This window comes from Primulina huaijiensis, chromosome 13, assembly GCF_012295235.1.
Source record: "Primulina huaijiensis isolate GDHJ02 chromosome 13, ASM1229523v2, whole genome shotgun sequence".
Taxonomy (NCBI): Eukaryota; Viridiplantae; Streptophyta; class Magnoliopsida; order Lamiales; family Gesneriaceae; genus Primulina; species Primulina huaijiensis.
Window position 1 is genome coordinate 17,994,072 of NC_133318.1, and position 134,392 is coordinate 18,128,463.

Consider the following 134,392-nt stretch of genomic DNA (forward strand, 5'->3'; position numbering starts at 1 on the left):
GGCACGGCGTGGGCGAGCAAGCGAGGGGCGAGCGCGGCACAGGGCGAGGGGCGAGCGTGTCACGGCGTGGGCGAGCACGCGGCGTGGGGCAAGCACTCGGGCGAGGGGCGAGCACAGCACATGGCGAGGGGAGAGCGCGGCACACGGCGCGGGCGAGCAGGCAAGGTCTCGAGCTGGAGAGTAGGCGCGCACGGCGAGGGCTCGGCGTGGGCAAGCAGGCGAGGCTTCGATACTGTCGGCTGGCAGGCGAGGGCGTAGGATGCGTGGGCGGCCGAGCAAGGGAGGTGCGCGCTCGGGCGAGGTGTGGGCAGGGTGATGAAGCAAGCGCGTTGAGCGTAGGCGGGAGAGAGCTGCAGAATCGCGACTTGATTTGTTTCCAAATTTTTGGAGACTGACAGATGGTGGGAAGAAAATGCACAACTCGCACCCGATAACCCGAGAACAGCACAATTAATCGAACTTTGAACCTACGATTCAGTTCGACTCGGGAGGGGGAGACTGGTGATACCCCAGCGATGAACCCATCAAGATCAGGCCCAAACTCCCGGCCCATCTCTAGAGCCCACAGGTGAAGGGCCCATGAGCAGTCCATGTATTCTCCTATAAATACCAGGTTTGAGCGTATGATTTAGCATTCACTATATTGTTTTCAGCAGCGCCCTTAGCTGCTCCCCCCATATATCCTCAGTCTCTGACTTGAGCGTCGGAGGGGCTACGCCAGGACACCCTCCTGGCCCCCTTCTAACGGTCTTTTTCTTGATTTCAGTCTCAGGGTGATCTTAAAGCCCACGTCTGAACTAGTGACGCTCGTTGGGATCGGACACGAAATTTCCCGTGAGTATCATGATGGAAATATCATGTAGGATTATTTATGGAGATAACATTTATAAATTTAACAATTAGTTTTAATTTATTTAATGATAAAAATATCGAAAAATAAAATTGGTTCAATCAAACTTAATTGACGAGAGTGATTAGACAACGTTTGGTTCATGAGATTAATTAATTAATGATTATATGATAAATTGAAATATAAAGATGAACTAACTATTTTTTAAACTTCACTTGTTGTAAGTTTTGACTCATACTGCAATGATGCAAGGACGTTGCTTAATGTTTTCCAAAATTTAGTTAATAGGTGTATGTTTGTAAAAACTAAGAAAATTATTACTCCTTTATCTCTCAAATATAAATGTCACATTTCTTGTCCTAAATTTATGATTAATTTTTCATATTTAATATCATTTTATCTATTCTTTTATCAATCTACCTTATCATTAAGGAAGTGTATTTGTTTTAGACTTTTAATGATTTTTATGGAGTTTAAAATCTAGAGGTATTAAATCTAGACTTGTATATATTATGTAAAAGTTTAATGATATTCGAACTCAACTTTTAAAACTCTACAAAAGTCGAGAGGTATTCAAAATATTAATATACTTTTAATGACTCCATGAAATTCTCTAAGATACAATTATAAAATTTCAAAAAAACATATTTTCTTCAACCTAAAGATTTTGATGGACATTTAATTGAAAAATATATCAAACTCACATACTCATTTAATTCTATTAAAATAATATCAATATAAACACCAATTAATTCATTCTTTCTATTCCATATGTTTTCCTTTTATTTGGACTTCAAAACATATTTTTTTTATTGCTAATAATAGTTTAAAATCATAATTATTAACATCGTTAATTTTATTGTTTGAGTTCTGCTCACAAACCTCGCGATATTTAAAATTATATTTATTAAAAATAATAATAATAAAATTTTAAACTGCATAACAAAAATATTTAAATATTTTATTGACTCATAAATTAAAAATAATATTTATTTTTAATATGTAAATTTTATTTTTATTTATTAATTATTATATAAATTTTGATGTCTAATTTTTTTTATAATTTTAGTTAATCTACATTTTAATTTTGATTGTAACTTATTAATTTGAATATATATATATATATGTGTGTGTGTGTGAGAGAGAGAGATTGATTGATATATTAATATACTTTTAAAAATTATGAACACATATATATAAGGATAATTATAATATAATAATGTTGGGTGCAATAATTATTTATGTTTGTTAGAACAATCGAAACATGGTACTTGAGCTACTATACGATTTAAAAAATTTGACTTGTGCCGTTACCATCAGCTATCGCTTTTAGTAATGCGACAAGCTCTCAGTCCTAAAATTATTATCAGACTCAAGTGCAAGCGTTTGATTCACATTGATTGTAAGAAGAACAATTACTGAGAGGAAGATTATTGGGTACAATATTTGTCCATGTTGAGTAGATAAATCGAAACGTAATGTTTGAGCTTTTGTACAATTTAAAGATTTGAGTTTCACCGTTACCACCATCTATATTTTTTAGTAAAAGTACAAGAACTTTGTCTTACAAATATATTAAAAGTTGACAAAAACTCTTGTGAGACCGTCGCATATGTTAATTTGTGAGACAGATCTTCGACCCACCGAACTCGTGAAAAATATTGTATTTTATGTCAAAAATGTTACTTGTCATAGTAAATATGAGTCGCATCGACCAGTGATACCATCTTACAAGAGACATACTCTTAAAATTTTATGAATTTATACTAATTGTAATTATTTTATTATATTTATTATCTATTTCCAGGTACAAATAATTGTCTTATTCATTTTTATATTAGATATATTGTCAAAAGCAAAATTGATATATTTTTCAAAAAAAAACTTACTTAAAATAAATGAAATTATTTTAAATTTGATTAATTATTAATACTGAAAATTATTCTTAACTATTTTTAAAAAATATTAATTAAATAAATAAAAATGTGTAATTGATTTGAATAATTGAAATCTAATTACATCAAATTTAATATCGACTTATTTATCGGCTTTGATAAATTACATTAATAAATAAAAATATTTATATTGATAAATAAAAATATTTTAAATCAAAAAAATTTATTTACCTTCAATTTTTAATTCAATTTTTTTTAAAAATAATCATAATCATAAATTACAAATCATAAATAAAAAAATCTATTCTAATTTTTTGAAAAAATTTATAAATATAAATAAAAATCTTGTAAAATAAATTTACAAAATTATTTGAAAATATCTAAAAATTTGTGAGATCATACAAAATTATAAAAAAAATATGAAAATGTGTTATTTAAAAATATGAACAAATCTCGCGACGAATGCATAGTTTGAATCATTCAAAGATGAAAAGGTCGGACCGTCGAAATCGGGAGAAAGTCAATATGATAGGAAGGAGACTAGGAGAGAGTATTAAGCTAATATTTTTGTGGGAAATGCAAGACTGAAAGAAGCCTTCAGATAATTAATTTCTGCTCGATTTTTCCTCCGAAATGTAAAACATTGCGACTGTTGACAGATCACGCGCAAACACACTCTGTTTGTTTATAATGGGCCCAGTTTTCCACTGAAGATGTTAATGGTGTGAAATCGAGGAAGAGCGTAAATTTACTATAGAGATTTGATTGAAGAATTTTGGTGTCGTAATCTTACTTCAGTGCTTTTCTTTTTCTCCCACCATTTGTCCTGCTGTCTCGCATTTTGGGCTTTTAGGGTTTCCTTTTGTAGGATAACACAGTTTGAGGTGTTTCCCATATTCTCTCTTCATTGGGTAATGTCCATTCATTTTGTTAGGTTAAGCCATGTGGGTTTTTTATTTGGTGCGTGGGTTGTGTCAGCTTTAAATCTATACTTGCAGTTGATATTTGTTTTCTGGGGGTTACTGAATCTCTGCTTGGTGCAACTGAAGTAAGAATCTTTTTTGCATCTACCATTGTTTGATTAGATAGATTCTGTTTGTAGATTGACAGATTGTGAAACTGAAAATTTGAAAGATTCGATTTTGGTGGGCATTCTTGTTGTAGGTTATATCGGTTGCAGGATTTGAATTGACTTGGCCGGTTTATATACTCAATCGAGCAATTAAGATACAAATGTTATTAATTTGGAAGATTTTTCAATTCCTGATGGGTTGAGTTTCCACAAATGGATAGGGTGATTCAGCCTCCCCTGGTAAACATATTGTAAATTTCTGCAATTACCAAATTTGATTGTTTTTTTTTCATAATGTTACGTCTTTTTGAAGTTTTTGTTGATTGTAATGTTTTTGTATTTTTAAATTAGACGTTTCGTACTCTTGTTTGCTTCGAGTATTCACACGCAAAATTGTTCATCTTTTGCCAAAATTGTCCTTTAACATTCACAGATAGAGATCAACATTCTTATTTGTGGGAAATGACATTGAAACCATAGTTATGATTGGCGCTGGAATTTGTTTGTACGTCCTCATTGCTTGAGGCTAGAATTAGTTCTTGTATGGGAATGGAAATCATCCTCTTTATTTTTTAATTTTCCTTTTTTTTAATATGTCCATGTAAATATAAATGCACATGTGTAATACTCCACGTCTATTATATAAGTTTTAGAAAGGTTTTTGGATGTGAATGTTGTAGTACGAGGCTCTCCAATGATGTGACTGGAAATTGTGATTTTCCACAGGACCGAGGACCTTGCTGTTAAACTTTATATTAGCTGTTTAGCTCTTGTGGATGCTAACTTATTCTTAGAATTGACTATTGAAAACTGTATAATATTATTTCTTAAGAAGAGCAATAAAGATTTTGAACTTGTAATGGTTATATTATGTAACTTTTCTACCTCTAACAATATGAATATTGGTGCTGGGACAACAGTTAAGGGAAGCATAACTATGAGTATCATGTAGGAATGCTAGATTTTAACTTTCCCACTGTTGCGACATGACTTCAACAGTTCCTAGTCCGGCCATATCCAAAAGCAAAAGCAGTCAAATCTCATTTGTTGACAATCTTCTACACTTTTGACCTTCCTAATTGCCCTATTCTGTTTGCTTTTATGTCTGATTTAAATTCTCTTCTTGACTAAAATGCTTAGAACTCTCCTTATGGTGGGAGGGGAGGACACGATCTTTTTTTTACCCTTTACCTTTTCCTAGGTGAGGAATTGTGATGTGTAAGCCAGAGGTGTGGGGCCTATGGATGTTTAAAAACTTTTGCTTACAGTATGAATTAGATCGATTATCATTTTTTAAAATCATTCCACATCTGAAGAGTAACATAATTATGGAAGAGCAAACAATATGGAGTTGTGGAACGAAAGGAATTGTTGATTTTTTACGAAATGCATGAGAGAAAACTCAACCATGGGCCAGGTTGCGATTTGGACACTGGTGGGCAGAGGTCTTGAAAAACTCCGTTTAGTTTTTATTAATCGGGTGACAACCTTTATTAGTCTAGGTCAATAGTTGTTCAATTTGTTTGCAACTGTTCAGGGTGAAAGTCGGTTTGTCCTTCTAACATTTTTGGAAGATCGCGTGTATGGACTTCTTATCCTTCAATTGTACTTCTCTTTATTCGTCAATAATTTTGTTTCTATCCAAAAAAAGCGATATTTGGCATAACTGAAATGAAAAGGAAAGACCATAAGTTGTTGAGTATAACATGGAATCTTAATTTGAAAAGAGTGACGTGGACTAAAATATGTGCTTAGCTTCAAGGAATTAAATATAATAAAATTACTGTCTCATTATGGTGTAAATTGTTAAAGAATGATTTGGTGATACATTCAATGTCCTGGCATGACCTAAACCCCCTTGCATTGTTTTGGTGGCGTTTAACCGATAAATAATAATGTTTGTTGCAGGTAGATACAACAGCTTGCCTCTGTAGAGTAGATGCAGGTCTCAAAACAGTTGTCGGGGCTAAAAAGTATGTGCCAGGAACAAAGCTTTGTCTTCGACCTGACATTAAACCTTCCATTCACCCCTCCAGACAGAAGCCACCACGTGACCGAAGTAGGAGTCAATCCCCTCTGCTTCCTGGTCTTCCGGATGATCTTGCTATTGCTTGCTTGATCCGTGTCCCGAGAATCGAGCATTGCAAGCTTCGTCTAGTTTGCAAAAGATGGTATCGCCTTCTGACTGGAAATTTCTTTTACTCGCTTCGGAAAAATCTTGGAATTTCAGAGGAGTGGATTTATGTATTGAAAAGAGACAAAGATGGAAAAATATCATGGCTCGCCTTTGACCCAACATATCAGCTATGGCAGCCTCTCCCACCTGTGCCCAAAGAATATTCTGAAGCCCTTGAATTTGGATGTGCTGTACTTAGTGGTTGTCACCTTTATTTGTTTGGCGGGAAAGATCCAGTGAAGGGTTGCATGAGGAGAGTTGTCTTTTTCAGTGCTAGGACTAATAAATGGCATCGTGCCCCTGACATGCTTCGGAGACGACATTTCTTTGGCAGTTGTGTCATAAACAATCGGTTGTATGTAGCTGGTGGGGAGAATGAGGGGGTTCACAGGTCTCTAAGATCTGCTGAGGTTTATGATCCCAACAAGAATAGATGGTCTTTCATTTCTGATATGAGCACTGCAATGGTGCCTTTTATAGGGGTTGTTTACGAAGGGAAATGGTTCTTGAAAGGTCTTGGTTCTCACCGGCAAGTCCTTAGTGAGGTTTACGAACCTGAAACTGATAGTTGGTACCCGGTCTATGATGGAATGGTCTCAGGTTGGAGGAATCCTAGCACGACAATTGATGGACATCTCTATGCTTTAGATTGCAAAGATGGCTGCAGACTTCGATCGTACGATAAAACAACGGGTTCATGGACCAAGCATGTCGATAGTAAAATGCATTTGGGCAGCTCAAAGGCCTTAGAGGCTGCTGCTCTCCTTCCTCTTAATGGGAAATTGTGCATTATCCGAAATAACATGAGTATTACACTGGTTGATGTTTTGAAATCTGATCACGGTCAGGCAGCTACTGCTGAGCATTTATGGGAAACTATTTCTGGGAAAGGACATTTGAAAACTTTAGTCACCAATTTTTTGTCCAATCTTGCCGGTAGAAATCGGCTAAAAAATCGCATAGTTCATTGTCAGGTTCTCCAAGCTTGAGATGTATGTATGGTGTGTTCCTACGGACATGAGCTACTGGTAACGGGAATGGTGTTTGAAGTGTAAGATTTCATTTTGGTAGATAGGTTAAATTGCTATGCTCAGTTATCGTTTGATATCACACAATACTTTTTTTACATGTCTTAAATTAAGAGAGCAGGCATCTGTTGTAAAATTCTTGAATCATCCTAATATTATATGAATAATTTTGTTCAACCAGTACTCCAGGATGCCAATTCCAAGCCGGAAAATGGTTGTTTTAAGAGCTTAATTTTATTTTATTTTATTTTTTAATGATTCAAGATTTGGGTAGATGCTAGTAAATCAAAGAGTGTTGAAGTACATTCTAGCTGATTGAACCTTCTCAAGTTTGGGTATAGTTTCTTTCATTTCTGAAAATGTTGTGTTCACTAGGAGTGCAAGAGTGTGGTTATTTATTTGTTTATTTTTGCTGATTGAACCTTCTGGAGTTTGTGTTAAAAATTGTTTCTGAAATATTTGAGATGTGATGGAAGTTAATTGCTGAAAATATTAGTTTTGCCCTTTCACTAGCAAATCTTATTTCAGATGGTTTCTTTAATTGAGGAAAAAAATTCAGCCTGCAATTGAAGCAGAGTAACAGAAAATGGATCGTGCACAAATAGAAAAAGACCTTGGAACCAAACGAAGCTGTTGATACTGGAGGAACCAAACATCTCAACAACAATCTTTTGGAGCAAATTTGCTAATAAGAAACAACATTTTCTATCTATTGCTAAAAAGGAGCTATTTCTAGAAAGGAAGTCGTGTTTTATAGTCTGCGAAATGGAACATTATTGGTTGTACGATACAAGGCAACAAGCCATAGGATTACAACAGAAAGCACAAAAACAAAGAATCAAAGACTATTAAGACTGAATTTTATGAATCAATCTGTGATCCAGAGAACTTAGAACGTGCCAACAAAAAACTCTTCTCCCTCTGATTCTTGTACTCATTGTATCGTAGGAAGAAATAGCTCAGATAATCAAAATCAATTGGAGACATTTTGGCCTGCCACAACAAACAAGCAAATCTTAATACAACACAACTTTTTACGAGCAACGGTAGGAAAAAACTAAAATTACCTGGATGAGAGCCCATAAAGCCCAGTAAAGATGCGAAGCTAGCATAAAGGTATTTGTCTCCAGGTAAAGAGCTTTGAGTTCTTCATCAGAAACCTGCAGGCCGGTTGTAGCCAATTTTCATTAAAAATCGCACGATAAACTAGTCTTTGGATTTGGATCACCTTAGTTACGTCTATTATCTTAGATAACATATACCAACACAGATTATTGTCATTTTACGTCATATTTCCCCCCAATAAGCAGAGCTACAAGTGTTCAAGCGTTCGGACCCATCTATAACGCCTCTTTTGACTCCATAGCTAATAATATCAATTAAATTCAAAAAAACATTTGGTACTGGTTCTATTATCAGAGGTATGAAAGACTGCACAATACTTCGTGTGGGCTATCTGGTTTTAAGTAGTATCTGAAGAAGTGGTATTGTTCGTCTTTAATTGGGTACCTGCAGATGAAACAGGTCTCAGAATAACTACAAATACATCCTATATTCTGCGAAAGACGAATGCAAATTAAATACAAAATTAGGAAAGGATGATGACGCACAAGCTATAGTCACAATCATAGCCAGCATATTCGTTGAAGTGATTTCCGATGTCAAAACCTCTGTAACTGTATGATCCATACTCAAAGTCGATGAAGTAAAGCTTATCTGAAAATTTACCAAAACACATGGGAGCGCTCATAAGAATGTCGATAATGACAAAAGAAAAGTTACGGACATCTTTTACATCAATATCGATCACCACGTTTTGAAATTTCTCCCAAAATGAAAAAAGGAAAAAGGGGAGCCAATTCAAGTCTTGAAATTCATATGCTCAAAGAGCTTCAATAAGTCAGATACATAACCCGTCAACAATTTAATGACCAAAATTGTGTGATGCTTCTATATCATTCCTTTCATAATTCATATAAACTTGTCCTCAAATTGTCCTAAAGAAAGTATTTCCACCTCAAATTTCAAGAAAACGTTTATTTATTCTATATAATACAGTTCATGTACTTCTCATCATATCTCAACCAAATGGTAATTAAGACTACGTAAGTAACCCCTACATATTCACCTCAAGGATGTCATTCATATTGGATTTAAATCATGTTGAAAATGTTAATACCATGTCATAACAGAAATAAAAACCAATTAGAACCCGTGTGCTATCATTCTGATACATTTGCATCAGCTAAAACCGGACCCACGTGTCAACATTGACGTTGGCTAAAATTTTAAAACAAGTATGAGAAGGTCAAAGAAGCCCAGAATCAGCGGGTGACATAAAATAGCATATGTCACTTACTGTGTGAGAGAGAGACTGATTGTAAAACTATGGATGATGCTTACCTTCTTCATCATTAAGCATCAAATTCCCAGAAAGCAGATCATTGTGTGAAAACACAATGGGAGCATTAAAGCGATCTGTCATTTCCTGTTCCAGAAAAAAGAAAATTATTGTTCACTAATAATAATCTAACTTCTCACACAAGATAGCAGAAACGAAGAAAAATGCCTATGGTCTTCACTAGCCAATATCTCACTACATCGGTCAACTATTGACTGCAAAAAACCTCAGGTATTGCGGCCTCATCAATAACAACAATTTCACGTCAATGCATCCTTTTTCTTCCTTTTTTGAAAACTGTTGCATCCATAATGTTATTGCAGTAGCGGGGCAAATAATGAATCCCAGGTTTTTTAGGTAAACCTCTGTTGATTTTGAACAAAATGCAAGAATTCATTCTTCTCGGATGGTAGATACCGTGAATAGTCTTTCCGAGTAAAACTAGTCATTACACGGAATAACTAACAGCATAGGCTAACATATAGACTTTTTTATGTGAAGTTGATCAATAACTATTTGTGAAGTTAAGAGCAAGAAGACAATGTTCAAATGAGCGAAGACAACCATACAGATATTAATCCAAGATAACAAGCAGAATTTTTCATTCTTCTATGTAACAATCAGAGGCAATGGCAAAATATACAACCCCCCAGAGACATATGTAACATATAACCTTGAGTTCAATGATTTCTTTATGAATTTCTCCAAATGAAATCGTCTCATACTTTTTTTGCTTCTCATGATCATCAAACTTGAGGCTTGACGCTGCATGTAAAATTCCCAGTTATCAGACACAAAATATATAGATAACTACCATTGACAGCCATCAATCTTACAAGATTCCAAATTCATCATATAAAATATTGAAAATTAAGCACATCCAAATCATTTACTGCTAATAGAGCACCTCTTTCAAAGAACTTGAAGATGTCATTCCACAGTTGAGGCTCTTTAGAACCAGCTATTCCGACTTCATGGAACCTCCGGAGCTGTTTAGCAATTTTTGAGACGAGCTTTGGCTTTCGCATGTCTGTCAAGAAAACCCACCAAGACGGGGAAAAAATTTCAAATTTAAATCATAAATATCGTGACGATACAAAGTGTTCAATGGTGGTCCTCGCAGGTATAGCTGTAGCATTTAAAATGGAAGGGGGCTAGAAACAAAGCTGAAAAGAATGTTCACCCAATGGTGTTAGGGTACGAGCATTGATAAATGACTGCACCATGCCATTTCCAAAAACACCAAGTAACTTGGCACCAAATCCTGCGGCTGAGAGGAATGGAATAGCCTGCACATAAAATATAACATTAAGCTCAAACAAAATGCAGTCAATAACATGAGATTTAAAAATCTTTAGAACATGTACAGTTGGTGTTTGGCAAATTGTAGCCACTATAACATACATCAACAGCTTGTAAATTCCAATAGAGCACTCAATAACAGCAATTAGACTGCGCAATTAATTTGGAATAATTGAAGTTTACTTATATTTAGAAACATGTAATCGACTAAATTGAATACCATAATGGTCATGATAAAGGAAGGGCTGAAGGCCCGAAAGGATATTTTTAGAAACATCTAGCTCATATCAATGGAGTGAGAGATGAGATGACAGGTGCTAAGCAGTAGAGGTAGATGCTTTAGCAGGAAGTACTCATAAATTGCGTGTACATTTTTCGGGTCTAAATCCCCCACGTGCACTCAAAACTACAATAGGTCCAGAATAATCTGCAATCAAGCGGAGTCTGACTTTCTAAGGGGGAGAGCAAAATGCTCACAAACATCACCAATTTACCTGCAATTCCCTTTCACGATTGATCACATATTCAGTATTTGGTCCATACAATCGAACAGTCATATGCACAACATTTCCATCTTTTTCTTTCACAGATACCTTGAGTACTGTTGCATTCAAAATCAAAATATAAATGATTTGTTAATGACAGCCAGTAAACCATCAAATGTAAAAATAAGAACATACTACTTTCTTGTATATTTTAAATTTAAGAACGTTATTTTTAATCCATTTCTTTTGAGAGAAACAGGAAAGAAACGCACACAGATTTGTAATGCCACCAGATACCGTTTCAAGAGAGAAATCCGACGCATCCAAACTTGACCATTGTTTGAATAGATCCTTGCACAGCTCCCTGGCAAAAAGAAAATCGTTAATCCAAAAGGTTAAAACAGGAAATTTTGAGAGAGAAGTATGAGAAAAGTTCAAACCATTTGACTTCAACTCAATTACTTGCGGTGAATCCTCATAGTTTTTTTCAATAAGTAATTATTTTAAAATGTTATGTTCCATGATATATCTTTAAGAAAAAAATGAAATAAATAAAAGGTTGAACTGAAAGTTGCAACAGAAAATAAAGTAGACAATATGCGTCAATTCACATCGAGTGAGTATGTATGGATTTAGAAACACAGAGGACCCAAAGAATATGAACATGGATTGCAAAAAAAATTCCATCCACCAAAGGCTATCGTAATGAAATTTGCACGAGCTGTCTACAATTTCATAAATTGCGACTAAACTTTATCTCAAGTTTTAATATTCTTTTTGACAAATCAGAAGTCTAATAAGCACGTAATGTGTATCTAATACTCTGCAAACCAAACTAGATTATAAAATTGCAATTGGTGGAAACTATAAAAAATATTCAGGGTGTTGTTTATTTGAGGCATGCACACAAACTCGGAGCTTGCACTTGGATGAGGATAAAAATCTCCAAAAGATCAGCGATACGTCTTCAACTTTATAGAACTGAACTGATGAGGAAAAAAACAAAAGGTTTCGAGCTAGAACCCAAAAAAACACTCCTGCAGTTGGGAAATGTTGGTAATGAACATATCACTAATCATTCGTCGATAGTACATGGACCATACTCGACAACCCTAAACAGTCACTCAGTTAAACCTATCTTGGCATTGCAAAGTTGGAACTCATGATTCTGGTGGTAATTTTTCACCTAGAGGCCGCTGGTAAAAGCTCGTGGCAAAATCATTGAGCTGTTGCTGGCATAAATTTTGCGACATGATGATCAATTATCAGGACATTGAAAGGTTAGTTTCCATTCCGATTAAATTTAAAAATGGAAAAGCATATGAAATCCAAAATCCCCACCTTAATGGAGCAACATATAGAGTCTGATTCTTTGGAGAAACTGGATCAAGTTTAGGAAAAGAGGAACTTCATATTTTGAATACTACCCACATTGACACAAGAACCTGTCTTTTATCTTGGAGCAAATCTTGAAAAATGAACGTTGAAGGAAGTCATTCCTAACAAGCTAGGAGCTTATCCATGCATGTCAGACACTTTAAGATGCTCGTCTTTTCAACAGCACTGCTGAGGGGTCTCGCCAACATCTTCTTCCCAACACTCTCTGCCTCAATCTAGATGGCTCTCTGAACCACTTCAGTGGATTGAGAATTCCAAACCAGTATTACTTAACCCCGTGACAGCCCTTCTGCCTATATAGATGATGTGACAACCAAGCCAAAAACTTGAATGTCCTCGATAATACTTTGTCCAAGATATCAGAAATCAGCTTAATCCTCACATGCTAACTTTGCACTTACATGGTTACCATAGTTGTACCCGACCAAGTGACTCCGTGCGGTCACCCCAAGATCCATGTAATCAATCAGAGTCATCAGTTACATCGAAATGACACGACCTCCCACGCATGCTCGCAAACCAATGTGAAAGGTTTACTACAAGCAAGCAAGTACGTCTCCAACACATATCAATCTAATCAATTAAATAATTCTTTTCCTTTCCTCATCAGCGATCTCAAAATTTCTGACACCGTTAATTAGCAGAATTAAGTTTTAAGGTCAAGAATCAAGATAAACATAATTACCAATAAAGTCTACCAGAAGATCTAAAATCGAGCAGAAAACCAAAACATAATAAGAAAAAATAAAATGATTACACGATACGAGGCTTCATTTCAGGGAGGGAGAGCGAGTGGTCAACAGCAAGAGAAGACGACGGAACCTCCGAGCTGTGACTCTCCGGTACTTCCACCGCATTCCAGATATTCTCCGTCGACCCCATCCAATGTTTTCGCACGAAAAACAACGAAAACTTAGTTGAAAAAATGAAATTTTGGAATCGTTTGGATTCAAATTCGCTCGGAATTTTCGAGGCTGATTCGGCGTAGTATGTATTCTTCACTAGCTTTGCATCGTTCCTTCTTAACGAAATATGAAAACTTTGACAAATCCGTTGCGTCCCTCTCAATTGTGGGAAGATTTGACCTGCAAGAAATTTTCATTTAAGAAATATTTAAATATCATATTCCCTTTTTTAAAATAATAATAATTTAATTAATATACAGTTAAACTGATCTTTTATTAGACCTTTTCTACTTCTCTCTCTCTCGGTGTCCCGAGAATCACAGCGAGCTTCTCTTTGTCTCCTTTCTCTCTTCCCGTTCTCAAGAATCACGGCAAGATTGACTGCCGTGGCAGTAGCGGAGAACGCCAGAGTAGCCCTCCAGTCGCCGACGAGCACCCACGTTGGACTTCCGCTTTGTCACACAGGTTAGTCGTACTGAGAGGGAGCAGTTTCTTTGCTTTATCGATTCTAAATCATTCTACTATTATGTGATGGAATTTCTAAATGAGTCGACTATTGGACATATCTGATTCATCTGCTTACTCAGGCACATTCAAGTCTCTTCTGTAGTCATCTTTTATGTTTGCAAGTCCATCTTTCATTTTCACACCTCGTGTCCCGAGGCCTCTCACATTCTCCTAGTGTGGATGTTCTAGACGATGAGCAATTGAGTTTTTCCACTCCTAGGATGTCTTATATGTTGGAAGAATTGGCCATCTAATGGTGATATGTGGATCACGAGTACTAGTTTTGCAAATCCATTAAACCAAAAATAAGTTTGTTCTCTCTAATTATATGATTTGTGCGTTTTTACTCATTAAATCTTTCTATGTATTTTTACTTTTATGTTTTGGTTCTTAGCCAGGTTTTGAATAACTCAGGAAAGATATGCTCAGAGCGTTTTGGAAATCTGCTTCTAAGAGAGGCATCTTCAACTCTAGCTTTTCCCAGTTCAATTACCAAGTAAGTTAAATTTTGTTGGAATAAAGTTTTGAAGATGTACATCCAATATTATATATTCACTTTTTGTTGTTTATATGACTTAACTGTCTCCCAATTTTTTAAGTTATTGAATTTGTTAATGGTCACATTTAAGTTGAGCAATATCTGAAGTAAAATTACAGTAATTAATCCATGTTGATGGAAAATCATGAGATCCTAAGTAGTAATTGAAATCTAAGACTCAAATTTTCATTTTTCTTTCACTTATATGATCCTCTAGAGTGATACTTCTTTTGTTCCTTTTTTTTCTCTCAATAGAGACAGATGCATACTAGGAATAAGAAGGCACTGGAGCTCATAGCCAAAGGGTATAGCGCTTTGAAAGAAGTTGACAGAGTTATTGATTATTGCGAGCTTAAAGACAAGCGTCTCATTCCTTTGCTTAGGGTAATTTTCATCCTTGAATATTAGATGAGTGATATGGCAAATGTTTTATTTTTGCGAAGTTTCATTCCAGCAACAGAATATAGTTGAGTTTAGGTAAGGGGTTGACTCGGTACAATGTTAAATATTGACATGGTCCTCCTGCGAAGTTTCATTCCAGCAACAGAATATAGTTGGGTTTAGGTAAGGGGTTGACTTGGTACAATGTTAAATATTGACATGGTCCTCCTGTATTTAACATCAATGGTTACTTCATATGTATAGGTTCCTCAGTTCAAAAAATAAGAATTAATTACTTTAAGGCATTTGTATTAATTAATTTAAGACCATATGCAAGTAATGTAAATGCATATTAGTTACGTTTACAGTAGACTGTGGACTTTCTGATGATTCTAAACTTCACCGTCACATTACAATTTCGTACAGATGAACTCCATTTCTGTAACAGTTTGATGTCAAACTTACTCTGAATATTTCATTGTCCCCCCCTTCTTTGATTTATTAAAAGAGTTAATTTCCTAACTTGTCTGTTGGTATTCTTATCATATAATAGGGCGGCACTTTATGCAAATATATGATCCTGGAAATATGATTTTTCTTATATTTATTAGTTGCTGACTATGCTTGGAAGTAGTTTAGAGCATCAGATAGGAGGATCCATCCTTTTGGCACACCAAACCATTTTACAATGATTAGATATTTTATTTTAGCTGTATGCATGGTTTTAGTTCTACATTTCAAAGTAAATCTTTAGTCTAACTAGTGAATGAGCCATCTCTTTCTTTGGGTGGGTGATATATGTCAGACAGCGAAGCAGCATTTTGAATTGGCTCTTGAAGCTGACAACACAAATACTCATGCTAGGTATTGGTTATCGAAACTGCATTTCAAATACCATGTCCCTGGTGCAAATAAAGCCGTGTAAGAGTTATTTTCTATTCTATGATAACTTATCTTTGTACCACATTATTCCTACATTTCAACTTCTTGATACCGGTGATATGCATAAAAAGTTTGGGCTTTTTTTCCCTTCCCTTTTCTGCATCGATAAAAACATTTGTTCTGTTTTCTCTGTCATGATATGTCTAGCATTCGGCATATATTGGAATAAGTCAATTCGACTGTGATTAATTTTTTGCATGTAGATAAATTATGTTTGTGAACATTGTTCAGTACTTTGTCTAAAGTCATTGCAATCATTGACCTTTATTTATATACCAGAGGGGCTGCATTGCTGGTGGAAGCTGCTGAGATGGGTGACCCAGATGCTCTGTATGAGCTGGGTTCCCGCCTTAGAGTTGAGGTTAGACTTTCTAATGAAATAAATAATCAGAGCTTGTAGTTTGTATATCTATCTATGCTCTGTGTAGCTAACTGAAAACATGGAAGCACAGAAGAAGATTTGTTCATCTAAGTTCTGAGAGGAAACTGTAGCTTCCCAGATAGTTTCTCACAATTGATTTAAAAAGTAGTTGCAGTAATGTATTTCAACAGTGAGCATAAACACAAATGGATAAAGTTTTGGAAGCTGTAGTTTATTCAAGTTATATAATTTTTTTTTGAAACATTGTAGAAGTTGTATCTGGTGCTTTAGAGTCTGGTCTATCATTTTGTAGTCGGATGCATAAACATGTTATCTTGTATATGATGTTACTTCCAGGATAAATATGGTAACTTCAATGACAGGTACTTGTAAAGCACATGTAAAATTTTTTTTAACAGAGAAGTCAATCCAAAATGCACGTCTGACAGCATTATACATGGTTTTTACCTGGATTAAGACACAAGTTGGCCATACCTCTCGTATGAACCTGTTATTAATTTTTCCAGTTAGATGAGTTATGATTAATGACACTGTGTTCACCTACACACCTTCAATTTCAATATCCTACTTGGTAAATTCTCGTAATGCGTGTTCATGTTGTCATTTTGGATCTCCTAGGGTTTGGACCATAACATTTCCTTGTTTTCTTGTTCTTTTAAATTGCAATAATGGAAAGACGGTAAGTAAATCTTGAGAATACAGATCAGAAGCTTGCTGATAAAAAGGTTTAGAATAATGTGAGGAGTATTTCTGCCAAGTAAATTTTTGACTGTTGTTGGGAAACATGATCTCATGACCTACAATGGTTTTTGTATTTCGTTATATTGTTGAAAGAGGATATTTCTCTTCTGAGCAGCATGCTACCTTTTGCTTTTTTTGTTTTTGTTTTTGTTTTTTTTTTACCATTCTTGCAGAACGAGTATGTTCAATCAGATCAGCAGGCTTTCTATTTTATAGAAAAGGCAGTTGATCAGGTATTTCTTCGTGGATTCACACATTTTGACATTTTCTATAATTTTTCACGACCTAAATAGACTTTTCATGTTTTAGTTGCATCCAGGTGCTCTATACCTTTTAGGTGCTGTTTACTTGACTGGGGATTGTGTGAATCAAGATGTTTCCTCTGCTATATGGTGTTTCCACAGAGCATCTGAGAAGGTAATCTAATCTTCATTTTTACAGAGATTTTACTTGAATGATATTTCAAGCAATAGGCTTGTTAATATAATTTCTATGGTACTGTATCTCGCAAAAGTTGCTGAAATAATTTTATAGACTTATATATATGTACTGTTTCGCTATTTGAAACAAAATGGAATGATTAGTCGTGAGTTGACTCTTGAGAATGCCTGAATACTAAAAAAAATTTTACGAGAAATTTTTCACCAAAGAACTTTCACACTCTGATTTTACCCAGGGACATGCTGGTGCTGCTATAGCCTATGGATCACTTCTTCTTAGAGGTTAGTCTTATTCTAACAGAAGGTAACAATTTGTTGTTTTAAATTTGTCGGTAGTTGAGAAAATTATATCACCTTGCTTTCTTTTAATGGGTGGATATATATTGAAGAGATGAAAATTTTCAGTCTATTATTATTTGTTAATTATGGCATCATAGAAAACGACATAGGCGTAACAAAAGAAGGAAATAAATTTCAATCGAAAGGATGTACTTGATCACCTATCCATGGGAAAAGATAATAAAAAAAATGTTTGCTTCAGGCTTACTCAGTAGAAAAATTGAAGAATAATTCCAAATGAAGAAAGTCTTTGGGAAGAATTCTGATTTTTTTTCATAGTTTATTACTTCGAACAATCATTCCAAATTTAAAGAAATTGTTTGAAAGATTGAAAAGTTGGTTATTATTTATCTAGAATATTGTAGGTGCCGTGTTTTAAGGAAAGTCCAAAAAACCCGGAGTGACTGAATCCAAGATCATGTTTTAGAATCCTCAACAGTTCTGATGCTAGGCTTTTTGTTGGGTTACCTTCATGATACTAGTTGTGCTAGAAGAGCATGTCACAAAATGTTTTCAGTTGGATATTTTGTCAAGTATTACTAACATAGAAACCACCAGAACAAAATGATCTAAATTTTGTTGCTTTTTTGTCTGCATTATTCTCTAAGCTTATTCCTTCGAACAAGAAATTGCGAAATATAAGTCTTAGTATCTGTGGAGGCATGGAAGGTTATTTGTTAGAGGCAGGAAAATGAAGAAAATGGAGTACTCAGGCCATTTTCAATCTGACGCTATCTTGGTGCATCTGTTTTTCTTAAAAAAAAAATTGTTTTTCTTTTGATTGTTGTAATTATATTTAATTTTCAATAAATAATTGTATTACTTATTCTTTTATAATCTTATATTTAATAGAATAAAATATACAATTAAATTTATTTGTTAAACTACAAAAATTATAAGTTTAAGTATTTAAAATAATAAAATTTAATATTTAAATTGCTTAAGGTAATTTAAGCATATTTAATTAGTTATTTAAATCAATTAATTATTTTATTTTGTGGAATTAATTAGTTGTTTTAAATAAAATAATAGGGAATATACCTAGAATATTCTTTTTAATGTAGATTTCAGAGTTTATGAATTGGTTATTAATTTTACATTTGATTTAGAAATTACATTATTTTGAAAATGGTGTTGTGCTAAAATAACTTGATAGGTTGGAGATGAACTTAGTATCCCTATCAATGGACTTACACGGATTCGTAAGGAATCCATACATCCCATGATGTAAGCTATACAGGGAGACAATAACACCGTGGTTTAGATTGTCACGATAATAGAGCATACATGGAGACGATAACACCGTGATTTAGGATTGTCACGATAACAGAGAAATCTTATTTGATGGGTACCAATATCATGATTAGCATATCATAATTTATTTTGTTACATGGTCATATATATATCAGAAGAAATGAGTAAGCTAAACTTGAGAAGATATACGTAAACTTTCGGGTGACTGCAAGGCAAACATCTATCATGTCCAGGATATGTATCTTTGCTCACCCTTGAAGTCCTAGAAGGCGTATCATTCCTCTTTTGTCATTTGATCTCTTATCTAAAAACCGGTTTCAGGTGTTGAAGTTCCTGAATCAATAACCAGGTTCAATAGGAAAGGCAGGAAATCAAAGAAGCTTAATGAGTCTGATAATCCTCTTGAGCTGGCGAGATGGCAATTTGAGATTGCTGCTAAAGCTGGGAATGAACTTGGCTTCAAGTGGTTAAAAAGACTCGAGGAGGAAGAGAAAAGCCTGTTGGATTCTTGATTTATGATACGGGTTGACACTGTAAAATCTTACTTACTGGTCACGATCTTCAGTTAATTTTATTAAAATAGGGGACGAAAAGATCTTGGTGATCTTGTTTACTGAGGTTTTTTTAATAAAATATTATAAAAATTAATACTAGTTGATCAATATATGACAAAGGTGAGGAATTTTTAAATGCTGCAAATTATAAAAGAATTTTAAAATGCTAATTAAATTTTGGCAATTTGTGAGATATAAATGGCTAAATTTAGGATATATTAGTGCGTTACATATTCATGATTTTTTAACAAGGATTAAAATATTAAGTATTATTTAAATTTTATTTATTTTGTTATATTTGTAGTTATAAGTATAACCAAAATTGATTACAAATTTTACATAAAGTTTGAATATAATAAAAAAAAATTCTCCAATATAATTTGATTCTACTTTATAACTACAAAAATTATGTAATACAATATTTAGTAAATATTATCACAACTCTTTCGTAAATAATTTTATCAACTGATTTATTAACTTTTTTCAGTTTTCATATAAACATATTCAGTCGAGTAAATTGCATTAAAAAAAACATTAATTATGCTAAAAATTCTACATAATTAAAGAAAAAATAAGTTTGTGAAAATATTTGTATTTCTAAATAAAAGTTGAAACACCCCAATTATGATATACCCGTGAAAAGACAGACAATGATAATTCATTTTACTTTTTAAGTTGCTTAATGATTTAATTAATTTATTCATAATATTTTGCTAATATAAGGTGTATTTTCTAATTCAGTTAATCAAATCGTGCCATGTATACATATATTTGTCTGTTTATTGATTTTAAATGCAATTAATTTATATTAGTATCACATAATTACTTTACCTTATGATATCAAAACAATATTATTTTTATTTACCACAAAATACAAAATTGTAGATTTAATTTGTGTATATATTTATAATATGGTTTTTTGGTACTACTGATGAGTTTTGGTGCCAATTATGTGTATCAAAATTCCTATAAAATATTATAGCCCGTTGAAAGTTAAACTGATTCTGGTAGTGATTTCTTTGAATATATCACAAGCCCTTTTTTGACTTGTGTTTTTAAATGGATAAGTCACTCAGATCATTCAAGAATGGCCAAACACCAATTCTTGAATAGCTACGGACGTTGCTTCGCGTGGACTCGACATTCCACATGTTGCTCATGACATAAAACTTTGACTTTGCCAAAGGTAACAGACGGCTATGTGCACCGGATAGGCCGAACTGGTCGTGCAGGCAAATCTGGCTTGCAAAAGAATTGCTTGAATTAATGAGGGAAGCAAATCAAGAATTTCCCAAATGGCTTGATCAGTATGCCAAGACATCTCGCCATGGTGGTGGTGATAAACTCTACGGTGGTGGTCGTAAATATCATTGCCATGCATATGGCAGCCATTTTTACGCAGATTCAATGACGACTACCGCTGATACCGATGCGTATACTGATTATTATTTAGACTCGACTGGTCCTATTCCTCAGGCTACGGACTACCCTTCTCCTGTTGCTTATTCATTTGGTGCCCATTCGACTGCTTATGAGTACAAATACGGTCATGTCGTTGCCAGTGGTTGGGACTCCGTCATTGTCATATGGTTTTATAATGGCATGTTCAGATTAAGTAAATAAATTTTTTTTAAAATGATGTTTATATGGCAGTTAATAAGTTGACAAATTATTCCACGATTGGCAATTCACATAATATTTTTCTTTAATATCTTCCATTTCAAGGCATGAAAGATCGTACACACCACTTATGAATTCAAATTGATTTAGAGCTCTTTTCTGTGATCATGTCTTTCACAACTTATGGTTATCAAATATAACAATGTTGGGATATTTTGACACAGATATGACTTCTTAAACATCATATGATCTAAGTAAAAATTCTAAAATTTTAAGCAATTTAAATTAGATTGTAGGCTGGTCATCTGATTACTCGAACAAATAAAACTTATTTGCTTATGGTTCGTGTTTTGTTTGAATTTTATCACACATACTTGCAACAATTTGATTTATCAAAGAAAGGGCAATGACAAGATAGTTTACAAGGGCACAAGAATGTGGCATCAATTGTGTACCTTAAACTATAAAAAAAAGGAACGGAAATCAGAGTTATGTAACCACGACATATTTCCCTTGATTAAGAAAATCCCATCTAAAATTCCATGTTAAAGTCCTATACCATTGTATAGATAACTATCATTTTGATTTACCTTTACTCGAATACCCCTTTTTTGCTGTTTTCTTAAAAGATTTCTTCTCTGGCTTCAATTTGCTTGAGGGCGATTTCTTGAAAGATTTCCTCTCTGGTTTTAACTTGCTTGAGGTGTATGGTGTTCCAACTCGTTTATTTTGCCTCTTCTCCTTCTTCACATTGTACATGTTCACAGCCTACACCCGAAAAACACCAAATCAGTTCAGAAATAAGTGAAACTTGGAAACAGATGAGGTAAAAACAAGATACAACCGGCAAAGAAACCTCACCTTTTCTACATTGAGTATCTCGTGAGAATTTTTGGAGATCAAATTGTTCAAAATTTTCTCAGTTTGCTGCTTTTCCAAGGCACCCATTCCCGATCCTTCCACGACTGGTAAGAACTGCATGCAAAAATGTAGATCATCGACACTGTCATTAAGATTGAAGTCAGAATATATTAAGCTTCAGGACTTCATGTCAGTAACACATACCTTTCTGTATTTCTTTTCATGCTTTGGGGGCTTTTCTCCCGGCAGTTTCTTGTCAAATTTTCCACCACTTGCTGTCGCAGTTGAAGCCAATCCAGCAACATTCTGTAGCTCGTCCTTGCTAACTTTCTTAGGCATTGACTGGGTTCCTGTAATAGGTAAAGCTGTGGCAGCGAGTTGAATGTGGCTGCAAGGCATTAGGAAATTCATATTTAGTGTTGCAATACAATGGCAGCTCATTGGCGTCCAAAGTGTATCCCTTTAATGATAGGCTTGTTAAACATAGGGATGATAATCCAATGTGAACAACAAGATACTAGCCATTTAATTTTCAGTTCTTAAACTAACATTTATTTCTTTCATTATTGTTCAACAGTTTGCACGCATCATAGTGCAAGTTGCCCATCTGATAACGTTCTTCTGTCAGCCCCACAATGAAGTCCATTCCATTATTTCCCTTCTCTCCACCATTCACACTTTTAACTTAAAAGTCGAGTCAATCCAAACCCATTCTTGTAATCCATGTTTTACTTATCACAACCAGACTTCATTGCCTATGGAACAACAGATAATAAATCCAGATAACTGTCTTTGACTTGGTTAAAGATGACACAAATACTCACACGCCATATCAAACTCCTCTAAATACACATTTCGTCTTCCTTTGAGTTGACAAATGTAAGTCATTTAACTAGTATTAATCAGCAGCCATTCTAAGGATCTACAACTTGCATGGTTGACTTAGTCAATGAATTCATGTTGGAATTATTCCTCCCATTCATTGACCTCAGAGCTCTATAAACTTATGCTAATTTTATATATCTTAAAAGCAGATAAATGATAAATCATTAGATGTACGAGTGATGCCTTTTCTAACCGACAGGTCGTGGGTTCCGAGTGTCCAAATTCAAACCATGCATCTAATTAATGGAAAAAGAACTTTTCCTAATGTCAATTATGTATTTAAAGAAGAGCGAAGATAAAACCTTGGTAAGGCACCAACTTTCGCCACTTGTTTCAAGTTGTGTAACCGATTTTTCTCCTGTTTATCAACTCTGCTTTTCTTCTCTTTCCGTCTCTCAGCAAAGGGATCTTTACCAGGTTCTGGAAAATTGACAAATGTAAATATTCATGATGTGGCTGATTACTACCATTCAGAACTAATCTCCTAAAAAGCATGATAAAATGAGGAGTAATTTCACGAATCATCATCCTACAGAAAGCTTTCAAACATAGATGCTTACTGCCTGCAAATTTAGGGATAGTTTTTTAAGCTGAAACTTAGCAAGTTGAATATTAGTGGAACAGATTGCTCCATCAGTTTCAGTAAAGCATTGTCAAACTTGAAAAGAGCAAGAGAGATACTCATTATAAAAATGTTTTACCATCAGTGGCTTTAGCCTCGATGATTGGTATATCGTTGTCATCATTCACGCGATCATAGCCGTGGCGGCGCTTCCAAGTGGCAGTCTGCTCATCAAAGACTAGTTTTTCTTTATTGCGCTTTTGTATACCTGCATGATGATATTAGAAAGGAATAGGTTAAACCCATCACAATATCAATCAACTCACGGCTCACACCACAGCGCCCTTGGCCAGGGCCAAAAAAACTCATATCCTTTTCTACATTGGTTCAAACTTCGAATAACCTTTTCTTTCAGCAAACAGTTCCCATTTTGTTGGAGGCTTAGGCTTTGGAAACTGAAACCACATAAAAAATAACAAGTAGTGAGTTGAACAATTTCTTAAGAAGCATGTTACACCTATAGATCAGAAAACCACTGTGAATATACTGTCTGAAGCAATAACTGAACACTGCAATATATAATAGCACTGAAGATATGATTAAACTTTTCCACTAGGATGGGATTTCTACATTTAACGGGAAAAATCATTCTAGAAGTCAATGATCTTGCTACTAGTCTCACTACGACTTTTCTTAAATATCTTGCGGTAGACAAGAGATCAGGCATAGAATGCAGGAGAAAAGACTGCCACCATTTAACAGATAGGAATTAGACCTTTGAATTTTTTTAATGCGTATCCTAAATCTTTCGTCATGCAATAGCTATGCCAAAGAAACACTAAAGTTGGCAAGTGAATGAGTGATAACTTTTTTTAAGTAACGGGAATAAGATAAACAATTCAGCAAAATATCTAAAATTTTAAATTTCATGTAAAACCTTAACCGGCTATTTGCTGAATATCTGGAAAGTGGAAACTACTGCAATATACTTAAAACGGTACTCAGTTTACATACTGAAAGTGAACATATGTTCTATTTCCCTTTCAAGAATGTGAAGATGGCCATATGAGGGACACCAAAGCACAAGTTGATAAACCTTAATAAATCGGAAATTCAAATGAAAATTGATGATTATTCACTAAATCATGCAATAATGGAACAAGTACTCACTGCCTTAGTGTTTGATTGGAAAAAGAAAAAACAGGGTGCAATACGACTCAACAATCCACACTTCTGTGTGCGGGAGAAGATGACAAGACACTCCATCCCTTTCCTAAATCCTAACATTGGTGGACTATGACTTGGAATTAGCGTTAACCAATCCACTTGTATATTGAAACAGGTCGAGAAATCAAAAGTCTACTCCTTCAAAAAATTGGCATTGTTGCAACTTCAAGATCACAACCCACCACATCCAAGCAAGAAGATCACCAATCATAAGCAGGAGAATTACGCTTACTTAGGTATCATAAAGTTTAGATAATTTGATCTAGTTCATTTTTCCCCTCAATTTCCCTTCCTTTTCCTCCTATCTAACAAGTATATTTAATTCTATTAATAATATTGTATTCTAATTTTAAAAAAAAAGCTAACAAAGAGATTACTTTCTTCTCTCTCTACTTTTCTGCCTCCTGTAACAGGTTTCTTGACTTCCACTAAAATTTCCGAATACAGGGATAGAAAAAAAAAAGAACTGACAAACAACTCACAGGCTTCTCTCTTGGTAATTTGGTAGTGGGTGCAGGTAACTCTACAATGGGGCCAGCATGGTCTTCGGTTGAACGCAAATTGAAGAGGGCATCCACAACTGCTTGAACTAACCTCCTGCCCTCTTCAAGGGCCTCCTTCACCACATCCTCTCTGTGCAACAATAACAGCTATCAGCTAATAGAACACTAGATACAAATACAGAAAAGCAATTCAACCAAACAGAAGACTGAAACCTGGAAGAGGTAGGGGAGATAAATTGGTAGTGTGGGTCGAAAGCCATAAGGTTTCCTAGGTCGATTTCGCATTGTTTTTCCGCCATATCCCGTACGCAATCAGTAACGATTATACGGTAGGATGGCAGTGGCGCCAGCAAAAGCAAACGGCGTGAGCGACGACTGCGAGAGTGCTGCAGGAATTGTAAGGCCAAAGAAGCTGGGATGAGTGGACTAGGGTTTTAGTTGTTATGGGTATAGGATCGTGAAAACACAAAATGGTATATTTATTTCAGGCTAATTTCATTTTGGCCCAAACATTTTTTTAGATTTTATTTTTATAATTGAATCTCAAATCCGAAACTTGATATAAGATAGAATATCGCAATTGATACTAACACTCAATAACAGATATATTTGATCTGGAGTTACTTAGCTCGAGTGCTGAGAAGGCGAGAGAAACCAATGTCAAGATTGTGATAACACTAAGGTACCGTTTAATTAGAGTTATGAGACAAAATGCATGGACATAAGTAATATTTTTTTAATAATAAAATATATAAAAATGATATTAAAGATAATGTTTGATTTGATTGATTAAATTCGATATAATTCGATATTATCGTTTTTTCTTTTTGAAAATATTAATAAAATATTTATAATATTATTTATTAAGGATAATATTGTAATTTCAATTCAATGATTTGATTGATATGAGATAAATGATTGATGATTTGATTGATGTAAGATAAATGATTGGTAGATTGATAAATAATATGGTGCACCAAACATGATATTATATTTGATAAAAATGTGGATAAATAATATAGTGAAACAAACGATACCTTAAAGATGTGTTTGGTACAAGTGATGAGATAAATAAATGATTGATTATGTTATAGATAACAAGATTGATATGTTATTAATCAAACATTATGTGATACTATTAAGATTGTTTAGTTCAATATTTTGAATATTAATAAATTTACTATTATACATTTGCTAAGTTTACTTTTTTGTTGTACACATCTCGAAGTAATACATAATATTAGATAATAATAATAAAAATAATGTTAATAATAAAGATATTAATAATCTTTGAATTAATAAGGATAAATATCATAAAATTAAATATAATAAAAATAAAAATATTATTGATAAACATAACCAACATTAAAATTTAGTTTTTATTATTTTATTAAAATATATACAAATAAATTATTTTTTCAAAATAAAAATATATCTTTATATTTTTTAAAGTTTAAATAAAATTAAATAATAATGATATATATTAAATATCAGGATCGACATCTAACATACAACACTCTAAAATAAACTTTTTTATTCAATAAATAACTTAAGTGGAAGTTGGTGAAAAATCCTCAATCAAAATATTTCTTTAGGTTCACTCCGTACCCACAAAATTATGGTACTATGTCATACAAAATGTGGTACACTTCATGTGGTAATGTGGTACACTTCATGTGAAAATGTGGTACACTGCATGTGGAAATGTGGTACTAAAAAATTACCCAGGGACTGAACACAAAAAAAATCGACGGCTGGGGACTGAAGACCAATTTCTCAATAACTTAACACTCTAAGGAATAAGAGGAGAAAAATGTAATTTGTTGAGTTTTGATAGTGTATCCAACTTGATTTGTTATATTAATAATCAAATAGTTATCCATAAAATTGAATCTTAAACCGGGTCAAAATTATTACTAAAACATCTTAAAATTTTAACAAAACCTTGGATAAGTGTTTGACTATTAATCTATCATTGTTTAATCCACAAAATCAAGCACACCCTAAAGGCATAGTTTGGTACACATGATAGGATAAACGTGTGATATATAATATAAGGATAAATTAAGGATATATAAAATGTAGGATATTATATTTAATGTTTGGTATGATTTTAATAAGAGTGATTAAATTTATATATTAGATTGTAATGACAAAATTAACATTATCATAATAAATTTTATAATTTCAAAGTTGTTGCTTGAGTTCATATTTCTTATCTGTTCATGTGCCGACAGTGCTTGCATGATTTATTTATTTTTACCTAATTTTATATATTATATAATATGATAATTGAGTCCTTGATTTTGTAAGTCAAGTCAAATATCAATTTTTAATGTTAATCGAGTGATATTAATAATTTTATTGAGATTTATACAAATCATTTATATAATTATCTCGAGTTCATTTATATAATTATCATATTATATAATATATAAAAATAAATAAAAATATTTATTTGATGGGGCGGTAAAATGAAAGAACGATATGGTCTAAGATTTTTATATATCGAGGGCAATTAAGTCATTTGTAGTATTTTTTATCATTAAATTAAAATTATCACATGTCATAAAAGAGATACATTATCCTTGTATAAAACTATTTATCGTGGGCCCATGATATTTTCTAAAAAAAGTATCAAACGTGAGATAAAGAGAATTATTTATCAATCCTTTTCTTATCACTATTATCATGAGCTTTCTAAAAAGGTACCAAACGTAGGATAAGGAGAATTATTTATCAGTTTCTCTCTTATCATATGTACCAAACTATACCTAAGAGTAATATATATGTGATAAGTATTCTAGTGACATTACAATAAAATATGATTTTTATTATAACGACTTGGGTTTGTAATCACAAACATTATATTATCGCGTGTACATTACTCACTTTATTATCTCGATACCAGCGAGTGGTTTCTTTCTCAATTTGGCCTAAACATTTATAAGGTGACATTGTCTTAATAATTCTGCCCTTCCCATTAAGTAAAAAAAAAATAATAATTTGTCTCATTGCACTAATCATGCTTGATATATCTATGTAAGAAAATTTAAGCTCGAATTCATATCGGAAGAAAACCAAAGTGTTACTTGGCTCATGTTTCTAAATTAAAACTTAGCTTAGGAGCTCGATTCATGATGTTTGAATTATAGTTCTCTTCTCAGCATAGATGGTAGAAATCGAACTTTACATATTATTCGATTTGTTACAATGATAACTTTTTTTCTGCATAAGTATAGGTTGTTTATCAAAATATTTATCATATGCTTAAGCGAAATGATTCAAAAAACATAAAATATATATGATTGTAATATAAATCAAGATTCAATATCATTATCAGTATTACATTCTATTGTAAGAATACAATGTTTTAATGAGTGATTTAACTTTGTTTCATGCTAACTTTTGTAAAGGTAATATTGAATATTGAATAATATAGAAGTATAGTTCATAAGTGTAGTTTTTTTTTTTCGTGTATGAGATTTGCAAACAAAAAAGTATAGTTCGCATTTGTGGTTTTTTATCCAAAAATATTTAACTAATATTATGAAGTTAACACGATATTACATGAAAATAACCTAACAATTTGATAATATTAACAAAATTGCAAAATTAATTGTTTTCGGAATGAAAACAGAAATCTAAATTTTTTGACATTGACAATAAACATATGTAATTATGTAAATACCACGATCAAAATGAAAGTGCGATATATATGATATGGGTTGCTTTTATGATAGAAACCTTTTAGACTAAATTTTAATATATAAATACTTTGAAAACAATAGCATACTCTACAAATACGGAAACTAGTGAAGAAGTTTTAGAATATAATATCGAACGTAGTCAAAGATATATAATGACCGTGGTGGTCTGAAGGCTGAAGCTGTCAAAATAAGCTAGCGGGGTGGATCGACCAGCAACCCTCTATTCGGCGGACGGATTAGAAGTCTGAATTAGAAATTTCGAAATTTAAAAGTACTGTTTTTTTAATAAGTGTGAGTTGTCTCAATTTTGAGCTCGTGCTGGGGTCTTCTCTGTAAACGTGCTTCTTCTTAGACTTTTTCTCTCATGAAATTTATAATGCGCTTGCTTATACAATATCCCCATCATTGGAAAATGAGTTACGTTTGCCTCCCACAACATTCAAACCTGATACCTCCATGATAAGTTAGATTTTATGAGTAATGACGTATGAGAAAGTCCGTGAAGAAGAAAGCTCCAAAAGAAACTAATTCATAAGAGGACACAACAGAGAGAACTCGAAATCGAAATAATTCATAGATGTTACATTTATTATAAAACTCACTCTTTTTTTATTTTATATTAAATTTGATGTTTAACTTTTAGTGAATAAAAATGTTTCTTCGTGAATTCTTATTCTCCAACTTTCTCTTAAGGGGATGTATTGATTCTAGATTTTTATGTAGTTTAAAAGTCTAGATATATTTAATATAGATTTTTATATACTATAAAAGTTTAGTGATATTTGATGTAAATTTTGTATAATTTTTAAAAACTAATGTGATATTCAAACTCACTTTTAAAAACTTTACAAAAATATATAGATATTCAAAATATCAAAAGACTTTCAAGTACTCCATTAAATTCTATTGAGTAGAAGAATTAAAGTCTAATATACCACAATAAAATTTCAAAAATTGTTTTTGATTCAACCTAAAGATTTGGATGTACATTTAATTGAGAAATATATCAAACTCATATATTCAATACAAATACTAATTTTTTTTATTTTTTCCCACCATTTACTTTTATTTTATTTGTTTTTTTAAAAAAACATATTTTTTTTTATTACTAACAATAGTTTAAAATCAAAATTATTAACATCATTAATTTTATTTTCAGAATTCTAGTCACAAAACTTCATAAAATTTAAAATTATTAACATCGTTTATTTTATTTTAATAAAAAATTATTACATTACATAACAAAAAAATTATAATATTTTTATTGGCCTATAAATTAACATATGTATTTTTTATTTTCATGTACAAATAATTATCTTGTTTATTTTTTTGTTTGACATAAAAAACAAAATTGATATATTTTTTATACAAAAATTTATTTGAAATGAATAAAATTATTTTAAGTTTGATTATTTATTAATATTGAAAAGTATTGTTATATATTTTTTTAAAAATATTAATTATTTAAATAAATATGTTGAATTGTCTTGAATAATTGAAGTTTAATTACAATAAATTTAGTACTGGCTTATTTATTGTGTTTCGTAAAATCATTAAGTAAAAAAATATTTTATTGAGACATAGAATTATTTGAAATAAATAAAAATTATTCACATTCAATTTTTAGTTAAAAAAAATTAAAAAATCTCAATAATAAATTACAAAATCCACATGTTGTATGAAAAATTTACAAATGTCAATAAAAGTTATGTAAAATAGATCTAAAAAATTATATGAAAATCTTTAGAAATCTGTTAGATTCTGCAAAAGTCATAAAAATCTATCAAATTAATAAAAATCTAATATTTAAAAAAAAATCAACAAATCTCTGTCACGAATACACTCGTATCATATTAGATCCAAAACAAGTCATTTGTGCAAAACTTAAAAGTTTAGGTTGTTCATTGAAATTACCCTTAAAACTCTGATGCTCCCCAAGTGGGCAAGCCAAACACATCGTTCTGACGGTGGTGGTGTAGGAAATGGGGATTAGGGCACTTTGAGTCCTAATTAGACTCCACCTCTTACCACGTCAACGTATTATCAGTGGCAATTTCATACGCTTCACGATCCATTTTCTCTCCAATTGTTCGAGCGATCGCGGCACAGCAGTTAACCTCTCTCGATTCCTACCTAAAAGGTTTTTTTTTTTTGTTTGCTTTCAAATCAATTTTGGTTGTTAGTTCCGTTTAACCCCCTTTACTGATACTTTGGTACTTTGATATGTAAATTGTACATATATATATCCAGTCACACGCATAAGATCGTTTATTACATCTAAAAGATGGATGGAAACAAAGATGAGGCCGTGAAGTGCCTGAAAATCGCCAAAAATGCGATGGAGTCAGGGGACAGAAGCCGTGCCCTGAAATTTATTGATAAAGCTCGTAGATTGGATCCATCTATTGAAATTGATGGTTTGTTGTCTAATCTCAAAGGATCGCAAACAGAAAAGAATGGCCCTAATGAATTCAGCGAAGAAAACTTATCTAATCCCTCTCAAAATGGCCCACGCCGCAGAGTTCAGGCATGTGGGACCCCGCCAACATCTTCCTCATCTAGCACGTCTTCAGCCTACACAGAGGAGCAAGTCACTGTTGTGAGGGAGATTAAGAGGAAGAAAAATTATTATGAGATTTTGGGGTTAGAGAAGAGTTGTAGTGCCGAAGATGTTCGAAAGGCTTATAGGAAATTGTCGCTGAAAGTCCACCCTGATAAAAACAAGGCCCCAGGTTCGGAGGAGTCGTTTAAGATGGTATCAAAGGCTTTTCAATGTCTGAGCGATGAGGAGAGGCGGAAACAATATGATCTTGTTGGGTCGGAGGAGCCAGTGTACGAGAGGCGAGGTGGTGGTGCAAATGGAATGCAAGGGTTTAATGGTTTTTATGATGCCGATATTGACGCTGAAGAAATTTTTAGGAATTTCTTTTTTGGGGGTATGAATCCGGCAAACACTGTCAATTTTGGTGGGTTCTCGTTTGGACCTAGGGTGAGAGTGAGGACAGGTGGAGTTGATAATGGATCTAATTGGCCGCGGGCTTTGATTCAATTATTGCCGGTCATATTGATTTTGTTGGTGAATTTCATGCCATCATCAGAACCAATTTATTCTCTCTCAAGGTCCTATTCATATGACTATCGGTTTACTACACCCAAGGGTGTGAATTACTATGTGAAGTCCTCAAAGTTTGAACAACAATATCCACCAACTAGTCAGGAACGCGTTGCAATTGAACAACGTGTTGAGGATGACTATCACGCATACCTTGTACACAAATGCAGAGTTGAGTGGCAGCAACTTAACTGGGGCTACGGTCGGGATACACCAAGTTGTGATGCATTAAAGCATTTTGAGACTCCAGCCCATTGACTTGATTATAAAGGTCTGATTTTTTTATTATGTTATCTTGTCTGGTGTTGTTAATCGGGTTTCTCTTGAATTTTCCATAGTTATTGCATCATGTTTGTGCTTTTCTTTTTGTTGGAATATCCTGTTAAAGCTTTGAATTTATTGGTGGTGCATGCAAATCTTGTGTGATAAATTATTTAACACTGCTGATGTTGATCATAGTCGATGATTGGGTGGAAACATCTGCAAGGTCTTGCTAGGCTTGTACATCATAATTCCAAGTATTAGAGTTAGTCTTCTTTTTTTTTTTTTTTTTTTGAGAATAGTATTTGAGTTAGTTTGGTTCATCTGATGAGTTGTTTAGAACATCTTATAAAATCTTTGAGAACTTATAAGAATATTTGCAAATGTTTGTTTGCAATTTTATTTAAAGTTTACAATATTTAAAATAAGATACTAAAAATTTATATATCTTTTTAAAAAGTGATATAGTATCAACTCATTTTAAGATCGGATGAACATTCTTCTTAGTTTAATTGATTCAGTCAAATGCACTCAAATGCGATTTGAGTAGAAACGATATGTGTTACAAACTCAAAACACGATTATAAGAGAAACTGTAATTTAATTAACTAAACTAGAAAAATTACATAAAGATAATGACCAATCCGCGCAAAGAGTATCGTCCCATAGAGCAGAAAATCTTCCTCACAGAATAATCTTCCCTCTCCCTTGCAACTGCCAGCAACGTTACTTCCAAACAAAAATTTTAAAAATACTAATCCCCCTCTTTTTTACATGGTATTTCAATAACTACCCTATTTGGACCCAGCCCACTACCCCTTAACCCAAACCCGTAACAGTATTTAATGTGCCCTACATGATGTTTATTTTTCATGAATTAGGTTAATGTTTTTGCTTAATCAAAAGTTCAGGTAAGGTTAAAGATCTGTTGATAGTTTTCAAGTTTATCATGAGGCTTCGGACATAATTATTAAATAGTTATATGTTCGTTGGACTAATGGGTCGGACTCCAGACTATGGTCCCCTGAAAGTCCACTTCAATTAGTTACTTGAAATTATTTACTTACTTGTGAATATCTCATCCCCTCGGGAGTAGACCAAAGTAATTTGTAAAATTGAGATATGGCACTATATTTGTAATTTGGAATTATATTATGTGTGTTAGTGAAATAGTTACATGAGTGATCTGGGAGAGCTCTGCTGATATCTGAAAGTTGTTTGCTCTCGTTAGTGAAGGGTTCAGTTTTTACTTCAGTTATCAGTAATTCAGTATTGTAAATCATTCTCTAGTCCGTCTATTGTAACCCTCGTCTTCTTCTGAGTCACAGATTGATAGGTTTCTTTATAATTTGGTGTTCCTTATTGAAGAGTGGAGCTCGCAAAACAGAATATCACGGTGGCAGTGAAAGATTGATACAAGTCTTCTGAGTTCGGACTGTACAATCCTCATCCTAAACCATCCAGCGTGAGAATCACTTCAGAAAAGCCTCTTGAACAAACACAACTCTAGCAGTAATCTTTGAGGGAACTCCTATAATATTCTTTTTATCTGAACCTTGTAAATCGTTCCTGGGTTGATCCAGTCGTATATCGTTTTCCTGTAACTTTCAGGCGGAACTTGCTATCTATGATTTTACACCGAGGAATAAATTTGGCGATTTCATATGATTTCATTTCTTCATGTCAATGCAATTCTCTTTAAGTAGGCACTCGCTGAGGGACAGCAGGCGGGCTTTCTTATATTTTCATCTATGCTCGTATGCATTTTGGTACAAATGCATGCGTGCAAGAATGAGTTTTGCCGCCACCGTCCTTGTGATTGGAGTGACATAATCTGTTCGGGGACGACTCTCCTCCATTCTGCACAGCTCCACACACTGAAACCACCCTGCTAATCATTCAATAAAACCTCTTTAATTAATTGATATAAGTATATAACTAGTGCACTCCTGATTTCAAAATCTCCTCTCCGTGCTATATTTGATTTACTTTCATCTTACCTTTTTAAAGTGCTTGAATCTTTATCACACTTTAACTATTATTGAAATTAATCTAATAAAAAAATATTTAATTACTAATATAAATTGAAAAAGGAGTTTTGAGAATCTCGAACCACTACCCCAACTCTAAATCTATTCTCATGCTAGTCAAACCTCGTATCATCGTCCACCATTAATTGATTCGGTAATGGTGGCTTTCAAACTCATCCCGATGGCCTCTCCGGTTCAAGTCTGATCGTACAAACACTGAGGCTATGTTTGGTAGCCATGATAAGGGAATGATTATTAAATAATCATCCTTTATCACATGTTTGGTTCATTTTTAATTTAACATGGAGGCCCTTGATTATGATTGAAAGCCCTCATTATTTATGTTATTTGTGTGATTAAATATCCTTCCTCAAAGGTGTGATAATGTATAATTTTTAAATAGTGATAATGATAAGATTGTATATTAACCATAATACCCTTGAATTGTTTTCTTCAATATAATATGAAAATTAAAATTAGTGAAAATTTAATAATTAATATAATATTTAAATTTTTATTATATTTTTTAATAATTAATTTCATATATTTTTATTATTTTTAATCATTTTAAAGAAAATAAATTGTAATGCAAATCTATTTTAAATTAAATTTTTATAAATTTCTAATCTTGTTAATTAATTCTTTTATGAAAATAAATATTTATTAAATTCTAATTTATTTTGTTTAATGATTACCGTAATATTTTCAAATATATTTCTGATAAATATATTTAAATTAATTTTAATAAATATAAATTATAATTATAAATATTTAATTATCTATCTAATTATTTTAAGAATATATATTTAACTAACACTTGGGGCATTTTGGTTATTACAATAAAAATTTACAAAATTAATCAATCATTTTAAAATCATACCAAACACCATGTTATTTATCCCACCATACTATTAATTCATATCTCTCATTTTTTAATCAATGTAATTACTAATCATTTACTTATCATATCACACGCACCAAACAGAGCCCGAAAGATTGTCGAAAAATATCCATCCAGTCGTGCACATGCCCGATCGATGCAAAATTCATGTTTGGTTCCCACGGAAGCATGCACTCTCTTGCAAGTTTCATTCCATACAGCCCAACACATGACAGCAAACAATTCAAAATTCTCAATCTTAATGACCTTCGACAGAACTAAAGCATTTTCAATGAATGGTGAAGCACAAATGCCATTGATTGGGACAATGATGTAACAATAAATTCATCGAAGAAGGCATGAAGTTCCAGGAAATCCCCCTCTAGGGGGATTGATATGGCTGGGTCGACTGAAACGAAGGAGGAGCCACGTTGTTCATCTCCCGGAGGTATCCTGCTTTAACCGAATATTTGCCATGTTTACTTCCCTTCCAATACCTCGTAGCTTCATTGCCCGATGGTTTATAGGAATATCAAGAATGGCCTCTTCTTCATGAAGGGGGTAGGATTGTGGCACTGCCTGCACATCCCAACCCCCAAAACTCACAATGTATCTTGCCACTTTGATGTTATACGGACAATTTTGTCTTGCGGATAAATTATTCATCTTTACTCGACTTACTGCTTTCTGTTGCTGCATACTTTTCCAGTGACACAAAGATCCAGACTAATAACAGGAATACCCGGAATCCATGGAGCCAGGCGAGCCAAAATATTTTGACCATTACCAACTCTCCAACACAATCTTTTTAAAATAAGATCTATGCCCCAAATCAAAGAACGCCAAACATAAGACGGGTTGGAACCTAATTCAGGAGCCATTATATCCTTGTGTTTGAAGTAACTGTCTTTAAGAATTCTGGCCATCGGAGATTTGAGTTATTAAATGATAAGTCACACCTGTTTGGCTAATAGAGCTTTATTAAAAGCAAAAAAAATTTATAAATCCCAATCAATCCACATATTGGGTTTACAAATATTAGCCCACTTTGTCCAATTCATTCCCTTATACTCGTCTTTGTCGTTCTACCAAAAATTAATAAAGACATGTTTGATTATCTAGACAAACGATATCGGTAACTTAAAACAAGACATAATATATGCATGAATTGCTTGCAACATCGATTTAATAAGTATCTCTCTACCATCCATTGAAAAAAAAAATTAGAATTCATCCTTATATTTTGTTATATGTTTTTTCAAACATAATCAAATTGAAGGCTTTTTTGTGCAAGGAAAATGTGGCCACACCTAAGTATAAATCATCACTCCTTGACCACTGAAATCGTGAGTGCATTCTTGATAACTTTGGAATAAGAGTGATGAGTGTCGAATTCCATTCCAAAAGAATATCCCGATCATTGAATTTGAGAATCAATAAAAACATATGTGGTAATATCTTTACAAAAAACTAGTCTGGATTTATGATTAAAAAAAAATAGTTGTAAATCAATCAGGTTCTGACGCTTTAGACGGATGCATATAAAAAAATCGACATTCTAATCTCATCTTTGAAAAATGGGACACATGACATAACATTTATCTGGTCGTATACCATAAAATCATATTAATTTTTTATATTTTTATTTAATATATAATAATTATACATTTTACTCTATATATAATACAAGAACACCTCATGGTAATTATATGGAGTCATTGTAATTTTGAATTTGCCTAAATCACCATCTATATTTTATTTTATTTTATAATTTTATAGTTTTATTTTAAATTTTTAAAAAACTATTTCATTTTGAGTTAGTCGACGATCTCACGAATCTTTAACTGTGAGACGGATTAACCCTACCGATATTCACAATAAAAAGTAATACTTTTAGCACAAAAAGTAATATTTTTTCATAGATGACTCAAATAAGATATACGTCTCACAAAATACAACCTGTGAGATCGTCTCACCCGAATTTTAGCCTATCATTTTTATAGTTTTTGCCTTTCATTTATTGTTTTTGCCTTTCATTTTTATCTTTTTACAGCACACACACATTCGCAAGTTCATGTATTTGTGCGTAAACCTACAACTGTGAGAGACATAGAATTCGCAAAGATGGAGGAGATAACAGATGGAGTGAGCAACATCAACATCGCCGGTGATAATCGGAAGAAGAATCGTATCCAGGTTTCCAACACCAAAAAGCCTCTCTTCTTCTATGTCAATCTAGCCAAGGTATTACTGTATTTCGATCTCCTCGTATCTTTCCTGTTAGAAATAAAGAGAATTTACTGAATATGTGGGTTTTATGCCGTGAATCTGAGATCTGTGGTGTATTCAATGTGTGCAGAGGTACATGCAGCAATACAATGAGGCCGAGCTTTCTGCTCTTGGGATGGGTATTTTTTGGATTTCTTGTCTTTCTTTTTCATTTTTTTTTTAAATTTACCGATATGCCGATTCAATCATGTTATCTGGATTTATTGATGCTAAATACGTGAGCTGTACGTTGTTTTTTCTTCCTTGTAATGGGGATGAACGAATCAAACGTTTTATAAAGGGACTACATGACAAGAAAATTGTTTTAACTGAGAAAGTCTTGGCGCCGACCGAGTGCAAGAATGAAGAGCTTGGGTTGAGAGTATAGCTTTTTTCACAATGACTTCTTCTTCCAAAGGAAAGAAGAATGCTTTCTTTCTAATCCTAGAATACTAGATAATAGACTCCCCGCAGTTTGAAAGACTGTTGATGAAAGTTTCTCTCTGCTCTAGCTGTTTCTATCTCTCGTGAGTGCATCTGTGGGTTGTTTTGAGATTTTTATCTTTGCTTATGCAAAGGTGGTCTCGTTGGTGAAGATGTTTGAAGCTTATTTTCAATACATGCCAGGTGGAAGATTTCAAGTTAAATTAATGACACAAAGTAATAATCTTCAAACTTAAGAAATAGTTTCCATTATGGCGATGCTAGTCCCAAAAGAAACACAAGTCCTACAGTCTTTAACCTGGCATTGGTTTGAAGATTTATAAACAGTATATTTACTCACCTAGTCACCTTCACCAATTAACTATGCATTCGTGACTGAACTCAAGCCCTTGAAATTCTTGACCTTGGTGAATCCAAACCAACTCAAGTAAATTTGGTGAAAATCAGATCAAGTATACTGTCTTATAAATTCAAGCCATTGTGGAATTATTTTTACTTGACATGACCCACTTCATCCGGTGTTTGAAAACCCGGCCTTAACCAAGCAGTTATGTTGGTCGTACCTTTAGTTGGAACTACAGGTGCAATGAGCCGAATGCTTTCAAATTTTCGAGTTTAACTTCTGTATTAAATTGATTCAAGCATGTTTCTGCTCGTTTAAAGTTCGAAGAGTCAATTTTTTTAAGCTTGAGCTCCTGCTGATAATACAATTGAGATACAGATGAGATTGGAGGGAGGGGGCGGTGGATTTGAGAAGGTGAAGTGGACTGTGGAGTGAATATAGTAGTTTTGGTGTTTGTGGTTTTTATATGTAGTATGCATTGTATTTAATAATGAAAGCAGTTGATATTCTTGATAAATAAAATAGTAACGTGTTACAGAATATATAAAATAATGTTTTATGATAAGGCTCGTGAGCCACTTGCTAAACCATCAAACAAAACAAATTGGGCCTGAAAAGATTTAGGCTCGGCTCTAATTTGATCAAATTTTAATAGAACTTATATCGACCCAGCTCCAAAGCTTGCTAGCCAGCTCGATCCGTGTATATCCCTGTGTGAACAAGTTCCAAGCTAATTTTATGATAAGCCCTCTGAACATAGAAAGGTGCTTGATTTGAGTGAAATCGTTGGGTCCTAAATGATTGGACGTATGGAAAATGTAAAAACTTGTGCATGCTTCTAAAAATTTAATTTTCCAATGATGGGAGTGAAAAAATGAAACCATTCCTTACACTTGTAATTCCGGAGAAGCGACAAATGTGATATTAAAACTGGAGACTTTGGAAGTGTTATTGAGGACACTAATGGCATGGTATTTGACGGTATGGTAGAACTCTTTTAAGAACTTATTATTTGATGGAAAAGATGTTCCTAGATGTCAAAGTCTTGTAGTTGAATCCCAGTTTTCCGATTCAAGTGTAAATGTATATTATTTGTTTCTTATACAATGATAGTTTATGAGGACCAAGGGGAAAAACAGTAAGGTCAAGAGGATCGAGGCAAGGAGATCATTAGCACCCTTTTTTTTTCAGCGCTTGTAATGATGTTTTAAATTGAATGATCAACAAAGGAGTGGAGAATAGGATTTCGGACTACATGGAACCTAGAAGATAGTTTGTGAAGGTTTCCCATCGTCATATTGCATTTCTTTAATGAGAATGAGGACAATTTGTGTTGTTTATTTAGTTTGCTAGATATAGTTTGACTAATTTCAGACTGAAGATTTATTTGGGAAATGAGTATGGTTTTGTTGTCAACTCAAATGTGTATTTAATAAGTGACTGTGCATTAGGACTGGGATTTTTTGTTTGGCTCTTGCCAATCAAATATATTTGTATCTTCCTCGAGGAAGAAAACCATGGAACTCTATATTCTTGGAAATTGTTGTACCTAAATTAGCTTAACGGTGAGATTGATGGAATAAAACACGATTATAAAGGAGGGTGGTTCATTCAAATTAGATAGGTACTATTTCTCTCCTGTTTATGATGTGTCGAGGTTCAAGATTCCTAAAGCTGTGAATAATGAAGAAGTATCCTTGATTTTATGAGTCAAAGTCAGAAATGTCTTGTTGATTGGAAAGAAGTTCGAATCCACATGGATGGAAGAGTTGCAAAACAGGAATTTTGGAGGCTCCCAACTAGGTTTGCAAATGGCCATGGGGATTTTATGGAGGAGAATGCAATGTGGCATAGAAATACTTGTAGGTCATGAGGGGTTGGTATAAGGAGATGGAGTCCGACATCTAGTTGTCTGCGGAAAGCAATCTGGGCCTTACATGGCATATCACGGAATCATCCAACATGGAATTAAAATATGGAGTAGTTTTCTTTCTTTTTGGTTTGTTTGCATATTTTTGACATCCGCTTAATTGTAATTTTTTTTCTTATTCTAATAAAATTTCGTTTATTATCAAAAAAATAATATGGAGAAGATTAAAGTATTGGAAGATATTAGGAGGTTTTTTTTTCTTTGGTAAACTTCTTTCAGTTATGTCTCACTTAATAACCCTTTTGAACTTTTAACATGCCAGGAGATTTAAGAACCTTTCTACATCTTAAAATCTTCATTCTTTGAAATGAATTTCTCTGGGGAAGGAGCACTATATAGAGTCCTAGTTGTATCCGATTTTGAATTAGATAATTTATTCAACTAGCACACTTAGCGGTTCAAGCTTGACTTCGGAGTTTATGTGCCTCAAAAAATTTAGGAGCTCAACGCTTTTATATCTCTACTCGTTGCTGCAATTCTAGTTAACTAGTTCAAAAGCCAACCCTCTTTGGCTTGCATTTTTGTGCAATTTTTCTCTTTCTGTTTTGTTGTTTCTTTTCCTACTTTCAAATATTATTAGGGAATAAATATTATGAGTTAAAGAACTGTTTTGCGAGCTCAGTTGAATATGGGTGCTATTATTTCCAACTGAGAACTTCCTCAATATTCACCAGAATTAGTAGCTGGTCGAGATGGCTGTTTACATGCATGTACTTGTTTGCTGATTGAACTCTTGGTTAACCGAAGTTAAAAGATGATTAGTTACACAATGAACACCTTTGATAGGGTACACATTTCAGAATGATTTTCGATTACCCTTGTGTACCTTCTGTTCCCTCCCTGTTTTCTGATTGGTTAAAGATACAAGTATGCAATTTATCATCTCTGACTCCTTCAAAGTGATGAAGCAATGGAGCAAAAATGCCAACTAGGATGAAGCAAAAATGTTACCAGGAATTAAGTTGTTTATTTGAAGATCCTGAAAAATTCCTATCTGTGTTGCTAATTTATTTTGCTAACTGGAGCACCTGTTATCTAATTTCCACTTTATAACTCATGAAGCTTAACTTGAAAAATCGCCTTCTCTCTATGATATGCTGTTTTGTACTGCACTATAACAGAGTGTTTTTTTTCCAATACAATGAACCTTATCTAGTTCATTACTCGTAATGGTCTGTTGTCTTGGATCTTTGCAGCTATTTCTACTGTTGTGAGCATTGCAGAAATCCTCAAGAATAATGGACTTGCAGTTGAGAAGAGTAGGGCTATACCCTTTCATATTTGTTTTTTTGTTTACAACCCTTAGTTCCCAAATACGTGTAAACTGGAAATGAGCACCGATCGGCTACTGGCCATGCCTGTTGTCCATATTAACAAGGATGTAATGCTCTGCAGAGATCATGACCTCCACTGTTGAAATCGGAGATGAATCTAGAGGGCGAACAGTCTCCAAAGCCAAAGTAAGTTGTACAATCTGATAGATGCTCATGGCATAAAAGTACGAGGCTTTTTTTAAATCACAGTTGCTGATTTTTCTCTCTTTTTTTTGGCCGGAAATACCCGATTTTTTGTTTCTGCTTTTCATCTTATATTTTGGCCTGTTGCCCACCACTGAAGTTCCACATAAGAAATTGAAGCATCAGATTGTTACTGACAAACTGTGTTATATGTGTCCTTGACTATATTTCTGTTTGTTAATTAGATTGAGATAGTGCTGGGGAAGACGGATAAGTTTGACGAATTGATGGCTGCAGCTGCTGCAGATGACAGAGTGGGAGGCGTTGAAGATCAAAGTTAGAATATGGGTATTTTTATTTACTTGTTTGTTATGTCAGTGCTTTCTTGTCATGGTCACATGAAATTTGATGCAAGTTATAGTAACAGAAATCAATCTAGGATTCTTGGTGGTAAAACAAAATTTTCATCTTCTATTCATTATTCAGTTTTGCTTGAATTATTCAATCTGATTTTCTACACCTTGTTTCGTAAAAGGTGATAGAAGATTCACAATGAATCCTTGCATTCAACTTTGGTCTTTTCGATTTTGCTCAACGATTTCATGTATTACATACAATCACCCACTAAATTCATATCAAAGCTTCGAGCATTTCTTTCTAAGCAAACATCGATAAAGTCCCAAATAGTCTCCGTAACCTAGTTTTGAAAATATTTATTGCAGAAGTTGGTACAAGTCTATAGAAGTTGAAGTATTTTGAAACTCTGTATTTCATCCAAATTCAATATCAAATTACTCCAGTTGAAAATACTTATGCATAGTGAAGTCTGGTGCAAGTTTACAAACATCATCAAAGTTGAATGACTTCCACCATATTTTGAATATGTAGCAGTCACCTCTTTCAACTGATCTACATGATCACGGATGACCGTCTGGATCAGGAATATTTTTCATTCAACTGATCTACAGGATAACGGATGGCGGTCTAGATCAGGAATATATTTCATTCGACGCTCATCACAAAATAACTCGACAGCGTGTTACAAGCTCCATTAGATCCTTGTAAATTTCTGGTGCCACAAGTTTATGACGAGACGCTGCTTCGCATAATTTTCTTCTTCAAGCCTCTGTTGAACATATCGGTAATACTTCATGAATGAGGATTCACTTTTAACCTCACAAAGTTGATTAATAACACGAGCGTAAAGTATGTGGTCCAAGGTGAGCAAGTGACCTTTCATTGGAATTTTAAGGATGCTACGACAAATTCATGAAACCAAGATGGTATGTCAAATCTTTTAAAAATAATGCTTGAATATATACTAAACACGTGGTAGGTTAGATCTTGAGTTCTCAAAAATATTATTTTTCATTCTTGATATTAATCAAGTCATCAATCAACTCTTTTATCAAATATATACTCGTACGAGACACTCGTTTATTAGTATATGACCCTATGTGCTATCTTCATGGATCTTAATTCGAAAGCTATTTTATTAATGCATCTTTTTCCCCCCAAAAAAAAATATTGTAGGGGAATAGGTGCATGTTTCATGCATTGTTTTTAAAACCAAATCGGACTGACCGGAAAGTGAGAACCGACCAGTGTAAAAATCGTTTTTACGATCAAATCGATCAGAAACGGTCAGAACTGGTCAAGAACCGGTCGGACCAATCAAGAACCAATGAACATGTTAAAAACCACTCCGACTGGTTCACCACTTTTATATTTTTTTAAAATTTATTTTTTAGTTATNTATAGAGAGAGAGAGCGCGCAAGGTGGCAGCTGGCTGATCTATTTTATCTTATGGCATTGATTGACGTTTCAATATTATATTTAATTTGATCTTGACCTCTAGTCCTCGTGCTGCGCAGCACACACCCTGAATTAATTGTTTTTTTGTTTTTCTTAATATCGTATATAGGTAAATTAACTAATCACAAATATCCATACGACTGACTGTGTTCAGAAATTTAATACAAAAATGGGATATTGAAACTTAAAAACTGAAAATTTCAAGAAATTAGAGCTTCGAACCCATTTGGAGGAGTATACATTAGACAACCTTCTGCCACGCATGTGGGCATCCTCCATCACGTGCATAAAAAGTCCAAAAAAATAATAATAATAATAATAATAGACCCACCTTGATTATGTAAAACAATTTTTTGATCCACGAGTCATCATGGGACTCGAACAATTTCATTGTCAAATGATCCAAACATCACGTTGCTGATCACATGCACGAACCTAAGAATGATCTTTTGATCGACTGAATTCTTTATATTATCTGTTATAGCGGTTCAAAAATATGCATACTAAAGTTATAGCTAATTCAAAGAGTCAAGTTTGAATCATTTAAATCGCACAACAGTCTAAACAGTACCTAAAATAACGACAGCCATTTGCACAAACTCGACTGTTTGCCACCCTAGAGCCTTGCCGGATTATAAGTTCTGTCCCTACATCAACACTAAATTGGATATATATATATGGACGCAGAAGCCAACTTGGTCTTTCCAATCTGATAATCTCTGTGTTTATGTCTAGAGTTTAGACATGAAGAACAAAAGGTGATAACAGGAAGAAAGTATATTACTATATGACAGGTTCAAGAATCACACTTTGGATACAATATCAATAAATATAGGGACAGACAAACACAGCAACAACTCTGCGATAACGGCCATTCGACAAAAGAAAACATGTAGGCGTAACGAACGAGCCGATGATCCACCAAAACTAGAGTACTAGCAAAACATAACCAGACACGTTGCCGATTTTTATTGCCAGTATATTTTCTAGTGAGAAAGAACAAAGTCCATCCATCTGATGCATTCAATAAAGAATCAACTTTAAAGAGAGGTCGACCAAGATAGGTAAGATAAAGGAACCATTGATCTACATATCTTAAATATAAATCTAAAAGCACATACAATATTCACAAGTGGGATATTTTTAATAATTGTAAATAATGACTATGTAGAAGAAATTTGGAAAGCTCCTAAAAGGCAGCTTAACATAAACGTAATAGTATCTTGATGCGTGAAGGGAACAAGAGAGAACACAGAAAGTATACTATTGTACAACATGAAATATAATCCTCCAAGTTTCTATCGAAACGATTTTATTGTTTGTAAGTATATTGTATCATCAGAATAAACTTAAGATAACGAAGCTCAATTCATTCTTTGGTCACAAACACATTATAATGGCAATAGGAGAAACCTCAAATTCCCAGTAACATGAAGTGACAACAACTGATAAGTATAAAAAAAGTAATAAATTAGCAAAAAATATGGAAGAAAGAAACTCCTAAAACTACAGAGCCAAAGTAGAACCTAATATGCCATCCATGCAGCCATCCTCCATTCATCTCCAGGACCATGACTCTGATGTTCAATTTGGTATTCAACTTGAAAAAAGTCCAACATATCACACAAAGGAGTTAAGTATGAGACTCGTTCCTTTTGGGATCACCATCATTATTCTGGACTTCCTTTTCCTCCAACAACCTCCCCGCTTCCTCATCAGCATGTTGCGCCTTCTTCTGTGCTTCCTTAGCCTTCATGGCTTCCAACTTCGAGTGATTGTAATAGCCTACAGCCAAGAAAGCCAATGCATAACCAAACAAGTTAATAGGGGTCACGGTATCCTTGATCACAGACCAAGAAAAGGCGATCAGGAGCCAGTCCTTCACCACGCCAGCAACGTTCATGGTCAAAGCTGAGGTCTTCCCGACAAGCAAAAACACCGCAAGATTCAGCGCAAACGCACAGAAAGAATTAGTCCCAAAAATCACATAGTCAAAGTGGAAGCTTGAATTCTCCTTCAACAACGGAAACTCAACAAATGCCCAAGGGACTGACAAGAAAACCAAGCAACATGGTGCCACATAATAAAGAGAAGTAATCGGATTGAGAGTGATCCCCTTAGAATTAAGCAGGATCTGAATCATGACAAGCCTGGTGGCCTCAAAAGCCACAGCACCCAATTGAAGAGCAACTCCCCAAGAATCAAACTTCGCCTCGCCATACGCAGCAATCGCAACCCCAATCGAGATCGAAAGCATGTTGGCCATCGTCTCCGATTTGAAAGCCTCTTTCTTGAGCAGAACACCGATGGAATACACGGCCACTGGCATCAGCGCCTTGAGCATTTGAATAAAGGACACGGAGAGATAAATATAGGCCGAATTCGAGAGCCAGAGGGAGAGAGAGTACAAAAGGCCAATTGGGACCACAGATCTCATATAAAGATCCCAAGACATGGTGACTGGATCCACAGCCTTGAAGACTCGGACGAGAAGATAGGCGAGAGAAGAACAAAAAGCCATGTGAATCATGGTAAGAGAGATTGGGTAAGGCCAATTATACATCTTCCGATCGAGAATGTACTTGTTGTAGACGATGACTGTGAAGGAGAGGAAGATCCAAATGGCCACATAGGTGTAGGAAAGCACGATCTTCTTCACGACGCTTTCGCTCAAAGCACCACCTTTCCCCATTCTTGATCGCTTCTCTTCTGTTACTCTGCTGCATACAGTCTTCTTATACGAGGAAATTAATAAATAGAGTTCTAATAGTACTAAATGCAGTCTTTTAAGTGGCATTAATATACATATTAATTTTATCGTAAAATATTTTTTTTTTATATATAAAGTAATATTATATTTAAATAAATTTTTCCTATCAAAATTTAAGGTTGAGTTTCATTTTATTTATAAAAATAAGAAAAAAGATTGTCAAGTATGTTTGACTCTTTGAAATTTTAATCTTTATTGTACTGTCCATATTTCAGTTTTTCATATCCATATTTTTTGACAATTTTAGTTCTTTTCTCTCATGATTAGGGGTGCGATTTTGATACTCGAGTTCAACTCGAAAAAAATTAAAATACTCAAACTCAAGTTCGACTCAATTCGAGTAATATTTTTCAAGCTCGATATCGACTTGATAATATATCTAATTACTCGAGTTCAAAAGACTCGATTTCAATTTTATTTTAATTTTAAATAAATAATAAAATATATATAAATATAAATGAGTATATATATAATTGAGTAGCTCAAACAAACTAATTATATGCATAATCGAGCTATGTTTGCTCGACTTGTGACCGATCTTGAGTCGAGCTACTCATAAATAGTTCGATTTGTTTGAAAACCACTAGGCATGAATACTTATATTAATTTTAATATAAAACATTTAGATTTTTATATAATGTACAATTATATTGAATTTTTTTCTATCAAATATTAACGTAAATGCTGAATTTTTTTATTTTATTTGTTTATAAAAATAATGGAATTATGGAGGTGCATATTTTGGAAAAAATATTTTGTATATTTTAGAGAAAAGAAGAAAATTAGTTTAAGAATGTCATGTTTTCTAATAATAATAATAATAATAGCAGCAAAAGTAGCTCTGACAGCGATAGACGTACAGATCTCTAATCCGACCTGATTCATGAGAAAATATTATTTTTATATTAAAAATATTACTTTTCACTTTTAAGTATTTATCAAATTGACTCGTCTCACATAAATAAATTCATGAAACATTCTCACAAGAAACATACTCTTAATTTTATCGTCCTCCTTTAATACAATATTCAAATTGTTCACATTTTTTTAATCTTGTTTTATTCTTATACCAATGTCGGACTCCTAGAACAATATATCTTTCTTAGATTTCTAATCAACAAAACATGACTTATTATATTTTTTGGCATCTGAAATCCTCAATCATCCGCAATTTGAACAATCTTTTTCCCAATATTTCCACCACTAAAGAGTCCTACAAAAGCACTAGGGATGCTCTCCACACCACTCGATATGTCACAAAGTGCCTGCATTTTGCCCGTGCGGAGGTGCTCCGCCGTGGTTGCGATAAAATCCGAGTAGCATTTCAAGAAATCCGCCGCCAGAAACCCTTGAATGGTAATCCTCTTGTACACCACATCCAACATATCGGGCGCCGCCCTCTTGCCACCACCCGTGTATTCGGATATGACGCCACATACGGCGACTCTCCCAAACGTGTTCATATTTGCGACCGCTGCTTCGAGCATCTCGCCTCCTACGTTGTCGAAGTATATGTCGATACCATCGGGGAAGTACCTGATATCGAACAAGATCAATGAAGATGCATGGGACTTGGTTTTTCATTGAAAATTATTCTTGTTTATCAAATATTACTATAAACATTACAATTACCTTTGAGTTGTTCCTCATTAGTTAGAACTTATCTAGAGAAACATTTAATCGAAAAAAATTAAAATAAAACAGAGACCAAAAATCAGATTTATGAACCTTTGGAGTGCTGACTTGAGATCTTTCTCATCCTTGTAGTTGAATGCATCATCAAATCCCAGCTTCTCCTTAATCAAATCAACCTACATAATCATATTTAATCATTTATTTCACACACACATTCAAATTTATATATTTTTTTCAAATCACACACACACGCACACAAACACAAACACACACACACACACACACACACACACACACACACACACATATATATATATATATGTTAGAAAAAAATGAGTTTTGTACTCATTTAAAATCGATAAAATAATTCGAACAAGCTACGTGATGAATATAATTATTTCTTGATTAACAATTAGGGTGAATGAGAAATTAATTGAGTTCGAATTTTATCGAATGAAAAAATTGAATCGAAAGAATTATATGTGTGTGTGTGTGTGTGTCTATATANTTAAGCATTAATGCCTAAATTTCAAATTTTCAAGATATAAAATCTTGAGTTTGGATTTTCTAAGCTTATACGCTTAAATTCGAAATTTGGAATTAAATTTGATAGTTGTTTTCTAGTTTTGAATTTTTTAAGTATTTGTGTTTAAATCCAAGTTTTACAAGATTTAAACTCTTGGAATTGGATTTTTAAGTTTAATGCTTAGAATTCGAAAATAGAAAGTTTGCAAACCATCTTGATAGTGTTCTTAACAATTCAAGTTCGTGTGGCTTTAAAATTTGTTGTGCTACTATTTTAAAACCGTAGTCGTTGTATTTTTGGAAACGAATTGCCAACAACCGTGAACACTAGGGCGAGACAACATCGTTTTAAGGAAAAAGAGTCAAACTCTTAGCTCGACTATTTTTCATAGCCATTTGGTTCACCCATTTCTATCTNAACGAATACACTCTCACCTTTCTTTGGTTTGCACACTTCAAAGAATCCTCCATACGCTGCGAGTCCACTAAATCCTGCAACATATATATATATATATATATAACTTTTACTCATATATATATGCACACCCGCATACATGCTACTTTGATCTTCCCAGATCGCCCTTCATTTTGATATTCGAAAGTAGTTGAAAATGGAATCCTTAAAAAACATAGGCTATCTTATACCCTATTTCATTGTTACATGCCAAAAGTCATGTGTCCTCATGTTAGTTATCAAGAATTCTTTTCCGACCAGTGGTGTAGTGACATAAACATGCGATGATGATAAGAGAGATTATGGATTCAAATCCAATTCGGGTTAAAGTAAGAACATACCAAGAGGCCCAACATGGTAAGGCAAGGGTAGACCCATCGGGTCCAACTTGTTGAGAAGCCTGCCTTCTTCAACAGTTGTGTACTCCCCCCATGTAAGCAACCCGATCACAAGATCATCCTTCTCCAAATCCGACCGCCCAGAAACAACCACGCGTCCCACGCCGTAAGTATCGAAGGCCTATTAGACCATGAAATTAATGGTTGGAGAAACACTTAATTACCAGAGATTCTGGGCACAAGCTATAATATACTTGTACAACCATTTAATTATTATATCTAATAATTTTGAGTCGGATATAGTTTGTTTTTAGATATTTCTCAATGATTGCACGTGTGCGCGTACGTATACCTGGCCAGGGCTAACGGCGGTGGCGAAATTTATAGCTGCCTGGGATGTGCTGCGGCTCTTCATACGGTTGATCTGGTATGGATCGACGGATACATACAGATTCTTGACTATCACGGCCATTGTTGGACACACACAGATCTTTTCCGTCTTGATTTCGAAGTCGGAGTCTTTTGGAGTTCCATTCACATGATCCTTTATGGCTACATACCTGTTACTAATTTCCTGCATTTTCTCAGTCATCCACTCCCAAGCTTCTGTTTCTCTCTAGCTATATATATATATATTGATTAGCTTATGATTGGATAACGTATCACTGGCCACTTAGTGTTGATATTTTCGGAAAAATCGAGGACTCCGACAAAAGATCGTTGTCGATCGAGGAAACAATTTACTGCATGGGGACCAAATTTGGTCCTTTTTTTTTTTTGGGTTTTTCGTTTGTTTTGTTATCCTTGCATATTCGGCTCAAAGCATCTTATTGATACTTTTGTTGAAGGATCGCCAGCACTAATTATAAGAGTTAGTTTTGAAGAAATTATAATCAAATCATTTAATAGCTTTGTTAAACATATATAAAACTATTGGTTAAAAATAAATTAAATTTGAAAATTAATAAATGATTGGCTCGATATTTGACAAGATACATTTTCAGTGACAATATATATTCGGTCTATACAAATCATGAAAAGTAATATTTAAGACGAATAAGACACGTCCACTCGATCCATACTTATCATGAAAAGTAATATTTTTGACATAAAAATAATCGTTTTTCATGAATTGAGTCAAATCGAAGATCTGTCTCACGAAATAAACATTTGAGACGGTTTCACGAGAATTTTGTATTAATTCAATAGTATGTTCAAGAATGCCAGAGAATATTTTAAAATTTGATCATAAAGCGACGAAATGGAATAACGAAGAATGGAAGTAGGTGGATTCTTTTTTTTTTTTTTTTTTTTTTTATATCTTGAGTTTAATGTTTAATATGTATAATATATTGAAGATGATTAAGCGACACGGGTTGCCGACTTGAGAGAATATTTTTATTTATTTAGGAGTTAATTAATTTTTTATACAACATTACAAAATACTGTTGGAATATTTAATCAAACCCGATTACAATCAAGAGATACCAAAATGGTTCGCCATGACTGTAGACCTACCGTTTGTGTGCCATAAGTCCATCCCAGAAAGTGTTGGTATAGATAATCGAACTTCAGATTATTGATCAAAAGTTCATCTACTTCACCAACTCACACACTCTCTCAGGACAGAATCATTCTTGTAAGAAAAAAATGGTTCATATCAAAAGAAGAATAAACGTGTAAGAAATTGATACGACCATAAGCCTGTATTTTTGACAAACAGTACATGCACCGTCTCAACTTTGGAAAATTGAGACATGCATGCGCATCTTCTTTTGACTCTCGAGCTCCCGACCAACTCATTGATAATATGAGAAATGCGTATAAATATCAGTGATTGAAGTCCCTAAGCACAAATCTCATAAAAAAAAAAAAGTACACCGGTGAGAGTTGGAGTGCTTAGAAAGCTTCAATCGGAGAAAGCAAAATACTTACAAATTATTCGATGGTTGTATGTAACACTCGACTCACTTCTTTATATTGTTTATCATGTTCATATATGTATAGAAACATGATTTTGTTGAGAAAAACTCGAACTTCGAAATACTTGAACTTTTTATACGCTTACAAAACATAATATCTATCTTTAAGAAATATGAGTCTTGTCGAACTGAGTGTGTTTGAGTTCGTACTAGACGATTTAGGAATTGATTGGTAAGTGATCTTGTTCATTCTACACGAGATTAGTATAAAATAGAATATTTGCTATAGTAAATATTTAATATTTTTTGTATTAAAATAAATTTATTTAATTGTAATATGATTCCATATATCACACCAAGATCCTATTTATTTACATTCTTGATTCGGATAGATCCATATCAATCTTGAAAATTATTATTTTTTCCATAAAAAATAACATTTGTTTATAAATTAAGTCAGATCGTAACCCGTCTCGTAAAATTGACTTGATCTCACAAAATTTACTATTTATTTAATGAGACGGTCTCTTGTGAGACGGTCTCACGAATCTTTATCTGTGAGACGAGTCAATCATACCGATATCACAATAAAAAGTAATACTCTTAGCATAAAAAATAATGTTTTTTCATATATGAATCAAATAAGAGATCCGTCTCATAAAATACGACCCATAAGATCGTCTAACACAAATTTTTATTTTATTTAATTTTTAATTTATCATTTGACAATGCCTCAAAAAAATTGATACTCGTGTGGTACTCAAATATACTAAAAAAAAATCACTCGAAGTGAGAGAACCTTATCTGGTTCGCTGCTCCGTCCGTGGCTACAATCGACAATTTGCGGCCTCGTGCTATTCTCTAAAAAAAATCGAAGATTCTCAAGAAATGGCAAACTCCCTTTGTTTCTCAACTCTCGTTTCCTTAAATACTGTCGAAAAACCTGGTACCATTTTTCTCAATCTGTCTCTTAATGCGTGTGCTTTTATCTTTTCATGAATTCATTACTTCTGATGTGTATTCATCAGTCAAATGAACTAGTTTTCTGTAAATGAAGGTGAATTGTTAATGTTTTTCGTGTTGTGTCTTAGTCCAGTTATCTATGGATTCACTCTGTTTTATGCGAAATTTTCGTTCTTTTTTTAGGACTTATTGGTCCCAGCTACACGAGTAGGAAAGCGAATTGGACGAAATATACAAGTTGCAGCTCGAAAGCTGCTGCTTTTGAGTCTTTAAAGGTTAAGGTGAGTGAGTGTCCGTTTCTATTTGAATGCCTATTTGTCATGTTTTTTGAATTTCAGCAATGTTTTGATGGAGTTGCTATCTAGTTGATGAACTCACTTTGAAAAAGTAGCCTGAATTTCGGGTTTTACTAGCATGTCCAGTTTTTGGAGAATTTATTCCAAATGATGATCAGTTATCCACTGTTTTCGAGTTTATATATATAATCAGTACGGAAAGATTGGAACTTTTTGAAATTTTGTTGACTCATAATGTGTTTATTCTTCAAAATGATATTATTATATAATGAAAACTGGCATCTACATCTATGTGGGCATTAAGGGGAGCTGGGAGGATATGTCAAGCAGCCAACTCTTTGAAAAGATATAGTTATTCGAAGATGGTTTTTTAAGCAGTTTATGCCCATTGGTGAAACACTATTTAGAAAAAGCTGAAACAATGTGAGAGAAACAATCGTGGAGCATTTATAAATCTGGTGAGAGTTTTGGTGTTGTGAAATAGATAACCAAGCAAAATACAGATTCCAAGACTTAGGCCTTGTTCTTGTCTCCAGACCTCCATAACTCAAAGTAACAAAGAACAGCTCTGCTACCAAGAATCATATTCATCTTATGGACCATTTTTGCAGCCATATTGGAAACATCTTATTCAATACCTTTGGGAATTTAAAAATTAAGGTCCATGGTCCTCCAGTAAACGTTAGTTGGCACTTAGTATAAGCTTCAGTTCACCATCATTAGACCATTCATCATTAAAAGTTTTTGTTATATATTTCTTCCTACTCGCCCTTTCATTTTAAGCCATCAGTCTGTTTTTAACGCTTGTCACTTGGTCATTTTCTTATTTGCAGGCTACAGGCAGCGAACCAAGCACCAAGTCGAATAGCATAATTTGCACTGAGTGTGAAGGGAATGGTTAGTGAAACTTTTGTGGTGTTTAAAGAGTTTTAGTTCCTGGAATGGTATATGAAATGAAAGTAATGAACTTATGTCCTAAATCTAGAGTAACCTATTCATCGACACTTCTCATTAAAGCTTGAAATGAAAGTATGAAACTCGAGATTGGTTGAGTGAATAATCAGCTAACTGCATTGGTGTTTTATCGTCTCTTCACTTCTCTTCCTTTACTTTCCATTTTCAGCTCTTCTCTTCCATTTTTGGCCCTTCTAATATTTTCTTTGGTGCATGATACTATTGACATCTTTGTAAAGTTTGGTTATAGGTCCATGTTTTGGTTATTTTCTTTTAAACATCACCGTGCCACATGGATAAACTTTTTCAACATAAATCTGCCACTTAAGCATATTTTGGTCGTTACTTCATTTGGTGGGGGAGCGATATTCAATTAAGCTTTTTCCATTTTTATGCAAAAGTTGAATGGAGATGCATTGTGTAGGCATACTTCTTCTCTTAATCCAATCGTTGTATATTAAGTATAAGCAAAGTTCTCTTTTTCTGAAAATTGAGTAGGTGCTAAGGAATGTACCCAGTGTAAAGGTACTGGAATCAATTCTGTTGATCACTTTAATGGGCAATTCAAAGCTGGTGGATTATGTTGGCTTTGCAGGTATGGTCTACTTAACTTTTGCTGCATTAATCAAGACTTGATACCGAAATTTCTCTTAAAACATCCATATTTATCCGTATCAATTATAAACTTATATTATATGTAGTTTTATTTTTATGATTTAGTCGATGAAGTCGACGACATAAACATTTGAAGTATTAGACCAAGTTTCGCTGTAAAACTACTGATAATAGGATAAATTTGCTTTCTTAATTGCAAAGGGGAAATGAATTTTATCATATATTGTGTCCTGCAGATCCTGTGTAGAACTTTTTTAGTTTTTTTATGATTGTTGATTTTGAGTAAGCAAAATGTATTGGGATCTCGGGTTTCTTTCCAAGAAGAATAGAAGTGAGGGGAGAAGAAAAGGGAGGACAGAGGACTTCGACATTACTTTTACATAAATTATTTCCCAAAGATGTTAGAAATGCCAATAATGAAATATGATCCTTGAATCCCACAAGCTATCATTATTGAATTGTGAAATGAGTGGTGAAAGGGTTGTAGCTCATAAATTTACAGAAAATAATTAAAGACTGATATATCAGGATTTGGTGTTGTGTTTGGTGTTGTCAACACCAGCACACAACACTGCAGCGAAAATTAATATTTAACACACACGTATACTTTAATAAATGAACACCAGTTATTTAAATCACGCACAAGTACGAATACTTGTACAATGCCTCATGACACGAAAATTCACTAGAAAATTATGTAAATCGTTTTAACAATCCAATACTAGTAAGAATAGCAAACCTAAATTCCTTGACACTCAAGGAAACCAAAATACATCAAAATAAACTAATATTAAAAACTAAATGCATAAAAATGAAACTTATTGTTCAAAACAAAACGCAATCACTCTGCGTCAGTGTTGTTCTTCGAGTGTTGTCAACACCAGACATCAATTTGTGTTCTGGATTAACTTGTAAATTATGACAATTTGTGCTGCATCATCAACTACTAAAGAAATCCTCTCTATCTCGTGTTTATTTTTTTCCAACCAGGTAAATGATGCAAGATATATTTAACGAAACTCATGTAAACTCGTCTAGCACATGTTGATCATAACTACTTCAAAATTTCTGACATTGTTAAATAAGACTAGTCAAAACATTACCATGTTTTAGTACCTATAACATATCCTGTCTTGCAAATGGTCTTCTCGAGTTTTTACATTGATGTTTTCTTAACTTTCTTCTTGTCGGTAATTCGACTCAACCTTTCGACAGGGGTAAAAAGGAGATCCTCTGTGGCAATTGCAATGGTGCCGGCTTCCTTGGCGGTTTCATGAACGCGTTGGACAGTTAGTACCCTTGCTTGAATCATCAACAGATGCCGATGCCTTAATTTTGTCATACAAATTTTGTGAACATGAATTTTTCGATGAACTTGCTGTATTGCACAAGTATTTGAAGGAATCTATACTTATGGCTTTGTTCTTTAAGATACATAATTCTACAGTTCAAATGGAGTTCTCATTTATTATGTACATGAATGTCTGATTATATTCGTCAGCATTTACATAGAAAAGCACATATAATTAATCTAAATAAATGTTGGCTTGTAGCACATCTGGCACTAAGACTTTTGGACGATCGGGTTTGAGATTCAATTCTATCAATCTCCTCCTCCGACTCAAAAAAAATCTAAATAAATAAAATATTGTTTGAAATAAGGTATTCTGTGAGTGATAAGTACAGCAAGGATGATCGATTTTGGATTTAATTTTATATACATTTAAATTAATATCTTTTAATCTATATTATTGTGTCTGATGTGTGTTGATGTGATTAGAAATTTATTGGCTGAATTTGAAAGAAGGAACTTCAAGCATGATTTTGAGATAAAATCATAATTAAATTGTATTAAAAACTATTATTCATATTATGTTGAATATATTCACACTGTCGTATTCGATATAAAAAATATTGATTTTTTGAATTGTTTAGATGAACAAAATTTAAATAGATTTCATTTCAAATTCGGTATCTTAACAAAATTTAAATAAATTTCATTTCAAATTCGGTATCTTTCAAGTTATGCAATTTCAATAATAATTAGGATAGATTTTAAATACAGTCAAAATAGATGTTATTTGAAATCAATACCACAAATTCTTCTACCAAATCAAATTTCTCCATCCAAATCAAATTTATCAATCCAAGGAATGGTAGTAGAGTAATTTGAAATCCAAAAATTCCATGGTGGTTCGATTCGATATATTTTTTAAATTAGATATAAATAAACACAAAAAAAAAAAAAAAAACCATCAGTGAAAACATTCGAGTGAATTAATACTTTATATTTAATATAAAAGCACAATTTTTCTTTTGAAAAACATAAAAGCACAAATTAATTATTCATACAATTATACACATATTTTTAGCAGTTTTCTCTTCTCTTTAATAAAAATAAATAAAATAGAATAGAAATGGACACATATTTATATTTTTCTCTCTTCTCTGCATTCTCAGATTGGCCTTTTCTTGTCTGGTTTCATATTTCCAAGGAACAATATTTTGTCAAACACAACAATGAAAGAGTGTAAATTCAAATTTGGTAACATTAGATAAGATTATTACAAACAGTTTGATGGGCATTGATTTGTCAGTTTTGGTCGGAAGTGGATCTAGAAAATGATTAACTAGGTAGTTCTTCTATCCACGCCCAGCATATTTATAATACAACTTGTATACAGGAAAAGAGTAAATCTTGAAATACCAGAGACTGGAAATTGCATGTTCCCACATCAAGAAAGTATTAATCGGAGGATCGTCCCCGAAAATTTAAATGATTTCTCAGTTTCTTCAAGGCAATGATCCTTCTCCTCCCTCGTCCAGTTCTGCATAAATTTCAGGAGAAAAAACATCTATAAAATGAAATGATATGGTCTCTTAGATGCTGAAAATCTTTGCCACAGAATTACGAACAAGATTTTACTTGGGCAACATTATTTAGCTTGTCGCGAACATTCTGCAATAGTTGGGATAGGTCTCCATCCCATTTGTAGAACTCCAATTCTTTGCCGTCGAGGATCTTCTCCGCCACCTGATGAGAAAGAAGATAACTAAAAGTGTATCTCAGACGGGTAACGATAATAATAACAAGTTGCGCTGGACACCAAATCGAGATGAATCCCATCCTCGGTCTTAAGCATAGATTTATCAGAATTTAGTTACACTCGAGGATATACTCCACAACTACTTAGACAATGACCCTCAAGCATGCAGACCAATGGCACAACAAGCTCCATCACGAACTACTATCCATCATAACTGATTTATAAATATCCGTCTTTGATTTCACTCTCAACATTCTCAAAATTAAAAAACATCTATAAGTTGACAATGGAAGCCAACTTACAATCCTTTAATTTTAATTCCTAAGCTGATCCAATCAATTTTCTTCTTTTTACAGAGGTTCAAAAGGCGTAATTTGCTAGATAATGGTTAAAATGAAGTGATGTTAAGGTATGATGTGAGGAAGAATAATATCGAACGAAGGGAAAAGCTAAAATGAGTGATGAGATCATTTTTCAGGTGGTAGAAGCCAGAAGGGATCCAGAAGCTCATATTAAGCACCAAGTTCATCTCTTTCCCCCTCGCCTGAAGCTCAAGATTGGCTAAGATTTCATTTACCGTAATATTTTTTATCCAGTTATATACTGATCGATTAATTTAGTCACCAAACATGATGTACAAAATATAGAAACATGCATAACTTAACAAAAGAGCATTGTTAGGACGGCTAGCATTTTCAAGTTCAGGAAATTAGAATTTTTCACAAATAATTATTACCTTTCTTCCTATCATCCTGCCACCAGCCGAGTGAGCAAAGTATGTGTTGTAGAAATGGCAAAGGAATGCCTGAGGGTCTTTTTCCGATAATTCTTCAAGGTACTCAGCATAAGTAACACCTGGGGAGGATGGTTCTGGTATAATATGGCCTTGCTGCCTAAACCATTCCAAGTCTTTTGCAAGGCATTCTGATCTTTCTAGACCTGTGTTCCGGAATTCTGCATCTGAAAATTAAAAATAATTGCATTTAACTTAGAAATCACATGACACATCCAAAATTTAAGCAACTAAAAGCTCTTCGTCATTATTACAAATACAGAAAAATCAGTCAAGAACATTTTATAACCAACGTGAAGTTCAATTTGCAATCTTTCATGCAAACAAACAATTTGTTCTTGGAACAGGTTGATGAACAAGGAGCATATTATGTCTTCACCACAACAAGTACAACCGAAGTCAACAAACAACTATGAAGCTGCAATGATGATATCACATATTAGGAACACAAACCCAAAAGTGACGAAATTTGCACAATTTCAAGAACTCCATAATGTGTTTCTTCCTAATTCCTCATGATTGCTCTATTATGAGCAACCAGCTAATATTCTCTTCTCTTAATCTTCAAATTCACTTTGATGTCAGCGAAAAACATACATAGTTAAGCCATTGATTACAAAGCTTTCCCTTTTATCATTTATGAAAGTCAAATGTTTAGGCCCTTTCCGAAACAAGTAGAAAAGATTAGTATTAATGAGAAAAATAAGCAATATCGAAGACGTCCATAGCGGAAACGTACAAATATCATAAACAACAAACGAGCACAATCAACAAATGATCAGATGAATGAAACATCAATGATCATTTATTTCCCTTCGGACAAGCCACAACTTCGAAGTTAACACATAAAATATATCTACAAAAAAGGCTGATATATGCATTGAAACTTCCATGTTCTAATTCCTCAAGCAACGGCAAAATTCAAACTAATCAGGCGAGCACAAATAACACGACTGATCAAGAAGCAAACAAATGCACAAATAACACAACTTGATACAACATACTCACATTCGGGGAATGAAGCTCTCTCCACAATCTTCTCGAGAGTTTCATAAACATACTTGCTATCCACCAAAAACTTCAAGTACCCCTCAATGGTGGGGTCCCATTTAGCCACAGGCTGCCCCTCTGGCTCTTTCTCCCCTTCCTTAGCTTGGTCCCTAGTGTGCAGTTTCATAGCCACAAATCTCATTTCCTCCACAAACCCCTTAGCCTCACCAGGATACCTTTTCTTGTGCTTCTCCGCAGACGCAGTTGCTGAGGTAACCACCATCCTTGTCTTCTTCACAGAAAGAATCGAGATGGGCAGAGACAAAAATCGAGTAGGAGGTTGTTTGGAAATAGAAAGTTGAGCTTTCTTGAAAAACTGTGATTGCGTGGTGGGTGTTATAGAAGCCATCGCAAGAAAGCAAGCGTGTTGAATCAGGAATTACAGAGGCGGGTTAAATTAAGATTCTTGTTGAGTAAAAGACAAGAAAAGAGTGCTGAAAAATGGATATATGTATGTATGAAGAAAAGGTAAATCGAAACTGAGAGAAGTATGGTACTAGCTAGTACAAAAAGCTTGTTCTTCCATGGAAATGGATAGAATTCTCCATTTTCTACAATCAGACGGCGGGGGCAGCTCGGGATGGGATGGGAGAAGGAGCTATACGACGTCGTTCTGACCGTAGACAGTTCGTTTAATTAATTGATTTTTGGGTTTGATTTAGCGTAATTTTCCCGCCTGATATAATTTATTGGGTTGGATGCGAAGTCTTTTAAGAATTCAGACTGTTTTGAGTACGTTTTCTTAGAATATATTAGTAAAAGATGCACATGTATTACATGTGTTATTATTATTTTAAATTTTATCAAATAATATTAATTAATTAACACAAAATTTTTTTCAATTCAGAATATTTGGTCGATTTAAAAAGAAAATTTTGTTTTTTTTCTATGTAAAATATGACAATATTTTTAGTAAGGTAAGAAGGGTAAATATGAAATTAAATATTTTGGTGTCCTCTAAAATAGTTACTCTAAAGGTCTCACATTTAATAATATAGTATAGAAGTATAGATATATAATTTTATATTTAGATAAAGTAGTTAAAAATGAGCTTTTTCTTCTAGTTTTTAAGAGAAATTATGGGAGAGTTATAAAACCATGTTAATCTTTTTTTAAAAAAAAAAAAAAAAGAAGAAAAAGCAATAAAACATGAATAGGACAATTATTAGTGTTTAATTGGATCATTTATCTTTGTTTATTATCAAAAACGGTAATTTTCTCGTGGTTGGTGCGACGAACATAAATGAATACCTCCAGCGTTGCTTTATTTGATAAATATGACGATTATTTTCAAAAAAAACAAAACATTTGATATTAACTTGTTCAGTTTGTCTTAGATCTGTATATCTATGTCTCATGATTGATATGACTAATATAAATTGATCGAACTTCGCTATATTTGATATATATGTCTTGAGTGTTTCCCTAACAAGTGATATTTAACTTGTGGAACTTGTTTTGGATTGACGTATCTTAGCATTTGATCGATAGGGTTAATGATGCATTCTTGTGTCAATTTTTATATGATTGGTAGGACAATTTCCCATTTGTTAAATTAATTTGCTATAATATTTCATGACCTTTGTTGATTTTTCTTTACTTAGTGAAAGGAAATAAAAGACTAATGACAACGACTCATAGAGGGCAATGCATATTCTTGTTATTCAATCTAGGGATGGCAATTTCCTCCGAACCCATTGGAGGATCCGATACCCGATCCGAATAGAGGAGGGTATGGAGAGATTTTTAGACCCGATTTAATAATTGGGTAATCGAGTATGGGGATTTTCGGGTTCGGGTATGGAGGCGGNTTATTATAAAGCGTGAATAATTTTCTTATTTTTCATTTAAATAATTTTTTAAATATTAATAACTTCATTGAAACAATTTAAATTTGAAAAAATTCAATTGTATATGATAATTGGGTATTTGGGTAGGGTATGGGTATCCGATAATCCGATAGGTATGGGGATGGGGATGAAATTCAATACCCGATGGGTATGGGGATGAATTTAATAAATGGGTATGGGGATGGATGTATGAAATCCGACCCATACCCTACCCATTGCCATCCTTAATTCAATCAAGGTTAGTTTTGTGCAGCCTCAATGTTTTATTTGAGGATGATTTGGTCTATGTAGTGCATTATGGTTTATGGTTGTCAACAACTTTATCTCTCTTCATAATCTTGATTTATTAATTGTGGGAGATACCAATATAATCCTACTCTAAGCCAAACGAAGATTTGGTCTTTGTTATATCGTTTTGTAAATCAATTTTTTTACTTGAATTAAGTCACATTTGAATCCAATCACATTAATCATGATTAATTTGTCATGTTACATTGTCTGTTTGATACAAAATTAATTTATTTAAAATGAGCGACGAATCACAAAGTTGTGTTCGAAATCACAAAAGTTATAATTTCTACATGACTATAAAATAAAGTAAATAATATTATCTATTTAGATTTGATTCGAGGATTCTACCATCATATCCATCCAAATAAAAAAAAAAAAAAGGGTGTAAAGTGCTTTCAAGAAAAGAGATACAAGTTTTGTTTGTAGCCATAACCACACCAAGCCAACGAGTTTGAGTCTGACTTAATTCTAAAATATCGCATCAACTATGACTCCGTCCTTTCCCAACTCCATCGAGGTCGATTCTACTAGTAACTGCAAGCAATAAGTTCGAGTTTAACTCCATCAGAATCACATCATACTTCATAATGATATTTGCTGGAGTAGGAGGTTGACAAGGTGGAACTCTAGCAACGAGTGACATTTAGATTCTAAAGGGATATGTTTACAAGGGTACAATTAACACCGACGGTTATAGGTGGATTGTGTAAATTTAATATGATCCCTTAAACGTTCAAGTAAATCATACATGATCCCTGCAATTACTGACCAATGGACCTTAGTTAATCCCAGGAAGTAAAGAATGCTCTTGATACCATGCTCCAGTGACAATAACACTTTTGTTCAAAGAATAACAGTTTTACTCTTCAAAAAATAACAGAGTTTACAGTTTTGCTCACTAACATTGTACATCTCAGCCTCACTGAGTGTTAAAAAGATTTTCCCAAGACTGTACTTGGATGCGTGAATTTGGGGTTATAAAGTTTCAAATTATCGATAGAAGTCGACTCGACTTGTTTAAATATTTTCCCAATAAATGGATTTGAAATCGTTTTAATTACACGTTCAGCCAAACATAACATCCTCATCTCACATCGATAGTAGAAGGTTTCCTAAAACTTAGCATTGCAATAAACTTCCTCCTTACTGCTAGTTTCCTAAGCGTAGATTAGGCTATAAGAGAATTCACCTCCTCGCATATGAGATATCTGATTGAATGAGTGGAGCATTATTTTCTACAGTAATATGAAATGGGACGAAGATTCACAGAACAAGAATAGATGGCCAACTGACTAATGATCTCCAAATTTTTTTATCCAGAGCCCTACTAATTACAGATGCAAACAACTGGAGATAAAAGATTTAGTGATTCATTACAGGTAACAACAGAATGAGTTTATGATTCTCTCAAATAACAAAATAATTGCACGCTAAAATATGTGTGTATGCACTATGTTTCATTGCAGACAAGAGGTTGAATGTGCTTCAAAATATGGCAATGATACTGTACATTCCAGCAAGTGAGCATAGTCACAATTTGACTTCAGGGAAAACATTCCACTTGAAACTAGCCGCAACCAAATCTAAACCAATTTATGAGGTAGGTAATTTTGTGAGAAAGGAGAAGTACAGGTAAAAATATCAACCAAATCCACTCATCTTTACTGAGCAAATACAAAAACACATCAATGAAAACTCAATAGGCCAGTTATGCCTAAGTTTTAATCCAACCACAACCACTGGTGTTGTCCGTTCCCTCTTCAATCTACCACCATGACTCTTCTGTATACTGTCAATCCACCACAGGCTTTCTGTCCACACCACATCCGCCGTCCACTCCACTCCCATAGTTTGCTGTCGGCCATGGCACATTAAACCAATTCAATATCCACCGCATAAAAATTTTAAAATGGACGGATTGGGTAATTGCCTATTTAGTTGTTACCCATTTAGATGCATTTTAAAAGCTGCATACGAGGGACAAGTATTAAGGCAGGTTTGAACCCAATATGCTGGACAAATAACATATCATAATATGATAATAATACACAAAAAGGGAAAAAATTTATTCTGATTTTTTTATTTTGGCAAAAAAACTTGTAATCTTTATTGATGATGAATATCCCGCATTACAAGTTGGTCCACCCATAGGGGAGAATTCCCAGGCACCCGTTCGAATCGTGCAGGGAAGAAATTGCAAATTTAGATAAAAAAAAAATGAGCTTCCTCATTGGCCGATCTCCTAACATGAAATAATGTAGCATTAGTAAAATCAAGACACGAACATCGGATCTCTTGAGCACAAGACCCGACGTAACTGAGATCACTTGTTGGTGACATGACTGCTTGCACGGCCAGAAGTGAATCAGAGCAGATACAAATATCGTGGAAGGCCAAGATATCTTCTGAAACTGAAGCGTATATATAAGGGCTTCCAGAGTACTAAACACTTGCAGTAAAAGACAACCTAATAGCTAGGCCATATGCATATCTCAAATTCAAGTGAATAACGTCCGAGGAAATAATCAAATTATAATGAAATCCTAACTAGCCAAAAATAATCAGATTAGAATGCAATCCTAACTAGCAAAAAATAATCAGATTAGAATGCAAGCCCCACCACCCAAAACATGAGAGCCCGACCTACAGCAATGTCAGAAGCATTATACAACATATTCTCAGGTTTAACTCAATTAAGAAAAATGTAGACCTCCATTTGAAGTTCTTCAATATTCTGGCTTGAAATTGCCAATTTGCTCCCGACCTGTTGACACGTAAAATTCTATAACTCAAGTAAAATTTTAAAAAAATTACCCCTATAATATATAAGCAAAAGAACAATAAATTCAACCTGATCCTGATCATTGAATGATTCTGATGAAAGATCTCTATTTGTATGGTTGTCAAAACCAGATCTGCTTAGGGATACTTCATTAGAACACTAGTAGCAGCTTGTCATAAAATAAATTACACTGAAAAAAAATAGATTCAGCACCAATTCACCAAGTGAGGCTCTTGATGATTTCCAAAAAATCTAGTAAAGTGTGGGGATCGATTCCAAACAATCTATGTTATCAAACTCGTCAGCCATTATTATCAACAATAACAGTTATACCTATTCACCGGGTGAGGATCTTGATGTTTATCCTTTACTCCAGTTTTATGATGACCATTGTTCCTCTGCTCCTCAATATTTTCACCGCTGTCTCTTTCCCACTCACGCTCTCGCTTCCTCTCCAGCTCCTTCTCAACACCATCCATATGACTATCATTGTCCAGAAATCTCTCTTCATCCAAAAAGTGATCCTTTATACGATCATAACTGCGTACATGACTCTGATCTATCTCCTTGTCTTGGTCATAGTCCAAAGACCTTTCCCTATGTCCACCCCGGTGATTGTGCCTATAGTGACTATCATTTCTTCCATGATCTCTATCTCTGTCGCTGGCAAAACCCCTCTGCACATCACGTCGAAAACTCTCGCGGTTTAAATTTGGTCTCCCGCCTCTGGTCCTCACGTCATTTACCTTCACAACTCTTCCATCAATGGTCTGAATAAAGGATTTATTACATCAAATATTCAGAAGAATTAACAATGAAAAAAAGTTGTGTGACTGCAAATAAATGGAAGAAGCTTATTCCCCAATGTCCAGGAAAATAACACAAATAAACATGAGATATCAAACAGAATGAAGGAGAGAGAAAAGCACTTTGCCATCCATTTCCTTGATAGCTTGTGTTGCTGATCTAGGGTTAGCAAAAGTAACAAATCCAAAGCATTTTCCACCAGAAGAGAGGTCATTGATTATCTGTGAAACTAAATCATTTATTTCAACAAATGTTCTTTAAACCGAAGATAATGCAACAAAGAATACAACAAAAAATAAAAAATAAAAATTTATTGATGCACTGATCGGAGACAGACTTTGAGGCAAATAAAGCATCGTTATGTTCTTAGTTCTTACCAATATTTTGGTGGTAAATGTGTCAAAAAGGAATTTCAATGAAAGAACACTAGAAAATTAGAAGGGGCTTTCAACAATATGCCCCAGACCAAATTAGAAAACAGAAGAACAACAGGGCTAAAAAAGAATCTTTATTATTTCGCTTGGGGATACAACAAGATTTACCATTCCGCAAATTACTTTTTTAGGCTGCCTTGGAATTGAAGATGCAACCGTCAATTATACATGTACAAAGTCGAAATTTGTACACCTAAGTCCATATCAGCTTCTCTACAAGCCTTTGCATGACTAATTATAATATAGATATCTTTTCCTCATCATATAACTTCTTCAGCAGTCAATACATTTCAGACACTTCAATTCCAATGGGAATCAAAATTGTCTTTAAATATAGACTGAATTTTTTAAATAATCAAATCTACATAATCTCATTCAAAAACATTGTATACACATTGAATCACACGCAAAATTGCTTCAGTTTGGTAACAGCTTGTTTTAACCTAAAGACCAGATCAAAGCATCGCCTTAGCACATTCCTTCAGTTCAACGTAATCCTAAGAACAAAGAATAAGGGAATCCTAAGAACAAAGAATAAAGCAGTATTTGACTTCTTTCATTTCGCGAAATGAAGTTGCCACAACATAGAGATATCGGTCATTAACTTAAAACTGGACCTCAACATATAATGAATTTGTACAATGCACAAAAACTATAACTAACTCAGAAACCAGAATCACAATTAAGAAATCAATTGGCAATTCGAACAGCTGAATCAGTAAGCAAAGAAACGCATAGAATGAGGTGGAGGAGGAAGGGACCTTGACAGCAAGTACGGCGCCGAAAATGTAGAATGCTTTGCGCAAAGCCTCTTCGTCGGTGTCATACGGTAGACCGCCGACGTAGATGGAGCTGTCGTCGTCGATTGTCATCGCCTTCTCACAGAACAGTGCTGCCCACACAGACCAAACGAACTGCGGTACCTTGGAAATTGAATCAAAATCCTAAATTATATTAAATATTTATAATTTTTTAATTAATTATGACACGTGGCCTACCAATTGATATGTATTTATTCCAATTTCGATACGAGCTTGCCTAATTTTTTTTTCTACGACACTTTCTGTATATATTAATTGCCATTGTTCGCTATATGTTCGGTTTTCGATTGTTATTAAAGTCGTGTTTATTTTTAGTTTGGACAGGGACGGTTATAATCGGATATCAAATTCGAGACCTTAGTTCAAATTTAAGATCTTTGTCTAACAGCAAAAACTTGTGTAAAACAGTCTCATGAATCGTATTTTATAAGACGGATCTCTTATTTGGATCATCCATGAAAAAGTATTACTTTTTATGTTAAGAGTATTACTTTTTATTGTAAATATCGGTAGAGTTGACCCATCTCACAGATAACTATTCGTGAGATCGTCTCACAAAAAAATCTACTCTTTTCTAACATATTAACTTTTAAATTTGCATACCCAATATTTGTATCACTAATCCGGTAACCTAATTGTATTTTCTTTAGTTAGAATATGATTTATCGTAATTAGATTGTATTATTTTTAGAAGTAGATCTCTTGTAAGACGGTCTCACGGATCTTTATCTGTGAGACGAGTCAACCCTACGGATATTCACAATAAAAAATATTATTCTCAACTTAAAAAATAATATTTTTTTTTATAGATGACCCAAATAAAAGATCGGTCATACAAAATACGATCTGTGAAACCGTCTCACGTAAATTTTTGTCTTTTAGATCATGAACCCGAGACTCTTCGACGTACTTTTAGCAAATAGTACCCTAACACTGATGAAGAAGCTTCATAATTTGATGCTGCAAAAAACGAATAAAAAATAGCCAGCGAATCAAAATTCATGTAAGTACGCAATACAACAAGAAAATATCAGAGACTGATTTTATACATTTAAACCTCTGCACATTGCAAGTGTCGTAAATGCACAATAATAAGAAACAAAGGTCAGATCAAACATCAAACTTAAACAAAGGGAACATTAATGGAGGCATTGGCTATATCACTACTTGGCAACTTGTTGCATAACAGGAACTCTATCCAAAGCACCCTCAAGTCCACTTATTTGCAGCGGTGGCAACGAAAAAACGCTAACAGTTGAACTTCCACTTCGAATTTCTTTCAAACCTCGTAACGCGATTAGGGTGCTCTTCATGTATAAACTTTCCATGTACTCGATCTCGGCAAGTTCCTTTGGCCCTTGAAGTAGCCTATCCTTTTCAGCGGTGGAACTAGTAGATGGTTCATCTCCGTTAACAGCCTCGAGAGCATCAGGGCATTCATTTACAGGGAAGAGGCGTTCTAGCATCAGTTCACACTCTTTCACAAGCTTATATAGTAAATCGGTGGTAAAGAAAGGCTGCTGCAGAACTTTTTGAATGAAAGGCAAACGAAGAAGAGCACCGGTTCTCTTGTCATATTTCTTCAATATTTTAGCCAATCCTGTTATGCATTGAGTTGAAAGTTTTAGACTTTCCAGACTTCGAATAGTGGAAGACTAGAAGTGCTCATGGTAATACTTCTTGAACATTAACAAGACCAGCAGATAGCGAGGAGATTGATCAAGTAATCATGGGTTACTCTATTATTCTATGATGTCAGGCTTATCCCAGATATCTAAACCAAATACTGGACAAAGACCTCAACAAAACTCCATTCAAATCATTGTGGATCTCATGCCAACCTACATTAGACTGAAATCAATAACTGGATAATCTGTAATCTGTTGGCATCAGGATTAGTTAGTTGAAAAGATAGCCATTTGGCCATTGGTATTTAGATTAGAAAAAAGAAAGAGAAGTGATCATGAACTATACATGAATCAGCCTTTCGGTAAAAGAACTAAAATACAGAAATGAACACAGAGAGAGAATGATGGCTAGAAATGGCCCAAGATATCTACCTGTATAATTGAGAGCACTATAGTTCTCCAACAAAACCATCTCCCCGTGAAAGTCCACGATTTCTTTCCAGATCCTAATCATCTCATCTTTACTATTCTTAGCCATTGCCACTCTGTCCCTAAGTTCCTGTAAACAAAAATGCACGCCGATTTACGAACTCAACCAAATACAAATTTGAGAACACACACATTTTAGCCCCATCACTTGATAACCACCAATGGTTACAGACTCAACGAGCATATGATCTTTTCTCGCACATCTGCAAACTGGCATTTACAAGCATTGTACAACGATTACCACATGAAGAGGACAACCAACATAATTCATGAATTTTCCAGCATAACGAAATCGAATTGTGCCCACTACAAAGATCTCAAATAAAGCAATAGAAGTAGATCGAAAGACAGGAATGGCAAACGAGAAATTGGCTGACAAATCTCAAAAATATGCATGCAAATCGACATGACATTTCTTTAACCAGAAAATACAACCTCAGGACATGACAACGTTTACCCACAACTTAAGAATCATCGAATCCGAAAAAAAAAATTAAACTTTCCAATCAACAACCAAATAATTATTTTTTTTTAAATAATACCTTTAACCTGATGATATACTCCTCCTCCTTCTCCACAAAGAAGGCATTAAATTTCTCGAGCTCAGCCTCCAAAAGCTTGACGAAATCGACCTCCTCCGCCGTCATGGCCTCCCTCCCTCCGCCTTCTTCGTCCATTCTCCGCCTCTTGGGAGCCGACGGCTGCTTCGGCACGATCATCTTGAGGCGCTTCTTCAATTCCTTGTACGAGAGAAACTTGTCCCTCCACTCCGGCAACGTCTCCTCAATCTGGTTGCTCAAACTCTTGCCAAACTTCATGTTTGCAACACAAAAAGACAGAGAATCCGGAGGTGCGAGGATACAAATATATGTATGTTTCTTTTCGGAAGAGAATGAATGAAATTTAGATATAACAAACCGTAATGGAGGAAAAAGAATATCCGAAGGGTATAGTTGGGGATATTCTTTTGTGCTGTGGTGATATATTGGTTTTATTCCCTTTCAGACGGCGACGTTTTCGTAGTTTAACATATCCTCTCTCTCAAGATGATGCCACGTGGCCACTTTCAGTGATGGGTAAGAAGACTGCAGGCGGATCTGAGTCTCAGCTGATAATATTTTTTCCCCAACATATAGTTATTTTTTGATGTGTATTATATGAATATCCGACTTGACGTTTGTTATAAAATCACGTACGATATATNAATATCTAATTATTAATTATAAGATAATATCAAATTTTAAATTCCAAAATTTGGGCCTTACATTACATTACACCAACCTATACATGGGTTTTGTTTATCGCAAACCGGGCCTGGCCGGGCTGGCCTAAGCCGTTTGACCTCTATTTATTTTTTTAATTAATTAAATCGTGCTGCAAGATTGGCACGATTACAGGGCATCTGGGATATGCCGAGTTTGTCTTTGAATTTAATTTACCTGTGACAGTGAAATGACAAACGTGGACAACTTCATAGCTCGGCACAGATATCATGGCAAAGGGCAACTTTGGAATAGAATAAAGGCATGGAGAGAAGATTCGGATCCGAACGTAGGATATGCCGAAGAAAGTCAACGTTGGATTATGATATATCTATTTTTTAAAATAATTCAAATATTATTACTTCATAAATACTAATATTTTTCATATAAAGAATGTGATTTCAAGGCATATATTCTATTTATAGTATATCTGTGTGCATGTTCCATCGGATTTTTTTAATGAATATTCTAGTTTTTAAAAAAAAAATTTAAAATTTAATTTTTTTTATATTTTTAATAAGTTTTTTATATTTTTTCCTTGCAAATATATATAATGAAATATTTATAACACGTAGATTATAAATCCACATATATATACAGATATCATGATTAATAATTTTCATTTGCATAACGTAAGTCTAACGTCGGACGAAACAAATATGTGTGTTAAAATTTGCATCAAATGATTAGGAAAAGTTAAGTGTTGATTTTTTTTAAAATAAAGTTCAGTATCCATATTCAAATTAAAATAAAATAAAATAAATGTTGGTCAGTTATTACTGTAATTTTAGGTATGGGTAAAAAAATATTGATTTTGTTATGATATGATTTTAAAAAAATATTGAATTTGTAATGTTATATGACTTATATAAATTGATGTTCTTGGCGTAACACAATTTTATAATTTTTTTGTTGACATTCCTAAAATGACAAAACACGATTTTACGTTGATACTTAGTAAGATCCAAGATCTACCAATATTCTTGAAAAATATTGATTTGCAAAATTAGAAATCTAATCAGTTCTATGAATTTTTTATCTAAGTAATTTCTATATTCTCGAAGAATATTAGACCCAAAATTTAAGATCTAAGATTGATCTAAAAATGTTGATATAATATCTGATATTATCAATTGTCTAAATAACATAGATATCGGATAAAACATTCAACAATATTGACGGTGAATATGAAAATCAGATATAAGGTTTGTCAATATTGCTGATGAATATTAATGAAATATCAAATATTTGTCGATATTCTTAAAAAACATTGATTTGAGATATAAGATTTGTCACTATTCTTGATAAATATTGATCTACAACATAATATTTGCTTTTATTCTTTAAGAATATCAATATAAAATAGAAGATATTTCAATAATCCTTAATACCTCATGGATGAGCCCATCAAAATCAGGCCAAAACTCCCGGCCCATCTTTAACCCAGGTAGAGAGCCCATGAAAAGCCCAGATATTCTCCTATAAATAACAAGTTTGAGCATACGATTTATTCATTAACTATATTATTTTTCAGCAGCACTCTTAGCTGCTCTCACATCATATCCTCAGTCTCTGACTTGAGCGTCGAAGGAGCTACGCCGGGGCACTCTCCTGGTCTCCTTCTAACGTTCTTCTTCATGATTTCAGGCTCAAAACAAATTCAAAGCCTGCGTCTGTACTAGTGACACTTACTGAAATCGGACCCTAAATTTTCCGTGAGTATCAATCGTGAAGAATAATATTAATCTTATGATTGTGTAACCTATACATATCTATTTATATCACTGGAGAATATTGTATCTATTATTTAAAATATGAACATGTGTTTTTATTCTTGAAGAATATTATACTTTTATTTTAAGATATAAAGTTTGTCAATATTCATCTGGTATATAAGACATGTCAATAATTTTGGAAAATGTAGATTTTGAATATACTTGAAAAATATGAATCTTAAATATTCTCGAATAATATTTATTTAGTGTGAATCATAAATATATATTCATGTGTTTATGTTGTTCCTTCAAGGAGCACATATTATAATAAATATTATATTTAATATATATTTTTATGATCTAGAATTGGCATAGTTCATAAAATTCATATCGATATGAGATTTATCAACATTCATGAAAAATATTAATCCAAGATCAAATATCTATCAATATTTATGAAAAATAAATATTTTAGATCTATCAACAATCATGTAAGATATCCATATAAATTATAAGATACATCGATATTTTTGAAAAATATTGTTCAAATTTAACATTTGTCAATATTTCTGCAAAATATTGATATAAGATCTTTAATTTATCAATGTTTCTGAATAATATTGTTACAAAATATAATATTTATCAATAACCTCAAACATCTAGATCTAATTGATAGAACATTTGTCAATATTGCTGAAGAATATTGATCCACGATATAAAATATGCCAATATTTTTGAAGAATGCGAACTAACATACAAGATCAGTTAATATTCTCGAAATATCTTGATATTTTTGAAAAACATTGATCTATGAGATATGATATAATAGTATTGATCTACGACTAACAATTTGTCGAATAGTGAATAATATAGATATAATATCAATTATTTGTCAATTTTTCTGAAGTGACACGAATATACTTTTTATTGATATTTCAGAAAAATATCTTTGTATTGTTTTGGAAAAATCATGAATTGATTTTTATCATTATTCCTGTAGAACTTTGATTGTAAGAACATACTCATACAAAATGTTATTTAAGAATAATTTTTTACAGGATATGGAGTTTATTGTTTTTAGTTGATTTATGGCTGAGTCAATTTTGTATGTTATTTCACAAAATTGAAATTCATTTTAATTCATGAATATGACACAAAACACATGACAGATTTATTTGGTATCAATATTAATACAATCAAATAAACATCACAATGAATCAGAAGTTTATTGATATTGAAATTTGTTAATATTATGACTCGAAGTTTATTAATAGACAAAAATTTGTGTGAGACGGTCTCACGGGTCGTATTTTGTAAGACGGATCTCTTATTTGGGTTATCCATAAAAAGTATTACTTTTTATGCTAAGAGTATTACTTTTTATTGTGAATATTGTTAGGGTTGACCCGTCTCACAGATAAAGATTCGTGAGACCGTATCACAAGATACCTACTCTTATTAATATTGTAAACAAAAAGTTTGAGGATGTTATAAAGTTAACTATATTGGTATTGCAAACTAGAAGTTTTTATATCAATAGAATATAATGATACAAATAATTTTATAGTTTGACATAATTGTTTTATTTCTCAATTAAACAATAATATAATAAATTATTGATAATAGTATATAAAATATCGTTTGAAGTTAAAGATATGATAATAATATATATATAAATAATCTACAATAATAAAAATAAATAAAAAAAGTTAATATAATATTTGATTTTATTGATAAATAATTGTTTGATTGATTGATTACATTTTAGATAAGATGGTAAAATACCCTTTTATCTTTTTAATAATTAATAAAATATAAAAAAATATTATTTGTTAAGGTTGATATTGTAATTCAAAATCAATAATTTGATTATGTAAGATAAATAATTAATGATTTGATTATTTTAAGATAAAAAATTAGTAGATGAATAAATAAATTATCGATTTGAAAATAATACATCATATTTTGAGGATATGATATCTCGCCTGCATAATATTGTAACCATTATGCCAAATAATTTCTTTAAATTTTTGGCTTTGAACATAAATTTATGGGTTAAAAATTATTGGTTACGTGTTAAATGCACTACAAGAAATCTCCTCAAGAGATTAAGATATGTTGAAAATATTTTGAATCTAATGTTCAATATTTTGAAATAAATATCAATGATGTTTTTATTATGTAGTTTCTTAATTGTTAATTTAGTAACACAATGTTTTTCAATATTGACGGGATAAAAGTAGAAGATAAATGTATATCAATGATAATGTATGTCTTTTTCGATTGATCGATGTAAAATATAAAGTGAACTCGAAGTTCAAAATTTAGTTCTCAAATACATTTTTTGATATAATGTGTTGAATTAGCTCTTATAATTGTTAACATTGAACATTTTTTGCTTTCTTGCATGAAGTGTCATATTTTAATTGGTTTTAAATATAAAACCAAAATATGTCAAAATAAAGAAGGTTGATCGTCCTGATAATATCAGGACATAAATATTAGTCCATAAGAGGTTTAGGTATTTGAAAATAAAACAATGTCCCTCTATGACCATCTTACTTGCAAGTAAATTTAAAATACGCCAAAAATGTAGTCGATCAATTAATTTAAAATATGTCGTGTCCGAAAGAAACAGATACAAAGAAGAAGGTCAAAAACTCCAGAAGAATTTTAAAAATGAATCATTTAATAAAATAAAAGATGATGTTATTATTGAAGAATACCCGTGAATGTAATTTTAGTAGGATAAAAATGATTTTTCGTACTATAAATGGCTATGAATATCTTAAAATATAAATTTATATTTGTAATATGAAGTTTTTCATAAAGATTTGAAGTCGACTATGATAAACAAATTTAATTATCATGGATGCGTTGAATAAATATTTATATGGTTTACAAAATCTATGCAAGATTTGAAATATCAAGACAAATTAGATTCAACCTCCATGACCATGACTTTATTTTCAGTAAAACTACATAAGTCATTAAACATATTAAAAGTAATTGAGTCATTTTTTGAATGACAAAAATTTGTGTGAGACGGTCTCATAACCGGGTCGTATTTTGTGAGACATATATCTTATTTGGGTTATCCATGAAAAAATATTACTTTTTATGTTAAGAGTATTACTTTTTATTGTGATTATCGATAGACTTGACTCGTTTCACAGATAAATATTCGTGAGACCGTCTCACAAGAAATCTACTTTTTCTGAATCCAGTTTTCTATGTTTTTTTTTCCTATCTTTTCTCAATTTACAACATATTTAAAATTATCAAAGAATGTTGGGTTTGTAGTTCACATGTAATTGGACCCAAAAAGGCCTATTGTATACATGATGATAACCATGATAAATCCAAAGCTCCTAAAAGGCTAAAATTGTATTATCTATCTTAATTTATAACTCAATAATATTCGCTCCGTCTCAAATATACCAATTTTTTATGACTTGAAAGTATTATGAAGTTCCAGTACGGTTTACGAGTTTCGTGGTCATTAAGAACAAATTAACGTTGTATTAAAAACACTACATAGAAAGATACAATGTTGTTCGAGTCGTCTATTATAACGGTTTTTTTAGAAAATTAGTCATACTCTAGACCCTTCATTTATCATAACAGTATATTTCAAATCTATGAATTTTAGTTTCATTTATTTTTTAAATGAATTTATATTGAGTAAATTTTAAATTCATCATGAAAAATTACCAACTTGACCCTTAGTCCAAGTATCATATTTGGTTATTTACTAAAATCGCTCTTTGGAAGAGAAGGGTGGATTGTTAGTGTGGACGATTTAGAAGATATAATCGGAGGACATGTATGGTTAGTTTCCATTTGTATACTTGGCGGAATTTGGCATATGAGAAATCCACCAATCCACATGTGATGTGTGAACAATGAAAATTGTGTACCATAGTCAGTAGCTAGATATGAATAAGGAGACACGAAATATATATGATGAGCTACAACAATAATTAAAGAGTCTAACATGACTATGTTAAGAGATAATTCAGCATATCATCACGTTGTTAGGATTTCATATAGACGATTATAACCAGATATAACGATAATTATGATCGATTTGAAATTTACTTATTCTAAAATGTTTTCTAGAAAGACATAGTCAGAGATGGTGACTTGATTTCCAAGTGGCTCCGCCTTATTCGCAAAGCAGTCGTAGCCTCTCAACGAATCAAATTATTGATTTTTAAACCATATATATCTTTCCACGTGGATTTTCGAGAATACAATACAAATGTAACATTTAATAAATTTGAATTAAAAACCTAAAAAATTAGGAGTAGGTCTTTTGTGAGACAGTCTCACGAATCTTTACTTGTGAGACGGGTCAGCCCTATCGATATTCACAACAATAATTAATATTCTTAGCATAAAAAGTAATACTTTTTCATGGATGACCCAAATAAGAGATACTATTAGCATAAAAAATAATATTTTTTCATGGATGACCCAAATAAGAGATCCGTCTCACAAAATACGACTCGTGAGACCGTCTCACACAAGTTTTTGCCAAAAATTAGGTTGCATTTTAGATAGATGTTTTGAAATTTATGAATATTTTTATTTTCAATAATAAATAATAAATCAAATTTTAAATTTATATATTAATAATATAAAGTAGAATGGATTTCAAATCATATTGTTGTTGAGTGAACTTGAAATCAATCATACTTCACGTCAAATATTATATAAATATGAAGTGAATTTGAAGTTTTCTTTCTTACTTCTCTAAACACTAAAAATACATTTGAAATCTATCAATCCAAATACAAAGTTACGTAGTTTAATATTTCAATAAGAAATTGAAATTTTGAACTTTTAACTTGATCAAACCTTTCAATTTTTCTAAATGTTACACCCCCCTCTCTCAAGTATATATATATATTTTTTTTTCTTTTCCGATTGTTCAAAATATATAATTCAATTTCTATGTTTATTAATATTTTTTTTAGTTTGTACCAATACACCCAATGACTAAATTTGAAAATTTGCGAAATCATTTTTGACTTACTTAAATAAGAGCAAAATATGAAGTTTGTTCGTAAACTTTGTTTTTCAATGATTTTTTTTTTAATTTTCATGAAAAACAAACAAAATCTATATATTTGAGAGTAGGTCTCTTGTGAGACGGTCTCACGAATCTTTATCTATGAGACGGGCCAATCCTACCGATATTCACAATAAAAAGTAATACTCTTAACATAAAAAATAATATTTTTCAATTGATGACCCAAATAAGATATCTGTCTCACAAAATACGATTCATGAGACCGTCTCACACAAATTTTTGATTATATTCGAAACTAAGAAACTAAAGAGCAGAAAACATTATTTTTCATTCCATTATTAACGCAACACCACGGACTTTGGAGACCCAAAGACCACGTGGAGAAATTTATTATTGGCTTTCCCCAAATTAATATTATCCACATGATCCCCAAAATTATTAAGACAGGTGGAAGGGACCCAAATGACCTTTGAAATTAAATCAAGAAATCATGTATTTGAAATCATATACGTGTGCCACTGACCTCTAAGTCAAGTGGCATCACCTCTCTTAAATATGGGAAAGATGATGAGTTTTATGTCCAAAACTCACATTTCCCCACCCCTTGTCAAAAAAAAAAAAAAAAAAAAAAAAATNATGTGTTATTTATTATACTTGAGTCATGTATAATAATCGATTTGGTTCGGTGTTCGAAAATATGACAACAAACTAAATTTAAATACATATGACATAAATTTGTAAAATAAAAGCTCATAATCATTTTTTAAGTATTTATAAACATCATATATATTGTTAATTGTCTCGTATCAGTTATATAAAATTTTTGGGAGTTGTATTTATGGAATTGCACAATCATCCCTTTGAGCTATTTTTTGGAGTTGATTTCGGTTCAAGTCTCAATCGTAACATGATATCAGAGCTCAGATTTCACCGTTATGTGTTGGACTGTCCATAGTTGAGCTATCCGTTCTGTCTATAGTTTGATCATTTGTAAACGTCACGCTCCAGATCATTATTGGGCAGACATATATAAAATTCATGAGAATTGTATATATAATAGACTTAAATAATCTTTTATTTGAATTAATTTTTGAAGTTGAGTTAGTTTTACATGTAGGTATAGGTTGAGATGAATATGTTGATGAAATTAATGTCAACCGTAGAGTTCATATTTTTCTCGAGCAATCCCATCGAGAAGTCTGGCCCTATATAAATTAAATAATCGATCATCCTTTCCGCCATTACCAATGTCCGATCACAAATTTCAGTGTAAAATCATAAACTGAAAATTCTGATCAGAAACAGAAATCGAAGATCAAACTCGAAGGAGCTAGAAACAATTGAAGTAAGCTGGTGAGAATTAAACTTAAAAGGAAATGGCTCAGATTTTACTTCATGGAGATCTTCATGCCACAATATATGAGATCGATAAGCTACACTTCGGATCCGTCGGTAATTTTTTTCACAAGGTATTTCTGCTTAACTTTCCCAACTACTGATTCTTTAAGTTAATTATTGTTTATTTGGTAAGTCAAGTAGAGTTTCAGGCATCCCAGATTGGGAACTGGAGATTTAAGTGGCGAGGAGAGAAATGGCCTGGTAGAAAACAAAGAAGATAATATGGTTTCTTGAATTGGGAACAAGAAGATTTTAGTGCTAATTTGGATGAATATGAATTTATTTGCACATAATTTTGAGATGGGGTTCTTGTTTTCTTCTTTGTGTTTGGTTACACTTTTGAAATCAGCGAGTTTATTCCAGTTCACCTGATGATCAGTACTAGATGTTCTGGTATTGGGGACTTGGTTGAGCTTTTTCTGACAGAGATTAGTGTTATATTTGGGAATATTTGGATTGTGGATGAAATAGTTCGTATCTATGGAAATGATTTGAGCAGAAGTTTGGGGTTTTTTTTAGTAGTAGTGGTTTGTGAGCCGGTATCACGAATTTTTATAAGTGAGACGGATCAAACCTACCATATTCACAATAAAAAGTAATATTTTTTATGGATGACCCAAATAAGATATCTGTCTCACAAAATACCGTGAGATCGTCTCACACAAGTTTTTACTTTTTTTAGTCGGGGAGGAGTTTGTGAACGACAGGTCTCGAGTCCGTTTGGATTTTAAATGACTTGAAGTAATTGATGAGTTAAATGTATTTTTATTTATATAATTAAGTAATTGAATGGGGATTTGAAAAGTGTCGGAGTTTCCTAATGGAAAAATTGAAAATTTGGTCATTCATGTTTGTGTTTTTGCGATTTGTTTTTGTATATTATCAAATTTCAGTTTTTGATTGCTATCAATTTTACTCCCTTTTCTTTGTGGCCATGCATGATGCTTATATATCTGATGATACGTAAGTATTTTTATGGAAACAATGGTTAAAATTGCAAAACAAAGGAACAAAATTGTAAACAATAATGAAAAATACATAATTAAAACTCAATCCTGATTACATAACGGAACAAAATCGCAAATTATCAAATATAACGGCATAAAAAAAACAATTTTCCCAAAACTAAAAGATCACACTTTAAAGTAAAGCAGCGAGGTAAAGTTTTGTCATTTCTCTTTTCTATTGTTCGGTTTCGTAGATTGTAAATCATTTGAAATGTTGTTTTTGCCAAGTAAGTTGAGATTATAAGTCATAAAATTAAAAAAAATATTTTATACGGAAATTAGATTCTATGGATCAAGCTTACCGATGCTCTCTTTCATATCCAAATCTTACTATCCTACATTTCATATCAAATTCTTCTCTATTTGATTTTCTTTAATGTAATTGTTTAATTTTTAATAAATTGTATCTTAAAATCTAAAGAAAGAAATAATTAATATAGTAAAATAATACAATTATTTTTGTTAATGACGAAAATTGATTTTGAAATAATCATCAATTCATGTACCAGAATGTGAAGATTGAAAAAATATATGTGGATAATATGCGTATGTTTGGAAGTGTCACCGAAGAAGAGTGACACTCCAAAAACACACACACATTCCGTTGATTTTCCGTTGGTTGATTCCAATATAACTCATCGATCTGTTCTAATCTTTTAGTGAATATACATAATTAACAAGTTGTTTTTTGAAAATGGAGGTGGTAGAAGGCATTGAAGGAGCTATTGGATTCAAGAAAACAGGTTCAAAGCTCTATGCATCAGTCGATCTAGAAAAGGCAAGAGTTGGCAGAACAAGACTCCTCTTACACGAGCACTCCAATCCTCGTTGGTACGAATCTTTCCACATTTTCTGTGCTCACATGGCTTCCAATGTAATATTTACCGTCAAAGTGGACAACCCCATTGGAGCGGACCTTATCGGGAGAGCCTACGTGCCTGTTTCGGATTTGATTCGTGGCGAAGTAATAGATGAATGGCTTGAAATCTTGAACACCGAAAACAAACCAATACACGGTCACTCTAAGATTCATGTCAGGTTGCAGTTCTTTGATGTTGCTAGGGAATGTTGTTGGGCTCAAGGAGTGAAAAGTCCCAAGTTTCCTGGTGTACCTTTCACTTTTTTCCCTCAGAGAAGAGGGTGCAAGGTTACACTTTATCAAGATGCTCATGTCCCTGATCATTTCATCCCCAAGATTCCATTATCTGGTGGGAATTTCTATGAGCCTAACCGGTGTTGGGAAGACATTTTTGATGCCATTAGTAATGCGAAGCACTTGATTTACATAACGGGTTGGTCTGTTTATACTGAGATTACATTGATACGTGACATGAGGCGGCCAAAGCAAGGAGGAGACACGACACTAGGCGAACTTCTCAAGAAACGAGCCAGTGAAGGTGTGAGGGTACTGATGCTCGTCTGGGACGATAGAACTTCTGTTGGGATTCTCAAGAGAGACGGATTAATGGCAACTCATGATGAGGAAACAGGAGAATATTTTCGAAACACTGATGTGCACTGTGTGTTGTGCCCTCGCAATCCAGACGATGGCCGTAGCATAATTCAGAATATTGAAATCGGGACAATGTTCACTCATCACCAGAAGATTGTGGTTGTGGATAGTGCCATGCCTAACGGCGATGAAAACCGGAGGAGGATAGTTAGTTTTGTGGGTGGCATCGATCTTTGTGATGGGAGATACGACACTCAATTTCATTCCCTTTTCAGGACTTTAGACACGGCCCATCATGACGATTTTCATCAAGCGAATTTTAGTGGTGCCACAATTCAAAAAGGTGGTCCAAGGGAACCATGGCATGACATCCATTGCCGGTTAGAAGGTCCCTGTGCGTGGGATGTTCTCTACAACTTTGAGCAACGATGGAGGAAACAAGGCATACAAGACGTGCTTCTGCAGCTTGATGAACTTCAGAAAATCATAATTCCACCATCTCCTGTCACGTTCCCAGATGATCCAGAAACATGGAACGTTCAAGTTGTTCGTTCCATTGATGGTGGTGCGGCTTTTGGTTTTCCTGATTCACCAGAAAAAGCAGCACAATCTGGCCTAATAAGTGGAAAGGATAACATCATCGATAGAAGCATTCAAGACGGGTATATCCATGCCATTCGTCGCGCGAAAGACTTCATTTACATCGAGAATCAGTACTTCTTAGGAAGCTCATTTTCATGGTACTCTCAGGATATCCGGGATGAAAGCATAGGTGCTTTACACTTGATCCCAAAAGAACTCTCGTTGAAGATTGTGAATAAAATTGAAGCCGGGGAAAGATTTACGGTATACGTTGTGATTCCCATGTGGCCCGAGGGGTTCCCAGAATCTTCATCGGTTCAGGTTATATTGGATTGGCAAAGGAGAACTATGGAAATGATGTACACAGATATAGTTCAAGCTCTGAAATCAAAAGGGATTATTGCTGATCCTAAGGATTATTTGACTTTCTTTTGCCTCGGTAACAGAGAAAAGAAGCTGAGCGGAGAATACGAGCCTTCAGAAAAACCAGAACCGGATACAGATTACAGTAGAGCTCAGCAAGCCAGGAGGGGAATGATCTATGTCCATGCCAAGATGATGATTGGTAAAGTGTTTCTTTCTTCCGATATACTCCATCTGTCCCAATTCAAATGCTCCATTTTCACTTTTCGTTACTACTATAAATTTTACTTCTTTTCATAGTTCACACATAATATATGACATGTTCGAGGTTATTTTGAGGGTACAAAAGATCAGGTACCCATAACTGTCATGTTTGTGGCTCACTTCTTGAATTCCAAAGAATAATGAATCACGTTTTTGACAAGATGGTAATTATCCTCTCTTTGCTTCATACGTGAAATGTGGTGTTTGCTTGCTGTCCAGTTTTCAAGTTTTTCATTGCCAACAGTTATATCTTTCTACGATACCCTACTGCTGAATTTTGTGAGACATGATTTTGGGATCCTGAAAATGGTTTTTTTTTTTTTTTTTTTTCCTACAGTTGACGACGAATACATAATCATAGGATCTGCCAACATCAACCAAAGATCCATGGATGGTGCAAGGGATTCCGAAATTGCAATGGGTGCATACCAACCATATCACCTATCTCACAACCAGCCAGCAAGAGGCCAAATTCACGGTTTTCGTATGGCGTTGTGGTATGAGCACCTTGGTTTGCTGGATAACTCTTTTTCATACCCACAAAGCATGGAATGCATACAAAAAGTGAACCATTTGGCTCAAAGAAACTGGGATCTTTACGCCTCCGAAACCGTCGAAAGTGACTTGCCTGGGCATTTGCTGTCTTACCCTATTGGTATATCATCAGAGGGAAGCGTCTCAGAGCTGCCTGGGTTGGAGAATTTCCCTGACACCAAGGCTAGAGTTCTTGGCAGTAGAGCTGATTTCTATCCTCCAATTCTCACTACTTAAAAAGTTGGAGTTGAAGCAAGGGTTTGGAAGGAGTAATGCCACTGCCAGTTTGATTAAGTAAAAATCTTGTGTATCTGCCTAAAAACATGAACTCCCCCCCCCCCCACCCTGTCAATAAATAGTTGGTTTGAGGTTGCATGTATTTATGTGGACTGCAAAGAAATGGACTACAAGTTGGATCGAGTTTGAACTTGAATATGTAATATGTTTAATCCAATAAAAGTGGAAGATAAAATTTGTGGCAATCCCCTCGACGAACACTGTGACGATGCTCGCGACATGGCTCGTTACATTGTAGGAACTACCATTTCCAGTTCCCACTTCTTCCTGGGAATGAAGTAATTCACAACAGAGTTCCTCAAATCTCTTCTAGGCATAAAAGATCCCTCTGGCAGATAAATTGGATAAAACCATCTTGAATTTGTTAAGATAATTCGGTATTACATTTTTCCAACCTAATTCAATTAGTCAAAAAACTTATTCTTTATAAGCTATTCCAACCGGTGCCGGCGAAAACTGCCACTTGAACTCTGTCTGGGTCAGTAGTCTCCACAAGGGTAATGAAGAATTGATTTTAAAACAAAACAACAGCATTTGCTCTTTTTCTGAAAGATATTTCTACTAGAATTTTTGGTAATTTGAAGTTTCAAATTCGAGACGAGATATCGGGATCGAAATTACAAACTCTCTCAAAATTATTATTATTATTTAGCAGAGTTTTAAGTAACGGTAGTGTGTGGGTGTGAAGCCAACAAACGACTTTTCCGAAAAATAGGTCGATGTTGACCGCGCTAGACAAAGTCAAACATGAACCAAATTCCATGAATAGATTTTGAGTAATGCTACATGTACAACCAAATTCATACAATAATTTTTACAACACAAAAAATTCAATACAAAAATTTCATTTATCAAAATCGCACTATATATTCAATACAAAATCTCACGAAATAATAATAAAATCTCACGAAATAATAGCAAAATATCACGATATTATTGTTGTACATATTATTGTACGATATTTAGGTTGTACCTATACATTATTCATAGAATTTACATTCAATGGACGGACCATCATTTTCGTACAAATCTCAACCTGCATGCAACTCATCCACACCTTCACCAAATTTCGCCAAACGACACGAATCTAGCACACCCCTGTATTATATTATATTATATATATTAAAATAATTTTTTAAAAGTCTTTTTCTTCTAAACAATATCAAATATATCCATTATTTTCTAAAATAAATACAATCACCAAAAATATCACTACTTTATACTGCATGCATTCACTTGATCATCATTAAACTAAAAAGGTAGAATTAATATAACACAAGATTTTGATTTTCTCCTCCAAAAAATAAGCATCCAAATGATATGTATATATATATCTAAGATCTGACAGAAGTCGAGAGTATATAATCAACTGTTAGACAAATCTATGAATATCATCATTTAATAATTTCTTATAAATGTAAACCCTTTGATACCCTATAAATAGGCTCACTAGGATTAGGCCCAAACCAGCTCAAACTAGATTTGGGACCCATGGCTCATCCTTAACCCAAATGGAAGACATGCATTTTTCTGTATTTGGTGTGTCGTGTTGTCAAATTTCAGTTTTAATATTTTTTTTCGGTTTTTCCAAAGCTTGATTTTTTTTTGACGTGACGTCGATCTGATGCTCACTTATTTTATTTTGTGTATTTTATTACATAAAATATTACTCTTATATTGTAAATTACCAACATGTTCTTTTCTTATTAATAAAATAAATAAAAAAACAAGGCGTCCGATATATTGTGTGCGCACATGCGATGTACCGTCAGCATATGGGAAATGAAATAAATCCTCATCAATTTATTATATAACAAAATATTGATATGTATTGCATTAGTGACGCTCACTAAATAGTAGCTAGTTGACCAACTTGCTTGGATACATTGCATTTTTAGCTTGAACAAGTGATGTATGCATGTACGTACGGCAGACACAATTATACATATATATCACAAAATTCTTACTAGATAGTCTGTCAATTTTGTGCAAGCATGTCAAAATCTGACATGACTCGTAAAACATGTTGAGTTAACATGTTGAGTTGGAGGTTTTTGTATTTGGGTTAGATCGAATTGGACATGATATCTTATCCGAAAAATTAATTGGGATTCGGGTTGGGTTCGAGTTAACCCGAAAATTTTAATTTTAATTTTTTAAAATATATAATTAAAAACATCGTTTATATATTAATATGTTGTATGTTTGAAAAAAAAAATTATTATATTTTTATATCATATATTTTCATCATTTAATATTTATTTATAATTTTTTTATTTGTTTAAACTATTGTTTATTTGATTTAATAAATATATTTTTAATTTTTTAGAACTAGACTTTCAAATTTATATAATATATGAAACATTTTGTTATTATTGTTTAAATTAAAATAATAATAATAATAATATTATTTAATATTATTATTATTTAAAAAATTAAGTAAAAAATCAAAATTAGGTTGAGTCGAATCGATCGAGTTGGTAGCTTTTGGTTTGGTTCAAGTTTGGGATGATCAACTTTTTTATACTATCATGCATCAACCTGACCCAAACCCACACGATCCACTCAAATTGACACCCTTAATTTTGTCAGACATATCTCAAACACAACGAAGTGATTAATATGAAGTGCTCAAATATTGATAATTTTTTACGAAAAATGTGTTGCAGAAATTATTGATCAGTTTCAGATTTGGGAATTAATTAAATGGAAGAAAACATTTTTGTTATATATTTTAGAACACAATCAAGTTTATATTTTTAATAAATTTCTATTATATATTAGTTGAATATTAGAGAACCCCGATTATTAGATTTTATGTACCACATGAGCAAATTTTAAAAAAAAATGTGTTGGTGATTGAGAGACCACTTGTACCATTCATTCTTTTTGGAAAAATTATTATTTATTAAATGTTTTATATTCAAATTAATGCCGAAAAGATTCATGGTTCATGTATCGATGGTGTACCGGAGCCAGTTGCCGACATTTCTAATCAGATATAAGAAAATTCAAACCTAAAAAAAATCAACATATTGAAACAATATATAAATTTTCAATTAATATTTTTGAAAATAATGTACAATTTCTTATATTTATCGTTATTTTAGCTTCATATATTAAATTTATTGCATATTCATTTTTCTTTTCTATGGTTTAAAAATACTATATATTTTTGTATCAATTTAATTATCTATAATATGACATTGTTATTTTTATTAAATATGATCAATATATTTAATTTTATCACTTTTATTTTTATAAAATGTTCGTTGGTGGAAAGTATTGATTTTATAATTTTAATTTAAAATATAAATTTACCACTGTATTATTCTAAGCAATTATTCAAACTAACGAACAACGCACACGTCATGTGTGTGTAAAATAATGATTGTTATGTATATAAATCATGATTATGATCATAATAGATCGAGTTGATTATAAAAATTTTGTTATAGTTTTTAATTATTATTTGGATAAAGATAATAAGATTATATTAAATATGTAATTTATAGAGATGATATGTGAATTTTTAAAGTTGATTAGATATTATAATTATGGGTAAATTATATGAAAAACATTAGTTATCTAAATGTATATGAAATTTTCCTAAAAACTAATTGCTGTCACAGAGTTGGACCACAAAGACTCTCAACCTTTATATAATAGCATTGATATTCATTCAAAACAAACACTTATTTTGTCTAGAAATTTTTTTTTTACTCCAAAGAATTAGCTATATCTTTGTCTAAAAACTCAAACGATATGGTTTTCAAACTGACAAGCACCTGTAATAAAAAAACTAACTAGTAATTGATATCTTCAATGCTGAATGGAACATTTTCTTTAGAGGTAAAAATTTATTTGAGACAGTTTCACGGGTCGTATTTTGTAAGACGGATCTCTTATTTGGATCATCCATGAAAAAATATTATTTTTTATGCTAAGAGTATTACTTTTTATTGTGAATATCGGTTGAGTTGATCCGTCTCACGGATAAAGATTCGTGAGATCGTCTCACAAGAGACCTACTCTTTCTTAGAAATCTATATTTTTTTATTTATTATTTTATACAGATGTGTTCGAAATATATGTGTGTGTATATATATAACTTACATCATGAGGTAATAAACAAAATCAAAAAAATTCCTTCTAAAGGAGTTAAGTTAATCGATCCAGTTGACCACAAGTGGCAGTCTAAAAAGAGCTGTAACCTAAAGATTCATTGAACGATGTAAGAATTCTTAGCATTGGGATTTTTGGCCCTCCTCATTAGTTCATGCATTCAAAGAGTTGACACTTTTCAGCATATCTATCTATATATATATCGCATAAATGCATGCATACAATCATACATTGGGCTTCGAGATATATAAATACTGCGCGTGATATTGTATAGTGAAACAGCAAAGAAAAAACCTACACGTTTTCTCTGTTCTTGCTTGTAATTTTCATCCCAGATTTTTCGGTGTTTGTGTCTTCAACAAAATATTGGATCTTCTTTCTTGGAATGCTATTCTTGGCTAAAATCTTGATCTGGGCTGTGTTGATTTTAGACAAAAGCTGAATCTTTTTCGCTGTCTTAGGAGATTCTTGCGAGAAAAGACCATGCCCGCTCTTGTCAATTCCAGGGGTGAGTTTTCTCAGCATCTCACACTTGTGTCTGTTTGTAGTTTTGTTGTAGGAATCTTGTTTGATTTTGAAGGCGTTTTGTTTTTGGAAGTCTGGAATAATATCCTTCGCATGGCAGTAATGAATTTTTCTTAGTTTGAATGCATGATTTTCTTCTCATTTTATGAGATTTTGGTACTCTAATCATATTTTGAATTGATGAAATTACGGATTCTACGTAAAACTATGTCGGGTTCAAATATTTTGTTTAAAAGATGATGGAAGTTTTTTAAGAAGCATCCTCATTCATAAAAATGGCTTTCCCTGGATTAGAATTAGCTGGCATGCTTACATTTCTTTCTATATGAGATCGACCGGACAAATTAGATGACTTTTTTTGTTTCAAATCAGGTGAGGGGTTCGTGTTCTCGTTCGGTACACACGGAGAGGTCTACTGTCCGCCTAGGAAGAGGTCTCGGATCTGTGGCCTCTGCATTGTTGGTGGGGATTCATCCAAGGATAAGAAACCATCCATTGATGTGCTTCCAGATGAATGCCTATTCGAGATCTTCCGACGGTTGCCAGGAGGTCGAGAGAGGAGCACCGCCGCATGTGTTTCTAAGCGTTGGCTAATGATCTTGAGCAGTGTCCGCATTAGTGCGTCATTTGAGACCAATTTTCCTAGTTTGAAATCGGACACGATGACCATTATGGATAAATCTTCGAGTAGGGTCGGATGTATCTCAACTGATCTTGGTCTCGAAGGAGTGGAATGTGATGGATACTTAACAAGGTGTGTCGAAGGCAAGAAAGCAACAGATGTAAGACTTGCCGCTATTGCTGTTGGTATGTCTACCCGTGGCGGGCTCGGAAAACTTTCGATCCGAGGAAGCAACTCTCTACGTGGCGTTACAAACCATGGTCTATCTGCAATTGCTCATTGTTGCCCTTCACTCAGGGCTCTTTCACTGTGGAACCTTAACTCTGTTGGGGATGAAGGTCTATTTGAAATATCAAGAAACTGCCATTCATTGGTTAAGTTGGACCTAAGTGAATGTTCTTCAATATCGAATAATGGTTTAGCTTCAATTGCGAAGAGCTGTCCAAATTTGACCTCGATAACGATCGAATCATGTCCAAGAATTGGTAATGATGGCCTTCAAGCAATCGGGAAATTTTGTCCTAAGCTACAGTCTGTGACCATCAAAGACTGCCCTTTAGTTGGGGATCAGGGTGTTGCTAGTCTTGTATCTTCGGGTTCTAAGGTCTTGAGTAAGGTGAAACTTCAAGGTCTAGATATAACGGATTATTCAGTCGCCATGGTAGGGCGTTATGGAAACACCATTACGAATCTTGTTCTTGTCGGGCTTCACAATGTGAGCCAGAAAGGGTTTTGGGTGATGGGAAACGCTCTAGGTCTGCATATGCTATCAACTTTGACTGTTACTTCGTGTCGAGGAATAACAGATTTGAGCCTTGAAGCACTTGGAAAGGGCTGTCCGAACCTGAAACATGCATCCATTCGGAAGTGTTGTTTTGTCTCTGATATTGGGATAGTAGCTTTTTCGAAAGCCGCCAGTTTATTGGAGAACCTGCAATTGGAGGAGTGCGACCGGATCACACAGATAGACTTTTTAAATGCCATTTTGAGCTCGAATTCGAAATTGAAATCTGTTTCTTTGGTTAAGTGCATGGGAATTAAGGATGTTCATATGGAATCTTCCTCGTTTTCTCCGTGTCAATCTCTTCGTTCCTTGTCCGTCCGGAGCTGTCCAGGATTTGGAAGCACTAGCTTGGCTCTGGTGGGAAAGCTGTGTCCAAAACTACACAACTTAGATCTAAGTGGGCTTAGTGGAATCACGGATGCCTGTCTGATTCCTCTGTTGGAGAGTTGTGCAACGGGACTTTCAAAGGTTAATCTGAGCGGCTGCTCAAATCTGAGCGACAAGATCGTATTTGCCCTGGTTCGGTTGCATGGAAGAATGCTTGAATTGGTAAATCTTGATGGTTGTAAGAAAATAACGGATGCAAGTTTGGTGGCACTTGTTGACAGTTGCCCCTTGCTTAATGATCTTGATGTTTCGAGATGTTTGATCACTGATTCTGGTGTTGCGGCTTTGGCTCGTGGGGTGCAACCAAATTTGCAAATTCTTTCCTTGTCTGGATGCTCGAATGTGTCGGATAAGAGCGTCCCGTCCCTCGAGAAATTGGGACGGAAACTGGTGGGATTGAATCTTCGGCATTGCTATTCTATTACAAGCAGCAAAATCGAGTTTCTTACCGAGAACTTATGGGAATGTGATATCCTATCATAAGTCGATTGTTGGAGTTTTGTTTCGGGTTACATAACCTTCACTCGGTTGTTTTCCATGGAGACCAAGGCAATACATCTTTTTTCCTTCCCTTTTTGCAGGCATCCTTGTATTTGACAAGTCTGTTGAAACCCTTTTAGCTTCTTGCTCAAGAGGCTTACACTTTTGATGCCTTTGGTTTTCCGCGAATGCATTTAATGAGTCGGTTTCGTATACCTTTCGTGTCGCTTCTTGAAGTCCTGTCTTTCCCATATTAGTCAGCGGTCGGCTTAGAGCAACACAGGCTAGGTTGGGAGTTTGACACTTTGGGATTTGGCAGTGACAGCCTACCATGGCTGTTTTTTTGGTTGCCTGATCTTGGTTTTTTTTGTTGGATCTTGCTGTGGCATTCATGCAGATCACTTGATTGTAATATGCCACATTTGCCTCGAGTTATATGTTAATAACAATAGATTATTTCAGTTGATATTTATCTGGGATCTTATTTATTATGTCGATATGCCCAAGGAAAGGCAATAATTTTCGTGTCCATTATTCGGGCTAAATTTGTTTACTTTAGTTTATCTAATTTAGGACATTACAAAAAAGACCAATGATTTATAAATTTTAGATGTCTTCGAGGGGTAGTCATTACTAAAATCAATGGAAAAAGTTCACTTGAAAAAAACAGTCAAAAACTTGTGTGAGATGGTCTCACGGGTCGTATTTCGTGAGACATATCTCTTATTTGGGTCATCTATGAAAAAATATTACTTTTTATATTAAAAGTATTACTTTTTATTGTTAATGACGGTAAGGTTGACCCGTCTCACAGATAAAGATTCGTGAGACCATCTCACAAGAGACCTACTCTGAAAAACAAGACATAACAAGCAGACAAAATGTTTTAGTTGTAAATAACAAAGACAAAGAGGGGAAGGTTTTTTTCCTTTAATTTTTAAAAAATGGTAATTTATTTTTCACACACATTCTTTTTACATTATTAATAAAAATTACGTTTGGATAGATAAATTTGATTTGGATTTGATTTGAGATATATATTTCAAATGACAACCATCTATATTGCATTTAGAATCCACTATAATTATTATTGAGATTGTATAAATTTGACACGAATAACTCGAATTTTGCACAAAACAAAAGATTTGAAATTCATAATCTCAAATTCTATCATTCAAGCACTAAATATAATTGTGATTGTATAGAATGATTTGAAGTTAAGAATTTCATATTCATGAATTTTAAATTCATTTCATTATTTGAATGAATTTATTTTGGATGTATTTCAAATCTACTCATTTATTAACATATTTGAATATAATAAAGATTATTTACTAAAAAAAATAGATTACAATTATGATAGATTTATAATATATCATTTAAATATATTTCCAAATCACATCTTTTTATCCAAATCAACTCGTATAATTGAAGTGTATTCCCAACTCCCATTAGCAACTCATTTCTAGTGCGGCCAAATGGTTTGAAACTTATAGTTGGAGGGGCAAAATGTAATTTTAGTACTAATGTATATATTGAATAATAATAATAAGAATAATAAACGCCGTGGATAGTCGTCACTCGACAGAAGAAGAAGACGGCGGCGCGGCCACTACTCTTGTCCTGCTCCCACTAGTCCAGCTTAGATTTTGGGTAAGGACAATTGCTCTGCGCTAGAATATCACGGTGCGATTCTAGCCACGGCATTTGCTGTATTTTTTTGTCATTTATTTTAAATTAAAATTGGAATACCTGTTTGTTTATTTATCTGTGTTCTGTCCCAAAACAAACTTGATTCGATTTTATTTGCTGTTATCGTAATTTTGTGATTTTGATTTCTCGAAACCTTTTATGCAGGCTATAATGTCCCGATCTTCTGAAGAAAAGGGCGGAATTCGTTATGATTCTCATTTTTTGAGAATCGAGGAGTTGATCAAGGGAAAAACTTTTTCTAGGTACATCTTTTTTTTGCAGTTCATAAGTATGCGTCCAACCTATTTCTCTGCGAGATGTTGAAAATAGTGAGAAAACTCGTATCTTAGATTGAACTTTAAATGTGTTTGAGAGAATCTTAGAAAATACAGTTAATGTTGTGGTGCAGCTGCATATAAGATGCATGAAGATTTTGCTGAGTGAATGAAAAGATGAGGGATATTAGAGATTCTATTGGCAATATTGTAAATTAGGAATCTTAGATATCCCTATGATAGATTTGGGTACGAATACTCTTAAAGTTGTGTCTTATAAGTTATAAGAAACATGTTTCCTTTGTTAGCACTTCTTCTTCTTAGTATAAATAGGATATGAGGTAGTTGTTTGTACAGTTAGTTGACATAAACATTGGCAATACAGTTAGTTGTTTGTACAGTTAGCACTTCTTCTTCATTTTCAACATGGTATCAGAGTTGGAATTGCATCTTCTGGATCTGACTCTAGGATTGATCAATCATATTGATCGTCATTGTTTTCTTCAGCATCAAAGTTTTTTTTTTGTTTTTCATCTTGATGGCGTCTTCTGCAATTGATGTCTTAGATCCATTATATGTTAATTCATCGGACACACTATGGCTCAATTTGATCAATGAGCAACTGATTGGTACTGAAAACTACGGGATCTGGAGTCGCGCAATGCAGATCGCTTTGCGAGCAAGGAAGAAGCTTGCATTCATTGACAGAAGCTGTAAGAAACCAGATCCTTGTTCGAATAAGATACTTCAGTGGGAGAGATGCAATGCGATCGTTTTGTCCTGGATCATGAATGCTGTATCGAAGGAAATTTTTGGTGGAATCATATATTCTACCGATGCCGCTGTAGTTTGGAACGATCTGCGGGAACACTTTGATAAGGTGAATGGTTCGAGAATCTTTGCACTACACCGAGAAATAGGTTGTCATGTGCAAGGTAACAGTTCAATTTCAACATATTATTCGAAGCTTGGACAATTGTGGGATGAATATGCTTATTTTGTGACGCTGCCTATATGCTCATGTGAGTCTTCGAAGAAATTCATTGAGTTTGATCAACAACACAAACTCCTTCGGTTCCTCATGGGACTTAATGACAGTTTTGTTCACATTCGAAGCCACATACTGATGATGAACCCACTTCCTAAAGTGACTAGTGCTTTTGCTATCATATCTCAAGAAGAATCACATCGGAGTTTGTTAAGTGTGCCTCTGCAACAGCTGGAGCCTTCTGCCTTCTTCTCTACTCAGAATAGAAAGAAGAATGACGTTAGATTCGAGTATTGTAATTGGCTTGGGCATACCAAGGAGACTTGGTTCAGACTAAATGGCTACCTTCCTGGACACAAATTTTACAAGGGACAGTGGAAAGGTGGGAACCAAAAATTCAACAGGGAAGGCAATGACAAAGGCAGAGTGCTAGGAAAGGGTAATGCTTTGGTTGTCTGTACTAATGAAGCTGAGCAACCAAATGTGGCCAAAGGTGCATGATCCTTCTTTACACCTGAGCAGTATGCTGCCATTTTGAAACTTCTTGCAAAGGAACCAGTGACTTGGAACAAAACGTCACCACTACAAGCATGGCAAGTACTGGACAGTCTTGCAACTACTATCTTCACATTGAATGGATACTTGATTTTGGTGCTAATGATCATATGATTGGATTTAATGGATTGCCTCATGTTCTTAGATCTTGTACAAGTGCCACGGGCTCAATACAATCGCCAAATGGTAGTGCCACCAAAATTAGTAGCCTTGGCACCATCCCTATCAATCAAACCATTACTCTCACAAATGTCCTCGTTGTTCTAGAATTTCGTCATAATTTTTTTTCCATCTCTAAATTCACTAAAGATCATCATTGTTTTGTCACATTCTTTCCACGATTTTGTGTGTTTCAGGGCCTCTCAAATGGGAAGATAATGGGGATTGGTAGAGAAAGGCGGGATTTTACTGTCTAGACAAGTCAAGCTTGAAGCTCCTGGATGCACAAAATACTTCCACATAATCTATTTCTTGATTTCCTTTGTTTAGGTCATTTTTTCAGCCGTTAATAGTACACAAACCACTGATGTACCAAAGGAAACTTTGTGGTATCAACGCCTAGGACATATCTCTTTGACTCGAATGAAAATGCTACATTTCTCGCCAAATATTTCTGGTTTGTCTCATTGTGACATTTGCCCTTTATCTGAGCAAACTCACATGTGTTTTCCTAAGAAAAGATCAATAGATTAATCCGTTGTTTTTCAATTGATTCATCCGTATGGGGACCCTTCCATACACCCACATACAATGGGGAACAATATTTTCTTACCATCGTAGATGACTACACAAGAGCAACATGGGTGTACTTAATGCACTCCAAGCTAGATGTTCTTCCTATGATTAAGAGATTTCTAGCCCTCACTCAAACTCAATTTTCCGCTATTGTCAAAGTCGTTAGGACAGACAACGCGAAGGAATTCTTCCAACATGAATGCACAGATATGTTTCATGGTTTGGGTATTATTCATCAAAGTTCATGTCCTTATACCCCCAACAAAATGGTCTCGTGGAGCGTAAACACCGTCATATTCTCGATGTTGCTCGCTCCTTAAAGTTTCAGGCATCTCTACCTGATAAATACTGGGGTGATTGTGTCCTCACCGCAGCTTACCTCATCAATCGTACTCCAACACATCTTTTATCCAACAAGACATCTTTTGAAGCCTTGTTCGGTGCTCCTCCTTCTTACTCTCACCTCCGAGTCTTGGGTTGTCTTTGCTATGTTTCCACATTGCCTAAGAGGGATAAATTTGCTCCCCGCGCTAGCACTTGTGTTTTTCTTGGATACTCCAGTTCTCAAAAAAAGTATAAAGTCCGGGATTTAATCACAACAAAAATTCTTGTCTCCCGAGATGTTGTGTTTCATGAAACCATTTTTCCATTATCGCATACTTCCCATTGTGAGTCCATCTTTCCACCCATACATGCACTTATCGACACACCCATTATTGATCTCTTACCACCTTCACAGCAACAGCCACAAGCTCCTACTCCTGACACTTGTTTTCTACGTCGATCCACTCGCACTTCTCGACCTCCAATTTGGTCTCAAGACTACATATGCTCATCTTCTCCACACCCCATATCTAATTACCTCGCTTATAATAAGTTGTCTCCGTCTTATTCTTTCGAAACTCTCTGCCAGAAAAGAGCCTACTTCCTATCATGAGGCAATAGTTGATCCCCGTTGGCTTTCTGCTGTGGATCTTGAGCTGCAAGCACTAGCCAATAATCATACATGGAAGATATTTGATTTGCCATTGGGTAAGGTTCCTATTGAGAATAAATGGGTTTACAAGATTAAATATAATCCTGATGGTAGTGTGGATCGTTACAAGGCCCGACTTGTTGCCAAGGGCTATATTCAACTTTATGAGGTAGACTTCCATGATACATTTTCTCCAGTAGCCAAGATCAGTACTATGAGATGTCTTCTTAGTGTTGTTGCCATGTTCCATTGGCCTTTATACCAAATGGATATCACAAATGCTTTTCTTCAAGGGGATCTTGATGAGAAAATTTATATGGTGTTACCTCAAGGTCTTCGAAGATAGATGGAGGATTGCAAGGGACTTCGAAGACAGGGGGAGTTTGAAGGCAATAAGGTGTGTAAATCGATGAAATCTTTATATGGCCTCAAACAAGCATCGAGACAATGAAACATTAAATTTGCATCCATCATGAAAAGGGCTGGTTTTTCACAATCCAAGCGTGACCATTCAATGTTTGTCAAGAAATAACAAGGTTTTATTAATGTATTACTGGTCTATGTAGATGATATACTGATCAAAGGTAATCATCAGATCTCGATCGAAGCATTTGCACAAGTATATCAAGATTAAGGACTTAGGGATAGTGAAATACTTTCTTGGTATAGAGGTTGCTCGATCCAAAGATGGGATATGTTTGAACCAAAGGAAATACGCCCTGGAACTTGTATCAGATGCAAGTTTAGCAGGAGCTAAAATTTGTGACACTCCAATGGATCAAAACGCTAAGCTCACTTAGAAGAAGTTTGATGACAGTGTAGGGAAAGACGCTATTAATGATCCATTATTGGACGATGCTGATGAATATAGAAGGTTGATCGGTCGACTTATATATCTCGCTGTTACAAGGCCTGATATCCTGATATATGCTACGTTGTACAAACACTAAGTCAGTTCATGAATAATCCAAAGTCATCACACTTGGAGGCAGCCTTGAGAGTGCTACGATATCTGAAATCTTCGCCTGGTAAGGGGATTTTGTTATCTGCCCAAAGCTCTTTATCTCTATCAGCTTATTGTGATTCCGACTCGGAACTTGTCCCATGACAAGAAGATCAATCACTGGCTATTGTATTAAGCTTGGAAGTTCGTTGATGTCATGGAAAACCAAGAAGCAAGCAACGGTTTCGAGGTCTTCAGCTGAAGCAGAATATAAGGCAATGGCAAACACAACATGTGAAATAATCTGGATAGTTGGGATCCTAAAGGACATGGGAATGCAGTTAACACTCCCAGTGATGGTTTATTGTGACAGCTCGACTGCATTGCACGTTTCGGCCAATCCGATGTATCACGAGAGAACGAAACATATCGAAATCGATTGTCATTTGGTACAAGAAAAGATATGTGACAAGCTGATCAAAACATCTCATGTTTCAACGGGAGAACAGCTAGCGGACTTGTTAACCAAAGCGCTGGGAAAAGGCCAACATCAGTACCTAATGTCCAAGCTTGGAATGCTGGACTTATTCGAAGGTTAAGGGGGAGTCTTAAAGTTGTGTCTTATAAGTTATAAGAAACGTGTTTCCTTTGTTAGAACTTTTTCTTCTTAGTATAAATAGGATATGAGGTAGTTGTTTGTACAGTTAGTTCACATAAACATTCAATAAACATTTTCTGAAAAATGGGAGAAGTTTTCTCCCCGCCAAATTGCTTCTTCTTCATTTTCAACAAATACCCTTCAAGAGTTGGCCTTTGAGTTCTTGAGATTAGAAATATCTTAGCTGTGATTATCTGGCTTAGGGACAAGAGCTTTGGCTACTCCCATTAGAAGTTTTCATGTTCAAGTGTTAGCAGCGAGTATTCAGAAATGTGGAAACTGGAAAATTTTGGCCTTGAGAAATCCCCATCTCAACCTCACATGATTTGCTTGTAGTGCATGGTTAGTTAATGCAGTAATACACACTTGTATATATGTTTTCAGGGATTAGGAATTATCGGGGATGGAGCCAGAACTATTTTGGGCAAAATTTATTTCAAAGTACATATATAAATATATATACATTGTAGCATCCAATTATCTTAAACATCAAACATACCAATAATGAATCATGCAGCAAGAACAATCTATAAATTATTGCAAAACTCCGAAAAAATTAATAACTGCCAAATTCCAATCACGTGAATATATATAAAAAGAGAACATATTTTCTATTTGTACCCAAGTGGGCTTCGATTAAACAACCATGCTTGAGGGTATGCATAAACAAATCCCATGTGGGAGAGTGTCGACGCAAGCAGCACACTCCTACTACAACACTTGATTATTCCAAAACTTAGGGCTTTTAAAAATGTACATGAGGCTAGAGTCATATTTACTGTAATCCCGGGCCTTTTAAAATTTTGGGCTATTTGAAGAATTTGGGCTATTAGATTTTACATATAAGAACAGACCAAGAAGCTGCCGGGCAACAGCCCACTTTTGCCCTCAACATCAGTCCACCCTTGGGAATCATGCGCATTTGAAAGTGTTATGGATCAAACTTATATCTGATGCAATTGCAATGCAGAGAGGAAATTAGCCATTTGGTGGCAATATTAAATTCTAGGGTGGACATTGAGTTGGAGGAGCAATCAAGAAGGGATGCTAGAGGAGATAGTGAGCGGGTAGGGTGGATCCATGAAATTCCAAGAACGCCAGCAGGAGATATACAGCATGTTATTGAGAGAGACACACTTGGCAATTTCCCTGAAAAGTCAGATGTGAGTGCACCTTTTATCTATTTTCCATACTGATTTTATCATGTTAATTGTTACCTATGCAGAGCTTGTTAGATGGTGATCGTGTTTTTTTCATAGATCAAATATTCATGTATGAGTGTACGTTTCAATTCAAGGAATTTTGATGACATCTATATGCATCAGGCAGCTCTTCAGAATTCAGATCTGGAATCCTGTCACGATTTTCATGTATAGAAGTCACTAATTCACAAAATTGTCCAGGTTCCAGTTGGGGTCGGTGCTTCGCCAATTGATATTGCTCGTGCATATATGGCTGGCCGTACTTTAGAACAAGACCGCGTTCTTCGTAGTTACACATCAAAAGGTGAAAGAGCTGAACCAAGCAATAAGTTTTCACAACAGCCACCTGTGCCATCTCCTTTTGCTAAGTCATCCATCTGTTGGCCTGGTGCTGTACTCAACAATCACCATGGTTACGAGACACCACAGAGTCAGAGTAGAAGATATGGGCTTCGTGATTTTCCAAGAACTCCTTATGCTAGAACAATCTCGTCGAGGTCCACAGCTAAGGTATGTGAGGTTATGGTTGAAGCTGATGCATAAAGATTAATTGTTTTTGTTGTCTAAATGTTGTTGGTTGATGCAGTTAAATGCCAATAGCAGATTTGTTAACACATCAACTCCCTTTCAACAATCTCCGTCATCCATTTATGGACAGGTACAACATTAGCTTTTTGTTATTGTGGTTCTTTACTTGTATTGCATTAGCTTTGCTTTTTTTTTTTTTAAGTACTTACATCCATTCAGTAACACAGTTTGGATATGAGAAGTGAACATTTGTCTGCCAATGTAAAATTAATATACCTAGATGAATTCTTGGCTAAATGCCTAGATCCTTATCCAAATTCCTTTGTATTTTAGCGGGTGTGCTTGAGTTCTCTATAAAAGCATCTTAAATGACTTTCAGGTAAGGTCGACTGTTGACAGTGTTGATGACTATGGATCCGTGGGCCCTATTCGCCGCATCAGGAATAAATTTGCTTCAGAAGTCCGTCCCAGAGAATCTATGATCCTGAGCTCACTTAAAGATGTCCCATCAGAAAAGTTAAATTCCAATTTTTTTAGCGGAATCTTGCCTACTGCCAAGAAAAATCTGGAACCTGGTGAAACAAGTGGCACTTCAAAATCCTTAACAGATGCCAATGCATCAGGTTTCTCTGATAACGATGTTAGTCCGGCAGTTAAAAAAATATTGGAACACCTGGATAGAAACAAGCCGACACCTAAAGAAAAAGAAGCTGAAATTAAATCGGTAAATGAATGGAAAAAGTCTTCTTCCGATGCTGGTGATATCATTCACGAGGAAAACACGGTGCACTCTGGAGATCTTGCCTCTTTTAAGAATGCTGGTTTATCTGGCCTCAACTCCACTGCACAAATTAACAAAAGTACCAGCAGTTCCAATTATTTTGGTAATTTTCATGACAAAGGCATGAATTTTTCAGCAACAGATGCAGTCAATGTGATTCCTAAGGCTCCTAGCACAATCTTTTTTGATTCTGGCATGGTGCCTGGTACAAATGCACTTCCATCTTTAGGTTTTGGGGCATCTTCTGTTCCTGTGGTCAAGAATTCAAATGTGGTACGTAATCTTTTTCGGAGTGCTGCTTTTTAATTCCCGTGGTTCTTTTTTCCCCCATTTTCTACATAGTTTGTATCAGTTGTCAAATCACTGAAGATCGGTGATTTGACTAGCATCACAATTAAGCATGACCTCCGTGATAAATATCATTATGAGTTAACCTAGCTGTATAAGATAGTGGCTGTTGAATTTTTATTTATTTTTTGTTTTAAAGGCAACCTACCGAATTGAGCTGAAGCATGAACAAAGCATCATATAGCTGCAATATATGCAAGATGCCACGGTGTGCGATAGATTTTCTTTGTTCTACAATTAGACTGGTAAACTTTGTTAGTAACCATTAGAAGCTGCTGCCATCCTTGTGAATTATTTATGATGTTTTGGAACATTACTCTTTTCTCCATGCTTAATGCTGCATTTTGGAATATGACATGGAAGCAAATCTCTATGATGATTATTCATCTGCACCTGGAAGATTGTAATTTTGTTAACGCCTTAATAATGGCCTTGATTGGCGCACCAACCTTCATTTTATGGGCTTTATCTGGACACAGATGCCACCACCCTATCTATCGGTATCTAAAATTCTTAACACAAAACTGGACAATTCGTGGTTTAGTTTAAATTATATTTTTGAACCAACTGTTAGCATGTAAGGCAAGTTTTACCAACTTTTAAGTCGTTCTGATTTCTCTTGGATATCTGATTCAAGATATGCTATGGCACTTCTTAAGGAAACATTTCAAAGTCCCAACAGTTTTGAAAAATGTCCGTATTTACCAATACAATTTGTAATTAATCACTAAGCAGTTCTTTCCACCGAGTCTTCTGTCAAAAATCATCACATTTGTCTCTGGCTTTTATTGTCATAGAAACAGGGGTTTCAACTGCAACTAAGACATATAGAAAGTTTGTTTTGCATTCTCAGTGCCTTGATTTTCGACTTTATAGTAGTCTGAATGTTTTAGCTCTTCCAAAAGGCAAATATCAGATTGTAATAATTTGAAGAAAGCATGTATCGGTAGAGTGCTTTGGCCAGATAAATGACAGATGTAGATAGCGGATAAACGTATATGGTCTCAACTATTATTTTCTACCTTCAATTTTTATCTGGATTCCAGTTAACTTACACGTCAGTTAACTCTTAACCACAATTTTCTTATTACAGAATACTTTTGTCACAACCAGTCATGGACAGGAGAAAAATGTGTTTTTTCCACAAACACGTCTGAGTAATGGACCTGAACTGAAGTCTCCCATCAATTCTGCTGCTTCAGGGCTTTCAAAGAATCACGGGACTAAGCCTTCATTGCCATCAATTTCCATCAACAAGCCTGAAATTCGTGCTTTTAACTCGGACAATGGTCCCAGCTTCACTTTCCCCGTATGTACTGCTGCTGATGTTCTCTCTGAACCACCGATAACACCTTCCATCCTGCCATCTGCAAGTATTCTTCCGCAGCCTACTTACAGTTTCGGTGCAAATAAATCAAATCCAAGTCTTGTCTTCTCTTTTCCATCTACTAGCAATGACTCGATTGATGATGGATCTGATCTGAAGTTCAGCTTTGGTTCTGATAAGAAGACTAGATTGTCCTTCAGTTCCTTCGATGCAGATGCCATCTGCTACTAACCAGGTACTTCTTTTATTTTTTTGGCCATTATGACGATAATTTGTTGGTCGTACTTTTTGTAGCTGATTTGGTTTTGTATTCTAATATTTTTATTTTAAGTTTCATCACTCAATCCTTGTGCCATTTTGTTTATCAGTTGAGTGCTATTTTTGAATAATATTCATGATAAGGATATATGAAATAATATTATATTGTATTATTTTCACGTTTTATCAAATTAGTTAAATATTCATGACTCTATTATCGCCATTAGTAGCAGCAAGTATGAGAGCTGAAATAGGAGTAAGTCCCTCCATAGCATCAAGTTAGGATCGGAAATAGAAGAAAACAGTCCAAAGGGTGATGGATGTCATGTATAAGCTACAACTTTAATGTCACAAGTCAAATAGCGTGAGTGACATCTTCTTACTCTAAAAATCCGAAATGATTATAGAAATAATCATTTTTTAACTAAAATTTCCGGTTATATATACGAGTATGTATATTTTTTTTTAACCATGATTTTGTGTTTCCTAAAACTTCATGTGAATTTCAGTAAATCTATGCTTAGCATGATACCAAAATTTAATTTTTCCCTTGAAGTTAGTGGGAGATAATTACGATAGCAGAACCAAATTTTTATATATATTCGGGTTAGAATTTTCTAAGTTCATATTGAATTAATATTAAATGAGAACACCCAGGCTGTCCCTCCACCCGTGGAGATAATGTTTTGTATTTGCATGAAAAATGGAAGTAATAATGTAGAAAGGTACAAAAGAGCTAGCGTTGAAATTGGAAGAGAAGTGTGTTGTGTCCAAAAATATTGAGTGGTTAAAAGTGTCAGAGAAATGACATCTATTTATTTATTTTAGGTACATTAATTAAATTAAAGCAGACAAAAATCCTCAATCAGACATAAATTTGACGTTTCAGATTCCCTCCAGCCCGTCCTATCCCCCCTACAACCATCCCTATATTTTTAAAATAAATTTGTGCAAGTATGATCCTTTTTTCCTTAAAAAAAAACCTAATAAATGAAAATGCTGGAATCAATATTGATTTAGACAAACTTGTTGCTAGCAAAAAAGGAATGATATCTCAAATATTGAAGTTTTTGTCATAAGTACCTAGTTTTAGGAGAATCATGAGACGTGAAAAATACACAAAATTAGATGATTCATTTGCTGGGAAAAATCGTACCCAGATCGAACGGGTCTGATTGATTTTGGAGTTATGGTGTCTATATGTTTTTTTACTCTATCATTCGGTAAACAATTGAAAAATCTTTGGGCTAACACAACAGTCTATAAAACTATGCTAACCAGTTAAACCGTACTGGGCAAGTCCTGTGCGACGGGCTCACTCAAGAAGGTGTTTGTATGAGGAATACAACTGAAGTCCACTGATCAAACGTTCATCTACTCCACCAACTCAGACATCGTGATATCCATATGTTGTCTCTTGATATGTATACATANAATTTTGGATAATATCGAAAATAAAATATTCTTCACATGTTTATTTCTATGAAATAACTTTTTTCTGCACAAATTTATACATAAAAATCCAGTTTCTGAATAAACATACAAAATAATTTTTTTTTTAAAAAAATTGATGTTTAATTTCACAGATATGAGATTGGAATCCAGCTGCCAAACAAAGGTGGTCCATGATTCTTTCTTTCTTTCTTTCTTTCTTTTTATTTTATCCCCTCAAAGCTGCTTATTTAATGGTGCCTCCCAGTGGGACATCAAAAGGGATTTTTCTCACTTTTTATGACAGCTGAAGCTAAGTAAATACTTTTCCCATTGTTTGTTTTGATTCTTCCAAATTTAATTTTTTTTTAATAATTATATAAATTTCTATATGTATACTATAAATATAATTATTTATACGTTGGTTCAAGATCCTAAATATATATGGCCTTCTATATTTCAAAATTATAGAAAACATTTATAATTTGACTTTATCACAACCACATTCATCATGGCCATCTACCCAATAGTTTCAAAAGAACAGATACTATTTTTTTTAAAACTTCTTGTTTTCAAGAATTATATTGCTCAGAATTTGAAATGCCATACTGTTTATGGTTCGGTGGTGGCGTGGAAGTGGTCAGAGTTTTTTTTAGTTGGTGAAGAGATTTATTATAATCCAATCTCGATCTCGAAATTTCATCTCAAATTTAGAAGAAAATGGTCAAAAATTTTGGAAAACAATGTACGATGAAAAGTATAAACGAATGGATTACGCACAACTTAGTTGATAGTAATTGTATAACTCAGATAGTTTAAAATGTGCATCAACCCAAAAACCATGATTTTCGATTGATCTCTCTACATTTCAACAATCTCCTTCCCAGTCATGAACGACCACATTAAAATTTTAATTCACTACAACAAAAATGATTTTTCGCAGCGCGCAATTACTCTTTCTGCGGCGCACATTGCACTCTGCGAAATTGCAAGCTGTTGAAAGTTCAAGATTATCCGCATGCACGCTGTTAATACTATTATCAACGACGTGCATATGTACGTTGTTAATACAATTATCCGCAGCGTGCAATGTACGACGTTAATATTCAAAAAAATCTAAATATTAGCGATGATTTTTGACACAACCGTCGCTAATTGACGACAATTAAAAACCAAACACGTCGTCGCTAAATTAGCGACAATTTATAATCCGTTGCTAAGTTAACGACGGTATTTAATTTTAGCGACGGTTACAAAACCGTCGCTACATTTAGAGACGGTTCACAAACCGTCGCTAAATTTTGCGTAAAAAAAAAAAATTACTTTATAATTTAATAAATTTTAAAAAAAATTACAATACAACTATGATATCTTAACTAACACTTAAAAAATTAATCGAAAATTAAAAAAAAAATGTATCTAAACCGGAATTAAAAACGCAAAAGAGAGAAAAGTTTCAAGTGTTGTGAAGTGGTGTGAGAAAAGTTGAATAGAAATCGGATATTTATAGACAATTTACGACTATTAACTATGGTTTTGCATTAAACCGTCGCTATTAGCGACGGTTTAAATATAACCGTCACTTATTTACGACTATTAGCGACAGTTAAATAAAAATCATCGAAATCGACGACAGTTTATTGTATACCGTCTCTAAACATAGCGACGATTTTTAAAAACGTCGCAACGTAAAACCGTCGCTACTTTAAAAATTCACCCATTTTCAACCGCGTGCTTTTAATGCATGTCGTGAATGCATAGAGTATTAACAGTGCACATTATTGCACGCTGCGGATAGTATATAATATTACTTTCCGCTTCGTGCTTTTAATGCGCGTCGTTAATGTATATGTTATTAACGGCACGCATTAAAAGTACGCTGCGGAAAGTATATAATATTTACAGTACACATAAATCCGTGCTGCGGATATTACTTTCCGTAGCGTGCTTTTACTGCATGACATTATTTCTGTCAAGTGCAACAATATTAACAGCGCACATTTTGATGCACGCCGTTAAAAATACTATTCACAGCGTGTTTTTAATGCATGCTGTTGATGATGTGTTGTGGAAAGCCATTTTTGTTATAGTGATTTATCTTTAATATGAGCACATATATGACCAAAATTTTCCTTTTTAAAAAAAAAATAAAAACAAATTTCATGATGTATGGGTGTTGATGTCGGAGTGCGAGTGACAAGACTTGGAAGGAAAGTTTGACAACGGATTGATGATTTGACTTGTTTAATTCTTCAAATGTTTATCTTATTTTCAATTATTATGATACGACTCTTCATTGCCTGAACAAGTGAAGTGCTAGCCTTCTAATATACATATTTAAACTCAAATATTTGTGCCCACCTTTACTATTTTCGGTTTTCATCTCGGTTATCAAATATAGATGGTTGAATGTAATAATTATTTTTGTTAGATAGAATAATCGAAATATAGTATTTGAACTGTCGTACAATTTAAAATATTTAAATTGTATGTTACCATAAGCTATAACTTTTTATAGAACGGTAAACGTTCGATCTTACAATTGATAACAGAACCAAGGTCACATATTCGTCCCATATGCAAAGTGTGCAACTATTGAGAGAGAGATTGTTGGGTGCAATAATTCTCTCTACTGAGTTGATCAATCAAAATGTGGTGCTTGAGCTGTTGTACAATTTAAAAGATTTGAGTTACACCGTTACCACCAGCTATAAATTTTAATTAAGCGACAAACGCTCAGTGCTACAAATATAACATTATTTCAGCATGCAACATTGTATTCTTTGAAGTTTATCTAGTTCTATTTTTTAAGAATTATAAATTTCATTTTTATTTTTATTTTTATTTTCATTTTTATTTTTATTTTTCGATCGGTAATAGTCGAATACGTCGATCATATCTCATGTCTGGTTTGAAAAAACAATATGCATTGGAATCAACATGATCACATACACTTGGTTTGGTTTCGGAACCGGTTTAGTCACTTCTTGTGTAGCTTTGGAATACATACATATACGTACACGTTCATCTGAAGAAAAAAAATAAGAAATATTAAAAATTCATTATTTTAAGCAAAAGAGAGATGCAAAAATTGTTAAAAATCCTTTTTTCCCACTTATTTTTCAAAGATAAGTTTAAACATAATATTAAAAAAAATATGGAAATATTTGGTAGTATTTAGTAAAAATATTTTAATTTTCCTAATACAAAATCAAATACAACATATTTTCCAATGCAATATATTTAAACTCAATATTATTTAGGGAAAATAGTTTTTTCGTCCACTAACTTGTACAATTTTGATTTGGGTTCATTAAATTTTAATTTTCAGCTATTTTAGTCTAATTATTGATGTGACATATCAATAATTAGACCAAATTAACCCAAAGTTAAAATTTAGTGCTCCAAAACTAAAATTTGACTACTTAATAGATAACCAAAAATTGAACAAGTTAATTAACCAAAAAAATATTTATGTTATAAACTGCTGACACTTTTAAATTTTCAAGGTGTTTTATTTTGTCACTAAATAAATATATATGATATATCATCAGNCCATACACATATCATATTCTCAAATAGTCCAATTAATATGATATTTAAAAACCTATTTTCTCAAAATATCTGTCTAAAATACTAAAATCTTGATGGTCATTCTATATATTTTTTTTTGAAACATTGCACAAAAAATTCCATTTTTTTTTATTGCAAATTGTTATTTTATTTCTTCTTCATATACATGACATGTTGTGAGATAAATCTTTTAAACCTTATATCAGTCCGAGTGACATATTTCAATTGTTTTCCTAAGAGCGACAATTATTACTCCGCAATCGTGTATTTTACTTGCTATTTTCAATCAAATAATTTTTTTAACAATCTAAATCAATTTTTTCTAATTATAAAAAACAATAGTTACTCAATTATACATGTTCACCTTTTTCGGATAATAATTAGAATTGAAATAACAAGTCAATATTAACGAACAATTACGTGAAAGCAAAGCCATTAAATCATAAAATATTTTATAAATTCCATGGAAATTGGTACTCACATATTACAGCATAATGACAAAATATTTAAGATTTTTTTTTTCAGGGAAAAGAAATAATAATACAAAGACACAGAGACTTTAAATTCCTTAATAATTTTAATAATAAGGTTTATTGAAGAAATCTCATTACGCCTGCGAAGATTCTCACTTGTTTATTATGGCAGCCCTTCGCATTTGGTTCTTCTCGGACCCCTTCATAAGACAAGAAAGTTGGAACAGCTAATTAATTATAGGTTATAAAAAATATATTTGAAATTAAATTATAATATAACACCGTCGATAGCTAAAAAAGATAAATAATTTCATAAATACAGGGATAGATCGCAATTTTGATTATGTATGTTTATGATTTTCGCCTTTTATGATAGATTTTTTTTCTTCTACTTTTAGTCTTCTTATCGACTGACGTTGATGTACAGTGTCATACTACTACTCCACGAAAAAAAGAACTAAAATTGCCAGATATTACAATCTACATAACTAAGATTGAAGTTTAACAGCTTTTAGAACTTAAATAACAAAGAAATAAACATACTATACGGAGCCAATTTTGAAATTTTTCCTAAAAAATAGTTCTCTCTAACTCTATTTCGAATTAAGTTGCTTTTTTTTTCTTTTTCTTTTCATTTTTTTATTTTATGTTTAATTTGCTTAATAAACAAAGAAGCGACCATTAATTTTTGGGAGATGGATTAAATAGTAAACAATTTTCCGGTATATTTCTCATGAATTCTGAAGAGACAAAATTAGTGTAAGGTTTCCTCATTAAATTTTTGGCTAATACTTTTTTTTTTTGGTCTAGTAACTTTACTTTTTTTGGGTTTCAGTCCATTAAGTTTTCAATTTTTGGTCTTGGAACATTATCTTTTCATATTTGACTATTTTGGTTTATTTTCTCCCGGAGCGATCAATTTTCTTCGGAAAAAGCTGACTGAGCGGTGGCTGAAGCTAATGTGACTAATAAATTGAGGATTTCTTGATTTATTTCATATACATTTCACTAAGATGCTACTTAATATCCAAGTCTAGTCAGCTTTTTCCGTTGAAAATTGACCACTCGGGGATAAAATGTAGCACAATAGTCAAATATGAAAAGATAATATAGTGAGATAAAAAAAATTGAAAAGTTAGTAGATTGAAACTAAAAAATGATAAAGTTACTAGAACAAAAAAAGTATTAGCCCTTAAAATTTTACTCGGTGAGATGAAAGAAAATTCATAAACGAAATGAACTAATTAACTAGTAGTTGTTTAAAAAATAAAAATATGAGGAAATTTGAAGAATCTAACGGCGGAAAATATTCAAAAATACCATTTTGAATATAATATAATATTTTAATTTCAACAATTAATTAAATCCAAATGAAAAAAATCAAGATGACTAGTTTACCTCATTATGTTTAACGTGATTGTTGCTGTCCAACATCAGTCCAAAATGAATGTGAGGGAAGTGTGCCCACTTTGCCAAATTAAATATAAAAAAAAAAACAATTCACTAATTATCAGTAAAGACACTCAAAATACCAGTACATATTCAATAATTTAGGATATATTTTAAATTATATAATTTTTATTTAACGCATTCATGATATATATTTAGCGAGCACGGGAAAAAGTGTAACATCGAATGTAAACAGCTCGATTATAAATTTTTCGACATGTTTAATTACTTACATTTTTTGCAGCAGTACTGAATGCTTCCCTGTGGCTGATTTCCGGATTATTGGCTTTGATTCTTTGAATCTCCTCTCTGAAAATTTGCATTCCATAAGTAAACATAGGGATATGATATCCTTTTTGGGTGATGAATTGATACACAGAATAAATAGATAAAAATATTCATTTCATAATTTTTTGTGTAACACATTTCATTACTTTATGAACTGGTTGTATGCAGATGGGACTCGTTGCCTCTTCTCTGGTGCTGTTACATAAAATCAAAACGATCCATTGTAAAATGTATCAAATTAAGTTGAAGTTTTAGAACAAATGTGTAAGTAACTTGGTTGCGAAAATTAATCACTGCCGTAGATTTAGATTCAATATATGACCACAAACAAACTCACGTCTGTTGGCGATTTTCGGCTCGGGGTTTTTTGTGATGGAAGGTTGGATGGCCAACTTGTTGTTCCATTTTGAAGAAGAGCCTAAGTCAACTTTGATTTCGGTTGAAGAATGGATAGGAACCTGAAAAGTGTGTGTGTGTGTATATATATATATATATATATATATATATATATATATATATGTGTGTGTCACATCATATTACAACAAAATAGTACAGAATCATCGAATAAAATTCAAAATGCTTCATATCCTACATGTGAGATAAACTAAAGTTGAAAAATCATGTAGACCTATCTCTTAACATAGATTAGATTTTCAGTAAACTTTTTACATTTTGTGGAGTGGAGAATCTCATAAATATTGAAATTGTATATAAATATGAACAATAATATAAAAGGGAAGTTTTTTCAATTATTGAAGTATCTTTAAAAATAAAATATAGATTCTGACCAAAAGTTTTGCATGAAAAGATGTTTTCTCAGACACCCAAAAAAAAAGATTATAAAATAAGGACATTGAAGTGACTGGATCAGTTAGGAACGATAAAGAAAATGGCTGCTTGATTGACAGTTGCTAGAGATCTAGCTGGGATCTAAGAGAAATTCATGTTTCCATACTTGAAGACAGGAATTTCACTAAATAATCAATACTTAATTATTTAATTTTCTTTCTTGTGGAAAAAAAAAACACTTTAACTAAAAAAAAAAGTTGGGAATGCTGCTTATAAATGCTTGGATTCTGGCGGCTGGCGTATAGGTGAGTAGGCTGTAGCTAGGGTTCTGAATCTTGAAGATGAAAAATAAAAAATAAAAAAATAAAGTTTTTTTTTTTTTTTTATCAGAGTTAGATTCCCTTAAAAGAAGCAAAATATAGAGCCTAGATTTCAGAAGTTATCCAGAAATAATGTATAGATTGAAGTATGGAATTAATCCCCCAAAAATTAAGCTGAAAGATATATATTGTGAAACCTGAGCATTTTGTTGGCAGGAGGGCTGCAGGATTTGGAAGGCAGCTGCCATATTCACTGTCCAAAGATTGGTGCAGTGCCCGCATCGAACTGTCACTACATCAAATAAGCTACTGCATGGGACACTCACCTGCACATTCAATTAAATTCAAAGAAGAAAGAACCCGTTTAGTTTACCAAAACATTGTAAATAAATTGTTGCACTAAATAAATCTGTCAAGATTCTAATTAGAAAAACTGAGTTTCTTGTTATGATGGTCACAATTTTGAGATCTAGTGTATGTGTGTTGGCTGAAAAATGAAAAGGGTCAGAGGAAAATTAGTTGATCGACGCTAGCTTGACACCAAATCATATATATATCGAGATCCCAAAAGTGAATTTTCTTGAAAACTAATTTCAAGAACTGCCGGGAAGAACCCTAAAATCTTGTGGATGGGCAGTTTTGATTATTCCATGTTTATGAAAACCATGGACAAGCTAAGATGGGAAAAGCTTAATCTTGACAGCACTCAACACTTGGGAGATCATGAAAAAAAGAAAAGAAAAGAAAGCTACAGCACAGAGAAGATGAAATCTGGTGATCATCATGGAGGGACTTGCCTTCATCAAGTGTATAAATAAAAGCAAACCACTTTTAGATCATGATCAACACAGTATTTATAAAAAATAATCCATAATTAAATTCTTTTTTTTTTCCCTCTGATCATTAGAGGTGATTCACCCTCCAGGGACTGAGTATTCATGACTTTTTTCTTTGACTGTACTAAAAGAAGAGAGGAAAAGGAAAAGTCTTGAAGACGTAGACATGACTGTATCAGAAAAAAACAAGGAAACCTGAATGAAAAAAATTTAATGTATTTCTGCATAATAGCACCAAAGCACCATATCTGAGGCCAAAGTCAGCTTTATTCATCAATGGTTCTTTTTCAAAACAACAAAAGAAAGCGAACACACTACACAACAACAAAGAAAAAAAAACATATATACAAAATGAAGGAACGATTCAAGAAGATGATTTTAACAAGTACTTGTTTAAAAAAGAAAAGAAAACAGATCAACCGATCGATGTCGGCAAAGAAGGTTTTCTACCGCAAGAACAATATTGCAGAAGTTGCAAGGAATGTAGCAGAGTTGATCAGGCACTTCCATTATGTTGTTGCTGATAAAACAGAAATCAGACAAACACACAAGTAGATGAAGATCAAGAGGTGAAAACAAAGAGTACAGATAACGAAATCCGAAGATCAAAGGCCAATTTATATTCCCTCTTTCTCTCTTATTTTTTTCCCTTGCTTTCAAGATGAGTTGTGTATCAAAACAGGAAACAACTTGTGCCTATGTAAAGAGGTAATGTAAGGGCTAAACATTAATTTTCCAAGAGAACGAACCCTTTTTTTTAAAAAAAAAGAGGACATTTTCTGTGAAGAATTATATAAGGTGAAATATAGAAGTTAAAAAAAAAAAGGAAAGAAAACTAGGGTAGAATCTAAAGTGGGATACAATATAAGAATATTAAGCAAATTAAGGGTTAGGGTTTGAACGTGGTGGGAGAAGAGCATTTTGGCAGCACTAGGAGAAAAAACAGTCCATGTGAGTGATTATTGCAATTATTTATGAGCCGAGAGACCAATCCCTTTCGCTATCTCTGATACACCACGGCGGCCGAGGGGGAGACCCGATTTTCCATCATAATTAACTAATTATATATATTTCTATGGTTCATGGGAGATTCAAGTGTCGGGCAAGCTTTATTTCTTCATTTGTTTCTTTTTTTTTTCCCTTCTTTGAACAAGTTGAAGTTTGCTAGTAAAGAAAAGTACTTGGGATCGAGGGATTGGAATTCCTCCATTTATAGTCCTTATTGCACATCCAACGGACGTTCATATGAAAATGGTCCAATATGGACCGATAGATGGATCCATAGTGAAGGTAACGCCTTAACTTACTACAACATATATCGAGTGAATCTATCAAAGTGGCATCTTCTTAACTCCGTCGATCGGCCGCCAAGACGACTCTTGCCTTGAAATACGCGCAAATGAACTCAAACAAGGCGAAAGCTATGTATGAAAATTGGAACATCAACAATCTCTGCTGTATAAAAGAGCATATGCAACATATACTCGAACAATTCTTGAAGTGGATAAAACTGAAAATGTCTTACAATTCTATTACATCCGAAAAGACATTGTCGAACTACTGATCAGAACATCCGCCAACGTATAACTTGCCAAATTTATGAGCCAAGAGACCAATACCCAGAATAGACGATTTGTTTAATTAGTTGTACGAGATAAGATATCTTTTAAGATATAGATCTAATGCCAGATATCATCAGCTCAGAGTAATGGAGATGGACATTCAAAAAATAACACTTAAAACTCGGCATGGACATTATTGTGACTTGATTAATGAGCATTTCAAGAGTGAAAAAACTACCTCTAAGTTGGAGAAATCAAGAGCTTTTTTTGTGTAATCAGATACTTTGGATTTTAAGCAAAACAGTACTCTTATATTTGGATAGCTTAGAAATACCTATTCAAATTTGAATTTTGAAAATCATGGTCGTTGCAACCTAAGAATGAAATAGATCAAGATATTTTTAGTATTGAGACTGCGGTTGGATTGATGGATTTGATTTGAAAGAATATATATGAATTAGAACAATGCGATTATTACGGAAATTACTTAAATTGATATGGAGTGAAATTGAAATTCACTTGAATTCTGTTTATCTAAACAAGTCAAGGAATTTGAAATAATAAATTTCAAATCATCATTTCAAATCATCAATCCAAGATAAACCTAAGAAAAACTTATATGATTAATATATTGATTTTTTATATTAATTTGTATTACCACTGTGTATACAACAAGGGATCTCATTGTACTTTTGGAGATGAATTGTCCAGAACCAGTAAAAAATCTATGCCGTCGATGTATCAAAATTAAAACGATCATTTTCAAATTTCAATTGCTCCCAAGGAATATCCTAATAAATTTTATTGTCTCGAGAGTATCATTTTGTTTATGTTTCTTTCTAAAACTACCTACATAGGCGATGGACTTTGTCTAAGGAGGAAGATTTATACAGTAGAAAGGGGGAACCAACATTTTTATTTCCGTAATTTTCAGATTTTTCATTTTTAATCTTGTTATCAGTAAAACTAATCTACTAGCTAGCTTGCACTATATTTAAATTTTAGCCATTTTTCATTGGAGTTTTGACGTGACATCGGATACATTAGCTATGTCTGGTGCAACATCGGCATTTGTGAAAAATGACCAAAGTTGAAAAAAAGTTCAAGTTAGTAGATTAAAACTGTGAATTGACCGATAATTTGACAAAAATAAAAAAAATATGCAAGTTACCATACAAAAAAAATTGAGTAGGTCTCTTGTGAGACGATCTCATGGATCTATATTAATGCGACGGGTTGACCAGACTCATATCAGAAGTGAAAAATAATATTTTTAACATAAAAAAGTAATATTTTTCATTGTTTGTGTTGGATCAGAGATCTTTATCACAAAATTGAACCGTAAGACTGTTTCACAAAAATATATATGTTTATGAAAAGTTTTAGGATCATCTTCTACATCATCAAATAAAACTATACAAGGTCCAAATCCTTCTAAAATCTAGGTATATTACTCTGTATATCTCCTCTACAATATAAATAAAAAAATAAATATAAATAATTCACCCCAAAATTTCAAGAAATATTCGAACTTTTGTTGATCTCCTATATTATTTAGTTTCTCATTGCTTCAATTGGATATATTAATATTTAACCATTTGCAGCTAAATTACCTTATGCATACTAGCACTAGATGTTGCATGCAAATTAGGGTATATATGATAATACATTTTGAAGTTAATATAATCTTTTAATTCCCGAATACTTTAATTATTCAATTAATATTTCTTGTATAGCCTCTTATAATACACTACTAGCTTTTTTATTTTTGTTTTTGTTTTTTTAAAAGAGAGTACACTAGCTACTAGTTTCCAAGTTAAGAAATTTATATGCTTTGCTTAACGTATAATATATATCCAATAAAGCTAGATTTTTTCGAAGCTTTATATGGAAGCTCTGGCTTTTTCAAGGTTTTATTGAGGAGTGCTATATCGTACCGTATCGTACTGAAAATTATATAACGTATATCGTGCCTAAAATTTCGGTACATATAACTAGCATATCGATTATATCGAAATTATGCGGTATACCGAGATTTCGGTACGCCATCGGAATATACTGTTTTATATCGAAAAAAAACATTATATTTTTTTAATTTTATAAATTTATTGTTTAAAAATATTATATTTTTTAAAATTTTTATATATTGTTTTGGTATTCCGGTATATACGGAATTTTTTAAATTTCGTACCGTTGTACCAAAATCTTTGCTATACTGAAAATTTGTTATTTTTTCGGTACGATTATCTCGTTATACTGAAAATTCGGTATTTTTTCGGTACGGTTATCTCGTTATACTGAAAATTCGGTATTTTTTCTCACCCTTAGTTTTATCCTCCGAGTAAAATCCACACAAGCTTGAATTTTTAGGTTGTAATTATATTGAATAATTTAAAATTTATGATTTTAAATTTACTTTCATTGTTAAATAAATAAAATAGAAAAAACTCAAATGCATCTCCTTACTTATTTACACTATAATAACTACATTAATCACAATGAATTTCAAATAAATCCGATATTCTAAAGATTTGAAATATATTGTGATTAATATAATTGTTAATTGTGTGAACAGGTAGGGAGATAGATTTTACTTTCCCCTGTATAAGTTATCTAAATAATGAAAATACATACAAATCCATGGATTTCAAATTCTTCCATCCAAACACAACATTAAGTATTTGATTCTAGCTCGGGCCATCGAGAAGTCAAAACTTCATGACTATCAATATGCAGCTATGTTTCGAATTTGTCCACACTAGCTAGACACGATGATCCACATTTTTTGCACTCTGAAATCCTCAAGTCATGGTGTGAGTCCCCTTAAACCAGTACGCGCACGCGGTCACATGATCTAATGATATTGGATAGTATAGCTTTTGCCGTATGTTTTTCGATCTTTTCTTCCCCAAATATATAATCTCAACTACGTACGTACATGCAACAATGTCACTTTCTCTTTTTATATTCCCCCGCATGTGACTTGGGACGCACAGCATAATGTAACTCATAGGACCATAATGAAAAGGCGCACATGTGGAAAATGACTCGATACCAATATATCTTGTGACTCAATATTGATTAATTACTTCTTTTTTTTTTTAAATAAAATTCTCTCGATCGATACAAATTTCCCAAACTACTCGCAATTATATATATTCCCCTTACGCGCAAAAGCCTAATTCAAAACTCGCAATAAGAAGATTTATGGGATATGAATGATCGATGATACATAGAAAAAAAAACGTCAAATGTCTCGATTCGTCACTATATATTGAAAAAGTGACTCTTGCTATTTTTATGTCTTATGTTATTGTTCTAATAGTTGGTTATGATAGTTGATGTTGTCTTATCAAGAGTACGAGAGATAGTTAGTCATCATATTTATTAGAGGTGGACTCGTGATCTTGAACATCTCTACAAGATTAGTCAATATTTGATATTGTTTGTCAAATCTCACATTAACATAATATATATGTATATACATACATACATACCATGTTGAGCTTAAATCCACTTACTGTCACGTCCCGAGCCCGGGTCCGCACCTGCGTGATTGTACAATAGGCCCATATAACAACTACTTCGTATTCGTCATCATTTTAAGAAAATGATTAACCCAAGTTACTATAAAAATCAATTCTAGTCCATTATAAAATTATTTTAAATATTTAATTTTTACCCTGTGAGACAAGAGGTATCACAGTTATTTTCTAGATGTTGACTCGAGCTCGACTCATTTGCGGACTTTAAATGATACTATATATATTGTTCTATTCAGGACTGAGGAATATAATCTAATATCCAAGAAATTCTTGCTTTTAGGTGGCAAAGAATACAATTTAGCAGCAACATATCTGACTTTGAGGTAGCAAAGAACTAATGTATCTAAGTATAAGTGATGGCATAAATGCCTTTCCCATTATATAACTGCCTTTAGCACAAAAGAATACAAAACAACAAAGAACATAATGCCTTGTGGAGCCTCATGTCTAACATGATGACTAGCAAAGGTATCATAAAATAAAAGAATTGATTTGTGTGGATACAAATGAATTATGTATGTCTTATTCATGAATATATTCATTGTTTCAAATATAGATTAATTTTGTGGCCCTTTTAATTTTTGCAATTTCATTATTATTTATTATTACAATTGGGTGGATGATTTTTTTTTTAATTTAACGTAGGATCGAACACAAGTCTTTTCTCTGTAGGAAAAGTTTTATGTTATTTGTTTATGTTGCAGTATGCAAGCTGTAAGATTTCAGAATTAAATGGTTTTAAATTGATGATTTGTTATGTTCAATTTTTTTTATAAAAAAAATATTTGTTTTCTAATTATGTAGAAACGCATTGATAAATTTCATTTTTTTTTCACTGAAAGAAAATTCTGTTGGATATTTTATGGGCTCACCTATGTTAACTAAATGACTTGTACATATATATCCTCTATGTGACCCAGTTGAATGATTTAATTTAAATTATGAATTTACAAAATATTAAATAAATTGATATATCTACTATGTAGAAATCCACTTCAATTAAATTTTTCATTATGGATCAAAAATCTTGGTTATGGTCCCGAAGAAAACAAAACAATTCAGAATGAAACATATTTACTATACATTATTTTTCTGACAAGAATAAGCTGGTGGTCGTTTTCTTCATTGATTTTCCCATTACTAGCATTATCGATCAATTAACGGAAGTATATAGGGTCAATAGACCAACCACAACGTGGTGATTGAACTGTTATAATATAAATGTTTGGATTTGTACCGTTACCACTAGTTATGACTTTTGATAAAACCGTAGACACTTGATTTGAGAGTCATCAAATCTATATTTTATATGCGTTTTCAACCCAGAAAAGATGCACATTCGCTAGATTCATTACAGTGGAGACCGTGGCGTCTTCCAATACCCAGAAGTGAACTTAAAGACAAACAAATCTTTATGAGTTGATAATCCCACATACTGTTCTTGGTTGTCGTTGGACCATGAGGAAGCTTGATGCATGTATTCTTTATGTAAAAAATTGGACTTGAATTTGCTCGGGAACAGGTGAACTTGCCAGATCAGAAAACCATTCAAAATCTATGAGAAGGGCAAAAGAGAAAACTTCGCCTGAATATGTCTTACGTCTGTGGAACTCATGAAAATTTCCACACTGGAAAATCTTGAATAAATGACTGAGTTCCTAAAATTCTGAGTGGATGTCATGAGGGGAAGTTAAGGTATGCCATAAGCCAAAGAAAATCACGCAACTCTTGTCTGGTCCTTAATGCTGAGAGCATATTTTGACACTATAATAGTTTACAACAATGTGCTAACTTGGCATGCATCAAATGGTTTGAAGTATAATACCTATTTACAGGATATCATTTTTGTGCAACGTAGAGTTTCAGCTAGTCTGAATCTATTCTTCAGAGCTGAAGGCACTTTTGAACTTTTTGACTTCTCCGCGGATCGATTCTTGAAGATGATAGTCAACTGGTGGAAGTGATTTATATCAAAGTTAAGCTTCAATAAGGATGGTGAAAAAATCCAGTTGATCATGATCGGACCAAGTATATTGAAGTGCGTCGACACTTAATAAGAGAGATCAAAAAGAGAATTTTTTATCTCGACTACATTCCTACTAAAATGCAAGTTGCAGACATCTTGATGAAAGCTCTTCATCTGCCCAATTTTGAAGAGACTTACATTTGAAGCAGACATGATCAGCTCAGGGCACAACTTGAGAGGAAATGTTCAGAATATCGAGTTATTATCTAAGTAAAAGATTAGGGCAGGATTTATTTGTATATATATAAATTTTGTATTTGATTAGATGGCTAGTATTCTATCTTCGTCTTAACTTAAGCATTTTGGTAGATAGGGAACTCAATAAATACACCATGAATCTTTTTTATCATCAATAAATAATTTTATAGATAAAAAAATAAATACAACTTCTTAATTTTGTTATACACAAATCGATTTTCATCCTTTCTACTGAGTCATGGTTGAAAAGCAGAAGAGTTCTGTCTCACCATGTCGAGTGTCGATCTTCAAATCCCCTTCAGCTGTTGAACTAATCCGGCTAGGGTAGCTCACTTTTTGAATGCACTTGCAACGGCCACAAAAGATGCTTTAGCGGTCGGAATATCGTTCTTATCGACTGCGAAAGGGAAGAGCGAGTTACTCGTTAACTCTGAACATTTGGTGATTTATATATCATGTATTATGCAGAAATTAACACCAAGAACTTTGATGTTCTTGAGCAATGGACAAAAATACTCACCCCAAGTTGAAATTTAAAAGAGTGGCCTTTTGAAGTCCCTTCCACTTGCTTCTCTCAAGCAATGAGAGATGTAGTATTGAACCTTACATTTATCAAGTTTCAACTCTTAGATTAATCTTGATGCTTTGTTTATTTTTTGTATATTGACCAAGAATGTGTTATTAGAAGCTCACCGGAGGCGATTAAGTATGCCGGATTGATGTTGAAATTATCCACCTCTACCTTCTCTTCACCATGGAGCTCAACTACCAAAATAATGCCAAAAGAGATTTCAGAAACTGCCTGTGAAAGATAAAGCGACAAAACAAGAGTTTTCTACAAAAACAAGAGCGCAAAATTGACTTTCTGGACCCATTTCGTGTCTATGCCGAGACCAAGAACCGAAGTTGCTACAGTAAGATCCTCTTTTTCTATGGCTTGACCTACTTTGCTGAGTTTACACACAAGATCTTGGAGCAAGGCTGCAAGTTTTCATTCTCACATTTAGAGAAAAGAGAAATGTGCCGTCTTTGGTCACTTGAACTAAAATCTTACTGCCAAATTGACTTCTAATTAAGTCATCGGGATTATAATTATAAACCTCAAATCTGAAAAATACCTAACATGAAAACCAAAATTCCAGAACGAGTAATTATAAAAAAAGACCAAGAACCAAGAAAAGAAACCTGTCTCGTTATCCAACGATTGGATCACACCCTGCCTATCAAGCCACTTCTTCCTGTCTTTCTTCACCTTCTCCAGAAGTTCTTGACCTTCCTCCGCCTCCAGAATCGCCGCATTGGCCTCGGAACGGCCCTTGTAGCTGAACAGCAATGTGGTAGCAGCAACGACGGTTATTGAAACGCCCATCCTGCTCCATGGGGCTGAATTTACATCAGCAGAGGATGCCTAGTCCGCTGTTGCCTTGCACACAACGTGTCGTCTTCGGGTAACTTGATAAGGAGAGTTTGGTGAAGAAGATGTCGATGGAAGAGGAAGTTGTTTGCATTTGAGATGAGAATTGTTGATGCCATTGCTGTTTTTTTCCTGTTTGCTGTCTTTTTTTTCTTGTTTGATCTTGGTTTTTTTTTTCTTTTTGCCTTTGAACATTGTTTGATCTTGGTTTTTTGCCTCTTTGTAGTTGGTTTTTGGTTGCCAAAAGATGGAGCTTGGACATATGGCATTTGAGTCATCAAATTGGGTCGGTCCATCCCGTCATAAAAATTAAATGAGTTGGTTTGATTAAATATCAGCCAACCAAATGATTGAGCCCACTTGGATCGCGGCCCAACCCAACCCAATCCACCAAATTATAGTTTTACTTTTAAGTTTTNTCCTTATTTCTGATTTGTTATGGTATGTTTGATAGAAGGAAATGAAGTGAAAATTAAATGAACATCCTCACCTCATTCCTTATTCACATGATTGATATGATATTGATATTCATAGGAATAATCTTTCACCTATTTTAGATAAGAATTATAATTCTCACTCCTTATTTACTCCTATTTTTTATGTTTATAAAATATTTTCTTTATTTAATTTAACTAGTATTCCATATTTTCATAATAATAATAGTATTTTATTCTAATTATGATTATAAAAATTAAAATTCCAAAATAATAATCATGAAAATAATAATATTATTAAACAAATTACTGTCATTTATATATGTAAAATAATGATGAGGATATTAATGATTAAAATAATAACTTAATGATCATATTCGTAAGGAATCCAGCCTCTAATTTGCAAGAAATTCAGTTTTTCATTTTAGGACTAAATACATTGGAGTTCAATTTTCATTTAGTGCGAGAAGTAGTACGAGAAGGAAGTGTGAATATGCAGAAGATTCTGTTGAGAAATTATTATTATCCTAAAGTTTTGGTGATTGACAAAATCAAAACAACACATGACTGTTTCAAGAAATAGCTGCTATCTATCTTGTATAACAAGAATAATTCAATTGCTTGGATTTCAACTGTTTCAGCAGGAGAGTTTCAACCGTTAAAAGCTTTCTAACCAGCTGCTCAAAGAATTCAACCGCTTCATTAAAGAGCTATTCATTGTCCACTTATTGAAAGACATTCTCTGACCGGTTCAGGACATTAAATGGTTTTACACCGCTACAAGTCAACCATGTCCTGCACCAGTCCCCAATAAAGATCTTCATTTATGTCACTATCCCAAAATAGAATGATTGCTTAAATCTCCAACGAGTTCTGATGGAGCTAACAGTTACTACAAAAAGATGCTCAGCAGCAACTCTTCAAAAGAATGAGATTCAAAGCTGCACAAGCAAAGCGAACATTAAATGTTTACTGAAGAATATTTAATGTTGCTGCAGCTGACAGTAACATATCATTCCAACGCTACAGGTTTACGTTACACATCTTTTTTGACCGTTGGAATGATAGCCTATATAAGAAGAGTTGAAGATTACGGAAGGACATAGACCAATTAAGATAATACAAGCTCTTCAACCGCGCAATTGCCATATCACTAAGCTTGCATACTTGAAGATTTTGAGCGCACCTAAAGTTCATATACTTAATCGCTCATCAAGCACTCACTCGGCAGAAAGATATCTGATCATTCAAGGATAAATTTCGTTCTACTCAAAACATATTGTTTTTTTACATCAGTAACATTTGATTATTTGATTTATTGTGTTGTCTGGTGAACTGAGCGTTCTTAAATATCCATAAGTGTAAAGTGATAAAAAAAACAGACAATATGATAAGTCCTGATTGGAGTGGGCTGTTGCAATATTTTGTAAAGCCAAAGTCTTTTAATGAAATCATTTCTAAAGAAGAAGAAGGGGCGATGTACGAGTTTTATCTCCGAACATCCATAAAATCATGTGTCCTTACTTTTTGCAAGCACTTACATTTTAAACTGTTTCTTGTTAACAAGCCAACCAACCAGTTGCGACTATCATTAGAAATTTCGAACCGTTCTCCGCACTTTTCAAGTGGTTCATATTTCTAACTGTTCGAGAAAAACTTTCAACCGCTTAAAAACGATTGTAAACGAATTTTAAAAACAACTATTTTTAAAAAGTTTATTCAACATCTCTCTAAACTCTTTCCCGATCCTAACAGATTCATACAAAGGACAATGTATCTGATTTTCTGACCAAGCCAGTAAATACGTATAAGTTTGAGTGGTGTAAGTGGCTTAAAAGAAACATAAATAATAGAAAATGACAAAATTGAAAAGATGTGTGAAGATGTGTTTGATTATCAATCAAATCTCCAAGTGGGAGAAATGTTGGAAAAATTATGAATGGTAGTAGACAACGCATTGATGGTGGCGGTTGGCTATGCTTATTGTTCAGCGGAGTTTTCGGCATCCTTGTTGACAAATGAATGAAACACATTTTCCATTAACAGTAATAAAGACATCTCATTGTAATGCATCTCGTTCTCAACTCTTCTTTTCTCATAATATTTGAGTGTTTATTTCTATAATATTTGTGAGGTGTTTTGTTTTCCTATATTAATATATTTTGTTTTCTCTTTTGAAATACAATGAGTGGTTTTACACCATAAAATATTATAGTAAAATTCTTTTCATCTTACCAGTGGTTTTGACCTTAATAATTTGAAGGAATTTTCCAAATAAATCTTGGTGTCTAATTTTATTATTTATTTTCATATTTATATCTCAAAATGCCACATCTGATACCAACAATGCTCGAAATTCAACTTCTGCTTACGTTTGTTTTTCTTTGTGTCAAACCAATTTCACGAAGTTCCAAAAAGCAAAAGACAGAAGTTCGCTCTTCAACCGAAGCAGAATATCGAGCAGCTGCCTCTACAACAGCTGAAGTTAACTGGATGACGAGTGGTGACACTTATTAGAATGGTGAAATCAAGGAGGAGACGGAAGGCCAAAGCTTCTTCAAGAGCTAAAAGTGCCTATTTCACACACTCCATTTATCTATTGTGACGATGCTGAGTGCAACTTATGCTAGTGTCAACCTAGTATTTCATTATCGTATGAAACGTGTCGGCATCGACTTCCACATTTCTCGAGATCAAGTTGCTACAGTCCCGTTTACGAATTTCCGACAGATTCACGATTACAATTCCGTAGTTAATATGTAATATTCATCAAGATAATTTTTCTATACTATTTCCACTTATCGATGAATAATGACATAAACTTTGTCGGATTAAGTAGGAGACACGAGTTCAATTTCATGTCAAAACGCCTCCTCCTTGGATTATACTTTAAGAAATCTAAATTTTCTTACAAATTAATCATATTACGAGAAATGGGTTCACCTTGTTTTTCTTGGATATTTTGACTGAATTTTTTTTATTTTTTTTAATGTGTAAAAATTTGTTAGTATATTAATTCTTCACGTATAAATTTAAAAATTCTATTAACTCAAAATAATAATTTCGAGGTACCTAAAAAATTCGATGAAACCTCCAATTTTTTTAAAAAAAAAATTGCGCAACATCGTATTTTCTCGAAGTCGGCGATTATTTCCCAAAGAATCATTGTGAAAAAAATAAAAATAAAATAAAACGTCGGTGATTATTCCCGACGAACCATTATTCGAATATATATTATTTTACAATATATAAATTCCAATTTACAAATTAGCTGACACGCATGAGTAAAGGGATTTCATAAAAGTTTAGTCTTTTGTCCAATAATATTTCATATTATTTTTAGTTTTACTAACTAATTATTAACAATTAAAGGAGCTTTAGTACGTTCTAGCCAACTCAAAAGAACATGAACGAAGGATGCATCGAGTCAAAATAAATATATGTACACGTAGATGCATAATTTATATTCAAATATTTAGAAAATTTTATATTTTTGGTATGTTTTCTTTCTTTACGATTTTGATCTTCATTTTATTAAATTTCAATTCGTAAATTCCTTTTGTTTTTTGCTTTTTTTTTTTTTACGTGGAGCTGATATATATAATGTCGCTTCAGTATTTTCGATGAAAAATGATTAAAATTTTCAAAAATCGAAATATATGTTATAAAGATAGACGATCAAAATCGTAAATAAACAAACAAATAAAACCAAAATTGCAAAATAACCCAAAAACTTATAAATTTAAAAAACGTATACGCTTATATTATAGTTGAATATAAAAGGAAAAAATTGTACTACATCTACAAAAATTAAATCATTTTCAAAAGCCTAAATTAAAATATAAAAACAATTTGATAAGATTTTGTTGGATCTTATAAAATGAAAAAAAAATTAAAATTTGGTGGAATGGCATCATCATATTATTAATCATTTTTGGTTGAGTAACCTCCCTATCAATATGACCACTTGCCAAGTCATGAATAAACAATTTCAACCAAATAATTTGCCCTAATTACAAGGTTGAAATTTGTATGAAAATAATTATCTATGTTTACTTGAAATTCATGATGATTGATTTCGTTAATAATAACTATTATTAAAATATTATATAATTATTTTTTCGAATTTTTTTTATTTTATGTATATATACTAGTAATTTAAGTTTTAATATTCGCGACGCGTGTGCGTAATATTTTTAATTTATAAAACTATTTTTTGTCATAAAATTTTAAAAAATTGAATGGCGTTTTTTTTTTTTTTTTTTTTTTTAACGAGGGAGTCCAACAAATATAATATATAGAATTTGTTTCTATCTAATACAAAATAAAGGGTAATGGGATATATGTGTGCCTTAAATTTTTTAAAACTTTTAAATTTTATTGATTTATTTAAATACACATAAAATGGCTTTATCAATTAAATTTTAAATTCTGATAACAATATTTTGCACAGTCCATTAATGAAACTTAGAAAGTAAGGAAAAGTAAAGCCATTTATCTTAAAAATAATAATTATTATTCTCTTTTTACTGCCTTTCCACTTTACAATTAATCCTTTTAAATTAAATTAAATTAAAGGGCCACGCTTCATTTAATTTAAAGCAATTTAGTATCACTTTTATTATTTAAATAGTCTATTTCTTGTCATCAATTCCATAATTATCGTTTGTTTGTATCTGATTTTTAGTTTAACATTTATTAATATTAAAAATCACAATTTATCTAAATATCCATTATGAATTAATTTTCTCTAATCAACTATACTTTTGTTTCTCCTCTTTAAACAAAAATATTTTAATCGCCAAAAAGATTTATTATTTATTTATCAATCATAAAGTTAAAATATATAGATTACTAAAAACACAAAACTTTTGTGAGACGGTCTCACAAGTCAATTTTGTGAGACATGTATCTCATATGAGTTATCCATGAAAAAATATTAATTTTTATATAAAAAATATTGTAAATATATAAATGATTGACCCGACTTAAAGAATAAAAATATGTGAAATGATCTCACAAAATACCCAATTGAATTATCAAATAAAGTAAAGATGAGTGTGATCATCATTTGACTACGTCAACATACACTCACATAATGTAAACATGAGAGTTGAGACTCTCTAATTCACTTTTTTTTTTTTGGATTGTGATTTTATTATAATTAGATATTGGAATTCCAACGAGATCGAACTTGTAACCCATTTAGTTTCACTCTTGTTTAGATTAGCTCTCGTCCCTATTTCGATTATTCTCCTATGTATGTACTCAAAAAAATGATCTTGAAATCTCGACATCTCGTCTTAGATTCAGGAGTGTATCATTATCCCAAATCTCGTTTCAAATTTAAAATCGACTAGAGCAGATGATTATCCCAAATCTCGTTTCAAATTTAAAATCGAATAGAGCAGATGATTATCCCAAATCTCGTTCCAAATTTAGCATCTCATTCTAATTCGCTTTACAAAAAAAAAAAACTTAATTGCATTTCTCAATTATTATTACACATTAGTATGTTTTTTGTTTATCTATACTATTATATTAAGTGTGAGGACATGATAATAACTACCTAGAAAGGACACCAACTTTTTTTCCAATTTTACCCTTATATGATATTAATATTACACTTTTGTTTTTATTTTAATTTCAACACACTTTTATTTTTATTTCAACAATTCAAATATCAATTTAGTCCTTTCATAATTTGTCAAATTTCATTTTAGTCCATCAATAATAATAAAAAAAATTGTACTATGCGTGTGCATTATAACTTATTTAAGGAAAGCATGGGTACACGTACACCATTATTGACTACTATTACTAAGTTTCTTCGCCCGTTGGTCACTGGAAAATTATTAACTTCAAAAGGGCACCGCCAAAACCCATCTCCCATCGCCTTTTCGGACCGCCGCCCACGGCCGCCGGCAATAATCTTAACCGGTTCTGCGTATATCTTTCCATCACGAGTAGCATCTGTACTTAGTGTATTGATATATGACATGTGGGCGGAGATTTTGAGGGTCGGTGATGGGATTTATGCGTAAGAGTGAGAATGACAAGAATTATTATATTTGAATGAACTGGGAGAATTGCGGAAGCGATGAGGGTTCTGCCGTTTTTGTTCTTGATTTTCTTCTCTAGTATGAATGGTAACTACTTGTTTTTCTTCATCTCTCTGTATTTTTTTTCATTCGGTTGCGTGATTTATGGGATCTTTGTGTCAATTACTATTTATTCTAAGTTGGAATTCGCTTTTGGTTTTTCAAGAAAGATGGTTAGTTTTATGTTTCACGCGACTGGAATCGTGATTTCTGCTTATAATTTTGAATTTTTGAATTTTAAATCGAGTATTTTGGCATCACCAGAACTCCTACATAGTTACACGTATATGTAAATAATTTTTTTCCCCAAAATGAGTTCGCAAAGTATATGGTGCCAAGTATCTTCAAGAACGTTGATTGGCCGCGCACTTTCAGGGATGAAATACCCATGGTTCTCGTAGTCCTTCGAGAATTACTATAATTTTTTATTTCTCTATTATTGAAAAATCAAATCCCTGCCCTTATTTATGTTGTTCAACCACATGTTTAGACACCCAAAAGTGATTTGTTCTGTCCTTGCACAATATATATCTATAGACACAGACACACACATACACACATATATATTTTATTTGGACTGTAATTACACTTTTATGTTTTTGTTGGGATGAGCTCATTGGATTGATTTGCATTGAACTAAGTATGGTTTCATGTGCTCCCGGGAGTCCAATGTTGGGCTAAGCATAAATGGTTTAATTAGTCATAAGTCCATGTACTTGTACATAATTTGGGCGACTTTCGTTTTAAAATGCCTTTTTCAAGCTTTTCAATACTTCATATAATCTTTTTATTCTTTCAGAAAAATTGACCGCAACTGCATTCACCGGAACCTATGGAATAAACTATGGTAGAATAGCAGACAACATCCCTTCACCCGACCAAGTGGTTTCGCTACTTAGAGCTGCAAAGATCAAGAATGTCAGAATATACGATGCCGATCATAGTGTTCTGAATGCCTTTAGAGGTACTGGGCTTGAGTTGGTAATAGGACTTCCAAATGGATTTGTGAAAGATATGAGTGCTCATGCTGATCATGCTCTAACTTGGGTCAAAGAAAATGTTATGGCATTCCTACCTGAAACACACATTGTTGGGATTGCGATTGGGAATGAAGTTTTGGGAAATGATAATGAACTTTCCGGATCTTTACTAGGTGCTGTCAAAAATATATACAATGCTACTAAGAATCTTGGAATAGACGACGTTGTTCAGATTTCTACTGCTCATTCTCAGGCTGTTTTTATGAATTCGTATCCTCCCTCTTCGTGTACTTTTAAAGACAGTGTTGTACAGTTTATGAAACCTCTATTGGAATTTTTCTCTCAGATAGGCTCTCCGTTCTGTTTAAATGCCTACCCCTTCTTGGCTTATACTTATAATCCGGATACAATCGACATAAATTATGCTCTATTTCAGGCAACAGAGGGAATATACGATGAAATAACGAATCTTCACTATGACAACATGCTTGATGCACAGATTGATGCTGCTTATGTTGCTTTAGAGGATGCAGGGTTCAAAAAAATGGAAGTTATAATCACGGAGACTGGTTGGGCTTCACATGGAGATCAAAACGAACCAGCTGCCACACAAAGCAATGCAAGGACTTACAATTATAACTTACGTAAGAGGCTTGCCAAGAGGAAAGGAACTCCATTTAGACCAAAAAGGATGCTGAAAGCGTACATATTTGCATTATTTAATGAGGATTCAAAACCTGGTGCCGGTTCTGAGAAATACTATGGGCTATTTAAAGCTGATGGGAGTATCTCTTATGATATTGGGTTTCCTGGACTTAAATCTTCATCTGCTGTTTCTTCTCGATTGTCCTCTAAGGTATTGTATCTACTTTTTTTTTCCGCCTAAAATATTGTCAATTTTTTGTGTTGTGTGATTCTTGCAAAACCAATTATTGGTATGTGCATAGAAATAATTGGTATTCATAGTTAGTCATAGCATTGCTAATTCTACTAATGTATAGCAAATAACATGCTTTCTAGTTTGGTGTTGCCTTGTCAGATATGTTGTTCAATTCACGTCATGTTATTATTCAATTGATAGAAGTCCTCATATATTTGTGCCATAAAAGTTTATATGGTCACAAATCCCGTGTAAAATCCATAAATTTCGCATATTGACTAGCAAACATAACGAGGGATTTTGGTATGTTAGTTGAAACAGGTTTGTAAATCGACTATTGCAATTTTGATTTCAGGACTTGATACTTTCTTTCTAGTTTCGTTTGTTCTATGACCCTTCTGATTACATTTCCACATTGTGTTTGTTTCAATCCTTCAGGAGTTTCAAGCAGGAAAGTTGTTTGGATCCTATTCCTCCATCTCTGCTATCGCTTCTACAGTAATACTTCTGCTGCTGAGATTATGACTTCATTTTCTCGTATATTCTAGTCCGCATGATTTTAGTCTCTAAATATCTTTTCCCATTCTATGGAGATGGTTACATTGTCTGTATACGCATTATAATCTGCTGATCATTTTAATTATCTCAGCGGTGCATATTTGATATTTGAACTTAATAGCTGGTTTATGCTTTTGGTGTTCTGTGCCTGGTTAATTTCATCTTCACTTTGAACTTGTCGAAATTTCCTCGCCTCCGGATTTCTGTTATGGTTTGGGAATGTTTTTAGAAAATAAATTTGTAGAATAATTTTAGAACCTGTATTATTTCGAACTTTTGTTAGAAGGATCCTACAAATAAAATTTATATCTGGTTGAACCCAAATTCAGAATCGAAATTATTAAACGGGTAAGGGGAGCAAAATTGTGAATCACTCCTTTGATGTGCTGTGACAAATGATAGATGGGGTAGCTTATTGAATGAGCTGGGCTCTTAAGGCAAATTTGGATACTTGAAAGATTTAAATGATGATTCATTTGACTTCTAACTATTTACACTCCATTATATACTCAATAATAATCTTTCTCATATATATGTTATTTTCATAGATCATATCGATGGAAGGTTGTAAATACTCAATTATTTTTTTGTTGCCAAACTTACATGATGAATTTGGATGTGATGCTGTGCAAGCACTCGTTAATTTGCTAAGTTTATGTCTTGACATTTGTGGTTTCTGGGCTTTGTCGAGGACAAATGTCCTTTCTTTTCTTTATCCAAGTGAATCCTTTTTTAATTGCACAGTCTCTATTGCAACCTACGCATTGAAGAGCACTGGATCCATGTTTCTAGGCACTCGACATTCTTTTGTTTAGTAATGGAACCTCATGTTAGAATCATAATAGACTTAAGTCGCATGAAATGTCAAGTGTTATAGGCAGTCACCGAGCGAGTAGCTATTTGTACGTAAAACTTGCCTTGTGGTGGAGCAGCATCTCTATTGCAACCTACGCATTGAAGAACACTGAATCCATGTTAGAATCGTGGACATTAGTTGTAAGAAATGTCTTGTGTCGTATGTGGTGACCAAGCTGGCGAGTAGCAATTTGTGCTTAAAACTTGCCTTGTGGTGAAGCAGCATTTGCCTTTTGGGAAGTGATAGTTGTGAGTGGGCGTGACTGTCCTCTCGCGTGCTTGTTTTAAAAACTCAGTCGGAAACACGTTAGTTATTATCCATCGATTGATCATTCTGTTCGGGTCCTTGATATTAATTGTAACTGGACCAAGGGTTAGCGATCCTCACTAAAGTTTGATATATCACCAGCTTGTCCAAGAAAATCCTCAAAAATTTGGTGCGCAGAGTCCTATACAGAGCTAGCTTCCCCGGCTCAATCGTCCTGCTCATGCCCGCTTTCCTTTTACTTAAAAGGAACTAAACGACGCAAATTAATATTTATCTAAGGCTATTTATCTTAATCCCCCTTGTAAGGAAGAATACTTTGATGTCTTAACATCTCGACCAAAATGTTTCAAAGTTATGACCATCTTGAAGCCAAATTTCAAGAACATTTTGAGGGAGAATCAATCTTCAAAACTTCCATAGAATGATATATACATACGAACAATTTATAATTTTTGGTATCGTTGGTTTGCATGCAAAACCAAAGTATAATAGGACAAAGTTTTGGGGTGATGTAGTGGCATTTAATAAGGCCAAATGTCAGCCAATTCAAATGGTAAAGTCTTACCCGAATTCTTACAAGGTACCCATTTTATCCTGTCCTTTTGTTCATTCCACAAATTTAACATATCCCTCCAAAGTCATGACATTTAATTCTCATTAATATTTTGTTAACAGTTGACGAGGACTTTGAGAGATGGGAAGAAATCAAAGTATTCAGTTTAATAGATGGAAAGGCAATGCCCCGGAAGCTTAAAAAACTATGATACATCACATACAAGTTGCACACCATTGTTTCCACAAACTTGGCATTGCACAAACTTCTTCTATACTCTGTTCTGAATAATTGTGAAACATACAGAACGATCCTAACGATGAAAAATAACATGCATAATCTATGGCAACTATCTGTTAACGATCAAATCTCGTCATAACATTTTTTTTGGTCTCCGGTATATCATGCTGTTAATGAACATCATTCCCGAATCAGATTAAGAACGCGAATACTTTTGACACAAGCAGTGTTGGGTAACATAAAAGCTTGTAATAGAGAAAAAAGAAGGGGAAATAATACCATCTTAGAGTCATAAAACATAGATCTGCCTATTCGAGCTAAGAACTTCGAGATTCCAAGTGTTTGCAGTGCTCACACATCAAGCTCGCATGCAACCATGTATGCATACACGGTGAGCATAATGAAAGCTGTTCGTATTCCTAATACTTACAAAACTAGGCCGTCTCGTTCCATAAGAGGATATCTAGTTTTTATAGCTTGGAAGGATGAGTCACGAAAAGGGCTCGAAAAAAACTACAACGCATCTCCGAAAATATAATTATGCCGCGTAAAATGAAGCAATTGTCTACAAGCCTGGTCTTTTCATTTGACCATCAAACTGGATAGAAATATAATCCTGTGACCAGAATGCATCTCCACTAACAGGTAGCTTACGCTTTCTAGAAACTTCTTCCCCATTCCGAACCTCGTAATTCCAATTACCTCTACTTTGCATGGATGGATCATAGGCCGAGGCAGATTCTACAGGAAAGAAATGGAACTCCTTGAAGTTGGGCCGGTCTTCAACCTGAGAAACTCTACAAACAACACTATCGGTTCCACAACCATGAAAGTTTTCCCTGCTCGAGTTTGACCCTGAAAACCAACCCAATCTCAGGGACAAGTCACAACCTATTTGAGGTTCCTTTGCCTTGTTGTCCTTTGGATCTGATTGCAAACTTCCTCGAGTAATGCCTGAATCTGCAGCATAAGGGAATAGATTTTGCAAGCCTCCGATTTCAGCAGGTTTAGCAACCGAAGAAAAAATAGGAACGCCAAAGATAATAGCATCAGATTTTTGGGGTTCTTGGAAGCCTAACTGAGAAGATTCTGGTTTGAAGTTACCATAGCATAAGGGATATACAGAACCGATGTTGACCACATTGTTAGGTCCCGGTACAGTACACCAACTATTCCCGATACCAGGAAGTTTTTCAAAAGAAGCAATTCGTTCATTAGTATCTAAAGTTAGACACTTGTTAGACTCCGAAACTAAACGCGGAGAATCTACATTAGGCGGTTTCTTGAACATTGAGATATTGGCTGTCGGTGGAGGTATCTGTATAGAATGGTGTTCAGTGGTATTCTCATTTGAAACATTCGGAGACAAGTCAAATGATTCTTGGTTTCTTGCTCGGAGGTAAGATCTCGGGTTATTGTTCCTTTGGCTTCTCGATGCTCTTACCGGAACACATCCCAAATTAAGTGCAGCTGAACAACACAGCTCATTTTGTATCAGAACATATTACTATCCCACTTTAAAATAATTCAAACAAGCACTTAAACTAGCAATAATCAAGAATTAAAACGAATAAGAAAAACACTATCAGAATAAACAATGACTAAAATCCAAATATGTTCATAGAAACCAAAAAAAAAAAAAAGATGAGCACCTTCAACACAAGGAGGCAAAAGCCCTCCAGTCTCTGTACTCTCTTCTTTCCTAATGATCGTATCAATGGCTTCATTAGCCCGGTCCCAGAGCGTTTCAAGATTAGAATACTCAGCCTACACAAAGTAGAACATCATATGAACACGGGTGAAAACCACAATTTGAAAAACAATTTCAGAAAAATCCAAATCAACCCGCATTAAATCAAAGGAAAAACTAAATAACGGAACTTCAGAATTGGCTTTTGAGTACATAATCTCCTCTGATTTCAAGACCACGATAGGCAGCTTCTCCAGCCATTCTCTATTTTTCTTGGTTGCACCACAGTGATTTTCATGTACAAGCCTGCTAAAAACACAGCGAAATAATTTATTTATTAGACCTCAACAAACGAGTAAATCAACCCAAGCAGAATAAAACCCAGAACCTGAAAATCTGTTGGATAATCAATCCTCTCAAGGGTTGGTGTCTGTCGCTATGCCAAGTCCTTTTCACACACTCATACGGTCTTGGACCAGGCCTAGGCATCTCCTTCCTGTGAAAGACGGCCCCGAACACTTGGCGTGCAAGTAAAATGCCAAAATAGTCGATTCTACTCAATAAAGAAAATAGTTTTTGCAAGTATCTGAAAACTGAGAGGGAACGAATCTAGCTCTAACGTGGACTTGCGCCACTATCGATCTCCATTCAAACCTCCAAGCCGTACTTGTGGGGAGACTGTATTCTGCTGTTTATCATTTCTTTTGTTGTGGGTTGGGTACAGTTCATTATTTGTCTGAGAACATGGTGGGTTTTTTTCGCTTGACCACGTCCAATCTTCTGCGTGCTCAAAACTGAACCGGCCCGAATCGGTCAAGGTTCCGATCCAAACACTATCGAAAATTATTTTAGTGGTCAAACTGATCAAGAATTGGTGGATCGATTAAGAACCAAAAAAATGGTAAAACATGTACAAATGGTTTTGATTTTTTATTTTTTTTCAAACTGGTCAAAAATTGGTCGGATCAACTATGAATCGGAAAATCGATAAAACATGCAAACGGTTTTCCATTTTTTATTTTTATTTTTTAAAAATAATATTACTTTTCTTATTTTAAAAATCTTAAATTTTTATACCATTTTTATAAAATAGATTGATTCGATCAAAAATCTTTTAACTCTAAAAGAAATTCTGAAAAAGTAAAAATATATGGAGAGAGACATTTTGGACCCAAAATTTAAATTAAAACCTACCCTCAAATATGTCCTTTTTTCTTCAATGCCACGTGGTAGCTCAACGATTGGTTCGGAATTATACAAAAGCAACTTGTATAATTTAATATTGCAAGGCCAGAATTACAAAATATATACCTATATTCAATGTCTATGCTACAATACACAAAATGTCTATGCCTAGATTTAGTCGAGCACAGGCAAGGGTTGGGAGACCGGAACAGATAAGGACTCGAAGCTCGTGGCATATTCAAGAAAATACTAGATTAGGCAGCCGATTTTGACTTGAACCGGTCAGATAGTAACATAGTTAGCCTATTTAGTATACTTTTGATGTTGTTGATCAGAGATAATTTTTTATTAACTTAACTTTGAGAAACTTTTTTATGTGATATAACTGTATGTTACTGATATTGTTAATAAAATCTTACATACAATATGAATATTTAAGAATAAATCATTCAGTTTCATTAACATTTTCAATTGTTTTTTTTAATTTGTTAAATAGCATCTCTCAATTATAAAATCTTAACACAACTCATCACTTTAATGTTTAAATGTCCATATGACCAAATAATTATTGAAGCTTCAGACAAGAATTCATGGAGCTAGTTAAATGTTCATTTTTATCTTTTCAAAATTCATCAGAAGACTCAAAAGTTTTCTATATTGTTTAAATTGTTCAATCCGAATTTAAAGAGAAATTAATCCTTAATGATTGATTTCCAAAGCAATTTGTAGGTCCGTTTAAAATTATTTTGCTTAATTTTATAAGAGAAATTGCATTTTTGATCCTATATGTTTGTATCTTTATGATTTTGGTCATCTATATTGTCAAACCTCAATCTTAGTGCAATATAATTTTTTTATAGAAATTTTGTTATTTTTCTCCGATGTGCCGCTGATATGACTTCAATACAATATTGACGTGTGTAGTAACATATCAATATTACCAATGAAAAAATGAACATTATTATTCTGAAATATGAGATAATAGATCATCAAAATCGCAAAGAGAGAAACATAAATAACAAAAATTCCATATAATATTAATAGAAAATACCCACATGTACAACTTGTACAAGGGCTCAATTATTCATTATAATTAACCAAAATAAAAAGGAAATTAATCCTAGCTAGCTAGCTAGTATTGTAATCAGAAGCTTCGGATATTAACACTTGAATAATAGTATTTCCGAGGAGCCCAATCAGCAGGAATCACATTTTGGGCAACCACTGATTTTCTTGATTTAATAGTAGTTATCTTCACCGAATAAGGACCTTTTACTCCCACTGGTATTCCTGCTTTCCATGTGGCACCCCATGATTGTTCCATGGTTATCTCTTTCGAATTCGAAGGGAACAACTCTACAGCACCGATGTCTCCATCACCATTGATATACTCCATTGCAAATGCTAGAAAATTAGGGTTGGAACCCTCGTCAATTTTGAATACTATGTTTGATTTATAGCTGCATGGAACCCTGCACACATGCAAAAAAGTTACACATATAGAGAAAAAAACAAGATGAAAACACACAACATGGAAAATGTGATATATTATATATGATAAAATTATGGCTAGGTCATGGCATACCTTTGATATTCGATGTCGATTATTCCAGCTTTTCTCAATGCGTCGTCTTGCCCTTGTTTTGCTAACAACCCGAAAGCTTTTCCACCCAAATCAAAATGATAAGGGACATTATTGCAGTCACCGGGACACTCATTGGTGATGGTTAAAGTTATTGGAGAACCTGAGCAAGAAGGATGTTTGCTGCATCTCACCTGCAAGTAATGCCACATCAAATTCCCATTAAAAAAATATTAAAAAAATGGAGGATTAAAATATAGAAAGATATAGCGTGAATAACTGATCTTGACAACATAAATGATCAAAATCGCAACTTGTTTGTTGTGGATCCCTATTGAGGTCATCAACTATGTTAAAAATATATGCACCTGGTAACAACTCCCACAACCTTTTCCTGATTTAAATAGATTGTTGTTTCCTGCAGCTGTATAACCGTTGTATGGCGCACTTGCTACGTCATCTGCAAATCCACAAGCTGCACCTGCAAGCACACACACACACACACACACACACACACANCCTTTAATTTCCTTTACTTTATAATATCGAATGTCACATTGTTTTTGTAATTAATATTGTAATATTATTGATAGAATGCATGCCTTTCCAAGCAATTATGTGTAGCCAATCTCTTGTTTACTTTTGTCATGTACATTAAAGCTAAAAGTTATTACCACTTCCTGGTCCCGTCGCGCTCCCATACCATGTTGCTACAGCAGGGGCGAAACCATCAGCGACAGACGAGTTCGATGATCCCGGACTCAGACAAAAGCAATGTTGGTTTATAAACATTAAAAGTGCCACAATTACCATAACTGGGAAAGAACGGGTGAAGAACATGGTGATTAATTATATATATGTGAAGCAAACTTTCAAATATGCAAAAGTTTGATTAAAAGGCAGTGGTGGCTGTTGTGTTTGTGCTGGTCATGGCCAGCCTTTTTATATTAATGGTACAATTATAATGCTTACCTTGTATAAGTAACTTAAAGGAGAGCTTCTTACTATGTATAAAATAAAACTAATGATTATTTTATATATATATATATAGCTTCTTACTATGTATAAAATAAAACCAATATATATATATATATCTC

General features: G+C 33.5%; 20 protein-coding genes across 36 annotated transcripts; 9 read left to right on the top strand and 11 right to left on the bottom strand.

Moving 5' to 3' along the window:
- The first annotated feature begins 3,246 nt into the window (after positions 1-3,246).
- On the top strand, positions 3,247-7,198 carry LOC140991399 (F-box/kelch-repeat protein At1g55270-like). The gene is made up of 3 exons (XM_073461330.1): positions 3,247-3,793; positions 3,910-4,057; positions 5,726-7,198. Exons 2-3 carry the CDS (start codon positions 4,031-4,033, stop codon positions 6,980-6,982), a joined length of 1,284 nt encoding a protein of 427 aa, XP_073317431.1. The 5' UTR covers positions 3,247-3,793; positions 3,910-4,030; the 3' UTR covers positions 6,983-7,198.
- Positions 6,929-13,705, bottom strand: LOC140991400 (probable ethanolamine kinase). 2 transcript variants are annotated; one of them, XM_073461332.1, is made up of 12 exons: positions 13,609-13,694; positions 13,365-13,524; positions 11,482-11,573; positions 11,219-11,325; positions 10,606-10,711; positions 10,330-10,452; positions 10,096-10,187; positions 9,425-9,509; positions 8,632-8,737; positions 8,464-8,530; positions 8,089-8,181; positions 6,929-8,014 (listed from the first exon to the last, which is right to left on the bottom strand). In XM_073461332.1, exons 2-12 carry the CDS (start codon positions 13,487-13,489, stop codon positions 7,883-7,885), a joined length of 1,128 nt encoding a protein of 375 aa, XP_073317433.1. In that variant the 5' UTR covers positions 13,490-13,524; positions 13,609-13,694; the 3' UTR covers positions 6,929-7,882. The 2 variants fall into 2 exon arrangements, with proteins under 2 accessions (XP_073317433.1, XP_073317432.1); XM_073461331.1 differs by having other exon boundaries at positions 13,365-13,705.
- Positions 13,706-13,803: 98 nt separating this feature from the next.
- On the top strand, positions 13,804-19,698 carry LOC140991402 (uncharacterized). Of its 4 annotated transcripts, none has more exons than XM_073461336.1 (10): positions 13,804-13,977; positions 14,240-14,328; positions 14,414-14,515; positions 14,813-14,941; positions 15,744-15,859; positions 16,160-16,241; positions 17,177-17,236; positions 17,313-17,420; positions 17,680-17,725; positions 19,358-19,698. In XM_073461336.1, the coding sequence occupies exons 3-10, from the start codon at positions 14,441-14,443 to the stop codon at positions 19,546-19,548; spliced, it is 807 nt and encodes a 268-aa protein (XP_073317437.1). In that variant the 5' UTR covers positions 13,804-13,977; positions 14,240-14,328; positions 14,414-14,440; the 3' UTR covers positions 19,549-19,698. The 4 variants fall into 4 exon arrangements, with proteins under 4 accessions (XP_073317437.1, XP_073317436.1, XP_073317434.1 ...); XM_073461335.1 differs by having other exon boundaries at positions 14,418-14,515; XM_073461333.1 differs by lacking the exon at positions 14,240-14,328.
- A 1,883-nt stretch (positions 19,699-21,581) lies between these two features.
- LOC140991778 (ribosome biogenesis regulatory protein homolog) lies at positions 21,582-25,684 on the bottom strand. Its single transcript, XM_073461938.1, has 8 exons — positions 25,462-25,684; positions 25,228-25,378; positions 23,922-23,973; positions 23,658-23,786; positions 23,259-23,376; positions 22,276-22,459; positions 22,072-22,185; positions 21,582-21,978 (listed from the first exon to the last, which is right to left on the bottom strand). The coding sequence occupies exons 1-8, from the start codon at positions 25,545-25,547 to the stop codon at positions 21,787-21,789; spliced, it is 1,026 nt and encodes a 341-aa protein (XP_073318039.1). The 5' UTR covers positions 25,548-25,684; the 3' UTR covers positions 21,582-21,786.
- Positions 25,685-30,878: 5,194 nt separating this feature from the next.
- On the top strand, positions 30,879-33,999 carry LOC140991627 (chaperone protein dnaJ 49-like). The gene is made up of 3 exons (XM_073461707.1): positions 30,879-31,098; positions 31,209-32,341; positions 33,660-33,999. The coding sequence occupies exon 2, from the start codon at positions 31,243-31,245 to the stop codon at positions 32,326-32,328; it is 1,086 nt and encodes a 361-aa protein (XP_073317808.1). The 5' UTR covers positions 30,879-31,098; positions 31,209-31,242; the 3' UTR covers positions 32,329-32,341; positions 33,660-33,999.
- A 3,298-nt stretch (positions 34,000-37,297) lies between these two features.
- Positions 37,298-42,180, top strand: LOC140991920 (uncharacterized protein At2g34160-like). The gene is made up of 5 exons (XM_073462089.1): positions 37,298-37,485; positions 37,601-37,649; positions 41,423-41,485; positions 41,622-41,686; positions 41,929-42,180. Exons 1-5 carry the CDS (start codon positions 37,366-37,368, stop codon positions 42,022-42,024), a joined length of 393 nt encoding a protein of 130 aa, XP_073318190.1. The 5' UTR covers positions 37,298-37,365; the 3' UTR covers positions 42,025-42,180.
- Positions 42,181-44,871: 2,691 nt separating this feature from the next.
- On the bottom strand, positions 44,872-46,241 carry LOC140990981 (probable sugar phosphate/phosphate translocator At2g25520). Its single transcript, XM_073460878.1, has one exon. It carries the CDS (start codon positions 46,189-46,191, stop codon positions 45,133-45,135), a length of 1,059 nt encoding a protein of 352 aa, XP_073316979.1. The 5' UTR covers positions 46,192-46,241; the 3' UTR covers positions 44,872-45,132.
- Positions 46,242-47,246: 1,005 nt separating this feature from the next.
- On the bottom strand, positions 47,247-49,852 carry LOC140991293 (NADPH-dependent oxidoreductase 2-alkenal reductase-like). Its single transcript, XM_073461211.1, has 6 exons — positions 49,574-49,852; positions 49,225-49,402; positions 48,835-48,921; positions 48,749-48,756; positions 47,998-48,080; positions 47,247-47,805 (listed from the first exon to the last, which is right to left on the bottom strand). The coding sequence occupies exons 1-6, from the start codon at positions 49,811-49,813 to the stop codon at positions 47,427-47,429; spliced, it is 975 nt and encodes a 324-aa protein (XP_073317312.1). The 5' UTR covers positions 49,814-49,852; the 3' UTR covers positions 47,247-47,426.
- A 2,044-nt stretch (positions 49,853-51,896) lies between these two features.
- LOC140990820 (protein BUNDLE SHEATH DEFECTIVE 2, chloroplastic) lies at positions 51,897-55,428 on the top strand. Its single transcript, XM_073460643.1, has 5 exons — positions 51,897-52,089; positions 52,290-52,387; positions 53,236-53,299; positions 53,855-53,951; positions 55,187-55,428. The coding sequence occupies exons 1-5, from the start codon at positions 52,032-52,034 to the stop codon at positions 55,263-55,265; spliced, it is 396 nt and encodes a 131-aa protein (XP_073316744.1). The 5' UTR covers positions 51,897-52,031; the 3' UTR covers positions 55,266-55,428.
- Positions 55,429-56,492: 1,064 nt separating this feature from the next.
- On the bottom strand, positions 56,493-59,487 carry LOC140991704 (heme oxygenase 1, chloroplastic-like). 3 transcript variants are annotated; one of them, XR_012177941.1, is made up of 5 exons: positions 58,820-59,487; positions 57,755-57,978; positions 56,898-57,005; positions 56,643-56,826; positions 56,493-56,601 (listed from the first exon to the last, which is right to left on the bottom strand). XR_012177941.1 is itself a non-coding variant. In XM_073461818.1 (4 exons), the coding sequence occupies exons 1-4, from the start codon at positions 59,208-59,210 to the stop codon at positions 56,707-56,709; spliced, it is 843 nt and encodes a 280-aa protein (XP_073317919.1). In that variant the 5' UTR covers positions 59,211-59,487; the 3' UTR covers positions 56,493-56,706. The 3 variants fall into 3 exon arrangements, 2 of the variants coding, with proteins under 2 accessions (XP_073317919.1, XP_073317920.1); XM_073461818.1 differs by having other exon boundaries at positions 56,493-56,826; XM_073461819.1 differs by having other exon boundaries at positions 56,493-56,799; positions 58,820-59,484.
- A 2,709-nt stretch (positions 59,488-62,196) lies between these two features.
- On the bottom strand, positions 62,197-65,960 carry LOC140956340 (uncharacterized). Of its 2 annotated transcripts, none has more exons than XM_073413051.1 (6): positions 65,787-65,960; positions 64,714-64,812; positions 64,118-64,554; positions 63,854-63,917; positions 63,713-63,766; positions 62,197-62,856 (listed from the first exon to the last, which is right to left on the bottom strand). In XM_073413051.1, exons 1-6 carry the CDS (start codon positions 65,895-65,897, stop codon positions 62,644-62,646), a joined length of 978 nt encoding a protein of 325 aa, XP_073269152.1. In that variant the 5' UTR covers positions 65,898-65,960; the 3' UTR covers positions 62,197-62,643. The 2 variants fall into 2 exon arrangements, with proteins under 2 accessions (XP_073269152.1, XP_073269153.1); XM_073413052.1 differs by having other exon boundaries at positions 62,642-62,969.
- An 867-nt stretch (positions 65,961-66,827) lies between these two features.
- On the bottom strand, positions 66,828-68,917 carry LOC140991004 (SPX domain-containing protein 1-like). Its single transcript, XM_073460906.1, has 3 exons — positions 68,506-68,917; positions 67,907-68,033; positions 66,828-67,446 (listed from the first exon to the last, which is right to left on the bottom strand). Exons 1-3 carry the CDS (start codon positions 68,779-68,781, stop codon positions 67,010-67,012), a joined length of 840 nt encoding a protein of 279 aa, XP_073317007.1. The 5' UTR covers positions 68,782-68,917; the 3' UTR covers positions 66,828-67,009.
- Positions 68,918-77,123: 8,206 nt separating this feature from the next.
- On the top strand, positions 77,124-82,061 carry LOC140991098 (phospholipase D alpha 1-like). The gene is made up of 3 exons (XM_073461020.1): positions 77,124-77,447; positions 79,084-80,983; positions 81,383-82,061. Exons 1-3 carry the CDS (start codon positions 77,355-77,357, stop codon positions 81,814-81,816), a joined length of 2,427 nt encoding a protein of 808 aa, XP_073317121.1. The 5' UTR covers positions 77,124-77,354; the 3' UTR covers positions 81,817-82,061.
- Positions 82,062-86,251: 4,190 nt separating this feature from the next.
- LOC140991326 (EIN3-binding F-box protein 1-like) lies at positions 86,252-89,220 on the top strand. Its single transcript, XM_073461241.1, has 2 exons — positions 86,252-86,509; positions 86,899-89,220. The coding sequence occupies exons 1-2, from the start codon at positions 86,485-86,487 to the stop codon at positions 88,800-88,802; spliced, it is 1,929 nt and encodes a 642-aa protein (XP_073317342.1). The 5' UTR covers positions 86,252-86,484; the 3' UTR covers positions 88,803-89,220.
- Positions 89,221-90,343: 1,123 nt separating this feature from the next.
- LOC140991482 (uncharacterized) lies at positions 90,344-100,250 on the top strand. The gene is made up of 7 exons (XM_073461445.1): positions 90,344-90,452; positions 90,657-90,754; positions 96,592-96,784; positions 97,025-97,333; positions 97,410-97,481; positions 97,731-98,405; positions 99,574-100,250. The coding sequence occupies exons 2-7, from the start codon at positions 90,663-90,665 to the stop codon at positions 100,036-100,038; spliced, it is 1,806 nt and encodes a 601-aa protein (XP_073317546.1). The 5' UTR covers positions 90,344-90,452; positions 90,657-90,662; the 3' UTR covers positions 100,039-100,250.
- Positions 100,251-105,468: 5,218 nt separating this feature from the next.
- Positions 105,469-110,285, bottom strand: LOC140956393 (axial regulator YABBY 5-like). 4 transcript variants are annotated; one of them, XM_073413123.1, is made up of 7 exons: positions 109,675-110,277; positions 108,586-108,714; positions 107,617-107,737; positions 107,426-107,474; positions 107,225-107,300; positions 106,941-107,009; positions 105,469-105,742 (listed from the first exon to the last, which is right to left on the bottom strand). In XM_073413123.1, exons 1-7 carry the CDS (start codon positions 109,732-109,734, stop codon positions 105,695-105,697), a joined length of 552 nt encoding a protein of 183 aa, XP_073269224.1. In that variant the 5' UTR covers positions 109,735-110,277; the 3' UTR covers positions 105,469-105,694. The 4 variants fall into 4 exon arrangements, with proteins under 4 accessions (XP_073269224.1, XP_073269226.1, XP_073269225.1 ...); XM_073413125.1 differs by lacking the exon at positions 109,675-110,277 and adding an exon at positions 109,186-109,322; XM_073413124.1 differs by lacking the exon at positions 109,675-110,277 and adding an exon at positions 109,141-109,232.
- A 5,343-nt stretch (positions 110,286-115,628) lies between these two features.
- Positions 115,629-118,039, bottom strand: LOC140991068 (thylakoid lumenal 16.5 kDa protein, chloroplastic-like). 6 transcript variants are annotated; one of them, XR_012177785.1, is made up of 4 exons: positions 117,741-118,039; positions 117,249-117,536; positions 117,076-117,157; positions 115,629-116,952 (listed from the first exon to the last, which is right to left on the bottom strand). XR_012177785.1 is itself a non-coding variant. In XM_073460981.1 (2 exons), exons 1-2 carry the CDS (start codon positions 117,922-117,924, stop codon positions 116,885-116,887), a joined length of 252 nt encoding a protein of 83 aa, XP_073317082.1. In that variant the 5' UTR covers positions 117,925-118,039; the 3' UTR covers positions 115,629-116,884. The 6 variants fall into 6 exon arrangements, 1 of the variants encoding a protein (XP_073317082.1); XR_012177788.1 differs by lacking the exon at positions 117,076-117,157 and having other exon boundaries at positions 115,629-116,471; XR_012177787.1 differs by lacking the exon at positions 117,076-117,157.
- Positions 118,040-124,207: 6,168 nt separating this feature from the next.
- LOC140991488 (glucan endo-1,3-beta-glucosidase 11-like) lies at positions 124,208-127,056 on the top strand. Its single transcript, XM_073461454.1, has 3 exons — positions 124,208-124,552; positions 125,304-126,340; positions 126,803-127,056. The coding sequence occupies exons 1-3, from the start codon at positions 124,504-124,506 to the stop codon at positions 126,887-126,889; spliced, it is 1,173 nt and encodes a 390-aa protein (XP_073317555.1). The 5' UTR covers positions 124,208-124,503; the 3' UTR covers positions 126,890-127,056.
- Positions 127,057-128,644: 1,588 nt separating this feature from the next.
- LOC140991486 (uncharacterized) lies at positions 128,645-131,263 on the bottom strand. 2 transcript variants are annotated; one of them, XM_073461452.1, is made up of 4 exons: positions 130,917-131,263; positions 130,720-130,837; positions 130,491-130,605; positions 128,645-130,308 (listed from the first exon to the last, which is right to left on the bottom strand). In XM_073461452.1, exons 1-4 carry the CDS (start codon positions 131,015-131,017, stop codon positions 129,404-129,406), a joined length of 1,239 nt encoding a protein of 412 aa, XP_073317553.1. In that variant the 5' UTR covers positions 131,018-131,263; the 3' UTR covers positions 128,645-129,403. The 2 variants fall into 2 exon arrangements, with proteins under 2 accessions (XP_073317553.1, XP_073317554.1); XM_073461453.1 differs by having other exon boundaries at positions 128,759-130,308; positions 130,720-130,834; positions 130,917-131,262.
- A 1,594-nt stretch (positions 131,264-132,857) lies between these two features.
- LOC140991294 (expansin-B6-like) lies at positions 132,858-134,108 on the bottom strand. The gene is made up of 4 exons (XM_073461212.1): positions 133,970-134,108; positions 133,664-133,776; positions 133,299-133,489; positions 132,858-133,185 (listed from the first exon to the last, which is right to left on the bottom strand). Exons 1-4 carry the CDS (start codon positions 134,106-134,108, stop codon positions 132,858-132,860), a joined length of 771 nt encoding a protein of 256 aa, XP_073317313.1.
- Between the last annotated feature and the right edge of the window lie 284 nt (positions 134,109-134,392).

Coding starts and splice junctions, on each gene's coding strand:
- LOC140956340 (XM_073413051.1), bottom strand. CDS start 65,897: ATGACAATCGACGACGACAGCTCCATCTACGTCGGCGGTCTACCGTAT. Junction 63,918..64,117: donor GATCCTCACCCGGTGAATAG/GTATAACTGTTA, acceptor ATCCCTAAGCAG/ATCTGGTTTTGACAACCATA. Junction 63,767..63,853: donor CATTCAATGATCAGGATCAG/GTTGAATTTATT, acceptor ACGTGTCAACAG/GTCGGGAGCAAATTGGCAAT.
- LOC140991326 (XM_073461241.1), top strand. CDS start 86,485: ATGCCCGCTCTTGTCAATTCCAGGG. Junction 86,510..86,898: donor CGCTCTTGTCAATTCCAGGG/GTGAGTTTTCTC, acceptor GTTTCAAATCAG/GTGAGGGGTTCGTGTTCTCG.
- LOC140991294 (XM_073461212.1), bottom strand. CDS start 134,108: ATGGTAATTGTGGCACTTTTAATGTTTATAAACCAACATTGCTTTTGT. Junction 133,490..133,663: donor GTTGTGGGAGTTGTTACCAG/GTGCATATATTT, acceptor CATTACTTGCAG/GTGAGATGCAGCAAACATCC. Junction 133,186..133,298: donor ATCGACATCGAATATCAAAG/GTATGCCATGAC, acceptor GCATGTGTGCAG/GGTTCCATGCAGCTATAAAT.
- LOC140956393 (XM_073413123.1), bottom strand. CDS start 109,734: ATGGAAGTGCCTGATCAACTCTGCTACATTCCTTGCAACTTCTGCAAT. Junction 107,010..107,224: donor TCAGTACTGCTGCAAAAAAT/GTAAGTAATTAA, acceptor AATTTGGCAAAG/TGGGCACACTTCCCTCACAT. Junction 105,743..106,940: donor ATCACGTTAAACATAATGAG/GTAAACTAGTCA, acceptor TGTCTTATGAAG/GGGTCCGAGAAGAACCAAAT.
- LOC140991778 (XM_073461938.1), bottom strand. CDS start 25,547: ATGGCGGAAAAACAATGCGAAATCGACCTAGGAAACCTTATGGCTTTC. Junction 23,974..25,227: donor AATTACCAAGAGAGAAGCCT/GTGAGTTGTTTG, acceptor ATGTGGTTTCAG/TTTCCAAAGCCTAAGCCTCC. Junction 22,460..23,258: donor AAAGTTGGTGCCTTACCAAG/GTTTTATCTTCG, acceptor AATGCCTTGCAG/CCACATTCAACTCGCTGCCA.
- LOC140991400 (XM_073461331.1), bottom strand. CDS start 13,489: ATGGGGTCGACGGAGAATATCTGGAATGCGGTGGAAGTACCGGAGAGT. Junction 10,188..10,329: donor CTTCAAGTTCTTTGAAAGAG/GTGCTCTATTAG, acceptor TTTTACATGCAG/CGTCAAGCCTCAAGTTTGAT. Junction 8,531..8,631: donor TATGATTGTGACTATAGCTT/GTGCGTCATCAT, acceptor TTTCATCTGCAG/GTACCCAATTAAAGACGAAC.
- LOC140991402 (XM_073461336.1), top strand. CDS start 14,441: ATGCTCAGAGCGTTTTGGAAATCTGCTTCTAAGAGAGGCATCTTCAAC. Junction 15,860..16,159: donor CCTGGTGCAAATAAAGCCGT/GTAAGAGTTATT, acceptor TTTATATACCAG/AGGGGCTGCATTGCTGGTGG. Junction 16,242..17,176: donor GTTCCCGCCTTAGAGTTGAG/GTTAGACTTTCT, acceptor CCATTCTTGCAG/AACGAGTATGTTCAATCAGA.
- LOC140990820 (XM_073460643.1), top strand. CDS start 52,032: ATGGCAAACTCCCTTTGTTTCTCAACTCTCGTTTCCTTAAATACTGTC. Junction 52,388..53,235: donor TTGAGTCTTTAAAGGTTAAG/GTGAGTGAGTGT, acceptor TCTTATTTGCAG/GCTACAGGCAGCGAACCAAG. Junction 53,300..53,854: donor CACTGAGTGTGAAGGGAATG/GTTAGTGAAACT, acceptor AAAATTGAGTAG/GTGCTAAGGAATGTACCCAG.
- LOC140991004 (XM_073460906.1), bottom strand. CDS start 68,781: ATGAAGTTTGGCAAGAGTTTGAGCAACCAGATTGAGGAGACGTTGCCG. Junction 68,034..68,505: donor AGTATATCATCAGGTTAAAG/GTATTATTTAAA, acceptor TTTTGTTTACAG/GAACTTAGGGACAGAGTGGC. Junction 67,447..67,906: donor TAGTGCTCTCAATTATACAG/GTAGATATCTTG, acceptor AATGCATAACAG/GATTGGCTAAAATATTGAAG.
- LOC140991627 (XM_073461707.1), top strand. CDS start 31,243: ATGGATGGAAACAAAGATGAGGCCGTGAAGTGCCTGAAAATCGCCAAA.
- LOC140990981 (XM_073460878.1), bottom strand. CDS start 46,191: ATGGGGAAAGGTGGTGCTTTGAGCGAAAGCGTCGTGAAGAAGATCGTG.
- LOC140991482 (XM_073461445.1), top strand. CDS start 90,663: ATGTCCCGATCTTCTGAAGAAAAGGGCGGAATTCGTTATGATTCTCAT. Junction 96,785..97,024: donor ATTTCCCTGAAAAGTCAGAT/GTGAGTGCACCT, acceptor AAAATTGTCCAG/GTTCCAGTTGGGGTCGGTGC. Junction 97,482..97,730: donor CGTCATCCATTTATGGACAG/GTACAACATTAG, acceptor AATGACTTTCAG/GTAAGGTCGACTGTTGACAG.
- LOC140991098 (XM_073461020.1), top strand. CDS start 77,355: ATGGCTCAGATTTTACTTCATGGAGATCTTCATGCCACAATATATGAG. Junction 77,448..79,083: donor TCGGTAATTTTTTTCACAAG/GTATTTCTGCTT, acceptor TTGAAAATGGAG/GTGGTAGAAGGCATTGAAGG. Junction 80,984..81,382: donor CCATGCCAAGATGATGATTG/GTAAAGTGTTTC, acceptor TTTTTCCTACAG/TTGACGACGAATACATAATC.
- LOC140991704 (XM_073461818.1), bottom strand. CDS start 59,210: ATGGCTTCTATAACACCCACCACGCAATCACAGTTTTTCAAGAAAGCT. Junction 57,979..58,819: donor GAGAGCTTCATTCCCCGAAT/GTGAGTATGTTG, acceptor TTTAATTTTCAG/ATGCAGAATTCCGGAACACA. Junction 57,006..57,754: donor GCAGGATGATAGGAAGAAAG/GTAATAATTATT, acceptor CTTTCTCATCAG/GTGGCGGAGAAGATCCTCGA.
- LOC140991488 (XM_073461454.1), top strand. CDS start 124,504: ATGAGGGTTCTGCCGTTTTTGTTCTTGATTTTCTTCTCTAGTATGAAT. Junction 124,553..125,303: donor TTTCTTCTCTAGTATGAATG/GTAACTACTTGT, acceptor TTATTCTTTCAG/AAAAATTGACCGCAACTGCA. Junction 126,341..126,802: donor CTTCTCGATTGTCCTCTAAG/GTATTGTATCTA, acceptor TCAATCCTTCAG/GAGTTTCAAGCAGGAAAGTT.
- LOC140991486 (XM_073461452.1), bottom strand. CDS start 131,017: ATGCCTAGGCCTGGTCCAAGACCGTATGAGTGTGTGAAAAGGACTTGG. Junction 130,838..130,916: donor ATTATCCAACAGATTTTCAG/GTTCTGGGTTTT, acceptor CTGTGTTTTTAG/CAGGCTTGTACATGAAAATC. Junction 130,309..130,490: donor TTTGCCTCCTTGTGTTGAAG/GTGCTCATCTTT, acceptor TGTGTTGTTCAG/CTGCACTTAATTTGGGATGT.
- LOC140991920 (XM_073462089.1), top strand. CDS start 37,366: ATGGAGGAGATAACAGATGGAGTGAGCAACATCAACATCGCCGGTGAT. Junction 37,650..41,422: donor GCTTTCTGCTCTTGGGATGG/GTATTTTTTGGA, acceptor GGATCTTTGCAG/CTATTTCTACTGTTGTGAGC. Junction 41,486..41,621: donor TGGACTTGCAGTTGAGAAGA/GTAGGGCTATAC, acceptor AATGCTCTGCAG/AGATCATGACCTCCACTGTT.
- LOC140991068 (XM_073460981.1), bottom strand. CDS start 117,924: ATGGGCGTTTCAATAACCGTCGTTGCTGCTACCACATTGCTGTTCAGC. Junction 116,953..117,740: donor ATCGTTGGATAACGAGACAG/GTTTCTTTTCTT, acceptor TCCCTTTCGCAG/TCGATAAGAACGATATTCCG.
- LOC140991399 (XM_073461330.1), top strand. CDS start 4,031: ATGGATAGGGTGATTCAGCCTCCCCTG. Junction 4,058..5,725: donor GGGTGATTCAGCCTCCCCTG/GTAAACATATTG, acceptor TGTTTGTTGCAG/GTAGATACAACAGCTTGCCT.